Raw genomic sequence first — 144,179 nt, forward strand, 5'->3', positions numbered from 1 at the left:
CTTCTGTTTGAAATTAAGGATTTCATACCTTTTCCTCAAGAATACTGATGTTGGAAAGTTTTCATTTAAGAATGCAGTTTCCATCTCTTCCCATGATGTGATGCTGCCGGCTGGAAAGAGTATAACCATTCTTCCGCATCTTCATCTAAAATGAACGGGAACATTCTTAATTTTTTTGCTTCATCAGTATGACCATCAATTTTTCAAAGTAGTACTCATGGTCAGGAATCTCTGCTGGTGCTTTTTGGCATCTTCATTAACCTTTCCGGTGAAAGATTTTCTCTCAAGTTGATTGATTGTGCTAGGATGCAGTTGAAAGTTCGTCACATTCACCAGTTGGTTGACAATGGTCAATCTACCACCCGGTGCATTTGCCCCTTCATAGTCACCTAGGCGTCTTTCCTGAGGTGGAGGCGGTGGAACTGGAGGAATTTCAGGCATAGTTTCTTTTTCTGAATCCGAGTGATCAGAGGGAACTTCTTCTTTGGAATCCAATCTAGTGTTGCTTCGTCTCCGGTGAAGGGTTCTCTCAATTTCTGCGTCAAAAAGAAATTCTGATGAGGGCTCTCCTCGCATACACAGATTAGTGAATAAAAATATATAAATGACAGAAAAATAATTTTATTGCAGAGTAACAAAATTTTAATTGAACTTAAAATTAAAATCCATATTTTGGCAGTCCCCGAAAACGGCGCCAAAAACTTGATCGGGAAAATACCAAGTGTACTATTTTGCCTTTTATAATAATAATGGGGAAAATCCTCGAATGTCGATCTCAAGGACTGCAAGTCAATATTGAGTTTAAGTTATCATTCAATTAAACAAAAAGTATTAATTTGGTTTTTAGGTGTAAAAATATAATAATAAAGGTAAAGGCAAAGAAGGATGAAAATAAGGGTTTAAAGAGAAAAAGGAACAATGCCAGGGAAGGTGTATGATTTATCCTTGTAACAACTTTGAGTCACTGTTGCATTAACAAATATCAATTACCACCAATTCTTAAGAGTATTTTCTCCCAAGTCCTTGGTGAGAAAACCTTTAATCAATTTACCCTAATTTCTATGTCCATAGCCAATTAGGGTGAAGTTAAGCTTTATAATATCAAGAATGCTCTGGTTCATAGAGGGAATCCCTAGTCCTAGGTGATATCTACTGTAAAGTAATCTTATGAAAACCTTATCAATGGCGATCCAGCCTAATTGATAACCATAAATCAATCTCGATTGGTCCGAAAGAGAAAGCAATAAACACATAAAAAGGTTACCGTAACAACAATATTATAAATGCAAATGTAAACTCAAATTCGTTAGAATTCAAAATTAGGGACACCCCCTAACATTGGGGAGTTTAACTACTCATATTGTTTTAAACAAATTCAAGATGAAAATTACACATTACAAGTAATTGGATGACTTTGATCTTCAATCGCTCCCGCTCATGAAAACCTTCAGCTCTCTGAATGCCTTGATCTCTGTAATACTTGATTGCTTCACAATACTGTATTTTGCCATATTCCAAGATGATTTTTCCTTTGGCAGAAGACCCTCTTTTATAGTGAAAATTCCAAGCAGCAGTTGGATATGTCTAAAAATATTTATAAAAAAGCCCGACGAACAAAAGCCCGAGAAAAATTGAATTTTTGGGCTTGGGCTGACACGGGTGGTCGTGTCAGCCTACTGTCCTAGCTAACACGCCCCTGGTAGGGGTGACATGGTTGCTTGAGGTGCCTGACACGACCCGTGTCAGCTGACACAGGTGACCGTGTCAGGCTACTGTTTTCTTCAACACGTCCTCCCTTGCCTGACACGGGTGGCCGTGTCAAGCCTCCTGTACCAGGGTTTTCTGCTCCTCTGCTTGTTGGAATCTCGCATTGTCTCGTTTTGAGTTCCCTTGTTCTTCTACCTGGACCTGCCGGAAAAAAACACAGCTATCCCACGCATAAAATCACTAAAATATAAGTAAAACATAAAAATGATAAAAAAATGCTTAAATAAAATGACGGAAGTAAAACTAACTCGAAACGTATCATAAATGCTTGCATAGTGTGTCAAAAGCCTTTGTTTCGTGTCGGATCGGTAACGAAAACTCAATGCAAATGGTGACTGATCATGTTGCATGGCTATCGTACCTCAGTACGTACCTCCACTAAGACAACCCCCTTCTCTCTTATGTATGGCATGGATGCAGTTCTCCCAGTTGAAGTCGAGATTCCTTCCTTAAGGATTTTGACCGACGTCAAGCTTGACGAAGCCGAGTGGATATAAGCCCGATTTGACAAGCTGAACCTCATTGATGAGAAGGTTTTTCCCCGAAGCCTCAAGGCTGGATACCTAGTCTTTAAGAAGATTCTACCTACTCATAGTGACCCAAGGGGCAAGTGGACGTCGAACTATGAAGGCCCATACGTTGTAAGAAAGGTCTTCTCTAGAGGAGCCTTAATAATCATAACTATGGATGGTGAAGATCTTCTATCCCTTGTAAATGCGGATGTAGTAAAAAAATAATACGCATGAAGAAAAAAGAGTCCGATAAGTTGAAAACTCGAAAGGGTGACTTATGCAAAAATGGGTATCCCGGTAGATTGAAAACCCTAAAGGGTGGTCTAGGAAAAAATTAGGGATTCATAAAAAGTAAGAGGTTGCATTCCGCAAAGAATCTTTTACACTCTTCGGTAAGTAAATCCAATAGTCTCCTTACAAAGCAAGATCTGGGGACCCTTAAGGACATAAGGACTATAACAGAGTTGAAACTTGGTGGAAATCCGAGCTATTTCTATTACCATTGTAGTTTTTTTCAATTTATTTTGTAATCACCTCTTTTAGGGATTGCTTCTTTCTATAAATTACCGATTTTGGGATCATTTTTAATAAAACAACTTCCATCATACGTGCCCCATTCTTTTACTTTTCCTGCTTTGTTTGTGAAGTGTGACTTTCCTTAATTAACATTGCATTCAAAATTGCTAGTAGAATAAACTTTTACTAAAAAAAATTAAGGGGAAAATATAAATTACTTCTCTCTCAAAAGTGTCTAAAGGTAACCATAGTCCAAGATACTTGGAATACCTCAACATTACAACGCCACAAAATCCTTTGGGTTGGGCCCAATCAAATTTTAACTACTCAGCAGAAAGATCCCAGCAGTTGCACCAAACACAACTTGATCATCAAAAGACCTAGATTCTGATGTCGGGAAGTCAATACACTTTTCCCAAAGAAAAGAAAAGCCTAATCACCATTGACTTTCTTAAACAAACTATCCCCCGCATAGCCCAAACATGCAACGACGCCTCACATACATAACATTGCATCATAAGTATCCTTTTTAATGCATATCCCAATCTTAATCGAGAATAATTCATCGAGTTTCTGACTTTCCCAGCCGTTGCTAGGATTTCCCTATTCAGATTTCAGATCTCCCCAACCATTGTTAGGGATTTTGCCTAATAGAGTCGACAATAATTCTCTTTATTCTCCCTAAGCAGATTCAGGTATTCCAGTCTTTGCTGGGAATCATCACTGAACTATTTTGGTCCCCCACAAATCAGACATTTCAGCCATTATTAGAAATTGTCACCTTCATATTCTCCCCAAAAGAGTCGGGTATTCTAGCCGTAGCTGAGAATCACCGTTGAACTTGCTCCTTTCCCCAGAATAAGTCCTATATTCTAGACATTACTAAGAATCATCACTGAGTTTTCATTTTTTTCCAAACTGAGTCAGGTATTCTAGTCGTTGCTAAGAATCGTCACTGAACCGTTTGGTTTTGTCCCAAACCGAAGTCAAGTATTCCATTCGTTGTTGGGTATCGTCGTTGAACTTATTTTTTCCTACGAAGTTAGATATTTTAGTAGTTGCTAAGAATCATCACTGTACCTCTTCATTATCTCCAACTGAGTCAGGTATTCCAGCCGTTGCTAGGAATTATCACTGAGCCCAGATATTATCCCCATTGAGTCAGTTATTCTAGCCGTTACTAAGAATCGTCACTGAATTTACTTGGATGCTCCCCAGTAAATGTCAGGTATTCCATCCGTTTCTAGGAATCGTCCCTGAATCTATATCTCTCCATCAAAGTCTTGCTTTCCAGCCGTTGTTGGGAATCATCACTAATTTTTTTCCCTAGCCGTTGCTAGGGGCAGTCACCTCTTCTTCATGTGTCTTATCCCCAATGGAGTTTCTTCTCGGAGTATTGTCTTTCAAACATTCCTCTCGGAAGGGGTACTTATGTTGTATAACATCCATCGCATTGCGTATCATGATTATCCTAATCATACTTCCCCACATATAATCCCCAGCAAATCAATTCATACAACTATTATCCCCGGCAGGGAAAATTTCTTGTTACTCTTTTTAATATTTAATCCCCTCCTACCATGAACGCATTGGAAGTCGATGATATCCATGAATTCAGGTCCGAGAAGATTAAATAGGAGCTGCTGTCGTACCCTCAAATTTTCCCTACCTTCAAATACCCTATTGTAGCCGTGAATTTTTGGAGATTAAGTTATTGATTAACTTAACTCACAAAGAAAGAGTAGCTACCTCGCTTTTCTTATTTCCAAAGGAAAGGGAAAAAGAATGAACAAAATCCAAAGAAGTTTTAAAACAAAACTAATAAAAAGAGATAAGAGTCTGGAGGTTGGTTATGCAAAGAGAATTTATTAGCATCCTAAACATCTATAGTACTCTATAGGAACCTCTTTGAAAATCTGTGCATTTTGACTTTAAAATGGTGTTGTTTGCAAAAGATTGGGGAGATGAGAAAAGAAATGTTTTTATAATTTTGTGTTTGTCAACACTTCCTGAGTCTCATGCCTATGCACCAATAAAGTGAAATGGAGGATCAAAGTATCATAGTTCGTGGTAAAAGTAATAAAGATATTTGTTTTGATTCATTTCAAATGAAAAAATATTTTTTCATTTTAAGGAGAATACTAAACTAGCCATCCACAAGTATGAGAACTTTGCATCACCCTAGAGAAGGGCTCCAACTTGGATAAAGATCAACAAATATGCCACTAACTCTCTTAGGTGGAAAAGAATTATCATTAATATTGTGGGGATTGCAGAATTATATATCAACTATGGAAATGACTCATGTCTAAACTTTGAGAAAGAATTTTAAAAGAAAAAAAATGCACAAAGGGAACAAAATAGTTTGAATGAGTTATGTATTTTTTTAGTCTTTGGAAATTGGTTTTGAATATCCTTAAGATGCATTAACATTTATTAAGAAAAAGGTTTTAAAAGTCACTTGACAAAAGTCAAGGTTTATTAAGAAAGTGGTTCAAGTTTGAAAACAAAAAAGTTTTGAAAAGAGCGAGGAGATTTTGAAAATCAAATAAGGGGAGGAGAAGGAGAGGAAAAGAAGAGACTATCCTAGAGCATAAAGTAAAAGCTATGGAGGGAAGATCTAACCAAGAGACATTAAGCTTTATGACACAACTCAAACAAGATTTCCCTCCTATAGGTTAAGCCTCAAGCAAGCCAAATAATCAAAGAATAAGCTATGCATCAAATGAAATCAAAGTAACCAAGCCAAGTCTTCAAAATAAGTCCAAAGTCAAAGGTACCATATGAATCCATAGGTCTTAAATCACAAACTCCCAAAGCAAGGGTCAATGTCTTAGTTCTAAGTCCATAACTCCACAATAATGCTAAGGATAGTAACCTCAAGTCCATGGATCTAGAGAATCAAATTCTTTAGAGGTTTTTCCTATATTAGTGTCTTTAAAAGAAAAAAAGAAGTCCAAATGGACAAAGGAAAAAGATCATAAACATAAACAAAATGATATGAGATGCTAAAATAAAAGCATAAAGTAAAGAGCATAAGATAAATGGTATTAAAGTAAAGTTAATACAATAAGATGTTAGTAGATGATGTTAGTGATCAAGAATAGAAAGATGGTTTGTCATTTTTTTTAGAGAACAATCAACTATTCACTCACAAGTATGAAAATATGGACCTCTACATCACCTATGAGAAGGGATAAAAACTTGGATAAAATCAACAAGTATGCCACTAGCTCTCATAAGTGAAAAGGAAGCAATATTTTCACACAATACCTTGAGGAGTAGGAGCCTTACAATCTCACTTATGAAAATGACATACTTTCGAGACAAATTTAACAATATGCTAAGCAATCGTAAGTGGACTTATGTAGAACTCACAACTATCTGAGTCCGGTCAATAATAATATTTGTGTTAATACATGCTAGAGAAATGATATGTAAATCATTCTCTTAAAGTTATGCCACAAAAAAAGGAGAATTAATCAAACACAAAGGCTAGGAGAGTGGTCCATTATTATCAATCAATACTTCTTATTACTTATGACAAACTTATACATCAATCTAAAGTATCTTAAATGATTCATGACCAATTAGGAGGTAAATTTGAAATTATAAAAGTTCATCAAGAATCAATACATACATCATGAACAAGATTGATACAAACCATCCAATTTATCAAGAGGAAAAGAAAGAGATGAAGAAGAAGAGGAAAAGAGATATCACACCCAAATTGGATCAAAAGTTTGATCAAGTCATCATCAAAATAAATCACCCATTTTGGTGGATTAAGGTTTTCACCCCATTAACACCCAAGATCCATTGAGTTTGATTAGACCTATGATCAAAACAACCATGATACAAGGCCAACAGAAGTCAACAAAGGTCAAACAATTGACAAAATGCAATAAAATAAAATAAAATGCATTAAAAACATTTTTAAAATAATTTTTTAAAATGAATTTTAAAAGGAAAATAAAAGGGAAAATCCATAAAACCCTTCAAAACACCAAATAAATGGCCAAGAAAATTATGAAAGGTTAGAAATAAAATAAGAAGTAAATAATAATTTTTTCAGAAATTTTAAATGCATAAAACTATTTTTAAACCAATTAAAAGAAAGGAGAAAAGAGAAAATCCAAGAAATATAGAAAATCAATAAAATAAAATATGGAAAAATAAAAATCAGATGAAGAAAAATAAAAGAAAATTTTAGAAATTATTTTGGTATTTTTTGGATGCAAAATGAATTTTTTATGAATTTTAAAAGAAAAATAAATTTAAAAGAAAATAAGAAAAAGAAATAAAATCAGAAAAAACACGGAGCACTCGATCTGGCCTTATTAATTGATGTGGCAGATCCAACAATCTTCGGGCTGGGGCGCAAGATGGATTTTAGAAAAAATGAAACACCAGATCCAATTAAAAATACACCAATCAAAACATTTCAAATCACCAACCTGGATACAAACTCAGATGACTTGAGATAAACTCCGGTCATCTTCCCTGATGATCCCTTACCGGAGTTTCATCGTTTGGTAAATTCATAACACGAGACTAACACCAATATGACCGCCTCTTCATCACGAATTCAACCTCATGCTCAAAATTCATTTATCTAAACTGAGCATGGAGAATTTTAGAGAAATTTTAGAAGTAATCAAACCACGAAAAATTAAATTAAATGATGAACACAATCAATCAACACCAGATAAGTTAGAGGAAAGCATTAGAGAGTGAATGACTACATTATGGTAACTTGTTTGAGTTTAAATGATGCTCAGAACTACCTTATCCAAATGGTGATCAAAAGTTGATGAAGTTCGATCTGGTAAGGGCACATTAGAAGGTTTCAGAGCTTGGGAATTGTTGCAAAAGCTTCAAAGAATTCTGAATGTGCTAATGGAATCAAGAAATTGGATTGAAACAAGTTGGGATTCAAAACACGATAGTTCAATTTTCTAGAAATATTTCAGAGTGAAGTAGGGATTTCCTGGCTCTCAAAAGCTTGGAAATGTGTGCAATACATTTCTGTATTTATAGGCAATGCGTTTGGATCCAAATATGTGTGTAATCAAGCTCAATTCGTGCAAAACGAATTTGATCAAAATGTGTGGAAGTTGTGACTTGCAATCCATCAAAACTCAATCAATTAATGCGTTTTAAGAGTCAATTAACTGTTGGATACTTGATTAAACATGTTTAGGTCTAAAATTCATGGTAATTTGGCTTGCAATTGAGATTAGTGAAGTTCAAATTTCGGATCATGGTGATTTCTTAAGTTCCAAGTCACCATATTCAACTTAATGGGGCATCTTTCTCATGAGGATTTTTGATCCCATTCTTCTTGTAATATGTTGTCATCATATAAAATATTACAATGTTCCAAGAAAGGTTCCATTTAGATTCTTGAGCATAACGTCATGGCATGTTGAAGTTGGCACGAAAACCTGGTCCTGTAACTTAGAAAATTCTATGTCCCAAGTAGCAGAAAAGGACATGTAATGTCTCAAAGATTTCCATGGCCTTCCAAGCATAATTTTATTTTGATGCAAACTTATAGAGGTCATCACAAATGATATTATGAAAAAATAATCAACCTCAAATGTTGAAAATTGAAGAAATTATAGTCTTTGAAAGTTGAAAAAAAGTAACTTGAAAATAGGTCAAATTTCACTAAGTCTACAAATGACCTAATAATGTCTCCAAACTTTTGATGATTCTCAAAACATAGTTGGCTCTTGTCATGTAAAGATAAGTTGTATAGGTTAATGAGAAGAGTAATATGAAAAAATAAGCATTCAAAAATGTTGATAATTGAAGGTGTTGTGATCCTTTGAACTTTTGATTTCAAATGTTGACTTTTTGGTCAAACCTCTTGGAATAAACTTGTGTACTTGGACTTTTATTGCAATTCAAGGTACATGGATGATCATATGAACTCAGAATAAGATTTCCTTGAATGTCTCTTGATTAAATTGCTCAAAGTTTGAGGTAACTTATTGAAGAAGGAATGTAAATAAACACATGAACCTTTGACTTTTCTTGAGAAATAAACCACAAGACTTTGAGATGATCTTCATCAAAATGAGATTAAAAGATGCTTGAGATACTTAGAGATCATTCTTTGAGTGATATCCCCCTTTAGAATCAATGGTTGACCATAATTTTCTGAGGAAACAAAACAAACCCTAGCTGAGGAGCCATGCTTGATGCTCTTGATGAAAACCCCCACCTTAAACAATAAACTTAAAGAAAACAAGACATATTTTTGCTAATTTGATTAATGGTTAGATAAGCAATGAAAATGTAAACACAATGGTAAAACACAAAAAAAGAGGTGCTTGATGATCTCTGAAAATGGCAAACCCCAAAGATGAGAGGGAGAGGACCAAGATGTGATCTTGTTTGTATGCAAGAATGCAAATGATATGTGGGATCTTAGGGTTAAAAATTATGGTACGACAGATGCCCCTATTTAAGTATCTTCAATTCAGAGATATGAAGATGGAGATCTTCGTCTCGACGAGATTAATGAGACTTAAATACCAAAATTCCCAAAATTTAGCCCTAAGATAATTTAAAAACGCTTATGATATGAATGCAAACAAGGACCCTTGTGGGGAATATAGCGCCACGAGAGACAAAGAACTGCTGGAGAATGAGGAGACTCAAATTCTACAGCGGATTAACAAATTCAAAAGGGGGGAACCCAGTTAGGGATAAACAAAGTTCCACATGGGAAAAGGAAAAAAACGCGCAGACAAGACTACGACACGAAATTTCTGGAGACAAAGGGATGTCTTCCAGGAAAATAAATCACCGGGAAATGACTCAACTCGGGAATAACTATTGTATGGGAAAGAAACCAATGCACAATTAGAAGTAAACGAACCAAAGACCCAACAGGGGAAGACTTATCAAAGCAAGACTCTACCGGGGAAAAGATTAATCAAAGGGGATGCCCAACTCCACTAGAGGAAAATTACCTAACTATCAGCCAAGTGATAACTTAACAAAGGTAATAAGCTCAAAAGGAAAGATTACCAACTACCAGCCAAGTGATAGCTTAACAAAGGTAACCAACCAAGGTAAGAAGAAAATTACCTAACTATCATCCAAGTGATAACTTAACAAAGGTAATAAGCCCAAAAGGAAGAGATTACCAACTAGCGGCCAAGTGATAGCTTAACAAAGGTAACCAAGCAAGGTAAAAGGAAAATTACCTAACTGTCAGCCAATTGATAGCTTAACAAAGGTAATAAGCCCAAAAGGAAGAGATTACCAACTACCAGCTAAGTGATAGCTTAACAAAGGTAATCAAGCAAGGTAAGAGGAAAATTACCTATCTATCAACCAAGTGATAACTTAACAAAGGTAATAAGCCCAAAAGGAAGAGATTCGAACTACCATCCAAGTGATAGCTTAACAAAGGTAACCAACCAAGGTAAGAGGAAAATTACCTAACTATCAGCCAAGTGATAGCTTAACAAAGGTAGTAAGCTCCATGGACCAAAGTTCAACCCAAGAATAAACTGGAGAGAAACAATAAATGAAAACTCAATCCAATGAGGAAATAAACTAAAATGGGGATTAATTCCATCCAAATAATGATCTCGAAAGGAAAACTGAAACAAAACCTTCCACGAGGATCAAACTCCATGGGGAATTAGAAAGGATAAGCACTTTCTTCTTAAGGTCGACACTCTATTGGAGAGAGGAAGCACACAACCTGCGGGGAGGAAAACCACCAGAGAGCGGGGAATGCACCGAGAAAAGAAAGATGCATAAATAAACACCATGATTCTATGTACATGCATATGAATATGTGTATGAATATGCTTAATAAAACAGGCACAAGAGGGTTAGATCGATAACACAGTACAACCGGATACTCGACTAATCTCAACAAGGTGGAGATGCTACTAAAGATTTTGCTAGGGATTCTACTGAAGAAAACCCTGTAATGAATGATCATAAACCATCAAAGGAGCTAAATCCTGATACAAGGCTTAAATCCTTCTGGAGAGAGAAAAAAGATATTTTTGGAGACCCAAACCTAATCTTCTAAAAGCATGAACTTCATTCTGAGGGAGGGAAAAGTTTGTCGGGGATAAAAAACATCTGAACAAACTCTCCTATGAAGACTTGTTGGCGATTTCACTAGAGATTCTACCATTCCCGCAAACTTATGTTTGGGAAACCGATGATCCTGGATACATTCATAAGGAAAATCATGTTTTAGGAGAACATTGAGATCCGCTCTTCAAGATCTTACCATTCTTGAGATCACTGTTGACATTCCCCTTTTATATTCGCAAATCGAGGAAAATATTTTTTTGTAAATTTCAAAAACATGATTGTTTATATATCTTTTGTTTCAAAAATCATTATAAAAAATAAATGAAATTTCGTAAACTAAAACAAGATAAGAACAACAAACAAATGAACAAAAAGCTCAAATTTTATTGATATAATGTTAGTACGTAAATGGCGTGACTCCATGGATCATTACAAAGTTAAAAAATGGTAAATACATAGAAAGGGATACATTGAAATACAATGACCACTATTCTCCTTAACAACTTTGAATTCCACTATGCTCCAAACTTCGGTCGCGGATGACTGAATGAGAATCTTCGATAGGCACTGTTGCTTCAATGATCAAGTATGGACTGATGCAGTTACTTTCCATAATCCCTAACTTTTTCCTAGATTTCCCTTTTGGGTATTCAATCTACCTAGATGATTATTTTTCTGTTTATGTCTCTAATTTTTGCCTAGACCGTCCTTTCGGGTTTTCAATCCACCGAGATGCTTATTTTTGCCTAATCCTCCCTTTCGGGTTTTCAACTTAGTGAGGTGTTATTTTATTATTTTTAGGCTAAGTATTTCTTGACTGCATCGTCATTCACAGGATGAGGGAGCTTATCACCATCCATAGTCGCAAGAGTCATTGCACCGCCAGAGAAAGCTCTCTTAACAATATATGGGCCTTCATAATTAGGAGTCCACTTGCCCCTAGAATCATTGTTAAAAGATAATATCTTCTTAAGCATGAGGTCGCCTTCAATATTCTTATTTGTAGCTTCCATAACCCCGTTCATCTTAGGTTTGTAAGGAGAAGAGTTATGATGTTCAATCTTAAAGTCGTCATAAAGCTCTTTCATCATATTATTATTTAAGTTTTACTCATTATTAGTGATGATATTACCAAGAACACCATATCGGAAAATAATATGATTCTTGATAAATCTAACCACAACCTGCTTGGTCACATTAGCATAAGATGTTGCTTCAACCCATTTGGTGAAGTGATCAATAGCCATCAGAATGAAATAATGTATGTTAGAAGCTTTGGGTTCAATCATACCAATCATGTCAATTTCCCCAAATAGAAAAAGGCCACGGGGATGAAATAACATTGGGAATAGTCGGAGGTACATGAATCTTATCAACATAAATCTGAGATTTATGGCACTTTTTCACATATTTAAAGCAATCAGATTCCATTGTCAGCCAATTGTAACCTGTCCTTAACATCTTTTTATCCATTGTATGTCCATTAGCATGAGTACCAAAGGATCCTCCATGAACTTCTTGCATTAACATGTTTGCTTCCTGTCTATCCACGCATCTGAGCAAGGCTATGTCAAAGTTTCTCTTGCACAACACATTCTCATTCAGAAACAAATTTGCATCCAGTCTTCTCAATGTCTTCTTATCTTTGCTGGATGCCCCAAGGAGGTACTCCTGACTTTGGAGGAAACACTTTATATCATGATACCAAGGCTTATCATATGTGACTTCTTCTTCTGCAAACATATGAGCAGGCCTATCAAGGCGCATAATTTTGATACTTGGTGCGTCATTCCAACAATTTACTTTATACATAGAATACAAAGTAGCCAAAGCATTCACCATCTGATTCTCTTCACGAGGTATATGATGAAACTCAACTTTGTTGAAGAAAGTCAACAACCTCCTTGCATAATCTTTGTAAGGAATCCAGCCAGGATGACGAGTCTCCCATTCTCCTTTAATCTGATTAGCCACCAAGGTTGAATCTCTATATACGTCAAGGATCTTAATTCTCAGATCAATGGCTTCTTCAAGACCCATGATACAAGCTCTATACTCTGCCAAGTTGTTCCTATAATTAATCATTAATCTTGCAGGGAAAGGGATATGAGAACCCCGAGGAGTAATGATGATTGCACCAATTCCATTACCATAAGCATTAACAACTCCATCAAACACTAAAACCCACCAGGATCGAAGCTCTGGTCCTTCTTCAGGCAACAGTTCATCACAATATTTAGCTTTTAAGTATATAACATCTTCATCAGGGAAGGCAAATCTGATGGATTGATAATCATCAATTGGTTGGTGAGCCAAATGATCTGCAAGAATACTTCCTTTAATCTCCTTCTGAGTACGATACTCAATATCATATTCAGACAATAACATCTACCAATCCTCCTAGTCAAAGCAAGCTTTTCAAAAATATACTTGATTGGATCCATTTTGGATATCAACCAAGTGGTATGATTAATCATATACTGGCGTAGACATTTTGCAGCCCATGCTAAAGCACAACAAGTCTTCTCAAGCATGGAGTACCGAGACTCACAGTCTGTAAATTTCTTACTCAGATAGGAAATGGCATGCTCTTTTCTACCAGTTTCATCTTGTTGTTCAAGTACACAATCCATGGACTCTTTTAACATAGTTAAGTACATGATAAATGGTCTTCCTTCCACTGAAGGAGACAAGATAAGAGGTTCAAGCAAATTCTCCTTGATGTTTTCAAAAGCTTTCTGGCAGTCTTCTGTCCAAACAAAACCTTGATCTTTATAGAGAAGCTTGAAGATTGGGCCACATGTGGTAGTCATGTGAGATATAAACCCGGAGATGTGATTCATACGCCCTACGAATCCTATAACTTGATTTTATGTATTTGGTATAGGCATCTTTTGAATAACTCTAACTTTATCAAGATCTACTTCAATACCCTTTTGATTGATAATGAAACTCAACAAATTTCCTCAACGGACACCAAAAGTACACTTATTCAGATTCAAGCGAAGTTTAAGCTTTCTCAAATGCTGAAACAGCTTCAACAAATACTGGACATGATCTTATTTAGTCTTTGACTTAGAAATCATATCATTGACATAGACCTCTATCTCTTTGTGCATCATGTCATGGAAAAGAGTAGTCATGGCTCTCTTGTACATTGCACTAGCATTCTTTAAACCGAAAGGCATCACTCTATAGCAGAATATTCCCCATGGTGTAATAAATGTTGTCTTTTCCATGTCCTCGGGTGCCATATTGATCTGGTTATAACCAAAGAAACCATCTATAAAGGAGAAGACATTGAACTTAGCTGTATTATCAACCAACATGTCAATGTGTGGTAGAGGAAAATCATCTTTTGAGCTAGATTTGTTCAAATCTCTATAATCAACATACATCTAAACTTTTCCATCCTTCTTTGGAACAGGCACAATGTTGGCCACCCATTGAGGATACTCAGAAGTAACAAGGAAACCATCATCAATCTGCTTTTGAACCTCCTTTTTTTTATCTTAGCAGCCATATTAGGATGAGTTCTTCTCAACTTCTGTTTAACTGGAGGACACTCTGGCTTCAATGGTAATCTATGCTCCATAATATTAGTATCATGACCTGGCATATCTTGATAAGACTAAGCAAACACATCCACATATCTTCTAAGAAGCTCTACCATCCTCTTCTTAACATCCGGACAACGCAGTGCCCTAATCTTGACTTCTTCCTTATTCTCTCCAAAGGCTCTTTATGAGGCTGAATGGTCTTCTCCTCGTGCTCAAACAAACGAGAAACCTCATCAGGAATCTCTTCAACATCCTCTTCTTCCATTTCAAACACAAGGAATTCAAAGTTGGGAGAGGGCATATAGTCATTGTTTTCAATGGGTTTAACAAGTAATCTGTACAATTATTTTATGCTTGATTTTAGAATAAGAACAAATAAACACACAAGCATGATGCATATATAAAAACTGATTATTTTCTTGGTTTTTTTATGTTACCATTTAAAAAAAAAAGAGAAAAGAGAAAAAATAATATGGATAACAAAATAACATTTTATTAATGATGATAAAATTTGAAATAAAGCCCATATAAATTCACTTTTACCGGCATAGTGAAAGGATTTTTGAAAATAAGAAAAACATATTACTTTGACAAGTGAACAATAGAGGGAGTGTCAACAGCGGTCCAATTATGGCACATCAATCGGTGCGTCACAAAGTTTGGCGCTTCTTATTCTTGATCATTTTCCAGTATTGCAACAGCAGACTAATCTTTAGAGTGGATGAAGCCAGTACTATGAAAAAAATTATTGAATACGCTTCAAATCTCTACGGGTTAAACTAGGCAAGAATCCTAAACCAACTCTATTCTTGTTTTCAGCAAGTTCAACAACTTGACCTCATCCAACAGATTGACCATTCTCCACAACTTGTTGGGCATCTTTCAAAGAAGTCATGGATGCCCCATTCTTCTTAACAACATTATCAATGACAGAAAGAGCTTAGAACGGAGTTCCCACAGCCTCGTCAACATCAATATACGAAAATGAAGAGAGATGACTTACCAATACTACCTGCTCGCCACCCACAATTACTAACTTTCTGTTCTTGACAAATTTCAACTTCTGATGGAGAGTTGACATCACAGCCTCAACTTCGTGAATCCATGGAAGACCCATGAGACAACTATATTCAGGATGGATATCCATCACTTGAAACATAATCTGAAATAAGCACGAACCTATCTTCATCAGGAGATCAACTTCTCCAATTATGGTTTTCTTTGAGACGTCAAAGGCTTTCACAACAACTCTACTGAACCTCATCAGAGCACCTTGATAAGAGAGTTTGGACAGAGTAGTCTTGGGAGTAACATTTAGAGAAGAGCCAGTGTCAACCAACACATTGGATAGAGCATCTTATTGACAATTCATGCAAATATCTAGACCCAAATTATGATTCCTCCCTTGCTTGGGAAATTCTTCATCACTAAATCTCAAGTTGTTACATGCGGTAATGTTAGCCACAATGCCATCAAACTGACCAATTGTTACATCATGATCTAGATAGGCTTACTCCAAGACCTTATGCAAAGCCTCTCTATGAGCTTCTGAATTCATCAACAAAGATAAGACAAATATTTTGGATAGGGTATGCAATAATTGATCAACCACATTAAATTTACTTCTCTTAATCTATTTCAGCACTTTCATCATGATAAGATTTCTGGTTCATACTGTTGGACAGGCCAGACTGCACAACAGGATTTTATAACGGAGCTTGCTTTTCCACCGAAGCATCTTCAATCCTTTTAGGAGCCGCAAGAGCAAATACTCAACCACTTTGGGTCACACCGCTCACATCAATAATATTCACAATAGAAGAAAGGGAAGGGATGGGAACTTCTTTTCCATCTTCCAACATTGTAGCATTGTATTTGTAAGGAACAACTCTGTCAGATTCATATGGTGTATGACCTGTCAAATGAATAACCAAATGAGAAACGACATACTTTTGACTATTGTAGGAAATCACAACTAATTCAGGGATATTGAAAGGTGAGACTATGACATTCACTCCATGCTCATATTCATCCATATCTCTGATAATCTGAATAAGATTTTGATCTAGCATTTCTTGTAAATCTTTCTTCACCATAACACACCCTCGAGGGTTTCTTAAATAGATATGACAAGAAACATGATCGTGCTCATAATAACTCAGCTCGCACAAAGTTGCATGCATCTCAACCAAGGATATTCTAATCAAATTGACATCAAATACACGGTACTTTCTAGGACATCCCTTGACCATATTCACAGTTGCACCACCATGTTTAGGCAACATATTGGCTTGCATATTATGACTAAAGTCTTCAAAAGACAAAATACCACTTTGCACTAGTCTTCTTACCTTAGCTTCCAAAGCAAAACAATTTTCAATATCATGACCTGGTGAACCTTGATAGAATGAACAATGATGATCAAATTTATACTCCCACAGAAGCTCTTTCGGAACAACTAGCGGAGTCCTCTTCTGTACCAAATTCTTTTGTATCAAAGTAGGAAATAAGTCCGCATAGGACATCCGAATTGGATCAAATTGCATTGGTCTCTGGACACGATTTTGGTGATGATTTTGTTGATGGGTACTTGGTTGAAAAAGTGGTTGATAATTTAATGCTACTTGAATAGTTGAAGCATGATTAATATCCGGGGTAACTGATGCCACATGCTGATGACAGTGATTGCTTCTTGGAGATCCCCTACGCTTTTCTTGTGAAATAACATTAACTTTATATTTCTTTTTCTTGGCAGACCATTCCCATACTTCCTGGAATTGTCAGATGAACCACTCTCTTTTAATCGTCCCTCAAAGACGCCTTCTTCTAGTTCTATCCCCATGTTGACCGTCTCGGTAAAATCACTGGGAGTGCTTGTAACCATCCCGTCATAGTAAAACAGACTAAAAGTCTTCAAAAACAACGTTGTCATCTCTTTCTCTTCTAATGGAGGACTGGCTTGCGTTGCAATCTCGTGCCATCTTTGTGCGTACTTTTTAAAAGTTTATTTATCCCTTTGGGACATAGCACGAAGTTGATCTCGGTTCGACGCCATGTCAATAGTATATTTGTACTAACGAATAAAAGATTCACCTAGATCATTGAAAGTATGAATCTGGGTGCTATCAAGTCCCATGTACCACTTCCAAGCAGCACCAGTCAAACTATTTTGAGAATAATGAATCAACAATTGATTATTATCAATTTGAGTCGACATCTTGCGAGCATCAATCACCAAATGACTCAAAGGACAAGAGTTACCCTTATATTTCTAGAAATCTAGAGCTTTGAACTTATGAGGGATCTTCACATTGGTAACTAAGCACATATAATGAGCATTCTTCCCAAATAATTAGTTTCCTCTCAGAGATTGAATCTCTTTCTGCATTGCTTGAAACTGATCTAGAAATTCATCCATCCTTTCATAGGCACCAACACTTTCACTCAAGTCCAAGGATATAGAGAATCCAATTATTTAGTGGTTTTTCCTTTATTAATGTCTTTAAAAGAAAAAAAAAGTCCAAATGGACAAAGGAAAAAGATCATAAACATAAACAAAATGATATGAGATGCTAAAATAAAAGCATAAAGTAAAGAGCATAAGATAAATGGTATTAAAGTAAAGTTAATACAATAAGATGTTAGTAGATGATGTTAGTGATCAAGAATAGAAAGATGGGTTGTCATTTTTTTAGAGAACACTCAACTATTCACCCACAAGTATGAAAATATGGACCTCTACATCACCTATGAGAAGGGATAAAAACTTGGATAAAATCAACAAGTATGCCACTAGCTCTCATAAGTGAAAAGGAAGCAATATTTTCACACAATACCAGGAGTATAAGACTTACTTTCAATACAAATTTATCTTTATGTTAAGAAATCGTAATTGGACTTATGTAGAAGTCACAACTATCTGAGGTCAGTTAATAATAATATTTGTGTTAATACATGCTAGAGAAATGATATATAAATCATTCTCCTAAAGCTATGCCACACAAAAAAAAGAAAGGAGAATTGATCAAGCATAAAGGCTAAAAGAGTGGTCAATTACATCAATCAATATTTCATAGTACTTAGGACGAACTTATACATCAATCCAAAGTACCTTAAATGATCCATGATCAATTATGACGTAGATTTGAAATGATGAAAGTTCATCAAGCATCAATCCATACATCATGAACAAGATGGACACAAACCATTCAATTGATCAAGAGGAAAAGAAAGAGATAAAGAAGAAAAGGACAAGACATATCACATCCAAATTAGATAAAAGGTTTGATCAAGTCATCATCAAAATCAATCATCCATTTTGGTGGATTAGGGTTTTCACCCCATCAACATCCAAGATCCGTTGAGTTTGATGAGACTGATGATCAAAACAACCATGATCCAAGGGCAACATAAGTCAACAAAGGTCAACTAATTGACAAAATGCAATAAAATAAAATAAAATGCATTAAAAACCTTTTTAAAATAAATTTTAAAAGGGAAATAAAAGAGAAAATCGATAAAGCCCTTAAAAGCACCAAATAAATGGCCAAGAAAATTATGGAAGGTTGGAAATAAAATAAGAAGCAAATAATAATTTTTTCAGAAATTTAAATGCATAAAAGTATTTATAAACCAATTAAAACAAAAGAGAAAAATGAAAATCCAAGAAAAATAAAAAATTAAGAAAATAAAATGTTGAAAAATAAGAATCAGATGATGAAAAATAAAAGAAAATTTTAGAGATTATTTTGTTATTTTTTGGATGTAAATGAATTTTCTATGAATTTTAAAAGAAAAAGTAATTTAAAATAAAAAATAAAAAAGAAATATAATCAGAAAAAACACGGAGCATTGTGTAAGACCCAAATTTTGACCCTATGTTCCCTCATGCAATTTCACCATAAACATTAGCATTGGGATCATACCTTGGCATCCTCCTTACCCCTTTTTTCATTGGGTTTGTTTTGGGAGAGATCACCAAGCATTTTGTGATTATACCCTACTTGTATTTTATCATTTTGCTAACCAAAATACCAAAAATATGTCTTTGTATTTGCCTAACTCTTATTGTATGTAGGGACATGATTTCCTTGATTCATTGATCACATCTAAGGTTTGAGACCCTCATAAACAAAGAGCACCATCAAGAATTAATGCAAGAATGGTTATGAATATCATGTATGAGTACCAATTGTTTCTACATGTTATATTGATCAAGTTTGCTTTAAGAGTTTGAGGGTGATTTGCCTTGGAAACCCTAATTTGGCTGGGTGTCTTGAGTAACTTCTCCAACAAGCTATCTCACCAATTGATCAAATTTCTTAAGCGACACTTCAAATTTCATCATCTTATTCATATAGGATCTACCATAAGCCAAGAAAGTCAAGAGAATTGGAAATTAGCAAGTTGGTTGATGGTGGTTGGCCAGATGAGTTCATTTGATCAAAACTGGGTCTCCCTAGACCCTATCTCCTACAACCGGAGCTCTGGCTCCGGTGATGATGTGTCTAAGGTCCAGACCGTGTGATCCTTACTCCACGTTATAATCTCAACCGTTCCTTTTGATTAACACATATGCCACGCTGTTGACTAGCGCCTTGGTGGAACGCGCGTTGTGGATCATCAGATCCGCCACCTCAATTAATGAGGGAGATCTGATGGTCCACGTATTTTTGCATTTTTTTGATTTTTCATTTAATTCCATTATTTTCAATAATTCATAATAAATTTAATATTGATCAAAAAAATATGGGACTTTCACCAAAAATTCTCAAATATTTTTCTCTTTCATATTCTGAATTAAAATTATTTTTTGGATCATTATTAATATTTTCCATGAATTAATTGATTTTTCATTTGTTTTTAATTGTTTAAAAATATTTTTAAGTGTCCAAAACTTATGATTTTTTTTATCCAAGGTCCTTTGACCTTGTTTGACCTATGATAAATCACATAGCCATTTATTTGGTGTTTTGATGTGATTTTAGGATTTGGAAAAAACATATTTGAATTTAATGCACTATTTTAATATTTTTAATTGAATAACTGCCATTTTAATTGTGTTGACCATTTGGATTGACTTATTTGAGTTTCTCATCTGTTGTTGGGCCTTGGTCAAGGTGGATTTGACTTTGTCAAGTTAATATTATTGGATTTAGGGGATTGATGGAATATACATTCCATCTCCCAAAATGAATGAATAATATTAACTTGGTAAAAGTCCTCCTTTGACCAATTTGTGATCTCATTCATCCCTTTCCCTCTTCATCTAATTCCCCTTCTTCATCCATTCACTTCAATTGGCCAATGACATCTCAAAGTCCTAATGCTAGTTGATTGAAAGATTAACATGAGTATGGATGAGATTAGGCCACACCTTTGCATATTTTTTGTGTGTGATATGTTTAATGAGCATAGTTCTTAATACTATGTCTCTAACATGCATTAACACGAAAAGTTTATTGCCCGATCTCAAATAGTTGTGACTTCTACATAAGTCCAATTACGATTGCTTAACATAGCGATAAATTTGTGACATAAAGGCATAAGCATTCTAGTTAGTGAGATTGTAAGTCTCCCATCTTCCATGGTATTGTGTGGAAACTTGGCCTTCTTTCCTTCCTTTAGAAGATGTTTTGGTTCAAGGATCCATGCTTGTGGCAAGTGGGTTGAGTGTTCTCCAAAGAATGTCTTGAAATCAAAAGCAAAACAAAACTAACTATTGACTTACTAACCATTAACCTTTACTTTCAAGCTTTTACTTTTAATGCAATTTATTTTTATTATCATTTGTCATTGTACATATCATTCAAATTGTGTATGTTTATGCAATTTTCCCTTTGTCCCTTGGACCATATTGTGTGATATACTTTGTTGCCTTGTTTGTTTGTTTGGTCTTTGACCATTAATGCACATAATAATAATAAAAACCCCAAAAGACAATTTGAGTGGACTGTTGATTTGATCTCCCCAATTGGACTTAGAATTTAGGAAACATCCCTTTGCTAATGGACTTGGCCAATGCCAATTTGTTGAAAGATCAAGAACTTGCAAGTTTTAATTCATCTGATACATCATCCAAGATCTCTCCAGTCTCATCTGCAATATTGATCATTGATAAGCTGTTATGTTGAACCTGTGACTTTGTTCTTCAAGATCATTGAAGTGGATAAGCTTGGAAGCGGATAAGCTTGGATGAGGCCATCTTTATTTGATGCCTTTGTTCTTCAAGATTGATATAATTGTGCATTTGGGTGTTGCTTGATTCTAAAAAGTCCAAGGAAATTCTGGGTTTCTATTGACATACTTGTCTATTGGATTGCTCCCATTTGGTCAGATCTTTTCAACTTTAAACTTTTAAATTTCTTGTATCTAGGATAGTCTCTTCATCTTCTCCTCATTTCTTTAATTTCAAAATCTCTCCCTCCATTTTCAAAACCTTCTTTGTGTGAACTACTTTTGTTCCAAACTTTGACCACTTTCAAAAAGGTAGAAACTTTGGCCTTATGCCATTGCATTTTCAAACTTATTTTCTTAAATCAAACTTGTAAATGAACTTAACAATATTTGACGTAAACTTTCAAAAGAGCAAAAAAAGAACTAACTCATTTAAATCATTTCAAGCCTTTGTGCCTTTCAAACTTAAATTTTGTTAAAACCAACATACTCACTTTGAAATTTCTAGCACGAACTACGAGGTTTTGATCCCTCATTTATATGTTGGTACGTAGGCACAAGACCGAAGTTCTTATCAAACACAAAAAAAATATAATTAATCAATTCTTTTCTCACCCCCCCCCCCCCCCCCCCCCCCCCCGTTCTATTTGTTTGTAAACATCACTTTGTATAAAAATACATATGCACACAAAAAGGGCTCCCTAGGAGTACCTAGGATACTTTGGGTGCTAACACCTTCCCTTTGTGTAACCAACCCCCTTACCTGTGATCTCTGATTTTTATTAGTTTTTATGTGAAAACTTCTTACTATTTGGGTTTTGTTCGCATTTTTTCCCTTTTTCCTTGGAAACAATAAAATCGCGGTGGTGACTCTTGTTAATTGATCTTTAGCTTGTCAATAGCTTAATAACCATGAATTTCCCGCTACAGGATAAGCTTGGATGTGGCCATCTTTATTTGATGCCTTGCTCTTCAAGATAATATATTTGTGCATTTGTGTGTAGCTTGATTCTAAAAGTCCAAGGGAATTTTGGGTTTCTATTGACATTCTTGTCTATTGGATTGCTACCCATTTGGTTAGATCTTTTCAACTCTAAACTTTTAATTTTGTACATAGGATAGCCTCTTCATCTTCTCCCCATTTCTTTAATTTCAAAAATCTATCCCTCCATTTTTTCAAAATCTTCTTTGTGTGAACTACTTTTGTTCTAAACTTTGATTACTTTTGCAAAAAGATAGAAACTTTGGCCTTATGCCATTGCACTTTCAAACTTCTTTTCTTAGGTCAAACTTGTAAATAGACTTAACTATATTTGACTTAAACTTTCAAAAAGCCAAAAAGAACTAACTCATTCAAACCATTTTTAGGCCTTTGTGCCTTTCAAACTTAATTTTTGTTAAAAGTAATGCACCCACTTTGAAATTTGTATCACGAACTACGAGGTTTTGATCCCTCATTTTTATCTTGGTACGTAGGCACGAGACCGAAGGTCTTGTCAAACACAAAAATATAATTAATGAATTCTTTTCTCATCCTCCCATTTTATTTGTTTGTAAACATCACTTTATACCAAGTACATATGCACACAAAAAGGGCTCCCTAGGAGTACCTAGGACACTTTGGGTGCTAACACCTTCCCTCTGTGTAACCAACCCCCTTACCTGTGATCTCTGACTTTATTAGTTTTGATTTGAAAACTTATTACTTTTGGGTTTTGTTCATACTTTTTCCCTTTTCCCTTGGAAACAATAAAAGCGCGGTGGCGATAGATGGATGATCTTGAATTTCTCGCTACAAAAATTAAGTGGCGACTCTGCTGGGGAGTAGTCTCCAGTGGGTTTAGCCTACTTTTTGTGTGAATATATTTGTATATATGTATGTGTGATATAATTTGTTTGTTGTGCTTGGTGATCTTTGAGTGGTGAGATAAGTTCTAACCCAAACTTGAGTGCAATTAAGATATGAGGATGGTACAGTCATGTTCGACTTGTGTGGAGTAGTCCTTAACAAGTTGGCTTGAGATCCATCTGCTCAGTGGAGACTCCTTTGGATTTGGAAATGTCACACAAGTATTTATGGTTAGGCATTACTATTTCTAATTGGGTCCGAGAAGCTGAGGACCTTAGAACATTTAACCCATCTTGGCCTATTTAGGACGTAGTGCGGAAACTGTTCAAGTGTAGACTTGATAATAGTTGTTACACGATACTACACTCAGACGAGTTTCTCTTGAGAATATTATGGGTCGATGAGTCAGTCATCTTAACCTATAATATCTGATAGATGGAATTAAGACTCTGGGAACCTTTTAGAACATGATCTACAGGTTTTTATCCTTAGTTCACTCCTTTGGGATGGTTCTTACCCAGACTCCATGCTCGTGACTTACAACAAACCCTTGATTCTTGGTTGATCCAATCAAGTCTTGTCAATATCAATGGAACTTGTGTGTTGATAAGGTGAAAGCCATAATCCACCAAAATGGGTGATTGATCTTGACAATGACTTGATTCATCCCTTGAACTTTGTTTTCCTTGTGTGTGATCCCTTATTTGTGATTGTTGCATTCATGCATTCACACGGATCATAACATGCATTACACGAAAATTTCAAGGAACTGAGGTATCATTTGCAAATATTTTCAGACCATGGATTATGGACGAAGGAACACTAAGAAGTACAGTTTCAAATGTCCTGACTTGAAAGAGTTAAGGAAGCTAGCATCTTTTGTATTAGATCCCTTAGACTTTAAACAACGTCATGGGAAGCTTGTGTCCATCTTGTTTGCTGATGTGGTTGAAGGACTCTTGAGTGTATTGGTGCAGTTCTATGATCTTCTCTACCGCTGTTTCACTTTCCCAGATTTTCAGCTTGTGCCTACCTTGGAGGAGTATTCTCATCTTTTGGGGATACCTATTTCTAGTAGAGTTCCTTTTAGTTGATTGGAGGAGATTTCTCGATCTAGTATTATTGCTGAAGCTCTTCACTTGAAGAAGTCTGAGATAGAGGCTCATTGGGTGAAGAAAGGAGAGTTATTTGGGTTGCCATCTGTTTTCCTCATCATGGAAGCTACTACTTTTGCTCAAGCAGGTAGTGTGGACGCCTTTGAAGCTATCTTTATGTTGCTCATCTATGGATTAGCTTTGTTCCCTAACGTTGACGGTTTTGTTGATGTTAATGCCATTAGACTTTTCTTGATTGGGAATCTTGTGCCTACTTTGTTGGGTGATATGTATTTCTCTTTGCATCTAAGGAATTCTAAAGGTGGTGGAGCGCTTGTCTGTTGCATTCCTCTTCTGTACAAGTGGTTTATTTCGCACTTGCCTCAGACACCTGCTTTTGTGGAGAACAAATAATGTCTAAGGTGGTCTCAGAGACTTATGTCTCTCACTAATGATGATATAGTTTGGTATGATCCGTCTTTAAGCAGTTTGGAGATTATTGATATTTATGGTGAAGTCTCTAATGTGCCTCTCATTGGTACACAAGGAGGAATTAACTACAACCCTGCTTTGGCTCGTCGTCAACTTGGGTTCCCCTTGAGAGACAAACCTAATGACATGTTGTTAGAAGGTCTTTTCTATCAGGAGGGTAAAGATTCCCAACATATGAAGTAGAAGATTGTGCATGCTTGGCATAATGTGCATAGGAAAGGAAGATTCGAGCTTGGTCCACGCAATTGTGTAGCTTTGGAAGCTTACACTCTTTGGGTGAAGAAGAGAGTTATGGAGTTGAAGATGCCTTATCCTTGTGAAAGACCTATGTCTGTGGTTGTGGTTGAGCCATTAACTCTCCCTAACCAAGATGTAGAGCAGTTGGAAGATGCACTCACCAAGATGAAGCAAGAGAAGGATATGTGGGAAGAGCGTTTTCGTGCTTTGAGCAACAAGCATGACGAGTTGCAATTGGAGCCTAAGGACAAAGATGCACTAATTGAGCTACTTGAAGACCGAGTGACGAAAAGACAGAGAAAGGCAGAGGTTTCATCTTCTAGCATGCCTCAGCCTTCCGTTGCTTGGAAGAAGATTGTTGATCCGCTTGTCCTCAAGAAGACTCAGATGAAGGCTTCTTTTGATACCGAGATCCTTCGCATTCGAAGAAAGTACGCATCTGCAGCCAGGTCTTCTGACATTCTTGTTAGGGATCCTTAGGATGACTAATCTCCTTTTCTCTTGTATTTTTCATTTGGTTTCTGAAGTTGTACTCAGTGTAATCCTTCCAATTTATATAAATAAAAAGAGATTTTTGGTCATATCAAATTGTTGCAATTGTTATTTAAATATATATTTGCAAATGATATAGTAAGTATCTTGAAAAATAAAAAATAATCAAGCATTGCATTTCGTGCATCATTTGCATAAGTAGGTTTACGCCAGATGTCTGATTGGTGTTTCTTCTGTGCTTTAGCGAAGCTGACTCACCAGTACAACACCCGAGCCAATCATCAGAAAATCATGGAACATTTTGAGCAAGAGAACAGAGAGTTCAAGGATGAGATCGCCCGCCTGACTTCCGTGATGGAGTCAGTTCTTGCCGCTCAGAGTTAAGCTTCTCCAACGCCTGCAACTCCTTCCGCGAGGACTGTTACTTCAGAGGTGACTTCCTCTACCATGCCTGCTGCTACCGCCCACTTCGCGCTAAATATGCCTACCGGATTCCCATGGGGAATGCCTCCCAACTTTGTGCCTAAAGGCTTTGCGCCTACATTTGCTTCCATGCCGACATCTAGCACTGTCATGTCTGTGCCACCTCCCGTTGTGCACACTTTGCCTCGCGTAAAGGATACCATCTATCATTTTGAGCCGTCTGAGGGTCCGGATGTTTATGAGAAGATGGACGGGATGAAAGATTAGTTTCTTGAGCTGCGCAAGGAATTGAAGACGCTGAGAGGTAAGGATCTGTTTGGGAAGAGTGTTGTCGAATTGTGTTTGGTGCCCAATGTCAAGATCCCGGTGAAGTTCAAAGTGCCTGACTTTGAAAAATATAAAGGGAACTCTTGCTCGCTCAGTCATCTTATGATGTATGCTCGTAAGATGTCTACTCAGACCAACAATGATCAATTGCTTATTCACTACTTCCAAGATAGCCTGACTGGTGTTGCACTCCTTTGGTACATGGGGTTGGATAGTGCAAGCATTCACACTTTCAACGACTTGGGATAGGCTTTTATGAGGCAATATAAGTATAATGTGGACATGGCGCCGGATAGAGACCAGATGAGGTCTATGTCTCAGAAGGACAAAGAGACATATAAAGAATACGCGCAAAGATGGAGGGAGTTGGCTGCCCAGATCACTCCTCCTTTGGAGGAGAAATAGATGACAAAGATCTTCTTGAAAACTCTGAGGTCATTTTATTATGAACGTATGATCGCTAGTGCCCCCAGTGATTTTACGGAAATGGTAAACATGGGGATGAGGCTTGAGGAAGGAGTCCGTGAGGGACGTTTGTCAAAAGATGAGGCGTCAACAAGCAAGAGATATGGTAGCAACTTTGGTAAGAAGAAGGATAGTGAGACCAACACAATAATCAGTGGGCAACAGAGGAGGCCTCAGATCAGAAGAAATCCACCACCCCGTCAACATCATCATCATCAAGTGTCATCAGTAATTCCGGTATTTTCTAATCAACAAGCAACACCAATTCAACAACAACAACATCAATGTCAACAACAACAACCGCAACAAAGAACGAGTACCTACAACAACAACAATACCAACAACAATCATCATCAGCAGAACTTTGAGAGGAAGAAGGTCTCTTTTGACCCGATTCCTATGCTGTATGCAGAGTTGTATCCCTCGCTAGTTCTCAAGAACTTAATTCAACCGAGGAACCCACCGCAGATCCCAGAACCACTTCCCTGGTGGTATAAACTTAAGCTCCAATGTGCTTTTCATCAAGGTGCACCTGGACACGATATTTAAAACTGATATCCATTGAAGTATGAGGTTCAAAAGCTTGTGAAGAGTGGTATGGTGTCCTTTGAGGACCGCGTGCCAAATGTGAAAGCGAACCCTTTGCCCGCTCATAGGAACTCTTCAGTGAATATGGTGGACGGTTGTCCTAGAGAATTCAAAGTTTTTGACGTCCGGTTTATCCAAAGATCCTTGGTGCAGATGCATAAGGATATCTGTATGGTGAGTGACTGTGAACATGACCCTGATGGTTGTGTTGTGTGTAGTGTGAACCCAAGAGGGTGTGATGTAGTGAAAAGGGACATCCAACGTCTGATGGATGAAGGCATGATTCAGATTGTTCAATCCCATCATGTAGATGAAGACGTCAATGTCATAGTTCCCGTTTTCAAGCAACGAGAAAGAATGGTAATTCAATATGATAGCAGCAACAATAAGAATGTCAGTCAAATATCAGTATCGCCGTTGGTAACACGGTTAGCGGGCCTAGTCCCGTATTCATCTGATAATGTTGTACCATACCAGTACAATGCTACAATGATAGACAATGGTCAAGAGGTCCCGTTACGTACGACTAATTCAGTAGTGAGTATTGCTGATGTTACTAAGGTGACCCGTAGTGGTCGAGTGTTTGGGCCGGTGTTCCCAGAAAATAAAGAGGAAATGATTATCGGTAAGAAGGCGGAGGTGCCTAATGTAGATCCGATTGGTTGTTCAAAAGATAAGTCTGATGAATCCAACAACTTGAAAGCCAATGATGATGATGAGGTACTCCGACTAATAAAAAGGAGCGAGTTTAATGTGGTTGAGCAACTGCTCCAGAATCCCTCAAAAATCTCAATGTTGTCTCTGCTTTTGAATTCCGAAGCACACAGAGAAGCACTACAGAGAGTTCTTGAACAAGCATATGTAGGGCATGATGTTACTGTGGATCAGTTTGATCACATCGTGGCTAACATCACTTCATGCAATAATCTGAGCTTCTACGATGAAGAACTCCCTGAGGAGGGAAGAAATCATAACTCGGCTTTGCATATTTTAATGAATTGTAAGGAGGATGCTTTGTCAAATGTGCTTGTTGACACCGGTTCGTCACTGAATGTGCTTCCGAAGTCAACTTTGTCAAAGTTATCTTACCAAGGAGCGCGTATGAGGTACAATGGTGTAATCGTCAAAGCCTTTGATGGTTCACGCAAGACAGTAATTGGTGAAGTGGACCTTCCAGTCAAGATAGGTCCGAGTGATTTTCAGATTACTTTTCAAGTAATGGATATCCACCCGGCCTACACCTATTTATTGGGAAGGCCATGGATTCATGAGGCAGGAGCTTTTACCTCCACTCTGCATTAGAAATTGAAATTTGTCAAAAATGGAAAGCTTGTGATTGTTGGAGGAGAGAAGGCGATGTTGGTTAGCCATCTGTCATCTTTCTCGTATGTTGATGTTGAGGATGAGGTTGGAACTCTGTTCCAAGCCTTATCTGTTGCTGCTGAGAAGAGAGTTGGGGCACCTATGCCCTCGTTGAAAGATGCTCAGAAAATTGTTGAAGAAGGTATTGTTGATCAGTGGGGGCGCATGGTAGAGGTCTCCGACAACAAAGGCAGAACCGGTTTGGGGTTCCATAAAGGCTCATCAATTGCAAGATCTACAAAATATGCAACTCAGCTTCTGTAGCGGAGGGTTCATTCATGGAAATGAACAACACTTAGCTATTATGCTAGAGGATAGTGAAGAAGAAGATTGCACCAATTTTGTGACGCATGGAAAGGCTTGCAACAATTGGATTGCTGTTGATATTCTTGTTATTTTGCATCGATCTAAGTAATTGCTTTTATATGTTTTTAAAATCCTTCTCCTATGCCTAAGGGAGAAGTGAACATTGTTTGGGCATTTTCAAATTGATCATCAATAAAATTAATTCTATTCATCCACATCTATGATGTTTGTTTTTACTTTTTGCTTTATTCTGAAAATGGTAATCACAAAAAAAACATAAATAAACAATATAATTGTCCATCTGCATAATATTTGGTCACAAATTCACTTCTCTAAAATCAAAATATCAAATCATTATGCAGGTTGGTTCCCAACCCCATTGAATACAATGATCCTTCTCCTTCTCCAAATTTTGAATTCCTTGTGTTTAAGGACGAGGAGGAAAGTGATGTAAAAGTGAGTGATGAATTATCTCGTCTTCTTGAGCAAGATGAAAAGACCATTCAGTCGTTCGAAGAGCAAGTCGAGTTAGTCAATTTGGGTTCTGATGATGATGTGAAGGAAGTCAAGATTGGGTCTCAACTATGTCCAGATGTCAAGAAGGGGTTGATTGATCTTCTTTGAGAGTATTTAGATGTGTTTGCTTGGTCCTATCAAGACATGCCTGGGTTGGATTCTGAGATTGTGGAGCATAGATTGCCGTTGAAGCCAGAATGCCCGCCAGTCAAGCAGAAGTTGAGAAGAAAGCATCTTGATATGGCTGTGAAGATCAAAGAGGAAGTGCAGAAGTAGATTGATATCAGTTTCCTTGTGACAGTTGAGTAACCATAATGGGTAGCCAATATTATTCCTGTGCCGAAGAAAGATGGAAAAGTCCGCATGTGTTTCGATTATAGAGATTTCAATAAAGCCAGTCCGAAAGATGATTTCCCTCTGCCACACATTGATATGTTGGTAGACAATACTGCTAAATTCAAAGTCTTTTCGTTTATGGATGGATTTTCCGGATATAATCAGATCAAGATGGCACCCGAAGATATGGAGAAGACCACATTCATTACACCCTGGGGAACATTATCTTATAGAGTGATGCCTTTAGGTCTAAAGAATGCTGGTGCAACTTACAAAAGAACAATGACTACTCTTTTTCATGATATGATGTTGTCGCATATGCGAAAAACAACCGGGGGGAAAAGACACAGAGCCGCCACCGTGTGTTATTTATCCCAAAGAAGGGAAAGGAAACGCTCGAAGTAAACCTGGAAAGGAAATGGTCTCACGACCAGAGATTGCAAGGATCGGGAGTCGGTTACGCAAGGGGAAAGTATTAGCACCCCTCACGTCCGTCGTACTCGACGGGATCCACGCTCAGAAGAATAGAATAAGGTTGCTAAATAAACTGCTCAAAAAGAATGCAGACACACTGGAATAAAACACAGATGAAGGAAGACGGAGAAAGCGGACTCGGCAGGATGTCGCATCCTGGGCCTACGTAGTTTGTCAGACACAAACATCAGAGTCGACATAGTTCGAGGAAATAGGAAACGTGCTCGCTAGGACATCGCATCCTATGCATACGTATCTTCTCTAACCAGAGTAAGAATCAGAGCACTCGTAGCTCGGCTAACGCACGCCGAAACAAAATGCTGAAAACAAAGACGCTGAGACGTCAGAGCAAACACACAACTGGAAACAGACTGCCAATGGCTGGTCTTACATCTGACTCCGAGCAACCAAACGCAAATAGGAAACGGAATGCCAATCGCTGGTCTTACATCCAACTCCACAAAAGAAGCGCCAATAAGAAATCGAATGCCAATCGCTGGGCTTACATCAGACTCCAAACAAACAACAAACAAACGGGAAACCGAATACCAATCGCTGGACTTACATCAGACTCCCAACACACACACAAAGCAGAAGGGTCTCGATTGCAGCTAGGGCAAGAGAAAAGGGAGGTCTCGATCCCAATGAGGGCGAGAGAAAAGGATCTAAGTTAGTTGTCAGTTAAACTCGACAAGACATCGCATCTTGTGCCTACGTATCTCATCTGAACATGAGAATCAGAGTTGCCGTAGTTCGGCTACACTATTTCTATTTGTTTTGTGTTTTTTAGGTGAACGACGTTACTACACAATCTACTGGATGCTCGACCTTGGGAGACTTACTCACCTGTAGTAGAAGGAGTTAACGTGTCCTTAAGGGAAGATAATGTTTGTTTGTGTTTTAGGAAAGCTCATGCAAGAAAGGAAGTCCTAGACGAAGGAACCGTGCTACCTTAATTGACATGCAAACGAGAGACTATGCGAAGTCTAGCAATCCTATAGGGATACAATCACACCACACAAAAACATATAACATGAAGTAAACACACCAACAAGGGGGCTCAAACATCAAGGGTGAGGCTTTAGTCAAGGGGTCATATCAACCTCGACAAACAAGTCGGGCTTTAGTCAAGGGGTCATATCAACCTCGACAAACAAGCCAACTGTAGGGGTCTGGAAGCTCTTAACCACTGACATTGACCGTCAGGGTGAGCAGATGAAAGGTAATAAGGGTAAGACCTCATAGCTCTTAACCCTGGCGTGGGTGAGCTTGAATCAAAGAAGGTGTGGGGGTCCAGAATGAGAGACCCTACTCCACTTGACTAACTCTATATACAAGATCTTGGGTTAGGTTCAAGAGCCTCAGCACGTGGTGCGAGCATAATGAACGACTCAAACGATTAGCAGGGGACTGACTGCTAGTCCCTTCTATCTGCCAATTGCCTCTTCACTTAGGAGGACTTGAAGTACATGGCACAAAAGTAAACAAACACAGTCATTTCCTCTTAAGGAGGACTTCAGCCAAATGCCTTCCAAAAGAAACGACAGGGCTTCCAGACTACATGGAGTTAGAGGATGATTACCTAGGTGGTATGCCAACCACAAGCAAAGCACAACTCAAGCAATGAGCTAAAGCTACTAAAGTACCTGTAAGAAAGTCAAACAAGTCAATATTCACATTCAGACAAATCAAACAGACAGTCAACAGTGTTACCACCAATATGCACACAAGGCAAGTCAACAACTCAAGTGAGTTCATCACCCAAGGATCTACAACACAATCAAGGTTAGTGGACAAAAACAAATTTGCATCTCAAGTCATAAGATTGCATCAACCACTAGAGCTAAGCTTGAACCTGAAATACAAAGCTCAAAAGATGAGTACGAACCACTAGTACCAAGACTAGGCTCAAAGGCAAAGCAAAAAGTCAAAACAGCAACCAATATTCAACATGAAGCACATTTATTCAAGTAAGAACATGTCCTAAAAAGGACCAAACTCAAATCCTAAGGCAAATCCATCTATTGATCATGCTAAGGCAAAGGCAATTACAAAGCTCACAATTGGACATCAAGAATCAAAACTCCATGTTAAAACAGAAATGAATCAAACAATCATGAAAAATTTTATGTGCACACAACATGCCAAACACAATCACCATGCCAAAAATTAGAATCAAAAGAGCTCAATTGACCTAGAAATGAAAATGCACAAGTATGACATCAAATTGTGTGACACACATTGTCACACCATACATTCATGTGTCTAAAACAGAAATGAAAAATGCTAAAAATGCACAACCAAGCCTCACAAATCATGCAATATGTTAGGAACCAGCATATCAAATTTCAAAGCAATTAGACAATGTATGAGCATTTCACATCAATTTGAATCCAACATGTCACATTTGCATACATGATCAAATAACAGCTCATCATGAAAAATCCAGAAATGATAAAATCAGGAAATTGACATAAACAAATAGTAGACATTCACATGATCATGTAGGAAAAAATTTGGATTTATTTGGAGTAATATTCTATTTGTTATCATTTTTTGAATTTGACGAACAAAAAATGAAATAATGTTGAAAATTATATGGGAATGGTAATTGAATGGGAATTGGGAACATGCCATGGCTGAGGATCGAACCACATGCGCCTCAGAACGCTGTCGTTTGGTAAGGCGAAACTAAAAGGAAATTAAAACGCGCTCGCTGGGAATCGAAGCGAGGTTGCAAGCACGTATCAAAACGATGCCGTTTAAGCATGGCAAGGGAAATTGAAAAAATAAAGCAGCGCGCATGAGGAATCGAACTCGGTACGCAAAGGCTATGGGCGCTTACTGTAGCAAGCCCTAGCGCTGAACCAGAGCGCCTCCGTCACTATTCACCAGCGGTGGTTTCCACCGTCTTCTTCGTGGAGACGGTGGCGCTACAGTGCCTCACATATTTTTTTTTGCAGAATTTAAAACTAAGCACATCATTAGAAAGCTCTTGTCATTTAGAACACGAATCCATCATTATTTTCAGCTAAAAGTTCATGGATCGTGAGAATCGAATGAAAACATAATTGACAACAAAACTTTAAACGAACATATCTCATGCAATTCTTATCCGTTTTCAATGAATTTTATATCAGAATGATCAACAATCCAAGATCTACAACATTATGGTAATAAAACAAGGAATTAAGAGGATCGAATTTCACACCTCTTGAAGAGCAGAACGATGAAACAGTGGATTTAAGGCTTCTTCAGCTCCAAATCCTCTCCTATATTGATGTTATGAAGCTTTATGCACGAAATCTCTCTTGAAATGGCTTGGATCTTGATCAATCCAAAGCTTCCATGTTCATCTTCATGTACTTGCACAACTTGATTCTTGATGAAATTCTTCAATCCAGCACTTAATTCCTACTATATGATGATCCAGGAACAAGATTATGCAATAAAAATCATGTGTTATATGAAGAATTTTTGAATTTGGATTGAGAGAAAAATTGGAGGGAAAAATGTGATCTAGATCTAGAATGTGTTAGAATGAAATTTCTGATATGATTAAGCCTGTATACCACATGCTAATTACTTTGCTAATGATACTTAGGCTTGGCTAATGAAAATTTAATGACAAATGAGGTGTATGACCAATTTGGAAAATTCACCTTATGCATGCAACATGAACGTGAACAGTACCATGTGCATGCTCAAAATCACTCAAAATCATCTCATGCACATGTTGGAATTGGAATTTTGTTCATATGATGCACCAAATTTGAATTTGGTATTTTCCCTCCAAAATGGACATGCATGAACAAATGATTATATGATTAAATTTCATGCAATGCAATGTTGGATTTGGAAAAATATAAGTCATAAGGAGCATAATGCAAATAGAGTGACTCAAATTGGAGCTTTGGATCAAAAGTTATGGCTCTTGGAAGTTCCATGCACACTTTGCAATCATTTGGCCATAACTCCTCAACCATTCATCAGATGCTCATGATCTTGGACTTTTTGGAAATGGGAGAGAAAGATATTCAACTTTCATATTGGAAAAAATTTCATTTGAAGCTTCTTTGATGTTGGAAAGTCAAGTTGAAAGTGGTCCAAAAACTTACCATTTTTGGAAACTTGAAATTATAGGTCACTTTCCATTTTGGGAAACTTTTGATCTGGCTTCAAAATCTTCAATGTAGATGTTTGACATGATGAATAAACCTCTCTTGGACATGAATGAAGTGTCTCAAACCATTTCTCCACCTCCTAGCCCTCAGTTGACTTGCAGTTGACTTTCATGGGCCCCAGATGACCTAGACATGTACTGATGACTTTTGAGCCTTCAACACTTGGTACAATAGCTTCAAAATGAACCTTGATCCATATAAGCTCTCTAGAATTCTCATGTGGCTTTCAACTCAAGGAAAACTTGCTCTCTTTACACAGATGAATTCTCTTGATGCCAATTCTGAATGCAATGATGCAATGCAAGATGTAATGTTAATAACCTAAAAAAATGAAATGTATGCATGAATGCGGGGGGTGCAAATTTGAGGTGCTACAGTTGCCCCTATTCAATCAACTGGGAACCTGAACGGATGAGAGCAACGGCTGTCAGACCTTCAAGGTAAACAGGGATTGAATACCAAAAGAACCTGGAATTTGCACTCTGCGGGAGATGGATCAAAGAAACGAAGCTATCCACCAATGGCGGCTTCCACTGGGGATTTGATATTTATCAAAGAAAGAAACCACGCCCAGACATCAACAGATGAATGGGAAGAGAAACCACGACCAGACATCAACAGATGAATGGGAAGAGAAGCCAGGACCAGACATCAACATATGAATGGGAAGAGAAACCACGACCAGACATCAACAGATGAATGGGAAGAGAAGCCACGACCAGACATCAACAGATGAATGGGAAGAGAAACCACGACCAGACGTCAACGGACGAATGGGAAGAGAAACCAGGACTAGACATCAACAGATGAATGGGAAGAGAAACCACGACCAGACATCAACAGATGAATGGGAATAAAGAAGCCACGACCAGACATCAACAGATGAATGGGAAGAGAAACCACGACCAAACGTCAACGGACGAATGGGAAGAGAAACCACGACCATACATCAACAGATGAATTAGAATAAGGAAGCTACGACCACACATCAATAGATGAATGGGAAGAGAAACCACGACCAGGCATCAATAGATGAATGGGAATAAAGAAGCCACGACCAGACGTCAACGAACGAATGGGAAGAGAAACCACGACCAAACATCAACGGATGAATGGGAAGAGAAACCACGACCAGAAATCAACAGATGAATGGGAATAAAGAAGCCACGACCAGACATCAACAGATGAATGGGAAGAGAAACCACGACCAGACGTCAACAGATGAATGGGAAGAGAAACCACGACCAGACATCAACAGATGAATGAGAATAAAGAAGCCACGACCAGACGTCAACGGACGAATGGGAAGAGAAACCACGACCAGACATCAACGGATGAATGGGAATAAAGAAGCCACGACCAAACATCAACGGATGAATGGGAAGAGAAACCACGACCAGACATCAACAGATGAATGGGAATAAAGAAGCCACGACCAGACATCAACAGATGAATGGGAAGAGAAACCACGACCAGACATCAACAGATGAATGGGAATAAAGAAGCCACAACCAGACGTCAACAGACGAATGGGAAGAGAAACCACGACCAGACATCAACGGATGAATGGGAATAAAGAATCCACGACCAAACATCAACGGATGAATGGGAAGAGAAACCACGACCAGACATCAACAGATGAATGGGAATAAAGAAGCCACGACCAGACATCAACAGATGAATGGGAAGAGAAACCACGACCAGACGTCAACGGACGAATGGGAAGAGAAACCACGACGAGACGTCAACGGACGAATGGGAAAAGACTCGACGTTTATCAACATTGAAGGATGATGTTTACTAACACCAAAAGAAGGGACCCACACGGGGATCAGCACGACACTCACCAGTATCGTAAGGATGGTATCAACATGTGTCAAAACAAGGCAGACGCTTGCCGGGGACTACGCTGGGGAGTCGATCAAGCTTTCCTTTCACGGACGGGTGAGGAAATAAACCCCTCTGGGGGATTATCAATTATGAATGCTGTCAAGAGCAACCGCTGCAAACGTGCAATATGGATGTTGAAAATGATCCGCCTCTGCTGGGGATATAATCCAATCTGGTTTAACAAATGTATGCATATGTTTGAGTTTTCTATGGCGTAATGCTCCACATTGAATGGAAATGCTACGCGATTTGAGGATACAAATGCAAATGATGATTACTATATGTAAGATGCCAAGGATGAAAACTCCTGCTGGGAGAGCACATGATCACTCTGCGGAGCACACGATTCTGGTCCACTCTTCCAACTCTGTGGGGACATGCAACACTTCTGCTGCGGATACTCACTGATCTGACATTCTCAGAACGGCAGAGAAACCAACTCAACTGGGGAGTCACTTGTTGGGAAACACCAACCTTTCGATCATGCTGGGGAATAGCACTTACTGGGGAAACGATAATCCTCACTGGGGACAACATCCACTGAACCTGATCCGCTTGGGGATTTCGCTGGGGAAAACAAACAACGCCCACCTCCGCTGGGGAAACAACAACGTACAGATTTGCTAGGGAAATAACATCAACCCTGCTGGGGATTACAACACTTCAGGCCCTGCTACTGAGGAACAAACTACCCACAGACACCTTCGTTGGGGAAATAACAATTTTCAGACCCTCTGGGGAACTAACAGTCCTCAGACTTGCTGAGGAAAGGCATTCTCGACCCTGCTGGGGAGACAAGCCCTGTCTTGCTTTGGACAACCCAACTTCTCATACTACTGGACAATGCTGAAACATCTTTGAACAAACTGTGGCTCATCTGCTTCAGCCAGCGATCAAAGATAGTAACCTGCAAAACAGCAAGACATACATGCCCCAAGGGATTGTATGGACAAGATACACCCAAGTTTACTCAACATTCAAAATGATTTTCAAATGTTTTATCTTTCTGCACGTTATTGTCTAGCCTTCGTGTTTTTTATATGCAATGTTTATCAAAAATTTGGACGTTCTTGCAAACAAAACAATAAAATAAAAAAAAGAGAGCAATTTGACTGAATAACGACTTTTATTGATTGAAAAATGGCCTATAAAGGCAAATACATCAGGAAGCAATTCCTAGGAAGAGGTAATTGCGCCAATCAAGGAAATAAACTATCCTATTGGCAATGTGAACACGGCATCCACTATTTTCCAATTCTGTTATGACTCACAGATCCCCAATTTTCTCCCAAATTCCTTGCTTTCTGAGAAGAACGATTGGACCGATCACATCCTTTGAGATGGTAGACACTGAAGCGCGATGAAGTACAGATAACTCATACTGTAGTCTTCGCTTTAATCCCTCTTTTGCCTGGATCTCCTTTTCAGGTTTTCAATCCACCGGGATACCCATTTTTGCCTAAGCCGCCTTTGCAGGTTTTCGACTTACCGGGTGTACAATCTTTTATTCTTTATCCCTAATTTTTGCCCGAATCTTTTTTCTTTTTTTTTTTTTGGTTCGCCGGGATGCCCTTTTTTGCCTGGACTCTTTTATTCTTTTTGTCCAGCGGGTCAATTTATGCGAAGTATTTTTTGACTACATCTGAGTTCACAAGGGACGGAAAATCTTCACCATCCATAGTTGTCAGCATCAAGGCTCCACCGGAGAAAACCTTCTTGACAACATATGGACCTTCATAATTCGGAGTCCACTTGCCCCTGTTATCTGTACCGGGAGGAAGGATCCTCTTCAAAACCAAATCACCTGTCTGATAGCTCCGAGGACGCACTTTCTGATCAAAGGCCTTCTTCATCCTTCTCTGATACAGTTGCCCATGGCACACGGCTGCTAACCGCTTCTCTTCGATAAGGCTTAACTCGTTGAACCTTGTCCAGATCCACTCAGCTTCGTCTAGCTTGACATCCAATAGGGCTCTTAGAGAAGGAATCTCCACTTCAACATGTAGGACTGCCTCCATACCATACACAAGGGAGTAAGGGGTTGCCCCGGTTGACGTACGTACTGAGGTACGGTACCCATGCAAAGCGAAAGGCAACATCTCATGCCAATCCTTGTATGTAACGACCATCTTCTGCACAATCTTCTTAATGTTCTTGTTTGCCGCCTCTACAGCACCATTCATCTTTGGTCTGTAAGGAGAAGAATTGTGGTGTTCGATCCTGAAATCTCTGCAAAGCTCTTTCATCATCTTGTTATTGAGATTCAAACCATTATCAGTGATGATTCTCTCAGGAACCCCATAACGACAGATAATCTCCTTCTTGATGAATCGGGCAACTACTTGTTTGGTGACATTGGCATAGGAAGCTGCTTCCACCCACTTGGTGAAGTAATCGATCGCAACCAGGATGAAGCGATGCCCATTAGAAGCAGTAGGTTCAATCTTCCCAATCATATCGATGGCCCACATCGCGAATGGCCAAGGAGAATTCATAACATTCAGAGGACTTGGTTGTACATGCACCTTATCTGCATAGATCTGACATTTGTGGCACTTCCGAGCGTATTTGAAACAGTCGGATTCCATGGTTATCCAGTAATAACCGGCTCTTAACAACTTCTTGGCCATTGCATGACCACCAACATGGGTACCGAAAGACCCCTCGTGTACTTCTTGCATTAACATGTCTGCTTCGTGTCTATCGACGCATCTGAGCAGAACCATGTCAAAGTTCCTCTTGTACAACACATCATCCTGATTCAAATAAAAGCTTCCAGCTAGCCTTCTCAAGGCCTTCTTGTCATTCTTTGACGCTCCTTCAGGATACTCCTGGCTTTTGAGGAAATTCTTAATATCATAGTACCACGGCTTCTCATCAACAACAGACTCGGCTGCAAACACATACGCAGGCCTCTCGATTCGATTAACAACAACATGTGGCACATGATTATGCCAATGGACTTTGATCATAGACGACAAAGTAGCAAAAGCATCAGCCATCTGATTTTCATCTCGGGGTACATGATACAACTTCACTGTCTTGAAGAAAGTCAGGATCTTTCTGGTGTAATCTCTGTAAGGAATCAAATGCGGCTGATGAGTATTCCAGTCTCCATTGACTTGATTGATCACTATAGCGGAATCTCCATAGATGTCCAGAGTTTTGATCCTTAGATCGATGGCTTCTTCAATCCCCATGATACAAGCCTCGTACTCAGCTTCGTTGTTGGTTACTTCAAAAGTCAACCTGGCAGAAAAAGGTAAGTGTGCACCTTTAGGATTGATGAGCACTGCCCCAACACCATTTCCATTCACATTAACCGCCCCATCAAACATCAGGGTCCACTTGTCATCAGGATCCGATCCTTCCTCGACAAGAGGCTCTTCACAATCTTTCATCTTTAAGTACATGATGTCTTCATCAGGGAATTCAAACATCATCGGCTGATAGTCATCAATTGGTTGCTCGGCAAGATAGTCAGACAAAATACTACCTTTGATGGCCTTCTGCGACGTGTACTGGATCTCATACTCAGTTAAAATCATCTGCCAACGAGCCACACGTCCGGTGAGAGCCGGCTTTTCAAAGATGTACTTCACTGGATCCATCTTAGAAATCAACAAGGTAGTATGGTTCAGCATATACTGTCTTAGTCGGCGAGCAGCCCATGCCAAAGCGCAACAAGTTTTCTCGAGCAGTGAATATCTTGTTTCACAGTCGGTAAAATTTTTGCTAAGGTAGTAAATAGCATGCTCTTTTCGACCAGAGTCGTCATGCTGTCCCAATACACACCCCATCGAGTTCTCAGTTACTGAAAGGTACATTATGAGAGGACTCCCAGGAACTGGAGGTATAAGGATTGGAGGTTTCTGCAAATATTCTTTTATCTTATCAAAAGCTTTTTGACAGTCATCATTCCACCTGATTGCTTGATCTTTTCTTAGCAATTTGAATATCGGTTCACACGTGGCAGTTAGGTGAGATACGAACCGTGCAATGTAGTTCCATCTCCCTAAAAACCCGCGAACCTGCTTCTCAGTTCTTGGTTCAGGCATTTCTTGAATAGCTTTTACTTTCGCTGGATCAACCTCAATCCCTTTCTCACTAACAATGAAACCTAACAGCTTTCCGGATCTCACTCCAAACGTGCACTTGTTTGGATTCAGCCTCAGTTTGAATTTTCTCAGCCTTTCAAACAACTTCTGCAGGTTTACCAAGTGCTCCTCTTCTGTCTGAGACTTCGCAATCATATCATCCACGTACACTTCGATTTCTTTGTGCATCATGTCATGAAAGAGAGTCGTCATAGCCCTCTGATAGGTAGCACCGGCATTCTTCAGCCCAAATGGCATGACCTTGTAATAGAACGTGCCCCAAGGTGTAATGAATGTCGTCTTTTCCATGTCTTCTGACGCCATCTTGATCTGATTAAAGCCAGAAAATCCATCCATGAAAGAGAAAACCGAGGATTGAGCAGTGTTATCAACCAATACATCAATGTGAGGTAATGGGAAGTCATCTTTCGGACTGGCTCTGTTTAAATCCCGGTAATCGACACACATCCTGATTTTACCATCCTTCTTCGGCACGGGTACGATATTGGCCACCCAAGGGGGATAGTTGGTAACTGCCAGAAAACCCGCATCCCACTGCTTCTGAACCTCCTCTTTGATCTTGACAGCCATATCAGGACTAGTTCTGCGAAGCTTCTGCTTTACCGAAGGACAATCTTCTCTGAGAGGTAGCCTGTGCACCACAATATTTGTATCCAACCCAGGCATATCTTGATACGACCATGCGAATATCTCCACATATTCTCTCAGCATTTCAATCAGCCCTCTCTTGACAGATTCCTCTAAAGCAGCCCCGATCTTGATCTCTTTCCTGGCGTCCTCAGTACCAAGGTTAATGATTTCCAACTCTTCCTGATGAGGTTGGATGACCCCTTCCTCCTGCTTCAATAATCTGACCAATTCTTTGGGGAGTTCACAATCTTCTTCACTCTCCTCTTCGGCTTGGTAAATGGGATTATCGAAATCATACTGAGCCATAACAGAACTGTTTTTAATGGAGTCCGCGAGACCGATTCTGCACGAATGATGTTTAATGCTTTATTTTAGAAAAGATTTCAAGAAAGTCACAAAAACAAAAAACATTGCCATTTTTATTGTTTTGAAAGTGAAAATAAAAACAGAAAGACAGTGAGCACAAATTTGTTTGCAAAACGTCCTTTATTAATGATAATCATTGAAAGTTTAAACATGATGTGGCCCTACAATGAACCACTACGCCCCGGGCAGAGCGTAGGGTTTTTGTGCAAAATGAAAAACAAAAGAAAATTACTCTGTCTGAAGAGTAACTTGGACTATTTCTTTGGCTGTCCAATTGTTGACCATCTCCCCTAGAGCACACGGGCGCACCCAGTTGTCCATATCATAATCACTGTCACCATCTTCACTTCCGGTTGCAAAGACGTCACCATGATTCATCAATCCAGCGCTGGTGAAGGTACACGGCCCTTTCTGAACACCCTGCTCTGCCTGAAGAGGCTGATAACCAATGCCAAATTTGTCTTCCTTCACGGGCATGTCAACCATCTTGCCCCAGCCGTCTGCGTTACCAAAATTGACAACCTCCAAGGCTTGCTTGTATGACGCAATTGAGGCACCTGGCTTCTTCTGTTCAATAAAAGCCACCTTCTCAATCTCAATGGTCTCGAAAGCTTGGCACAGAGTTTCATGAATTTCGCCATCCATCTCCACATACTTGAAAGAGGATAAATGGCTCACAAGAATGTCCTATTCGCCACACACAGTCACAACCTGACCATTCCACACATGCTTCAGCTTTTGATAGAGAGTTGACGAAACTGCCCCAGCCCCATGTATCCAGGGACGCCCCAATAGACAACTATATGCTGGTTGAATATCCATCACATAGAAGATAATATCAAACACTTCTGGGCCGATCTTTACGGGCAACGTGACTTCACCAAAAACAGATCGTTTGAATCCATCGAAATCACGGACCACAAGATCACTTGGGGTGAGGACAACCCCTTCAACATCAAGCTTAATCAGAGCCTTCTTGGGCAACACGTTCAAAGAAGAGCCGGTGTCAACCAACACATGCGACAACACTGCGCCTTTGCACTCCATAGTGATATGTAGAGCTTTGTTATGATTGCGACCCTCAGGTGTCAGATCCAGATCTGTGAACCCCAAACCGTGTCTCGTGCTTACATTTGCAATAACACCCTCGAGCTGGTTGACCGAAATCTCTTGAGGCACGTAAGACAAATTCAACATTTTCAGCAAGGCGTTACGGTGTGCCTCAGAACACAACAACAGAGAAAGAATAGAGATTTTCGACGGTGTCTGGTTCAGTTGATCCACAATCTTATAATCACTTTTCTTGATGATTTTCATGAACTCCTCTACATCTTTCTCAAAAGAACCCTCAGGCACTTCCTTCTGCACTGGTTCTTCCTCAACCACAACTTGCTTCCCTTTTTCCTTAGCAAGAGCCTCGGCATTGCTATCTCTCAGAGTCTGTGGTGCAAACAGACGACCACTTCTAGTAAACCCCCCAGGTCCTCCCACATTGTCCACAGCCAGACCAACCGTTACAGGAGTTCTATTTGGCAAACCAATTGTTACTGAAGCCTGATTCACTAGTCTGGTTTGATTCTCCGACCTTCTCTTACTGCGGAAAGCATTATCATACTTCCACGGAACCGCTCTACTATTCTCAACAGGTCTTCCACCAGAAGTAGTAATGGTGGTAGGAGTACCAACCGTCACTGGTGCAGACATGGTCACAAGAGTACCAATAGTTACGGGTGCATTAACAGTTCTTGGAGCACGTCCAGGACCCTCAGACGGTTTGAAGTAAATGGTGACAGTTGATACCATCCCACGATCTTTCACAACCCGACCAAACTGTAGACAACCCTCATCCATCATACCCTGGATACCTCTTCTCAATTTCCCACAACCGCTCTCGTGGTCATCACAATCTGAACAACTTTCATCATAGCCCGGGAACACTCCCCCTTTCAGCAGACGCTCCTTTACCACAAACAACGACGTCTGAACATCATCAACATCAACCACCAAATCTACAACTTCCCCATCTTCCACATTGTTCACCCTGGGCCCGCCATGCCGAGGCATATGATTATTCACGACATTGGGAACAGGAGCAAAGTTGATTGTCTTGGCATCAATCAAATCCTGGACCTTGTGATGGAAAGCCCTACAATTTTCAATGTGATGCCCCTGTGCACCGGAATGAAAGTCACAACGGGCATTAGCATCATACCCAGCAGGAATCCTCGTCAACGGAGCCATGGTGCGAAGCTCAACAAATTTCAATCTGAGCAGTTCAGGAAGCAACTCAGCATATGTCATGGGCAACGGGTCAAACTGACGCTCTGGCATTCTCTGTCTTGGCTGAAACGGGCGTTGCTGTTGTTGTTGTGGTGGTGGTCCTCTTGGTTGTTGGTGTTGAGGTTGAGTTGTTGGGATGGTCACAGCAGCAACCTGACGATACTGTCCTCTGTTCATATTTCTCCGGCTGTGCACAGCATTAGTCTCACCCTCCCTCCTTCTGGGTGCCCCTGAAAAAGGTTTCTTAGAACTCGAAGATGAAGAACCCGGGTCTTGAATCTTTCCTGCTTTGATAAGACTCTCAGTCCTTTCTCCGCAGATAACAACATCAGAAAAGCTACCAAACGGGCAACTTCCCATACGATCCATAAACACACCCTGCAGGGTCCCTATGAACATATCGGTCAACTCTCTCTCCAACATCGGAGGTTGCACCCTTGCCGCTAATTCACGCCACCTCTAGGCGTACTCTTTGAAGCTTTCACCAAACTTTTGAAATAAGCTCTGCAGTTGGGTTCTGCTCGGAGCCATATCCATATTGTGCTTATACTGTCTCAGGAAGGCTTCACCCAAATCCCTCCAGCTTCTAACGGATTCTCTTTTCAAATCCATATTCCAGTCCAAAGACGCTCCAGACAAGCTGTCTTGGAAAAAGTATATCCACATCTTCTCATCATCAGTGTATACGGATATCTTTCTGTAATAAGCCTGCACATGGGTGCGAGGACAAGAAGTGCCATTATATTTGTCAAAGGATGGCGCCTTGAATTTGTAAGGGATCCTCAATCCATCAACCAAGCCCATATTCGTTACATCAAATCCCAAAGAGTTCTAACACTCCATGGCATGGATTTTCTCAGCAAGGGCATCAACTTTTCTATCCCTCTCTTCAGTCTTTCCCACCTCATCATCATCACTGATGAGAGTGAACATATCCTCTTGTCTATCAACCAACGGAGCAGGATGGCGAGCTGGAGCACGGGCCGCTCTAGCATTAACAGTCTCTGGAGCGATAGGTTGTCTGTTGATTCTGATACCCCTCAATTCATCACCCGCAGCATAGTTATTGACGGGAATGGTGGCAGCAACATTGTCATTAACAGGGACTCCTTCTGGCGAATTACGGTTGACAGGCGGAATCACAGCTTCCTGTCTCTGGGCCAAGGCTCGCAGCTCCTCTTGCCCTTGTACAACCCCTTGCATCATATTCATGAATTAGGCCATGTTAGCCCTCATCTCTGCTAATTCAGCCTGAACTTGATCCATGCTTCTTTGTTGATTCAGTCTTGTCGCGTAGCGGTGCGGACGACGATCAGCAATCCTGCCTAAAACAGGAACCAGAATGAGAAACCTCTTCAAGAATACCTGTAATGCAAGAATGATATGTGTATGATGCGTATGATGTGTATGATGCATATGCCATGTTCATTTCTCATCCATTCAAGAGTCTCGTCCATCTTTGAAAAATGGCAACCTGCAACATAGACATCAAAGAAGCACCCTACACTGGATGACGAGCAAAAGTGAAACATCAACAATCTCATCTATAGCCATGAGCAAATAAAGATCATACAAACATAGTTCGAGCAAAGATTCAAATCATCAGAATAACAGGGAATCCCATCCAACAATCCTGGAGATGATTCTCAAAATAAACAACAAGACAAACTAAGAAAGTCGTCCTCCAGGAATGAGAGTCTTCAGGTACTGGCACTGATCAATCAACCGGTCACACTCTGAACAATCAGGTAAAGGAGTGAGCTTCTCCTTCAGTTGCACTTTGAGTTCCACCACTTCTTCTCTGAGCTGGTTCTCTGATGCATGCCTTAGGTTTATCTCTTTCTTCAACTGAATGTCCCTGTCCTTAAGCTGCCTTTCCAAGTCTCGTATCTTCCTTTGGTAATTGGCTTCCACTTTTTGCAACCTCAAACGCTCATGGTGTTCTTCTTTCAACATTGTCTCTATCTCCTCATAGGACCTCTTCTTGTTTCTCAACTTACTAGCACTTTCACCTTGCACTCCTTTGAGTTTGTGAGCCAAATTCAACTTATCAGTTTTGGCTTTGTAAAGCTCCATTTGTATCTCTTGTTCCTTTTCTTTCAACTGGCGATTCTCCATTAAGGCTCGTTTGTAATACTCAGCAGGCACATTCTCAAAATGTATCAAAGGCGGTTGCTCTTGCAATGGTTCCATCCAATCATAGGGTAGCAACAAGGTCTCAACTCTATCCTTGACCCACTCAATATAGGCAGGCATAGCAACTGCAAACTTCTTCCCCAAAACAGATCCATCCTTGACACTAATACTCTCCCAAGCTTTTCCCAATTGCTCCAATCTAGCAGGGTCACTCTGTTTCTCAAAGTACACACTCTCAGCTATCTCAACATCTCGTGGCCTTTCATTCATGACAAAACCCAACTAACGGAGAGAAAGAACCGGGTTATAGTTGATGCAACCCTTAGTTCCTATGAGTGGAACATTACGAAATCTTCCACAACTCATAATGACTTTGCGCACATTCATCCTGTAAGCTTTCCACTTGATATCATAGGAGGTGAGTGACATAATCCTCTGAGTCCATTTATGAGTATTCTGAGTATCCACAAAAGGTCCATTGGTTGGCAGAAAGGACAAGAACCATTTGAGTAGCAACGGGAGACAACACCTGATAGCTCCACTCTTACCATGCATGCTGTGTATAGCATAATAAGTGTCAGCTAACAAGGTAGGAACCAGGTTTCCTCCAATGAAAATAGTGATCGCTGCAAGGTCTACAAAATTAGGCATACTAGGGAACAAAACAACTCCATAAATTAAGACAGCCAACTGAGCGTTGAAAGCTTCCCAATTTCCTTTCTTCGCTTCTTCCTTAGCCATCCTCACCAGGTACTTCAAAGGCAAACCCACAACATCACCACTTGGTTTCCAATTGTCACTCACTTCTCTGATACTCAAATAAAGAGCCTTAGCGACAACCCTGAAATCCACCTTCGTTGGCACATCTAGGAAGGGTACTTGATACTTGATTCAGACATTCATAAGGATGGAATACTCTTCAAGAGTGGGTGCTAACTGATAGTCTTGAAAGGTAAAGCAACGGAGCTCCGGATCATAAAACTGCAAGAGAGTCTGCAGAGGTACTGGATCAACCACCATCTTCAACAATGTCAGAATATCCCCATACTGATCGTCAAACACCTTCTGATTACAACCGGTCACAAGATTACTCAATTCTTCCAAAGATGTCAGCGGCTCACGGTAAAAACTGTAGGTGCAAATCTTCCTCTTCAACGCTGGAATGGCTGCCATCTCTCGCTGTAGGTGCAAACCTGAGAAATGATATGCACATGCAAGTTAGCTTTTTTTTTCTTCTCTTTTTTGCATTATTTTTTTTGAAAATAAACATGCTATGATGCAAATGAGGAAACCATGACTGATTGGCTGTGTATCACAAGGCACAGGATCAGAACTTCGGCATGAACACAGAACTGAAAACCACAGGCCAAAGTCATCTGGAACCCATACTTCTGAACCAGGTCACCAACAAAAACCAAACAAAAGTCACCAACAGGACACGGTCACCAACAGATCAAGTCACCAACAGTACCTGTAATGATTCATTCCCTCCCCACTCACGGGTGTCATCTAGGTCAGGGTAAGGTCAAGAGAAACGCAGGATAAACGATCCTTTCAAGAATATCATCATATGCATACCAGATGTATGCAACGATAATACCCCATCGGAATCTGAACTGCTCGTGATATCATGTTCCGCTAAGTGGCGCCATACCACCTGCTTCCCATGAATCACTCTATTCCTAGGTGTCCTAAAGTTCACTCATAGCCTGGGTATTGGGCCTTTTACCTCTTGTGATCCCCACCCAACAGAGAAACAGATACACAGCCAGCACAATGATAATATGATGCATGCAAACATGTGTGCAAATATATACAATCACCGCATAATAATCATAAATGCCATAAATAAAGCAGTAAAAGCAACCAAAGCTATCCTAGAGAGCGCTAGGACTGACTCGCTTAGGGAAGATGGACCAGCAATAGGTCAACTTCTCTATCTTCCCCAGCAGAGTCGCCAGCTGTCGCATACGCGAAAAACAACCGGCGGGAAAAGACACAGAGCCGCCACCGTGCGTTATTTATCCCAAAGAAGGGAAAGTAAACACTCGAAGTAAACCTGGAAAGGAAATGGTCTCACGACCAGAGATTGCAAGGATCGGGAGTCGGTTACGCAAGGGGAAGGTATTAGCACCCCTCACGTCCGTCGTACTCGACGGGATCCACGCTCAGAAGAATAGAATAAGGTTGCTAAATAAACTGCTCAAAAAGAATGCACACACACTGGAATAAAACACAGACGAAGGAAGACGGAGAAAGCGTACTCGGCAGGATGTCGCATCCTGGGCCTACGTAGTTTGTCATACACAAACATCAGAGTCGACGTAGTTCGGGGAAACAGGAAATGTGCTCGCTAGGACATCACATCCTATGCATACGTATCTTCTCTAACCAGAGTAAGAATCAGAGCACTCGTAGCTCGGCTAACGCACGCCGAAACAAAACGCCGAAAACAAAGATGCTGAGACGTCAGAGCAAACACACAACTGGAAACAGACTGCCAATGGCTGGTCTTACATCTGACTCCGAGCAACCAAACGCAAATAGGAAATGGAATGCCAATCGCTGGTCTTACATCCAACTCCACAAAAGAAGCGCCAACAGGAAACCGAATGTCAATCGCTGGGCTTACATCAGACTCCAAACAAACAACAAACAAACGGGAAACCGAATGCCAATCGCTGGACTTACATCAGACTCCCTACACACACACAAAGCAGAAGGGTCTCGATTGCAGCTAGGGCAAGAGAAAAGGGAGGTCTCGATCGCAACGAGGGCGAGAGAAAAGGATCAAAGTTAGTTGTCAGTCAAACTCGACAAGACATCGCATCTCGTGCCTACATATCTCATCTGAACATGAGAATCAGAGTTGCCGTAGTTCGGCTACACTATTTCTATTTGTTTTGTGTTTTTTAGGTGAACGACGTTACTACGCAATCTACCGGATGCTCGACCTTGGGAGACTTACTCACCTGTAGTAGAAGGAGTTAACGTGTCCTTAAGGGAAGATAATGTTTGTTTGTGTTTTAGGAAAGCTCACGCAAGAAAGGAAGTCCTAGACGAAGGAACCGTGCTACCTTAATTGACATGCAAACGAGAGACTATGTGAAGTCTAGCAATCCTATGGGGATACAATCACACCACACAAAAACATATAACATGAAGTAAACACACCAACAAGGGGGCTCAAACATCAAGGGTGAGGCTTTAGTCAAGGGGTCATATCAACCTCGACAAACAAGTCGGGCTTTAGTCAAGGGGTCATATCAACCTCGACAAACAAGCCAACTGTAGGGGTCTGGAAGCTCTTAACCACTGACATTGACCGTCAGGGTGAGCAGATGAAAGGTAATGAGGGTAAGACCTCATAGCTCTTAACCCTGGCCTGGGTGAGCTTGAATCAAAGAAGGTGTGGGGGTCCAGAATGAGGGACCCTACTCCACTTGACTGACTCTATATACAAGATCTTGGGTTAGGTTCAAGAGCCTCAGCACGTGGTGCGAGCATAATGAACGACTCAAACGATTAGCAGGGGACTGACTGCTAGTCCCTTCTATCTTCCAATTGCCTCTTCACTTAGGAGGACTTGAAGTACATGGCACAAAAGTAAACAAACACAATCATTGCCTCTTAAGGAGGACTTCAGCCAAATGCCTGCCAAAAGAAACGACAGGGCTTCCAGACTACATGGAGTTAGAGGATGATTACCTAGGTGTTATTCCAAACCACAAGCAAAGCACATCTCAAGCAATGAGCTAAAGCTACTAAAGTACTTGTAAGAAAGTCAAACAAGTCAATATTCACATTCAGACAAATCAAACAGACAGTCAACAGTGTTACAACCAATATGCACACAAGGCAAGTCAACAACTCAAGTGAGTTCATCACCCAAGGACCTACAACACAATCAAGGTTAGTGGACAAAGCAAATTTGCATCTCAAGTCATAAGATTGCATCAACCACTAGAGCTAAGCTTGAACCTGAAATACAAAGCTCAAAAGATGAGTACGAACCACTAGTACCAAGACTAGGGTCAAAGGCAAAGCAAAAAGTCAAAACAACAACCAATATTCAACATGAAGCACATTTATTCAAGTAAGAACATGTCCTAAAAAGGACCAAACTCAAATCCTAAGGCAAATCCATCTATTGATCATGCTAAGGCAAAGGCAATTACAAAGCTCACAATTGGACATCAAGAATCAAAACTCCATGTTAAAACAGAAATGAATCAAACAATCATGAAAATTTTTATGTGCACACAACATGCCAAACACAATCATCATGCCAAAAATTAGAATCAACAGAGCTTAATTGACCTAGAAATGAAAATGCACAAGTATGACATCAAATTGTGTGACACACATTGTCACACCATACATTCATGTGTCCAAAACAGAAATGAAAAATGCTAAAAATGCACAACCGAGCCTCAAAAATCATGCAATATGTTAGGAACCAGCATATCAAATTTCAAAGCAATTAGATAATGTATGAGCATTTCACATCAATTTGAATCCAACATGTCACATTTGCATACATGATCAAATAACAACTCATCATGAAAAATCCAGAAATGATAAAATCAGGAAATTGACATAAACAAATAGTAGACATTCACATGATCATGTAGGAAAAAAATTGGATTTATTTGGAGTAATATTCTATTTGTTATGATTTTTTGAATTTGATGAACAAAAAATGAAATAATGTTGAAAATTATATGGGAATGGTAATTGAATGGGAATTGGGAACATGCCATGGCTGAGGATCGAACCACATGCGCCTCAGAACGCTGTCGTTTGGCAAGGCGAAACTAAAAGGAAATTAAAACGCGCTCGCTGGGAATCAAAGCGAGGTTGCAAGCGCGTATCAAAACGACGTCGTTTAAGCATGGCAAGGGAAATTGAAAAAATAAAGCAGCGCGCATGAGGAATCGAACTCGGTACGCAAAGGATATGGGCGCTTACTATAGCAAGCCCTAGCGCTGAACCAGAGCGCCTCCGTCACTATTCACCAGCGGTGGTTTCCACCGTCTTCTTCGTGGAGACGGTGGCGCTACAGTGCCTCACATTTTTCTTTTTTGCAGAATTTAAAACTAAGCACATCATTAGAAAGCTCTTGTCACGTAGAACACGAATCCATCATTATTTTCAGCTAAAAGTTCATGGATCGTGAGAATCGAATGAAAACATAATTGACAACAAAACTTTAAACGCACATATCTCATGCAATTCTTATCCGTTTTCAATGAATTTTATATCAGAATGATCAACAATCCAAGATCTACAACATTATGGTAATAAAACAAGGAATTAAGAGGATCGAATTTCACACCTCTTGAAGAGCAGAACGATGAAACAGTGGATTTAAGGCTTCTTCAACTCCAAATCCTCTCCTATATTGATGTTATGAAGCTTTATGCACGAAATCTCTCTTGATCAATCCAAAGCTTCCATGTTCATCTTCATGTACTTGCACAGCTTGATTCTTGATGAAATTCTTCAATCCAGCACTCAATTCCTACTATATGATGATCCAGGAACAAGATTATGCAATAAAAATCATGTGTTATATGAAGAATTTTTGAATTTGGATTGAGAGAAAAATTGGAGGGAAAAATGTGATCTAGATCTAGAATGTGTTAGAATGAAATTTCTGTTATGATTAAGCCTTTATACCATATGCTAATTACTTTGCTAATGATACTTAGGCTTGGCTAATGAAAATTTAATGACAAATGAGGTGTATGACCAATTTGGCAAATTCACCTTATGCATGCAACATGAACGTGAACAGTACCATGTGCATGCTCAAAATCACTCAAAATCATCTCATGCACATGTTGGAATTGGAATTTTGTTCATATGATGCACCAAATTTGAATTCGGTATTTTCCCTCCAAAATGGACATGCATGAACAAATGATTATATGATTAAATTTCATGCAATGCAATGTTAGATTTGGAAAATATAAGTCATAAGGAGCATAATGCAAGAAGAGTGACTCAAATTGGAGCTTTGGATCAAAAGTTATGGCTCTTGGAAGTTCCATGCACACTTTGCAATCATTTGGCCATAACTCCTCAACCATTCATCAGATGCTCATGATCTTGGACTTTTTGGAAATGGGAGAGAAATATCTTCAACTTTCATATTGGACAAAATTTCATTTGAAGCTTCTTTAATGTTAGAAAGTCAAGTTGAAAGTGGTCCAAAAACTTGCCATTTTTGGAAACTTGAAATTACAGGTCACTTTCCATTTTGGGAAACTTTTGATCTGGCTTCAAAATCTTCAATGTAGATGTTTGACATGATGAATAAACCTCTCTTGGACATGAATGAAGTGTATCAAACCATTTCTCCACCTCCTAGCCCTCAGTTGACTTGCAGTTGACTTTCATGGGCCCCAGATGACCTGGACATGTACTAATGACTTTTGAGCCTTCAACACTTGGTACAATAGCTTCAAAATGAACCTTGATCCATATAAGATCTCTAGAATTCTCATGTGGCTTTCAACTCAAGGAAAACTTGCTCTCTTTGCACAGATGAATTCTCTTGATGCCAATTCTGAATGCAATGATGCAATGCAAGATGTAATGTTAATAACCTAAAAAAATGAAATGTATGCATGAATGGGGGGGTGCAAATTTGAGGTGCTGCAGATGCATAAAGAGATTTAAGTATATGTCTATGACATGATTGCTAAATCAATTGATGAAGAGGAACATGTTTAGCATTTGTTGAAGTTATTCCAGCATTTGAGGAAGTATAAACTCCGCTTGAATCCCAATAAGTGTACTTTTGGGGTTCGTTCTGGTAAGTTGTTGGGCTTCATTGTCAGCGAGAAGGGTATTGAAGTTGATCCTGCCAAGGTCAAAGCAATACAAGAGATGCCTGTGCCCAAAACTGAGAAGTAAGTCAGAGGTTTTCTCGGCCTCTTGAATTATATTTCCAGATTCATTTCCCACATGACTGCCACATGTGCGCCTTTATTCAAGCTTCTTCGGAAAGATCAGTCTTGTGATTGGACCGAACACTGCCATAAAGCTTTTGACAGTATCAAACAATATTTGCTTGAACCTCCGATTTTGTCTCCACCTGTTGAAGGAAGACCGTTGATCATGTATTTGACTATACTCGAAGATAGTATGGGTTGTGTTCTTGGTCAGCAAGATGAGACTGGAAAGAAAGAATTTTCAATTTACTACCTCAGTAAGAAGTTCATCGACTGTGAGACTCGGTATTCTATGCTTGAGAAAACTTGTTGCGCATTGGCTTGGGCTACTAAGCATCTGCGTCAATATATGTTGAATCATACCACTTGGTTGATATCCAAAATGGATCCAATCAAGTATATTTTTGAGAAGCCTTCTTTAACTTGGAGGATTGCCCATTGGCAAATGTTTTTGTCAGAGTATGATATCAAATATCGATATCAGAAAGCGATCAAAGGTAGTATCTTGGCTGACCATTTGGCTCACCAACCAATTGAAGATTACCAGTCAGTGCAGTATGATTTTCCCGACGAAGAGATTTTGTACTTGAAAATGAAAGATTGTGATGAACCATTGCTTGAAGAAGGGCCAGAACCTGGTTCTCGTTGGGGCATGGTATTTGATGGAGCTGTTAATCAATATGGAAATGGCATTGGGGCAACGATTATTAGTCGTCAAGGAACGCATGTACCATTTACAGCTAGATTGACTTTCAAGTGTACGAACAACATGGAAAAATATGAAGCTTGCATTATGGGGCTTGAAGAGGCCATGAATCTCAGAATCAAGTATTTGGATGTCTTCGGTGATTCCGCTTTGGTTGTGAATTAGATCAAAGGTGAATGAGAGACAAATCAACCCGGTTTAGTACCATATAGAGATTATGCGAGGAGGATTTCAACTTTCTTTACAAAGGTTGAGTTCCATCATATCCCTCGAGACGAGAACCAGATGGCAGATGCTCTTGCAACATTGGCGTCAATGATTATAGTGAAATATTGGAATGAAGTTCCCAATTTACATGTGATGCGTCTTGATAGGACATCCCATATGTTCGCTGTTGAGGAGATTAAAGACGAAAAGCCGTGGTATTACGACATCAAATGTTTCCTCCAAAGTCAGATTTACCCGTCTGGGGCATCTTTGAAAGATAAGAAGACTTTGAGAAGATTAGTCGGTAATTTCTACTTGAATGGTGATATATTGTACAAGAGAAACTTCGACATGGTTTGCTCAGATGCGTGGATAGACACGAAGCAGACTTATTGATGACCGAAGTGCACAAGGGTTCCTTTGGTACTCATTCCAATGGACATGCAATGACGAAGAAGATGTTGCGAGCAGGTTACTATTGGCTGACAATGGAATCTGACTGTTGCAAGTTTATGAAGAAATGCCATAAGTGTCAAATTTATGCTGATAAGATTCATATTCCTCCGACATTGTTGAATGTTATCTCTTCCCCATGGCCCTTCTCCATGTGGGGAATTGATATGATTGGGATGATTGAGCCCAAAGCTTCGAATGGACATCGTTTAATTTTAGTGGCAATTGACTACTTCATAAAATGGGTTGAAGCGGAATCGTATACAAACGTGACCAAGCAAGTTGTTGTAAGGTTTATCAAGAATCAGATCATATGCCATTATGGTGTGCCAAGTAAGATCATCACTGACAATGGATCGAACTTGAATAACAATATGGTGGAAGCTCTTTGCAAGGACTTCAAGATTGCACATCATAATTCTTCTCCCTACAGACCCAAGATGAATGGGGTTATTGAAGCTGCGAACAAGAACATCAAGAAGATTATCCAGAAAATGGTTGTCACATATAAGGATTGGCATGAGATGCTCCCTTTTTCTTTGCATGGGTATCGTACATCCATCCGCACTTCAACAGGGGCAACCCCTTTCTCTCTTGTGTATGGTATGGAAGCAGTGCTCCCCGTAGAGGTTGAGATTCCTTCATTGTTGTGCTCATGGAAGCCAAGTTGACTGAAGTTGAATGGTGTCAGAGCAAGTTTGATCAGCTGAATTTGACCGAAGAGAAGAGACTAACTTCCATGTGTCATGGTCAGTTATATCAGTAGAGGATGAAAAAAGCTTTCGATAAAAATGTCAGACCTCGAGTGTTCAGAGAAGGTGACCTTGTGCTCAAGAAGATTTTGGCGTTCAAGCCAAATTCCAGAGGAAAATCGACTCCTAATTATGAAGGCGCATATGTTGTTAAGAGAGCCTTTTCAGGCGGTCCGTTGATTCTTACAATAATGGATGGTGAAGAGTTCACTCGTCCTGTGAGCGCAGATGCAGTCAAGAAATACTTTGTCTAAAAAAGAAAAGAACAGCTCGCTAAGTTGAAAACCCGAAAGGGCGGCTTAGGCAAAAATGAGCGTCTCGGTGGATTAAAAACCCGAAAGGGCGATCCAGGCAAAAATTAGAGATATAAAACAGAAAGAATTTCCCGATAAGTTGAGTACCCCACCTTGGGGCAACTTATGCAAAAATTAGGGATTATGGCAAGTAACTGCATTCTGCTGATCTTCAGTGTTTTGAAGAATTGTTTGAGCACAAGGGTTGACATCAGTTCATCCTCAGTAGAGGTCAAGAGCACAATGGATATCAAGAATTGGTAGAGGGACTAAGGATCATTTATATTCAATGTAACCCTTTTCCATGTAAATTACCATTTCCAACTTTGTAAAATCTATGGAGTATTGTAATTTACAGACTACCATTCTATTAAATAAAGTTGAGCTTTTATCCAAATTATTTCTACTCTTATTTACTTCCACCAATAGTTTTAAATTTTATTATGATCATTTTAAAATTAAATTTTTAAATCAAAAATCAAGTTTTCTTTAATATATAAAAGCAAAAAAAATTCCAAAGCAAGTAAAAGGAATATCAACAGCATTTCAACAAATAGCAAGTCCTTAAGTGCGAAACATCAGAGGTTCCCCAAGCAGTTAACCCTTCGGGCATCCTTAGACGTTTGTGTTAATTCAGTTCCTCAGTGGAATTTCTCGGTCCTCAGCTGATTTGGTTGATTCAGATACCCTGCGGCGTGTTGTTTTCCCCGACCGAGTTCCTGCTTCCCCCAACGAAGTTCGTATTTCCTCATCAGGGTTGATCTTCAGAGATGGTTGATCTTCCCCGGTGGATCGCTTTTGAAATTCTGGTATCAGATATGAGATGTCGAAGGTAATGTCACGACACTAATATCTGAACAATATAAATAGGATAAAAGATAAAGAACAATAATACAAGTGACACACGCAGTTGTTAACCCAAGAAGGAAATCCACTAAACAACATTAGTTCAAAGACTCTCAGTAAACAACTTCAAATTACAGTCTTTTCACCTAATCTCTACCCGTGTGACTTCTACCTAAGAACTCTTAGATATGAGATCCTACTCATTCCCCCTCAATCACAGCGGTGATGTAAAACAAGTATTACAATGAAAGAAGACACTCTTCAAGAACACATACTTGATTTTGCTTAAAAGCTTCAACCAAGTAAACACACACTCATGCTTCAAAGCTTAGAGTGGACAAATTACAACTCAAAAGTCAGTCCAATTCAATCATCTATGGATGAATGAATGGCTCACAATACACACGACACAAGACTGAAACCCTTACTCTCTCTCAATATTTCGTTCGTTATTTCTTGTGTGTAAAACCAGGTATTCCATGCCCTTTTATAGAAGCGTTTGGCTGGGCTTGGACATCATAAAACCCTAAAACTATTTTCCATTCATATCTTCTCGTGACAGCTGATTATATCTCATTGGAAAATAAGTCAATCTGGTTATAATTACTGATTGAATGGAGCATTCAATCATCTCATCAATCACATATAGATTAGCATAAAAAGCGCAATCACACAATACATAACATTCAGACTGAATGTTCTGTATACAGATGTCATGACATCGGGTCTGACATCTCAGTAAAATCCTACACATTCACATTTTAAACACCCTGCAGGAACATGTTATCTTGTGTCAAGACAACACTTGTGACAACTTGTGAACACTCTAGGTTTTACCAAAATTGTTGCCAACACATAGAACCAACAAACTCCCCCTTTGGCAAAGTTTGGCTAAAACATACATCAGACCATTTGTTTCACAAGAGTAAAAAACACATCAGCAGTTTAGCAACAGAAGTAATAAAACACACATTTACTAGCTAAAATAGCAATTAGTAAACACATATTAAACACACATGTGCTTGTGCTCTACCTCCCCCTCAGTCTGCTCAACACAGACATCACCTTCAACATCACCTGTAACATACACCTCCCCATCTGACATCTCCTTCAACAACACTCAACACAGACATCACCTTCAACAACACCTGTACTAAACAAATTATCTTCAACATACATCATCTTTAACATCACCTGTCATCTGTTTATAGCATATTTATAGCATAGCTACTTTACCTACAACTCCTATAGCTACTTCTCCCTCTTTTTTTAGCCAAAAGAGACCAAAGAGACCAACGAGACAAAATAAATGTCTATTAGTCAAATATAATGTCAGAGCATATTGTTAGGTGTTACAAATCCACAAACATACACAACTATACAAGCTGAGATAAAAATCCAGAAATCACAAAAAAACCAGAAAAATTATATCAAGGCATCAGAACATGACTGGAAAAGGAACCACCAAATCCATCACAACACACCATCAGAAAAGTGGGGGACAACTTCAACAAAACTTAGTTATAGGAGCTTGCATCTTCATTAGCTTCAGAACCAGAACTGCCACTTGATTCATCTTTACATTTAGACCTCTCACTAGAGGTTTGGGCTTCTGTTTCCTTGGCTTGTCCAACATTATATCTATCAGCTTGCTCCAAGCTTGCAATTAGAACCTCCAAATCTTCTTTCCCGGGTTTAGCAACCCTTATCCCAGTATCCAGTTCCTTACAAGTTTCTTTTAGTTCAGTAATCAGACCACCTTTTGAGGTTGTCTTCATTACAACAGATGTCATGACAATGGCATTGACATGATTGTCTTCAAACAATTTGAAATGAACTGATAGAGGAGGTTTCCTTCTACTAGGAAGATCATTTGTGCTCAGAATTCCAGGTTGCTGGCTCAGGATAATCCCACAAATTATTGAGGGAAAAGCTATGGAAGCTTCACTACATTTGTAGAAGCATGTTTGACAATTTGTTCAAACATGAATCTACCATAATCAAACTTCAGCTTGGTTCCAACAACAAAGATGAACCTTCCAAGAGCATTTGAGATTGTAGAGATATGATTGGTTGGCACCCAATTTGCTGACCCTATCTTGTACAGAATAACATATTTCACAGTTAGCTTTCCCGCAGGGAGATGCTTCTTGCTAGGCCACTCCTTGACCTGTCTTGCAGTTATTTCCCTACAGACCTCATTGTCTGTGGCTTCTAGTTCACATGCACCTTCTGTTCCTCTTCCTAGAAACTTGTTGATCACAGTTGGAAAAAAATTGAGACACTTCCCTCTTACCAACACTTTACAAAACTCTTTGTTGTTTTTATCAGCAATGTCCTCAGGGATGTTCACCACAAATTCTTTAACTAGACCTTCAAAACACTGAGATAACCCATTAACAGTTTTCATTAATCCAACAGTTTTAATCAGGTCCATGAACTCTTTAACCTCCACATCATCCTTTCCCAGTTCTCTCTCCACAGCCACCCGTCTTCGGATTACAAACTTCCATTTAGCTGCTCCATCTTCAAGATGGAACAAAATATTATTCAGGTGTACAACAATAACTTTTGCAGGGGATTTCCTAACAGTTGTCCTCTTGACCGCGGAGATGTCAAGGACATCTTCTTCAACATCTTCATCTGAGTCAGAATTGTCTCTCACTTTCCTCTTCTTTACCTCATCCTTGCTTCAAGACTTTGAGGAGCCTACAGCAGTAGCCTTCTTAGCAGCTTTGGCTGTCATCATCTCAGCCACATACCTACCATTTCTGGTCTTCATCCTCTTAGCAGCACTAGGCTTTAAGTGATGAAGCAAGATATCATCTTCATCATCCGAACTCTCAACTTCTAGGTCAATCACCTTCTTAGCAGAGTCATGCTTCTTAGACTAAGAAGCATTGGCAGTAGGTGATGCCACAAATTTCTTACTAGATAAAGTTTGCCCTAAAGAGCACAATCCTTCAGCAGCTATATCTTTTTCAGACCTAGATGAATCATCATCCTTCTCTTTGTGAGGTCCAACCTCAGGAGAGGGGTCCCTTCTTGATAGAGGAGTAGAAACTCCCTTTACAGAGTGTCCTTCATTGAGGATCCTCGTGACAAGATTTCTAATGACAGGATCAGTGTGATGCATGTCGTCCTTAGAGCTAGGGGTATTAAAACTGTTACCTTGAGTATGGCATACAGTGGAGGATGAACCAGGAGCGTCGCCTGGAATGACAGACAGGGGAATCACATCCAAAATATCTTCATTAAGAAAGTCCATAGAGGGCATTCTATCTTTGTGCGCAGGTTTGGTAGTTTTAGAACCAGATGGTGAAGGATGTTGTGACATCTTGTTGTTCTTATGGAAAGGTTTCTGTTTCCCTAGCAGAAAAGGTCGATGAAGTTGAAGGAAGGTGGAAATGTTTGAGTAGAGGTTGCGTGTGAAAAGGCTATAGATGGAAGTTCCAATACTAAGTGATGATTTACCATAAATGGGGCACTTTATTTTAAGTGGTCAGACAATATTTTTATTACCTTTTCCACTCCAAATTAATTGCTACAAATTCTCATAGATACAAATCCCTAATTTCCCTCTTAGACATTCAAATTGATTAGCATCCAAAGCCTTTGTAAACATATCAGCTAACTGTATTTCAGTAGCAACATGCTCCAGGGCTATGATTTTATCTTCCACTAGTTCTCTAATAAAATGATGACGAATATCAATATGTTTTGTCCTGCTATGCTGAATAAGATTCTTAGAAATATTTATAGCACTCAGGTTGTCACAGTACAATGTCATGAAATCTTGCGTGACATTGTATTCAGTCAGCATCTGTTTCATCCAAACCAGTTGAGAACAACTACTTCCAGCTGCTATGTATTCAACTTCAGCAGTGGACAGAGACACACAATTTTGTTTCTTACTAAACCATGATATTAGGTTGTTCCCAGAGAAAAAGCATCCTCCTTATGTGCTTTTCCTATCATCAGCACTTCCAACCCAGTCAGCATCACAGTATCCAGTCAGCATAGATCCAGATCCATGAGTGTACAACATCCCATAGTCACTAGTGCCATTGACATATTTCGGTATCCTTTTCACTTGGTTTATGTGACTGACTTTTGGTTCAGCTTGATATCTAGCACAAACACCTACAGCAAAAGCAATGTCAGGTGTGCTTGCTGTGAGATATAGCTGACTCCCTATCATACTTCTGTAGAGACTTTGATCTACACTAACACCATTTTCATCTTTGGAGACTTTAAGATGAGTAGGAGCAGGTGTCCTTTTATGACTTGCATTTTCCATGCCAAACTTCTTAACAATGTTTTTGGCATATTTGCTTTGAGATAGAAAGATAGAGTCTTCCATCTGCTTGACTTGTAGCCCAAGAAAATAGGCCAGCTCTCCAACAAGGCTTATTTCAAACTCAGACTGCATTTGTTTAACAAAATGTTCGACCATCTGATTTGACATCCCACCAAACACAATATCATCCACATATATTTGAGCCACCATGAGTTTTGCTCCTTCATTCTTAACAAATAAGGTCTTGTCAATGCCTCCCTTCCTGTATCCATTGTTAATGAGAAACATTGTGAGTCTATCATACCAAGCCCTAAGAGCTTGTTTTAAACCATATAGGGCTTTCCTCAACTTATACACATGCTTTGGAAGATTTGGATCTGTAAACCCTTTAGGTTGTTCAACATACACTTCCTCATTTAAGTAACCATTAAAGAAGACACTTTTTACATCCATTTGGAACAGTTTAAACTTCAGAATACATGCCAGTCCAAGCAATAGTCTAATGGACTCAAGGCGAGCTATAGGGGAAAATGTTTCATCAAAGTCAACTCCTTCAACTTAAGTGTATCCTTGTGCTACTAATCTTGCTTTATTTTTTGTAACCACCCCTTGTTCATCAGATTTATTCTTATAAACCCACTTTGTTCCAATAACATTTATTCCTTCAGGTCTTGGAACCAGTTCTCATACTTCATTTCTCTTGAATTGACCTAACTCTTCCTGCATGGCATTGATCCAGAATTCATCAGTCAAGGCTTCCTTGACATTCCTAGGCTCAATCTTGGACATAAAACAACCATGTGAGATCACTTCCCTTGATCTAGTTGTGACCCCTTTATTTGGGTCTCTTATAATGATATCTTTAGGATGATCCTTCTTAATTCTGATAGAGGGTCCCTTATTAATTTTGTCAGCTTCAGGTTCAACTTGAGTGAGTTCTCTCTCATTACTTTTGTCTGGGAAATCAGCTGGGGCATTATTTAGATATGTCTCAACATCGTCTGTGACATCAGTCTGTTGATCATCAATCACAACATTGATAGATTCCATTATTACTTTTGTTCTGGAATTGAAGACTCTAAAGGCTCTGTTGTTTGTTGAGTAGCCCAGAAATATTCCTTCATCACTCTTGGGATCCATCTTCCTTCTTTGTTCACGATCAGTTAAGATATAACATTTACTACCAAACACATGGAAGTATTTGATAGTAGGTCTTCTTCCTTTCCACACTTCATATAAAGTAGTAGGAGTCCCTTTCTTCAAGGTTACTCTGTTGTGAACATAGCAGGCTGTATTCATAGCTTCAGCCCAGAAGTGGTAGGGCAATTTCTTAGCATGAATCATAGCTCTGGCAGATTCTTGGAGAGTTCTATTTTTCCTTTCTACTACACCATTTTGATGAGTGGTAATGGGAGATGAGAAATCATGACTAATACCTTCAAATGCATAGAATCCAGCAAATTTGTTGTTCTCAAATTCTTTCCCATGGTCACTTCTGATTCTGATAACCTGACTTTCTTTTTCTCTTTGAAGTCTTAGGAAAAGATCTTTGAATACCTTAAATACATCAGATTTTCCCCTTATAAAATTGACCCAGGTGTATCTGGAGAAGTCATCCACCACCACATAAGCATACTTTTTCCCACCAAGACTTTCCACCTGCATAGGTCCCATCAAGTCCATGTGAAGAAGTTCTAGCACTCTGGAAGTGATGTCATGTCTGGGCTTCTGATGTGACATCTTTGTTTGTTTTCTAATCTAACACTCTCCACAAACTCTTCATCAATATTTAAGTTTGGTATTCCTCTGACAGCTTCAACAGATATAATCCTCTTTATTCCTTTAAGATGCAAATGGCCCAATTTTTGATGCCATAGCTTCACTTCTTCTTCTTTGGCTAGAGTACACATTGAAGAATAACCAGTTTTTTGAGAACTCCACATATAGCAGTTGTCCTTAGACCTGACTCCTTTCATGATCACTTCATTTTCTTTATTAGTAATCAGACATTCAGTTTTAGTGAAGTTTACAGTTAGACCTTGGTCACATAGTTGACTGATGCTGATTAGGTTTGGAATCAGTCCTTTAACAAGTAGCACATTATCAAGGTTAGGGAATCCAGGACATTTTAGCTTTCCAATCCCCTTGATTTCACCCTTTGCTCCATCATCAAAGGTTACATAGCTGGTGGCATGAGGATGAAGGTTAGTTAGCAGGTTTTTGCTTCCAGTCATGCGTCTGGAGCATCCACTGTCAAAATAGCAGTCTTCTTTGGCTGAAACTTTGAAGGAAGTGTGAGTTATCAGGTTAGTAACACCAGTCCTAGGAACCCATTGTTTTCTGTTGATAGGGATGTGATGTTTGGGTCTAGGTTGATGATGAGAAGAACTAGGATTGCCATACAACTTAAAGCAGAATAGTTTTACGTGGCCAAATTTTCCACAGTAATGACATCTCCATCTTTGGTGTTTTCCTTTATGTTGTCTTTCCTTATGATGTTGTGACACATGTGTAAGACCCTAATTTTGACCCCAAGATCCCTCATGGCATCATAACATTGCATTGGCATTGCCTCAAGGATCATAAGCATCTTGGCTCCTTACCTTTGGGGTGGGATCTCTCTTGTGAGTGGTTTGAGATCACCAAGCATGCTTGAATTGTATATTATTTCTTTTCTCATTTTTATTCACTAACCAAAAGCACAAAAATATGTCACTAACATCTTTTGTTTGTAGCTTGAGCAGTCACAAGGTCTAAAGGCTTCTAAGAGACCCTATGTGCATTTATATGGCCAAGAGGAGATGAAAGAAAGCATGACAATGGTTACCAAAGCTCTCATCCATCAAATATGCATTCCAAGTATATCAATTCATCATTTTTATCAAAGCAAATCAAAGGGCTTGAGGCTTGTTTCCCAAGGAAACCCTAATTCATCTGATCTTCAACTATGCCTTGCTCATGAAGCAACCTCAACCCATGGTCAAATATAATCAAGGGAAGTTATTTAATTCATCATTTAATGCATATTTGAACTTATTTGAGTGTCCTCAATCATCAATTCATCAAGATATGAGGTTTTGGACTTGAGAAGTTGATCAGTCAATTCATTTGACTATTTTGAACTACACTGAGACCTAACTTTTTATATGATTGTCAAATGGATATGACCCCAAGAGAAAAAATGTTCTTAAGAACCATATGAACAACTTTCATGCTCATCAAAAATTTATTTGAAGCTTGGAAGGTCATCATCCATTCCAAGACATTATAGGTCATTTTGACTGAAACCCTAATTTAGGGTCAACTTCCCAAGGACATAACTCACTCATTTTTCAAGATTTGGAGGTGGGATCAAATGAATTGGAAAGCTTAAGATGTCTACATCAAATGTTATATTGAGAAGAATTGCAAAATCTCAAAAGAAATACATGTGATAATGCAAAACATTATAGGTCACTTTGGACCAAATGCATTGAAATGTGAAAAAGTCCAACTTCAAGTGCCCATAACGTCTTCATAAAAAATCCAAATGATGCAAAATTTAAGTCCAAATTTATTCTCTTGAAATGATCGACAACTTTCATGTTGAAGCTTTTGTCATTTGGAGCTTGCATCATTGAGACAGAAGGGCTTGAACTTTGGCCAATTTTGGAAATTTCACTTATGCATGTTTTGCACCCTACACTTCAAGTTCAATTTTCATTAATTTCCAAGGCCCAAATGGAGTTTTGATCAACATGACATTTGTTACTTATGCAACAAGCTTTCCAACCATTACTCATAAGGTTGCATTTTTATTTTGGACATGGCATTTTCGAAGACTTCAATGTAATAATGCATTTTTGGAAAATCATTTCAATTGCCATGCATGATCCAAATACACCTCAGCTGCACGTCCAAAACATATTTGGTGATGTTTAGCTTGCCATTCCAATTAGAATTGGGCCCTTCATGCACCTGTACAGGCCCATGCATGGAGGCCCTCTTCACTCATGCGCACGATTTTGCTCATGCTTGCAGCTCCCTTCATCTATAAATACAAGGCCTTGGCTTCATAATTTCACAACCTTAAGGCGCCCCAATTGCTGCTCAACTGAAAACTCAACCCTCACTAAAGGAACTATCTCATTTCCATTCAAATTTTTCAGATCTGAATTTTGATTTCATTGATCAATCCTTAGATCTCAAAGTTCCTAAACCTTCTCTACTTGATCTATAGTGCTTACAGTTTGCAAAAGAATCCAAAGATCTTGACTCACATCCTTGCAATTCAAAGGTTTTCTTCAACTGATATTTGCTTCGAACCAGCTTATATATTGTTCCATTTGCTTTGTTATTGTGTGATCTGAAGTCCTCTGCATAGAGACAACATTATTGTGCTTTCAATTTTTGAAAATCATTGAGTTCACTTGAACACCACATAATTTCCACCTCTGATTTCTCTCAATCTAGAGATCTAAAGTGGAATTGAGTGGTACAGGGGTGATGTACATCACCCCAGCTTTTGAATGATGCATGGACCGTGCATTTTGGTTGCCTTTTGAATCTCTGCAAATTTTGGACTTCGTCGGAGCTGGCCATAGAAGACGGTGGCGCTGGCCACTGTCTGGTCTCCAGATTCAATGAGGAGCGTCCATCTCCTTTTCCAGATTGAATCTCAACCATGCCTTGTTATGACTTTTTTTTGAGGTTCCATGTGATTCATTGACCTTGGTGTTGGGTGAGCGCGCGCGTGTGGACTCTCTGATCTCCCAGCTATATTAATGAGCTCAGATCCAATGGCTCACGCTTTTTCACATTTTCCATTTTTTGATTTTAATTTCTTTTATTTCTTTTAATTCCATTTTATTTCTAAAATCCATATCTCTCTCATTATTGGTCCAAAAATTATGGGACCAATTTCATTATTTCTCTTTTAATTTCTAGTTTCTAAAAATGATTTTTAATATTTTTATTTTATCATTTGATATTTTTCATGAATTTTCTATTTTCTGGTTATTTTTAATTCATTTTAAATAGTTTTTGATATTCAAAAAATACAAAAATATTTTCTCAACCTCTTTGAATGATGATGGATCTATGAAAAATATTCTCATCAATTTATTAATTGATTTGAGATTTATTTGAGATTTTAGTTCAATTAGGTTATTTTTATGCACTTTTAATTGATTTAAAATAGTTTTTGACTTTTAAAAATGCTGAAATTTTGTCAAACTTTGTTTGACCTTGTTGAACTTTGGATAATTCACTTGGACTTTTCAAGGTTGATTTGAAGTGAATTTGAAGTTTGACCTTTCTTTATTATTTTAATTCAAGTTTTATTTTAAATATTAAAAATGCCAAAAATATTTTTATTTGTTTCTTGACTTCTAATCTTCATTTTGCTTCTGTTTTCTATTGTTTGACCTTGATCTTATCTATCTTTGGTCAATGCTTGTTGATTAATACATTCTATTTCATTTAATGCACTTTAATTCTTCATCTTCTCCTTCTCCTTCTTCTTTTTCTTTTTTGATCAATGAGTTAAAGATTGGTGGTAAGCATTGATTAAGGAGGTTTAATCTTCCTTGATGCAAATCTAGTTCATCTTGATCATGGATCAAGTGAATGGCTTTGCATTAAGGATAGATTGCTTCCTAAATCATGCAAAGGACCTAAATCAATACAAGATCATTTCTCATCTTCTTTTTGGCATGGCAAGTTGTTGGAGTTTGATTCACTAATCAAGACCTCTAACTTGTGTTGTTGCCTACATTATTATTGACCGGCCTCAGATAGTTGTGACTTCTATATAAGTCCAATTACGATTGCTTAACATAGCGCTAAATTTGCCTTATGGCACACTGACTCTAACACTAACCATTAACCATTAACATTTAATTCTTGCTCTTTACATTTATGCAATTTACCATTCTTGTACATATTATTCATTTGCTTTTGCTCTTTGCTCACTTGAGCACATGTTTATGTTAATGCAATTTGCCTTTTGCTCACTTGAGCACATAATTGTGTATATATCATTGTGCTTGTGTTTTGTTTTGATTGTTGTGAACCAAATGCAAAGAAATGGACAAATGGACTTAGTTTCTAGGACATTCCCTATGCAAAATTGGAGTAAAAGGACCTTAATGTTGAAGATGGATTAGAAGGACCAAACCTCTAAACTCACTCTTGTCCATTCTTGATTTGCTTCATAAGACTCTTTGATGTGTGTGTGCTTTTGTTCTAGGGGATCCTATGAGAACTCAACTTGAAGAATCATTGCCATGTTCATCCAAAGTGAAAGATACAAGAGGCATTGGGGATCTTCTAAGAAGCTTGTTTGATTATGTTGATTGCTTGAGCTTACACTTATATTGCTTGCATATTCCAAAGGATGGGAGCTACTTGGATGATCAATATGATCTCAAGAGAGGAACTCCATTTGTGGTCTTGTTTCTTATCCCTTATCTCTTGTATAATTAGGACTTTAGTCATTCTTCTTCTTCCCTCCACTCTAACCCAAGCCAAAACTTTTGTGCAAACATTTAACACTTGTTTTCAAACATTAGAAACCTAAGCCTTATGCTTTTGATTTTCAAACTATCTTTTCATAACACTTATTTTGAATTGAACTTTTAAGTCAACTTTGACCATATTTTGTAAATACTTCTCATTGGTAAATACCACTCATTCAAAATACCTTTTTGTGGTTTTAATGGCCACTCTCTTAATCAAAAAATTTCATAACCTTTAGCTATTAGGTTTGAGTTATCCTTGAGGTAGATGTAATACTCACCTATATCCTTAGTGATGGACAATGAGTCTTCCATGCTTATTATAGGCTTAACCCCTCCCTAGCATGTTGAAGCTATCCTCACATGGTGGATTTGTGGTTTTAGGTTAAGTTTTCTCCCTTGGATAACAAAAGACCTTAAGGCTTTTGGACCGACCAATTCACCAACTCATTTTGAGATTTTTACCCCGAACTACGAGGTTTTGATCCTAATCTTTTTTAAGATGGTACGTAGGCAATGGGTTTATCCATCCAAACACAAAATGTAAATAACTTGTATATTCTCTTCTCATCTCTTCAATCATGTTTGCACAAACAAATTTTCACAAAATACTAACCTTACAACAAAATGTGAAAAGGGCTCCCTAGGAGTACCTAGGATGTTTTGGGTGCTTAAAACCTTCCCATTGCATAACCAACCCCTTACCCCGATCTCTGATATTTTTACTAGTTTTTGATTCAATAAAACCTTTAGGTTTTTGTTCGCTTTCTAACCATTCCTTTGGATAAATAGAAGTGCAGTGGCGACTCGACTTGTATGGCTTACCTTGGATTTAGTCAATATGTCTAATGGTAACGAATACCCCGCTACAACATGGAGTGACATCTTTGGTTTGCTATCAGTGTAACTACACTCAGGTTTGGATTCATTGAACCCAAGGCCAGACTTCCATCTTTGGTGTTTTCCTTTATGTTGTCTTCCCTTATGATGTTGTGACACATGATGTGACATCTTTGGTTTCCTATCAGTGTGAATACACTTGGCTTTGGATTCATTGAAACCAAGGCCATACTTGTCTCCTTCCATTTTTCCAGTCTGGAGAATTTTGTCTAAGGTGTCAGATCCATTATTTAGCATTCTGACATGCTTTGTCATCTCATCCAGTTTGGAGTTCAAGAGCATTGCTTTAGTCTTCAACTTAGAGATGGTTTCTAAGTGTTTTGTCTTCTCATTCTCCAGTTGTGTTATCAATTTCTTCTGACTTTATACTTGTTGACATACTTCTTCACTTCTGTGACACAAGTTTCTGTATGTAGTGGCTAACTCATCAAATGTTACTTCATCATCACTTGAGTCTTCATCAGAACCCCATCTTCCAGTCAAGGCAGTCACAATATTTGCAGACTCTCCTTCTGTTTCACTTTCATCAGACCAAGTAGTAGCAAGACTCTTCTTCTGTTTCTTGAGGTAGGTCCCACATTCAACTCTAATGTGTCCATACCCATCACATTCATGGCACTGAACTCCTTTTCCTTCTTTGGGCTTTTCATCAGATCTTGTTCTTCTTCCAGCATTATTGGACCTACTGATGTCAGATGAGATGTTCTTGACATTAGACTTAGACCTTACATCCATTTTTTTTCAGAAGTTTGTTAAACTGTCTCCCCAGTAATGCTACATCATTTGCCATATCTTCATCAGTATCTTAACCACTTTCTTCCTCTTTCTCTTCAGTGTTTGACACGAAGGTTATGCTTTTGACTTTCTTTTCATATCCATCACACATTCCCAACTCAAATGTTTGGAGGGATCCAATTAGCTCATCCACTCTCATATTTTCATCTTCTTTCATTCTCAAATTTTCAAACTTGGTAGTGAGCAACTGCAATCTAGACATATTCACTCTAGAGGTGCCTTCATGAGTGGTTTTGAGAATATTCCAAGCATCTTTAGCCACCTCATAGTTGTTCACCAGTCTGAAGATGTTCTTATCAACCCCATTGAATATGGCATTCAATGCTTTAGAGTTTCCAAGGGCTAGTTTATCCTCTTTCTTGGTCCATTGTTCCTCAGCCTTCTTATCAGTTGTAACTTCTCCTTCCTTAGTAATAATTGGATGTTCCCAGCCTGTTAGAACAACCTTCCAAGCCTTATTATCCAAAGATTTCAGGAAGGCTACAATTTGAGGTTTCCAGTAGTCATAGTTAGATCCATCCAAAACTAGTGGTCTGTGAACAGATCCTCCGTCTCTATCCATAGTACCAGAAAGTAATGTCCCTATATCTCACCCAGAACCAGAGAAGGATGCATGCTCTAATACCAATTGAAATTCTGGTATCAGATATGAGATATCGAAGGTAATGTCACGACACTAATATCTGAATAATATAAAAAGGATAAAAGATAAAGAACAGTCATACAAGTGACACAAGCAATTGTTAACCCAGTTCGGTGCAAACTCACCTACGTCTGGGGGCTACCAAGCCAGGAAGGAAATCCACTAAACAGGATTAGTTCAAAGACTCTCAATAAACAACTTCAAGTTCCAGTCTTTTTACCTAATCTCTACCCGTGTGACTTCTATCTAAGAACTCTTAGATATGAGATCCTACTCACTCCCCCTCAATCACAACAGTGATGTAAAACAAGTATTACAATGAAAGAAGACACTCTTCAAGAACACATACTTGATTTTTCTTAAAAGCTTCAACTAAGTAAACACACACTCATGCTTCAAAGCTTAGAGTGGACAAATTACAACTCAAAAGTCAGTCCAATTTAATCATCTATGGATGAATGAATGGCTCACAATACACACGACACAAGACTGAAACCCTTACTCTCTCTCTCTCAATATTTCGTTCGTTATTTCTTGTGTGTAAAACCAGGTATTCCATGCCCTTTTTATAAATGCGTTTGGCTGGGCTTCGGCATCATAAAACCCTAAAACTATTTTCCATTCATATCTTCTCATGACAACTGATTATATCTCGTTGGAAAATAAGTTAATCTGGTTGTAATTACTGATTGAATGGCGCTTTCAATCATCTCATCAAACACACATAGATTAGCATAAAAAGCGCAATCACACAATACATGACATTTAGACTGAATGTTCTGTATACAGATGTCATGACATCGGGTCTGACATCTCAGTAAAATCCTGCACATTCACATTTTAAACACCCTGCAGGAACATGTTATCTTGTGTCAAGACAACACTTGTGACAACTTGTGAACACTCTAGGTTTTACCAAAATTGCTGCCAACACACAGAACCAACAGCTTTGGTATCCCCACCAATCGCTATTCAACTTGCTCCTAGTCAGAGTTTCTTCCTGGTTTCTGAGCAGCTTTGTTATGATTATTCTCTGTAGGGTTGTCTCCCATTTTTATGGTGTTGACCTAAAATTCCCCATAGATTGGAAGTTCAATCCTCAGCAAATCTCTTCCTTCCCCAGTTAGGTTTGAACCTTTGGGATGTTGATCTCTCTGTTCTCCAATAGTTGTCTCCATATTTTGTGGATTGACCGAGGATTGTACCAGTGGTTCAATTTCTTTGTGACACCTTTGTATCCTTTGTGATCGTTTTGTCAGCATAATCATCATATACACATACATATACATTCATAATTTCATAATTTCATAATTTTCATATCTCGCATATTCATATTTGACTTGTTTGAGATTCTTATTCTCTGTTATGGCGGTATCTTATCCCCATACCAAACCTGGTGTCTGTCCTCTTTCAATTGTAGAGTGTCAGCCCCTTAAGCAGAAAAACTTTAACCTTTCTCCATTTCCCCACCGAGTTTGTTTCCTCGTGGATGGTTATTATTCCAGTTTCCTCTCCAGTGAATTTTCTGGATGGAATTACTCCCCTTGAGTTATGTCCCCATTGGGTTGAGTCTTGATTGATCATTTTCTTTCTAGCTCTTACCTATGCTTTGGTCCCCTAAGAGTCTATTACCCAGTAACTGGTAATATTCTTCTTAGTTTACAGTTTGTTACTTCTTGCCCAATACTCGGAAAAAGTATCTTTTTTTCCCCTCAGTGGACCTATTCCCCAGGAAGTATATCCTTGATATGTTCATCCTAACCGGTGACAGATATCTTTCTTGCCCTTGCCTGAGTCTATCCTTGATATGTTCACTTTAACCAGTGACGGATATTCTCATTTTTGGTATTCTACCCAGTAAGAAGGTAGTTGTAATCCCTATTTTGTTCCTCAGAGAGTTAATCCTTGATATGTTCATCTTAATCGATGACGGGTTTTCTTCTCCTTGTGGTTTTCTACCTAGTAACCGGTAGTTGTAAATCCTACTTTTCCCCTGTGCGGAGTCTATCCTTGATATGTTCATCCTAACCAGTGACGGATTTTCTCTTTTATGGTATTCTACCCAGTAAAAACGTAGTTGTAATCCCTATTTTGCTCTTCATCAGAGTCGATCCTTGATATGTTCATCCTAACAGATGACGGGTCTTCTCTTTGGTTGGTCTTCTACCGAGTAACTAGTAGTTGTAAATCCCATATTATTCCCTTTTCAGAGTCTATCCTTGACATGTTCACCTTAAACAGTGACGGATTTTCTCTTTGATTGGTCTTCTACCCAGTAACTGGTAGTTGTAAATCCTACTTTGTCCCCTCGCGGAGTCTATCCTTGATATGTTCATCCTAACCGGTGACGGATTTTCTCTCTGACGGTTTTCTATCCAGTTTTCGATAGATGTAATTCCTACCCTTTTTGTTCAGTTGGTATATCCTTGATATGTTCATCTTACCGATGACAGGTATCCTCCTTGTCATTTCCAGGAAAGTCTATCCTTGATATGTTCATCTTAACCGGTGACAGATTTTTCTTCCCTATTGAGTTTATCCTTAATATGTTCATCCTAACCGATGACGGATACTCTCACCCTTGGTCTTCTGCCCAGTAACTGGTAGTTGTAAATCCTATTTTCTGTAGTTTTTCCCAGCAAGGCTATTCTTACCCAGTAACTGGTAATGAATTTCCTCTCCTGGAATCCTCAGCGAGTCATCCTTGATATGTTCATCCTAACCGATAATGGATGTTCTCCCTGTCAGATCTTTATTATCTCCTTACCCAGTAACAGGTAGTAGATAATAAATTTATGCTCCTCCTGTGTTGAAGTTTATTCCTTCCCCAGTTGAGTTGAGTGCATATTTCCTTAGTCAAATCATTTTTCCTACATGATTCGAGTATTTCAGTTTTATCCTGACTTACTCGAATCCCCTGCAGATGTTGTTGTTCCCCTGGCTGAGTCTTTTCCATGTTTGTGAGGAATCCCTCTAGTCCCCTAGTAGTTTTTAATTCGTAGCCTGGCTTATACATAACTCCTTTTTCCCCAGAGTCTCTGTCTCCCTAGTGAGTTTTCCTTACGTAATGCATTGTGCTCCTGCGGATTTTCGATGTCTCTGATTTCTTTTTCCTTTGTGGCAATGTTTCCCCACAGAGTATTAACTTTTGCATTCATATCATTTGCATCATGAGGTCTCTTAGGGACCAAAATTTGTTTCTGTGTTGTTATTTAAGCCCATTCTACTGAGTCGACGTGAAGATTTTAACCTTCGCCTCCTCAGTTAGAATGTCCTTAAATAGGGGCAGCTGTAAGACCCCAATTTTAACCCTAAGATCCCTCATGCAATTCCATCATAAGCACTAGCATTGGGATCATATCTTGGCATCCTCCTTACCCCTCTTTCATTGGGTTTGTTTTGGGAGAGATCACCAAGCACTTTGTGATTATATCATACTTGTATTTTATCATTTCACTAACCAAAATACCAAAAATATGTCTTTGCATTTGCTTAACTCTTTTGTAGGAAGGGCATGATTCCATTGATTCATCAAGTTTACATCTAGGGTTTGAGACCCTCATGAACAAAGAGAACAACCAAGAATTGATTCAAGAATGGTTATGAACATCATATATAAGTCCCAATGTTCTATACATGTTATATTCATCAAGTTTTCTTCAAGAGTTTAAGGGTGATTTGCCTTGGAAACCCTAGTTTGACTGGGTATCTTGAGTAACTTCTCCAACAAGCTATCTCACCAATTGATCAAATTTCTCAAGGAACACTTCAAAATTCATCATCTTATGCACATATTATCTACCATGAGCCAAGAAAGTCAAGAGAATTGGAAGTTAGCAAGTTGGTTAATGGTGGTTGGCCAGATGGATTCATCTAATCAAAACTGGGTCTCCCTAGACCCTATCTCCTACAATATTCACCATACGAAAATGATTCCAAGATAAACCTTACTCTAAATGACATTCCAAAAACTTTCATGTTGATACCTAGAGCTAGTTTTGCTTGGAAAATCATTTTCTATGTTGAAACATTATAGGTCATTTTGTTTAAACCCTAATTTGAAAGTCAACTTCCCAAGGCCATAACTTGCTCAATTTTTATGAGATGAAATATTTACAAGTTGAAAAATGAAATTAAATGTGTGTACTTCAACTTTGATGTTTGGGGTGGGAGCTAATTCAACTTTTTTGAGCATGTGATATGAGGTTACATTATAGGTCACTTTTGACCTATACCATTGATCAAGTGATTTTTCGAAACTTCAAAAATGCATAACTCTATCATTTAAAATCCAAATGACATGAAAATTTGTGATCATTTTGAAGGTCTTTGAGAGAGATACAACTTTTATGAATACATTTTTCTCATTTGAAGCTCATGTAAAATGTTAAGCAAGGTGGAATATTGAGACATATGGCTTGACACTAAGAAATATTTTGATATGTCAAAAATTTCCAAACTTCCACATCAAATTTCTCCAAGTTCTAAGCTCCAAATGAAAAAGTGTTGAACATGAAAGTTGTTCCTCTTAATCTCACCTTTCCAAAGAGCTCAAATTCATTCATTTTGGAAAAGGAATTCATAGGTTATGCATGGCATGAACATGGTGTCATCACTTGGCAAAGATCAAACTTCAAATCCAAATGCACACTTGCCTTGCAATCCAAGCTAAATTCAGACTATCCAACATTCATTTGTGGACTTATGGAAATCATTTTAGGGGCTTATGCGCGCCCTTGCACCCATGCATCACCCATGACCAAATTTGGAAAGTGATTTCAAGTGTGCAAATATCAATGATATCAGCTATAAATAGAGCCTCAATTGCTCAGAATTGGACACACATTCGCGCGAGCTTTGATCCCCCATCTCAAACCCTCAATTTGCAAAGGATAAACCTGAGAAATTCATTTGAATTTGAGGTTGAATTTCCACTGTTTTGAAATTCAAATCTCCAGGAATCCGCAGCCTCTTAAGCATCCAATCCTTCTTCTCCAAGCAAGTGGAGTGAGATTAAACACATGCAAGATCAAGATTAGTTGAATCCAGACCTCTATTGAAGGTATTTTCCAGAATTTTTGATCAATTCTATTGATTCTTTGGTTGTCTGAAGTCCTACCAATGTAGCAAGAAGATTGAGTTGCTTTGAGGCCAAATCGAAGCAACTCAGCTCATGTACCTCAAATTTCAACTCCATGTATCTCTCAATATACTTGGAGTTAGAGTGAATTGAGGCCAGATTCGAGCTCAGTGCCATTTTTACTTTAAAATCATGTCCCTGTTTTTAATTTTGGTGATGGTTGATGGTGGACCAGTCCGGTGAGGTCCACCGGAGAAGAAGACCGGAGCTACAGCTCTGGCCATGCGCTGGCATGTCTCACAGCCACAGGATCCATGTAATTTGTTTTAATCTCACGCGTCCATTGTGATTACCAACTATGCAACGCACTGACTAATGACCATGGTAGAACACGTGTTTCTGGCCACTTGATCTGCCACCTCAATTAATGAGGGAGATCAAGTGGTCCACGTTTTTTATGATTTTTAAATTTTCATTTTAATTGCATTATTTTCAATAATTCATATTAAATTCAATATTGATCCAAAAAATATGAGACTTTCACCCAAAAAATTCAAATAATTTTCTCTTTCATATTCTGAGTTAAAATTATTTTTTGGATCATTATTAATATTTTTCATGAATTAATTGATTTTTCATTTGTTTTTAATTATTTAAAAACATTTTTAAATGTCCAGAAATTATGAAATTTTTTCTCCAAGGTCCTTTGACCTTGTTTGGCCTATGATAAATCGCATGGCCATTTCTTTGGTGTTTTGATGAGATTTTAGGAATTGAACAAACCATATTTAATTTAAATGCACTATTTTAGTATTTTTAATTTGAATAAATACCAAATAAATTTATTAACCAATTGTGATGACTTGTTTATGTTTAAATCTTGTTGTTGGGCCTTGGTCAAGGTTGATTTGACTTTGTCAAATTGATATCATTGGATTTAGGGGATTGATGGAATGTACATTCCATCTCCCAAAATGAATGGATGATATTAATTTGGTAAAAATCCTCCTTTGACCAATTTGTGTTTTGATCCATTCCCCTGCCACTTCATCTTATTCCCTTTCTTCATTCATTCATTCCATTTGACCTATGACATCTCAAAGTCCTAATGCTAACTGATTGAAAAATTGACATGAGTATGGATGAGATTAGACTACACTTTTTGCATATTCTTTTTGTGTGTGGTATGTTTCATGACCATAGTCCATTATACTATGTCTCTAACATACATTAACACCAAAATTCTATTGCTCGGCCTTAAATAGTTGTGACTTCTACATAAGTCCAATTACGATTGCTTAACATAGCGCTAAATTTGTGACATAAAAGGCATAAACATTCTAGTTAGTGAGATTGTAAGTCTTCCCTCTTTCATGATATTGTGTGGAAACTTAGCCTTCTTTCCTTCCATTGGAAGATATTTTGGCTCAAGGATTCATGCTTGTGATAAGTGGGTTGAATGTTCTCCAAAGAATATCTTGAAATGAAAAGTAAAAGCAAAACAATACTAACTTCTAACCAATTAACTACTAATCTTTAATTTCAAGCTCTTACTTTAATGCAATTTACTTTTAGCACTCTATTTCATTTTCCATTGTTCATATCAATCTAATTGTTTATGTTAATGCAATTTTTCACTTTGTCCATTTGGACCATATTGTGTGATATATTTTGTTTGTGTATACCTTGCTTGTTTGTGTGGTCTTTGACCATTAATGTACATAATAACAACAAAAATCCTAAAAAACTTTTGAGTGGACTGTTGACTTGATCTTGGACAAATGGACTTAGAATCTAGGCAACCTTCCTATGCTAAAGGACTTGATCAATGCCAACTTGTTAAGAAACCAAGTGCTTGCAAAAATTTGAATTTCATCTGATACATCTTTGAAGACCTCTCTCTAAGTTCATCTGCAACATGATCATTGTGAAACTGTTATTTTGAACCTGTGACTTGTGGAATTCATCTGTTACATGGGCTATTTTGGAGAAGATCATGGAGTGGATAAGCTTGGATGTGGCCATCTTTATTTGATGCCTTTCTCTTCAAGATAATATATTTGTGCATTTGTGTGTTGCTTGATTCTAAAAGGCCAAGGGAATTCTGGGTTTCTATTGACATTCTTGTCTATTGGATTGTTACCCATTTGGTCAGATCTTTTCAACTCTAAACTTTTAATTTTGTACATAGGATAGTCTCTTCATCTTCTCCCCATTTCTTTAATTTCAAAAATATCTCCCCCCATTTTTTCAAAATCTTCTTTGTGTGAACTACTTTTGTTCTAAACATTGACTACTTTTGCAAAAAGATAGAAACTTTGGCCTTACGCCATTGCACTTTCAAACTTCTTTTCTTAGATCAAACTTGTAAATAGACTTAACTATATTTGTCTTAAACTTTCAAAAATCCAAAAAGAACTAACTCATTCAAACCATTTTTATGCCTTTTTGCCTTTCAAACTTAATTTTTGTTAAAAGTAATGCACCCACTTTGAAATTTGTATCACGAACTACGAGGTTTTGATCCCTCATATTTATGTTGGTACGTAGGCACGAGATCGAAGGTCTTGTCAAACACAAAAATATAATTAATGAATTATTTTCTCATCCCCCCATTCTATTTGTTTGTAAACATCACTTTATACAAAGTACATATGCACACAAAAAGGGCTCCCTAAGAGTACCTAGGACACTTTGGGTGCTAACACCTTCCCTCTGTGTAACCAACCCCCTTACTTGTGATCTCTGACTTTTTATTAGTTTTGATTTGAAAACTTCTTACTTTTGGGTTTTGTTCGTAATTTTTTTCCTTTTCCCTTGGAAACAATAAAAGCGCGGTGGCGACTCTTGTTATCCGATCTCTAGCTTGTCAATAGTTGGATGATCATGAATTTCCCGCTACACTTATGCCATTGATTTTCAAAATATTTTCTTAATCAAACTTGTAAATAAACATAACCATATTGACTTTAATTTCAAAATACAAAAATAACTAACAATCTCATTCAAGTCTTTGGCCTTTTGTGCCTTTTTCTTTTAAACTTTTGTTAAAACCAACATCTTTTAAATTTTTACCAATTCTTTTAAATTTTTACCACGAACTACGGGGTTTTGATCCCTCATTTTTATGTTGGTACATAGGCATAAGACTGAAGGTCTTGTCAAACACAAAAATATAATTAATGAATTATTTTCTCATCTCCCATTTCATTTTTTATCAAACATCTTTTCAGCTAAAACAACTGCACATAAAAACGGGTTCCCTAGGAGTACCTTGGACACTTTGGGTGTTAATACCTTCCCTTTGTGTAACCAACCCCCTTACCTGTAATCTCTGACATTTTATTAGTTTTGATTTGAAAACTTCTTATCTTTGGGTTTTGTTCGTACTTTTCCCTTTTCCTTTGGAAACAATAAAAGCACGGTGGCGATTCTGGTTTTATTAACGTCGAGTTTATCCATAGCTCGATGGTCATGAATTTACCTCTACACTCGCACATTAATCCTTTGTAGACTAAGAGTCTATGCATTTTGAATTTCTCGATAAAGATATCATGTTGATTAGGGATTGCAACATCCCTAACCCTGAAGAAGGACCCGAGCCTGGGTCCCGTTAGACTTTGGTTCATGATGGATCTTCTAACGCTCACAGTAATGGCATTGGGGAAGTTATCACCTGCCCAACTGATTTCTACCTACCCTTTACCGCAATATTGTACTTTGAATGTACAAACAATATGGCAGAGTAAGAGGCTTGTATCTTCGGTATTGAAGTAGCTATTGATCTTAGGATCAAGATAATTGAATTTTATGGAGATTCAACTTTAGTAATTAGCCAAGTCAAAGGAGATTAGGACACTAGATATCACAAGCTCATTCCTTACAAAGAACATGTCCATAAACTAATCCCTTACTTTGATAAGATTACATTCCATCACATCCCTCGGGAGGAGAATCATCTAGCTGACACCTTGCCAACTTTTGCATCCATTTTTAAGGTCAAGTGGAAGAATGAAGTGCCATCCTTTCACCTCAGCTACCTGGACGAGCCTGCTTACTGTTTGGCGGTCAAATATGAAGTTGATGGTTATCCTTGGTTTTATGACATCTTGATATCCCTAGAATGCTAAGAATACCCTAAGGACGCATCCATTACTGACAAGAAGTACCTTTAGAAACTATCTTCCAAGTTCTTCTTAAGTGGAGGAGTATTGTACAAAAGAAATTATGACTCAGTTTTGCTAAGATGTGTCAACAAGCAAGAAGCAAACCAAACCATAACGGAAATCCATGAAGGCTCCTTCGGGATGCATGCCAGTGGGCATACTATGGTGAAGAAAATCTTAAAGGATGGCTATTATTGGATGACTATGGAGGTTGAATGTCACCGCCACGTCCAAACCTGCCATAAATGCAAGATTTACACCGACAAGATCCACGTACCGCCAATGCCACTCAATGTCTTGACATCTCCTTGGCCCATATGGGGTATTTAAGTAATCGGATGCATAGAGCCAACTGATTCGAGTGGACATCGCTTCTTCCTTGTAGCCATTGACTATTTCACGAAATGGGTGGAAGTCGTCTCATACACTAACGTTACTAGACAAGTGGTGGCTCGGTTCATAAGGAAAAAATCATCTTCCATTATGGGGTCCTTAACAAGATCATTACTGACAATGGATCTAACCTCAATAACAATATGATGAAAGAGTTATGTCGAAGCTTCAAAATTGACCACTACAACTCATCACCTTATAGGGCTAAGATGAATGGCCTTGTTAAGGCAACTAATAAAAATATCAAGAAAATCGTGTAGAAGATGGTAGAAACCTACAAAGATTGGCACGATATGCTCCCGTACGCATTACATGGCTATCGCACCTCTGTGCGTACCTCTAATGGGGAAACACCCTTCTCTCTTGTATATGGCATGCATGCAGTCTTTCCAATTGAAGTAGAGATTCCTTCCTTAAGGATTTTGACCGATGTCAAGCTGGATGAAGTCGAATCGGTCCAAGCCTAATTTGACCAGCTGAACCTCATTAATGAAAAGCGCTTGGCAACCATCTGCCATGACCAGCTTTACCAAAAGTGCATCAAGATGGCCCATGACAAGAAGGTCTTTCCCCACAACCTAGAAGTTGAAGACCTTGTATTAAGGAAGATTATGCCCATGCACACCGATCCAAGGGGAAAATGGACGCCGAATTACGAAGGCCCATACGTTGCAAGAAAGGTCTTCTATGGAGGAGCCTTAATCATGGCAATTATGGATGATGAAGATCTTCCATCCCTAGTGAATACGGATGTAGTTAAAAAATACTACGCTTGAAAAAAATGAGCCTGATAAGTTAAAAACCAGAAAGGACGACTAATGCAGAAATGGGTATCCCGGTAGTTTGAAAACTCAAAAGGGTGATCTAGGCAAAAATTAGGGATTTAATAAAAGCGAGAGGCTGCATCTCGGAAGAATCTTTCGTCAATCCTCAGCAAGTCGATCCAGCTGCTTCCTTGGCAAGTAAATCACTCTCCTTCTAAAAGTGAGATCAAAGGATGACCAAAGGCATAAAGACTATAGCAGAATTGGAATTTCGTGAAAACCCGAGATGTTTCATTGCCATTATAGTTTTTCAATTTCTTTTCGCAATCACCTCTCTTAGGAATTTCTTCCTTTGTACAAAATCACCCATTTTTGGGACCATTTATCAATAAAATAAGTTCCCTCATATATTTGCTTAATAATTTTACTTTTCCTGCTTTGTCTATGAAATATGACTTTTTTCTTAATGATATTATATTGGAAATTTTCTTGTTAAAAACCCCTTTTTCAAAAAAAACTTTAAGGGAAACAACATTGAATTACACTTCTTTCAAAAGTTGCTAAAAGTAACCAAAAATGAATTTGGTATCCCTAACTTAATAGTGCCATGCAACCTCATGGACTTGGCCAATTATTTCTTTCCCAACAGGAATCTTTAGCTATTACACCCAGTGCTCGCTTGGACATCAAGTTCCAATCTCTCAAATACCGGATAGTCAGCACACTTTCCCAATCACCCTTTTAAGCCTAATCACCATTGGCTCCCCTCATACATATTTCCCACGAAGCCCAATCATACTTGGCATAACTTGCAAAACCTTCATCTGCATAACTCTCCTACAATAATCCAAACATGAATTGGCATTTTACATACATTATATCGCATCATAAGTATCTACTAAAAGACTTATACTCAATCGATTCACTGAAGTTCAGAGTTTCTCAACCGTTGTTAAGAATTCTCCCCATTAGAGTCATTTTTCAATGCCTCCCCAAACAGAATTAGGTATTTCTAGCCGTTTCTAGGAATCATCATGGAATTGTCCTTTCTTCTCTCAAATTGGGTTTCCAAGAAGAGTAACGTACTCTTAGTCGTTGCTAAAAGAATCATCACTGTACTTCTTCTATCCCTAGTGAGTCGTCACAACAAAGTCAAATTTTCTTAAGTGTTGTTAAGATTCGTCTTTGAACCATTTCCTCCTAAACATGAGGCATTTTGGGCTCATTCCCCAAGCCAATTCAATTATTCATAGCCATGGATAGAAATCACTTTTTAAATTCCTTCCCTAGCATGAGTCAGGTATTTTGATTTTCATAAGGAATCATCGCTAACATGCTCCTACTCCACAACAGATGTCAGGTAGTCCAAACATTGATAGGAATCATCATTGAGTTTACGTACTTTCCTCAGCAGAGTCAGGTATTCTTAGTTGTTGCTAAAAGAATCGTCGATGTACCTTTTTGATAAATTTACCTCCAAAAGAGTCAAGTATTCTTAGCCATCACTAGGTATCATCATTGAACAACTTCTATCCCCATAGAGTCGGGTATTCTAGTCGTGTTTATGAATCGTCAACGTACTTTGTTTATCTCCAGCTAAGTCAGGTATTCCAGTCGTTACTGGGAATCGTCACTGAAACTAGGTGTTTATTCCCCTCTGAGTCGTTGTCCTTGCTAGGAATCGTCACTGAACCTAGTTGTTTCCCCAGTAGATGTCAGGTATTCCAACCGTTGCTAGGAATCATCACTGAATCTATATTTGCTCATCAGAGTTAGGTATTCCATCCCTTGCTAGGGGCAGTCACCTTTTATCCTTTTTCTGAGATTCTCATCCCCCAGCGGAGTTTCTCCCTTCACCTTCTTAGGACTTTAATGTCCAAAGATACTTATGTTACACATATCACAGTACATGCATAATCATCATAACCATGCATTATCAATTCGTATCACCATTATCCCCCCAGCAACGCAAATTGCCGGTGACTCCTAATAGTATTTAATCCCCTCCTACCATGAATGCATTAGAAGTCGTCACTATCCATACCTTCAGCTCCGAGATGATTAAATAGGGGAACTGTCATACCCTCAAATTTTTCTTCCCCATATCATTTTCTTAATCCTTAAAACCTAAGCATAAATCCCATACATCATCTCATATGCATCCATACTTAATGGTCACAAAACCTCCACAAGCTCAAGGCATGTGAGTGATCTATAAAGCTCAGGATTATCTGGTCATGTTGAGGTGTACCCAAGATAACTTATCTTTAATCTCATCCTCAAGCACCCCAAAAATCTTGGAGAATCATTCAAGACACCTCACTCACTCCCTAAATCCAATTTTGGTGGTGAGTCCCCTTTGAAGAAACCTCAAGATTCATCTGATCACCCAAGGACCAAACCCTAGCCCTAGACCTTCCTTTTGGCTTTCACAAGTCATGATTCACCATGGATCTTGGTCATGCCATTAAGGACCACTTAAATCCAAAAAAAAAATCATGCCCCATGACCTTTAACATCTCAATTGGACCCCTACAATGAAAACCCTAATTCATCTGACCATGGTTCTTGATAAAACTTATGGCGCAAGAAACCTTAATTTGGGGGCTTCTTGACCTTTTAGATTGATCATTTTTGGCCATCTGATCACTCTACCATTAATTTAACATCATTTCATTTCCATTACGATCCAGATTAACCATTTAAACATCCATTCAATCCATGTTGCAAGTAGTTGGTTCACACTTGATTTTTCAACTTTCCATAACTTGATTCACCCACCAATTTGATATAAAACCATCCCACAAAGGCCCAAACTTCATTTCCCATCATGATATGATCATTTGAGGTCAAAACATCCATCATTGTGGCTTGAAAATCAATAAAACACAAAACCCCTAAAACTAGGTCATGTTGGTTGGTCACATTTTGGCAAGAATGGCCTATGGGAAGTTCCTAAGACCATAACTTCTTCATTTTTCAATATTTTGAAGTTCCACTTTGATCCAAATGTCCTAAATAACTTCCTCTCCAACTTTTTTTCAAGGTACAAGGCCTAATTCATTTAGGAATGGGTTCAATTTTGCTAATGGCCAAGCTGGTCCAACATGCCTACCATGCCCTAAAATCATGTCATGACCCCTACTTTGGAATGTTGCCATTTCGAAACCACAAGCCCTTTTGACCTGTTTCTTTTTGCATTCAATCAAGCTCATGGAAAAGATAAAATGGCCCAAAATTGAAGCAAAGTGCACGAGCCAGTTTCATTTGGCCTTGGTCCAAACATGGAGGTTCATCCTGATGTGCAATGGCAGACCATACTAGTCAGAATGTGCAATTCATAATTGCCAGGTCCCCAAACTTATTTCTTTTAGTCCCTTTTATCCACAAACATGTCATAAATGATATTGAGGCATGAATCAAAGTCAAAATGCAAGCCAAAACTCCTCACAAAGCCAAACCTAACCCCTTGTGCAAAAACATTATTTTCTCAAAATGACAAAAAACAACTTTTGCAGCAGGCCAATTCTTTGCTCTTGCTTGTTCCAAATCCATTCTAGGGACCGAGACAAACTTGCCTCCAGTGAAAATGGCCACAGAACATAGTCGTTTCAATGTTCCCTAAGTCAACCCCAAGCCACTTTTCACTCACATGTCCATTCTGCTCAAACCTCCAACATTTCCCCCCAAAACCATCCAGACACCTTCCGTATAAATAGGTGAACGTATCCCAATGTTCAAGCACGCTGAAAAAGGCATCCATCATACTCTAATCATTTGAGATGAATCACCATTAACATACTTTTGGGTTTTTGATTTCAATGTTTTTCAACCACAAATTTTTACCCAGAAACACTCTACACACTTCACTTGAGCTTTCCAAACACTCAACCAACCCTCCATGAGCCTCAACTGACCTGAGCTTAGTCATCGTAATCATCATCTGAGCAAACTCTGATCAGGTAGAAATACTTATCCCCATTTTTGAAACAAGTTCCTAACCCCTTCGAAATCATCCATAGAACATTTCCCCCAACCTTTTGGCTTTGATTGTTTGGTTTCTGGAATTTAATTTCATTTTTTGGATAATTGAGTTCTTTAGTTTCTTGGTTCAAATCTCCTCATTCATAGCCAATCAATGGCTCTTGAGTGGGGAGAACATTTTATTTATGTTTATGTAACTTGTCTTGATGTTCAAAACTAGTTAAAAAGTCATGATTTGGAGTTTTGATTTCTGATGGACCGAGGTTGAAGATGACAATGGTCGTTTCCTTACACATTTTTTTTAATTCAAATAAAATTCATGTCACACTATGGTTGGTTGGTTGGTTTACATGCGTGTCCCATTTATTTATCATCTTTATTATTTATTTGTTGGAAGCGTGTTGTTGACATAACTGTGCCATTGGCGTAGTGGATGAGGGGATAGGTTCCCTTATGACCCTAAGGTAGGGGGTTCGAACCTGGGGAGTTCACCCTGGCCATTATTTTGCATTCTATGTCATTTTTACTTATTTTATTTTCCCGTTTTATTTTTGTCTTTTAATTTATTTTTTAATCCCTTTATTTTTATTATTTTGGAAAAAATGTTGAACATCAATCCCCCTTATCTTTGCCTCTAGAATTTAATGGTGCCCTTATTTATTTCATTTGAGCAATTATTTTTGATTTATGAGGTCTTAAAGTTAAGAGCCAATGAAATCTATCGTTTGTCATGATTTTGGCTTGTTGAGGGTTGATTGAACCTTCCTTGTTTCAAACCTCCTAATCGTTGATCACATGTTCATCCATGGGACTTTGAATCATGGATAGGTTATCCCTAGACCAACTAACTTGGGTCATTTGACTTATAGATGAGGTTTATTTGCACATATGTTCATGAATTCATCTGATACACTTACCACTTTGGTTGTTTATGCTAACCCAATAACCCTTCTATACTTTGTTTATTTATCATTTTGACTTGTTTATACTAACCATCTAACTTGTTAAATTTCATTTGGTTCACTAAATTGTTACTATTATACCATGTTCATATAACTTGTTGATATTTCATCTGGTTCAATATATAACTTGTTAACTAAAACCATTAAAATCAATCCCTCAATTTTGAATTGTATAGTCTTCTCTTTGTCAATCTATTGATAGATGGACTTTAGGTTGAACAACTTTCATTGTTGCAAATCTATGGTAAGTTGATCCATTGATCATCTTCCTTACTTTGCATCAGTGATAAGTTATCCCTCGATACGCCATATTTTGAATATTAACCTAGAGATAGATAATCCTCAAAACTTGTCCATAACCTTAACTTTGACTTGTTTTAATCACTACTAGCCTTTTGTTCTTATTATTATCATTTTTATTATTGTTCTTTACTTCATTTGTCATTTATATTCAAGTATTCATCATCATTATCATTGTACAAATTCATCATACACACTTACCATTTATCTTTATTATTATCATCATTAAAAAAACAATCAAAACATGATAAAATTAAAAGACCAAAAACACTTTATTACTTAGACTTACAGGATCCCATTTAGGACCTTAGCTTGGAGGCCTTTCACTACCTTTTTTGTGATACTTTGTAAACATTTGGGTTTCATCTGTAACTTACATTCCGGTTGTAAGAATGGAATCATGGAACCACCTTAAGGGGACACGTTTGTAAGAACATTATCCTTTGTTTAGCATAGGTCACACTTTTACACACACAAGTCTTTCTCTTGGGCTACCTTACAATGAGATCCTTTTATTTTCTTTGTCAGTTACTTTGCATTCTTGTTACATTAGCCAAATTTCATAATCAAACAAATAAACCCTTGATCCAACGTCAAGTGGCTTTTTCATAATCAAACTCAAAATTCTTAATAATTATGGTTAGTATTGTGCGCCACGAGCCTTAAATGGTGAAGAATGAGCGAGAATGGAGCATTCCTACCCTCACTCTGATTACTTTGGATGCAGGACGCTTGACTTGTCATCTAGAATAATTACCTCTGCCCATAGACTTTAGTGCAATCTAATCACAAACTCTTTTCGTAAACCCTTGTTTAAGGTAAAATCAACATAACCCATCAAACCTTATTTTTTTGCCTTAGGGCACCACTCCGAAAAACCCTTTTCTCAAAGGTAAAATCAACCAAACACACAAACATTTTCTACTCCAAAATACGGAGCTCTGATTCCTCATCACCGAATGAGTGATATGTAGGCACAAGAGCCCTAATCATTGGTGAGCACTATAATAACAAAAACACCCCCTCTTCACACATTCTTTTGAAAAATAAAAATATGACAGATAAGTCCAATGTACGTAAAAATAACATAAATGATTCCCATGGAGTACCATGAACGTGAGGGGTGCTAATACCTCCCCCTCATGTGATTGACTTCTGAACCCTAATATCGGTTGCAAGACGGATACCCTATCCTTTTTATAACGCTTCATGTGCGCTTGTCTTTCTGAGGGTTTTATCGAGTATTTCCCCTCACCTTCTCTGATGGAGGAACATAAAATAAAATTCGGTGGCAACTCTTATGATATTGCCTTCTCCTCTCTGAGGAGGCGACTCTTTTGTTCAATCCGTCCAGTTCACTCATTACCCGAAACCCCAGTAGTGACAATCCTGTACATGTGGTTCCAAAGAAGGGACAAACAATGGTGATACTGAACGACAGAGATGAATAGATTCCCGCTCTCATATTTACTAGCTAGAGAGTGTGTATTGATTATAAGAGGCTTAACACCGCAATAAGGAATGTCATTTTCCTCTCCCTTTTATTGATCAGATGTTAGAGAGGCTAGCCAGTCATGAGTACTATTGCTTCCTGGATGGATACTTAGGGTAAAATAAGATTGTTGTTGCCCCGAGTATCAAGAGAAGACATAGCTCGCATGTCCTTATGTTATGTTTACCTATATAAGGATACCATTTGTGTAATACAACGCCCCTACTACTTTTCTGAGGTGTATAATATCCATATTCGCTTAATGCTTGAAAAGCACATGGAAGTGTTTATGGATGATTTTTCTATTTTTGGTTCTTCTTTTGATAATTGTTTAACTAACTTATCTCTTGTCTTAGAAAGGTGCCAACAAACTAACCTGATTTTGGATTGGGAAATTTTCCATTTTATGGTACAAGAAAGTATATTGTTATATCATAAAATTTCCCACAAGGGAATATAAGTTGACAAGGAAAAAGTGAAGGTCATTGCTAATCTCCACCACCACCACCACCCCTCCCCCCCGTGAATGAAAAGGGGATAGGCATTTCTTAGGACATGCAGGTTTTTATCGTAGGTTTATAAGAGTTTTTTCAAATATTGCTAAACCACTAACAAATTTTCTTGTGAAAGACAAGCCTTTCACTTTTGAAAAAGAGTGTAAGGTGGTATTTGAACATTTAAAGAGTAAGTTTGTTTCTACACCAATTGTGATAGCCCCAGATTGGTCTCCCTTTTGAGATCATGTGTGATGCAAGTGATATTGCAGTAGGGGAGGTGTTGGGACAAAGAAGAGAAAAAGTTTTGCATGTGATATATTATGCTAGTCATGTTCTTAACCCTACTCAGATGAATTATGCAACTACCAAAAAGCAGTTGTTAGCTATTTTTTATGCTTTTGACAAATTCAAGTCTTATTTACTAGGGTCAAAAGTTATTGTGTATACTGACCATGCTGCTTTGAAGTATTTGTTTGCTAAGAAGGAACCAAAACCAAGACTCTTAAGATGGATACTACTTCTTCAAGAGTTTGATCTTGAAATTCGGGATAAAAAGAGGTGTAAGAACATCGTGGCTGACCATTTGTCTAGCATGTTCCTGGTTGAGGAGACAGAAGAGACACGCCCTATTCAGGATGCCTTTACTGATATATGCATCTTGGCCATTAGTGGTGTTCCATGGTTTGCTGATTATGCGAACTATTTGGTAGGTGGAGTTATACCTGATGATTTTGACTATAACAAAAATAAAAAGTTTTTTCATGATTAAAAGATATATCTTGGGAATGATCCATTCCTTTATAAAAAGGGGATATATGGATTGATTCGAATATGTGTTCTAGAAGGAGAGCAGAGGATAATTCCCAAGGCTTATCACAATTCAACATATGGAGGACACTTTAATGGAGATAAAATAACAACCAAAGTTCTCCTATCAGGGTTATGTTGGCCTACTTTATTTAAAGATGCTCACGTCATAGTACAAGAATGTGATAGGTGCAAAAGAAAAAATAACATATCAAAGAGGAATTAGATGTCCCGGAATGCTACGTTGGAGGAGGAATTGGTTGATGCACGGGGAATAGATTTTATGGGACCGTTCCCACCATCCTTTGGTAATAATTACATTTTGGTGGCAGTCGATTATGTGTCTTAGTGGGTGGAAGTTATGGCATTACCCACAAATTATGCTAAAGTGGTTATGAAGTTCTTGAGAACGAATATCTTTGCAAGGTTTGGAATTCCAAGAGCACTAATAATTGATGAAGGTACACATTTCCTGAATCTCCTTATGGAAAACTTGCAAGAAAAAATATAATGGGAAGCACAAAATTGCCACCCCATATCATCCTCAAACAAGTGGGCAGGTAGAAGTTTCTAATAGGTAAATCAAGTAAATTCTGGAGAAGACTGTCAGTGCCTCTAGCAAAGATTGGGAAACAAAGGTGGGTGATACATTGTGGCCATACATAACAGCATTCAAAACACCAAAAATTATGTCTCCTTATCAGTTAGTTCATGGAAAAGCCTGTGATTTACCTTTAGAGCTAGAACATAATGCATTGCGGGCCACCAAATTCCTGAATTATGATATCTCAAAAGCGGGGGATTCCAGAATTCTCCAGCTTCATGAGTTGGAAGAATTTAGGAATCAAGCTTACGAGAATGCTAAAATGTATAAAGAACAAACAAAAAAATGGCATGATCGAAAGATTCAAAAAATGGAATTTTAGGAAACATAGTTGGTTCTCTTATTTAATTCCAATTTGAAGTTGTTCCCTGGAAGGCTGAAGTCTAGATGGTCTGGTCCATTTATTGTACACAAAGTATTCCCACATGAGGAAGTTGAGTTAAGAATAAAAATAGTGGGGACACCTTCAAGGTCAATGGAAAAAGATTGAAGTGTTATCACCAAGGATAGGAGAGTGTCCTGGTGGAATTAAAAGATTGAAGCATTATCACCTTCAGAGCACTGTAGACTAGTCAAACGTCAAGTTATGGACGTTAAAAACGCTTCTTGGGAGGCAACCCAATTGAGGTAATAGTAGTTTGATTTCAGTTGTGTGCTTTACATTCTAGTGTGTTTATTTTAATTGTTAAGAGTCATGTGTTGTACAGCCAAGGAGACAGAAAAAAATTGCACAACCAAGGCATGAAAAAGAAAAAAAATTGAAAAAATTGAGCCTTATGCCCATACGCAAATAGCCTAATCCATAGGCGAATGAGGATGCCCCATTTTTTTCCTTTTTGAAACGCATCTATCCATATGTGTATGGCCTACACCATATGTGTATGATGACACACACACTTTCATTTTTATGGGCCTCTTCCCATACGTGTATGAAAGCCCTCATACACATATGAGGAATGCCAATGGTCACGTCATTTTTCAAAAACTGGGCCATAAGTGTATGGCCAGGTGATATGCGTATGCAACAGTCAACTGGAAGCATACATGTATGGTACCTAATCTATAATTGTCATTATTTTGTCCTCTGCCCATACGCGTTTGAGAACTATCATATGCCTACATACGTCCTTCTAAGAATGTTGTTGCAGAGCCTGGATTAATTTCTTGGGTCATAGGGAAACAAATCTAGTATGACTAGAAAACAGTGAACAAGTTGTTGAGGATGAAGTTTAGACAACTGAACTGCAAGTATTAGTTGATGAAGACGTCCTCTAGGACTGGATGGCCTTACCGAGCGATGCTGGATTATTTGGCACTTCAGGGAAGAGACTGGCATCCCGCTTCTACTCCTAGGAAGTTAGTTGTGGTGGATCTAGATGTTGTCCTAAAATTTTGGACATACATTTTGCACCACACTATGGACACTAACCGAAGTGGGTCAGAGCTCATCACTATGAGAGCTCTGGATTTATATTGTCTGCTGAACTGACATGTTGTGAACATCGGCCGTATCATTTCTTCTAATATGGATGATATGGCCTAGGGTACTACTAATAAGTCTCTGGGACATGCTACTGTCATCCTTCTATTGTGCAGTAAAGAAGAGGTACCAGAGTTTATAGATGGTCGCATTATGAACTCGGCATGACCATTGGATGTTGGGTGGATTACAGAGCACCCTAGAAGGACAACCCCAATTGTGGAGGCACTAGAGACAGAGGAGCGTCCAAAAAAGCTTACTAGACCGAGAACTCCCTAGCCCTAATATGTGCTTGAGGGAGATCCTCTTGCTAACGAGGACTCTCAGGGACACAGAGACCTAATGTCCATGTTTTGTTTTATGCAGGATTATATGTGCATATTGGAATCCCTTCAGGAGTCCAGAGCAGAGAGACCAACAGGAACAGATGTCCCCTATCTTAGCCTTTGTGCATCATGGTGACCTGAATGCCATCATCAACTATGACACTCAAATGATGGATAAAGACAGGGGCACGTATGAGGATTAGTTTTATTTTTCTTTTTATTGTTAGCTTTGTTTTTTTATAAGTTTATGTACTTTAATTTTTGGTATTTTTATGTACTTCCCAAATCTTTTAGTTGAATAATATTGTTGTTCTTTTCAGTTAATTCATTTTTATGTTTATGTTATTTAAGTGAGGTTAACTACCATGAGTGGTTGACTCTAATCACCCAGATAAAGTTTGGATGCCCTATTCATGACCATACCAATCAATCTTAATATCTCTGAAATGATTTGATGTGGTTTTCTAGAAGTTTTACTGAAAGGGGTGCAGGGTCATTCTGAAAGCTTATGAAGTTGCATCGTACGTGAGATATTGTGGACATTGTTAGCTCTTACCGACATGGTGAGAACAGAAAAATACGAACACAATTTTTATCCTATGATAGAGCATCCAAGTATGTTTTTATCATCTAGAACTTGCGTTTACTCTTTTCTAATGTCCATTGCATGCTTACATAGAATGAGGCACATTATTTGTTTAAGCCCAGAGCCTTTCTATCCATCCAATATATTGATGTATTCTTTGTTAACCCACTTTGAGCCTATATCCCCATTGTTTGTTATTATTTCACCACATCATAAACCAATGACCCAAACACTTCCCTACCCTGTTCAGAGTTTTGCTTTTTATTTTTGAATTTGTGTTTCATTCTAAGATTGTGGTTGTTGTTGGAATATCAACCTTAAGTTTGGGGTAGTTATGCAACAATATAAAGGTGAGTGCACATGGAAAAAATAGAAAAGTGAAAAAGAGGTTAAATGCTAAAAAAATAATACGCATAAGCACTCACCAAAAGGAGAACTCGGTTGAGAAATTGAGGAGTCCATACTAGTTTACCAAAGAACATCATTGTTTAAGAGATTACAACAATGATACTTTAGAATGAATATAGTGAAAAGAATGATTGCAATACTCTAAACTATTATCCTACTTATCCATATATTATCCCATCATATCCCTAGTCCCATTAAAACCTTAATAGATCTCAAAAAATGTGTGTAGTGTGTATCTAGTAATTGAAAGAGAACTTATGCAGGCCTATGGTATGGTAATGCGTACTGTGAATTTTGAGAGTATACGCATTAACACCTGAGATAAATGGTGAGAGTGTAAATAGGGATAACAGGAGAAATATTGTTATTAAGTGTTGGTGAGACAGATCATTCGATCTTGATGATCAAGCCAAACTGAAGTTATGAAGGAAAGAGAACCATGGAAGATCTTAGAGGTATGTGCTTACAGCTGTATTTGTTGATGATTGGTGACATGATGGTTTTATGGTAAAAATTGCTTGAGGGTAAGCAACAAGCTAAATTTAGGGTTACGATTAGTCACAATTTTTGTTAGTTTTAATGTTATTTGAATGCAAGAAGCGGGTGAATTGTTGTGAGTTTGGGCAATCATTTAAGCTTATTTTTGGTAGACGTATACAATAACTTAATCTGCTAAGGTTTTAGTGATTCTGAGCTATTTTAAGCGCTTGAGGTAGTATTTCATGTGTTTATAGGGATGATGAGTAAAGAGGAGTTGTATCAGAGAAGAAACCGGACGATAATGCATGAGTTAGAGAAAAAAGGAGAGAATTACACATTTGCTTCCCATACACGTATGAGGCCTCTCATACGTGTATGGCCATTCAACAGTACCTCCCAGCATATGTGTAACACCAGGAGCGAGGAAAAAATCATGTTTCTGCCCATACGTGTATGAGGCCAGTCAGCCAAGTCGCTATATGCATAGCTAGAGCCTTACGCGTATGGCTCCAGTTGGGCCATACGCCCTACCATGGGCCATACGCCTAGGAGACAGTGCAAAAACAACCCATACGCATATAGGTGGAGGCCATACATGTATGGCACGTCTCAGATCTGAAAAAAGGCCAAAATTTGTCTATTTAGCTGGAAAAATGCGAATTTCCAAGGGTTGGGAGATTTTTTAGTGCAAAGAATGCATTTTGGAGGTTGGAGCACTGAAGAATTCATGGTAAACCAATATTTTCATGAACTTTTATGATTGAAGACCTCTTTTCTTCCATTAATTTTTAATGTATACACTTTATGTCATGCTTTTCTTTATTGTTATGATTAGCTAAACCCCCTAATGCTAGGGGGTTTCCTGATTTAGATTTATGATACAATTCTAAATTTCTACCTTGTAATGACTTTGATTTTGTGATATTTGATTTATTTACAATTTGTACTTAGTGCTTTCTCTTTCAGAAAATTTGAGTTTGATATGTGGTTAATATTTAGGCTGGACCACCATTGTTAACACTCAATTGTCAGTAACTCATAGTAGATATTACCTAGGACTAGGGATACCCTATGGAAACCGTAATATTCTTGATTAAAATAATGCTTAATTTCATCTATAATTCACTATGGATGATCGGAAAAATAGCAAGTGTACTATTTTTCCTTTTGTAGTAATAAAGGGGAAATTCCCCGAATGTCGATCTCAAGGACTGCAAGTTAATATCGAGTTCAAATCATCACTCAATTCAACAAAAACTAATGTTGGGGTTTCAAATTCAAAATTATAAAAATAAAGGCAAAGGAAATTAATAATGTAAAATAAGGGTTTGCAAGGGAAGAGGAACAATGCCAGGGAAGGTGTATAATTTGTCCATGTAATAACTCTGAGTGACTATTGCATCCACAAATACCAATTACTACAAATTCTCAAGGGTGTTTTCTCCCAAGTCCTTGGTGAGAAAACCTTTAATCATTCAACCTTAATTTCTATGTCCATAGGAAATTATCGGTGAAATTAAGCCTTATTATATCATGAATGCTCTGATTCGTACAGGGTATCCCTAGTCCTAGGTGATATCTACGGAAGAGTAATCTTATGAAAACCTTACCAATGGTGGTCCAGCCTAATTGATAACCATACAATAATCTCGATTGGTCCGAAAGAGAAAGCATTAAACACATCAAAAGATTACCGTAAAGATAATATTATCAATGCAATCGTAAACTCAAACTCATTACAGATCTAAATCTGGGACACCCCCTAGCATTGTGGGGTTTCGCCCATGAAAATCTTCCGCTCTCCATACTCCTTGATCTTTATAATTCTCGCTCGTTTGGCAATTATCTTTGTTCTAATCATTCCAAAAGTGTCTTCTTCTCTCGAAGAAACTCTCCTAAAATAGTGAAAAATCCCTTGGCAAAGGTAGGAAATCACCAAAATGTCCTTACAACTCAAGCCCGAGTAAAAAGCCCAAAAGTTGAAAGATTTTGCGTCTGGGCTGACACCCCTTATGTCAGCTCCCTACCTTGCCATTCTCTCCTGACACGCCTTAAGTGACCTGACACGGGCCATGTCAACTGACACGGGTGGCCGTGTCAGGCCCCTGTCTCGAACATTTCTTGTATTTTCTTTGTCTTCCTCTTGACACGGCCCGTGTTAAGCCTCCTATACTGAAAAATCTTCTTCCCTCGAACGTAGGAACTTTCCACTTTCTCGTATTAAGTCTGTTGGACCTTCTACGTGGACCTGGAGGGCATAAACACAGACAACCAAAGCATAAAATCCTGAAAACACAAAATAAATTTAAAAATTGATAAAATGCTTAAATAACTTACGGAAATGAAAACTAACTTAAAAGGTACCATAATGCACACAAAGTGCTCTATAATCCTTGGTTTCTTGTCAAATAAGTAATGAAAACATAGTGAAAATGGTGACCAATCACAACCCCAAACATAGCTCATTGCTTGTCCTCAAGTAATGTTCTACACAATAATGTTTGTCACTTCCCAAATTGAATTCTTACCATAATACTGCTAAGATATTTCGCCAACACCTTCATTCTCCCTTTCATAGTCTCTACTTTTCCTAATGAGTTTTCCGCCACACTTCCACATTGACGTACCGCTTCACCTGTCAACTTATATCACACTCTCACCAAGTCTCTCCGGGTTAAAGTGTTTACACTGACATTTCAGAATATGCAATATCAACTCATAAATTTGAATAGTTTCTCCTTTCGTATCAACTACATACAACACACACTTTTTGAGGTCTTTTGGGTTGTAACAAGGCTTGGGTTACGGTGGGGTAAATACAAACAAAAGGGAAAACTAGTGGTTTGGGTTTATAGCCAATGTCACTATTATTTTCACTGTGTTTGTTCTACATCTCATTTCCAATTCTTTTCTTTTTTAATTTGTACTGCTCAGTTCTCTTTTTTTCTTTGATTTTCTTATTCGGTGAGTGTTTTTCCCGTACCATCGAAGAATTTTTTTTTTGTTTCGATGGTCGTTTTTCTTTATTTTATCCGCACTCACTTACTTTCAGATACTTATGGGGTTACCCTAAACTTAGAATTTAACATAGCATAAAGATATAACATTGAATCTGAACAGGGTAAGGAAGTGTTTGGGTCGTGAGTTACATTCATGTGGTTATATAAATAAATAAAGGGTACATGCTCAAACGGGGTTAACAAGGGATAATATTAAAGGGATGACTATAAAGGCTCGGGGATATTATTCAAACAACATGCCTCAGTGTATGTATATACAGTGATATTCTAAGAGAACTTACGCAAAATCAGAGTGATAAATACATACCTGAATATCGCTCATGATGACAAATGTGTTTGGCTTTTTATGCACTCACCATGTTAGTTAAAGCTTGACAGCATCCACAGTACTTCTAGTATGGTGCAGATTCTTACTCAACTCGGAATGTACAGGGAACCTACGTTAGTCGAGCTTGAGAAGTTGTGTCTGGTCTTTTCTTCAGCAATATCAACTTTTTGGAAAGCTCATTCACAACAAGAAACTGTAAGTGGAGTGATCATTTCATCCACTACCACTAATGCTCATCACCTAATCCAACAATAACACCAAGAACCTGAAATGCATGCAGCAAATGATACCCAACAATAAAAATAAACCAAATTTAAAACAGTAAAAATGGGAAATAATCAAATAAAACATAAAACAAAATGCAAATAAAAAAACATAAAACAAAAAGCATAATTAAACCTCCCCCACACTTGAACTAAACATTGGCCTAAATGTTTTAGAACAAGATAGAAGGAGGGTGACTCATAGTGCCCTACTGAGGAGGTTGGGGTGAAAGGTGGGGCCCACACAATGCCCAAAAAATTTCAAAAATTTCAAATTCGTGGTCCTGACACAGACCTTGTCAAGCTGCTGGTTTCTCAAAAAATTTCTTCTCTCTTATTTCCAGATATGGTCCTTCCTTCTGGTATGACTCCCGCATTAACGTGAGTGCCTCCGTCCTTTTATGCAAGGCACTGTGCAATCCTAAAATAACAATCAAAACATATACAATAATTATAAATAAAAACGCGTGGGTTTCCTCCCATGAAGCGCTTAGTTTAACGTCACATGGATTGACGGTTCATTCCTCTTGTTATGAGGGGTACTTTAGCCTCCACACCTTGTTGCACTTCTTTTCCAAAACTAAGAAGCCTTCTTTTTCCTAGGTATGGATTCCTTTTTGCCACAAGACCTTTCTAACCTCCATATCATTACCTTGTTTTCGCTTTCTTTTCTTTCTCCTAGCTTTTGGAATGGAAATAGGAGTCTTTTCACTCGAGGTTGCTAATGGAAGTGAGACTAGTTGAGATGGCCTTCTTGAGACTTTTTCTGATGCAGACATGTCACTTTGGCCTTTCACATATGTCCTGATCATGCCTACTTGATAGTGATATTCTTTTTCCACCTCTAGCTTCATGTTATTAAGAACATTCAAAGTTATTTCATCCTCATATACTTTTAAAGTTAGTGTACCGCGGTCTATATCGAAATTGCATCGACTTGTCCGCATGAATGGTCGACCAAGAATGATAGGTGTCTCTTCATCCTCGGGTATGTCTATGATCACAAAATCACAGGAAAATTAAATTGCTCTATTGTCACCAGTATGTCTTCTGCTATCTCATATGCATTCTTTATGGAGTGATCTGCAAACTTCATATTTGTCCTTGTATCATTGACACTTCCAATACCAAGCCTTTGGTATATTGACAATGGCATCAGACTCACACTAGCTCCGGAATCAATTAGTACCTTCTTGAAAGTTCTGTATTTTATAGTGCAAGGGATTGTGACTGATCTAGGATCCTTCTGCTTGTTTGGGATTCTCCTACCTGGTGATATTGTAATATACTTTTCATTCAAAGCTACTGACCCATCTCATATTGGTCTCTTTTCAGTGATTACCTCTTTCATGAATTTTTTTGTACATGGGCATTTGCTCGAGTGCTTCAGCGAAAGGCATGTTGCTCTTTATATTTTTGAACATTGTGGCAAATTTCACAAAGTTTGTCTCTCTTGGATCCTTCTATGTCACTCCCTGAGGGTAGGGTAACTTAATCATAGGTTTAGCCTCTTTTTTCTTCTTCTCTTTAATTGGCTTTACTGGTGATATAACTTCTTCTTCTTCTTCTTTCTTATTTTCTCTCACTTCCAGAACTACCTCCATGGAATGGTCATCCTTTGTTTCCCTATTTTCTCCATCTTTAGACACTTTCTGACTTCTTATCGTAACAACATTAACATTCTCATATTTTGTACTGTTTCACTTGGGAGGGAACCTTGTGTTCGAGAACGTGCTACTTGTTGTGCTATCTGACCCAGCTGAACTACAAGATTTTTTATGGAGGCGGTGGTGTTTTTATGATTGTTTCTAGTTTCTTCATGGAATTGCATATTTTGAGCAACCATGTTTTCAATGGCAATCTCCCAGTTTGCTTTCTTTGGAGCTTGATGTTGCTGTTGTTGTTGATATTGAGTCTGATATTGACCTTGATCTTGTTGTGGAACATTCCCTCTCTGATCTTTTCAGGAGAAGTTTGGATGATTCTTCCACCCTAGATTGTAAGTGTTTGAGTAAGGATTATTCTGCTTCAAGAATTTTATCTCTTCAATTTATTAAGGAGTTGCAAAGCAATACACAGTATGGTGAGGTCTATGATAGATTTCACAAGTGATGGTCTGAGTAGGTTGAATTTGAGCTACCTATTGAGTACTTATATTCATCGCTTTCAATTTCTTTCCTACTTCAGTAGTGATTGTATCTTCCAAACGAATCTTATTAGCTTCCAGTTTAAGATCAATGACTCCTTCAGGTTTGCTTGTACACCTATCATATAATTCCATATGCTCATTTGCAGCTATCGCTTCAATGATCCTTTTAATACAAGTGTCCGTTGAGAAATTTGTTGAGCCATCGGCTACTGTATCAATAAACTATTTTGTCTTTATTTTGAGCTCATTAACAAACATCTGCATTTGTTCAGTCTGATCCATATTATGAGTTGGGCAAGCTACCAGGACCCTTTTGAATCTTTTATAGGCATCTCCCAAAGAGTCACCCTCCTTCTGTTTGAAGTTCAAGATTTCATACCTTTTTCTCAAAAATAGCGATGTTGGAAAATACTCATTTAAGAAAGAAGTTTCCATTTCTTCCCATGATGTAATGCTGCCAACTGGGAGAGAGTATAACCACTATTCCTCCTCTTCAACTAAAGTGAACGGGAATATTCTTAAATTTTTTTCCTCATTAGTATGACCATCAATTTTCAAAGTAGTACTCATGACCAGGAATCTCTACAAGTACTTATTTGCATCTTCATTAACCTTTCTGGTGAAAGGTTTTATTTCAAGTTGATTGATTATGCTAGGATGTAGTTGAAAATTACTCATATTCACCAGTTGGTTGACAATGGTCAATCTACCACCCGATGCATTTGCACCCCCATAATCACCCAGGAGTCTTTCCGAAGATGTCGGAGGTGGAATTGGAGGAATTTCAGCCATAGTTTCTTTTTTTGAATCTGAGTGATCAGAGGGAACTACTTCTTTGGAATTCAATCTAGCGTTTCTGAGTCTCTGGTGAAGGGTTCTCTCAATTTCAGTGTCAAAAAGAAATTAAACTGAGGGACCTCCTCGCATACATAGATAATGCATGAAATTATATAAATGACAGAAAAATAATTTGATTGCAGAGCAAAAAAAAATTAATTGAACTAAAATTAAACTCTATATTTTGGCAATCCCCTGCAACGGCGCCAAAAACTTGATCGGAAAAATAGCAAGTGTACTATTTTGCCTTTTTTAGTAATAAAGGGGAAATTCCCCGAATGTCAATCTCAAGGACTGCAAGTTAATATCGAGTTCAAATCGTCGTTCAATTAAACAAAAACTAGTGTTGGGGTTTTAAATTCAAAATTATAAAAATAAAGGCAAAGGAAATTAATATTATAAAATAAGGGTTTGCAAGGGAAGAGAAACAATGCAATGGAAGGTGTATAATTTGTCCCTGTAACAACCCTCATTCACTATTGCATCAACAAATATCAATTACTATCAGTTCTCAAGGTTATTTTCTCTAAAGTCCTTGGTGAGAAAACCTTTAATCATTCAACCCTAATTTCTATGTCCATAGGAAATTATCAGTGAAATTAAGTCTTATTATAACAAGAATCCTCTGATTCATACAGTGTATCCCTAGTCCTATGTGATATCTACTATAGAATAATCTTATGAAAACCTTACGAATGGAGGTCCAACCTAATTGATAACCATACAACAATCTCGATTGGTCCAAAAGAGAAAGCATTAAACACATCAAAAGATTACCCTAAAAACAATATTATCAATGCAATCGTAAACTCAAAATCATTACAGATCTAAATCAAGGACACCCCCTAGTATTGAGGGGTTTAGCTACTCATATTATTCAAAACATATTCAAGATAAAAAAATACACATTACATGTAATTGGATGACTTGGATCTTCAATTGCTTCCGCTAATAAAAATCGTCCGCTCTTCGAATTCCTTGATCTCTGTAATTCTCGATTGTCGGACAATTCTCTGTGTTCTCCTTGTTCTAAAAGTGTCTTCTTCTCTTGTAGAAACTCTCCTAAAATAGTGAAAAATCCCTTAGCAAGGGTTGGAAATCCCCAAAATGTACTTGCAGCTCAAGCTCGGGTAAAAACCCCAAAAAATAGAAGATTATGCGCCTGGGATGACATGGCCCGTGTAAGTTGACACGGTGGTCGTGTCAGCTCCCTGCCTTGCCATTATCTCCTAGCACATCCCGAGTAACCTGACACGGGCAGTGTCAGCTGACACGGGCGGCCGTGTCAGGCCCTTGTCTTGGATATTTCTTATATTTGCTTTGCCTTCCTCCTGACACGGCCCGTGTCAAGTGACACGGGTGGCCATGCCAGGTGTCCTGTACTGAAAAATATCCTTTCCTCGAACGCCGGAACTTTTCATTTTCTCGCATTGAGTTCGTTGGATCTTCTACGTGGACCTGGAGGGCATTAACATAGACAATCAAAGAATAAAATCTCGAAAACACAAAATAAAACTAAAAATTGATAAAATGCTTAAATAACTTACGAAAATGAAAACTAACTTAAAAGGCATCATAATGCGCACAAAATGTTCCATAATCCTTGGTTTCTTGTCGAATAAGTAATAAAATCATAGTGAAAATGGTGACCGATCAATGGACATATGGATTAACTTGAATAATTAAAGGTTGTCTCACTAAGGACTTAAAAGTAAACACCCTTAAGAATTGGTAGCCGATGTTATTGGATTAAGTTGTTGCAAGGTTAATTTGTTGTTATTGATGAATCCAACCATACACCTTCCCTACCATGTTTTTTCATAATATCTTTAAAATTATTCAACTGCTTTCTTTACTTTCTAATGCATTTTATTTTCTACTTTTTAAACCAACAATCCAAAACCCCCAAAGCTTTTGTTTAACTATTTTAGAACCAAAACTATATATTGTCAAGCAGTCCTTGAGATTGATACTTTAGGGAAATTTCCCTTATTATTATATTGGAAGATTAGAACACTTGCTAATTTATCGATCAATAATTGTGTACCCTAAGAATATACGTTCATCAGATTCTGCATCAAATTTACAAAGGTTGTCTTTTCTGTTATTTAAAATAAAGCACTTGCAACTGAAAACTTGAAAATATGAAATATTAGGGTTTCTACCCTGGAGTATCTTAGAGGGTGTCTTCTCTAGGATGGATTGAATGATCACCCTATTTAAGACATGCATGCGATTTAATCGCATCCGTCCAAAAATACTTAGATAGGTGCATCTCATTTATCATAGTTCGGGCTATTTCTTCAAAAACATGGTTTTAACGCTCTACGACACCATTTTGTTGTGGAGTTCTCGGGTATGAGAAATTGTGAGCAATACCATTTTTAGTGCAAAAGTTTTGAAACTGATGGTTAATAAATTCACCATCATGATCACTATAGAGAATGGTGATTTTAAAACCAAAAACATTTTGGACAACCTTAGCAAAGTCAAAAAAATCTTTAAAAGTATCATCCTTATAGGCTAAAAATAATGTCCACGTAAATCTAGAATAGTCGTCAACAATCACAAATCCGTAATAGGTACCTCCTAGACTTTTTGTCCACAAAAGGACAAACAAGTCTAAGTGGAGAAGCTCAAGACGTTTTGATGTTGAAATAATCTTATTTTATTTAAATGACACTCTTGTTTTCTTTCCCATTTGGCAAGCATCACATAATTTGTCTTTCAAAAAATTGATTTTTGGAAGACCAACTACTAGATTTTTAGATGTTATTTTATTTAGCAAGTCAAAAAATGCACATGACTTAATCGTCTATGCCATGACCACAAATATTCATTCTTATCTAGTAAACACTTAATACCATGCATTGACACATCATCTAGGTCAAGCATATATAAATTTTCAATCCTAGAACCCTTAAACATAAGGTCCTTACTAGTCTTATGCACAATTACACAACTAAGAGTATCAAAAACCACAGAATACCCTTTTTCATGTAATTGTCTAATACATAACAAGTTGTGTTTAAGCCTTTTTACTAACAACAAATTTTCATTGTTAATTGTGGAGGGATTTCCCACAATACCTTCACTAAGAATTTTACTTTCGTATTATCTCCGTATGTAACGTGGCCACTTTCCTTCTCATCGATCTTGATTAACATGGAAGCAAATCCCATCATATGTCTTGAACATCCATCATCTAGAAACCATAATCTCTTTTCGGAGCCAAGACTTTCCCATGACAAATCAAATATATGATTTAAGTCCCTAACTAGTGGGTCCTTTAGGTTTAGTTGAGTTATATTTAGTGTCTTACCCCAAAGTTTTCCCTTACCTTTTCACTTCTCATTTAACCTTTAGCTCAAGATTCATCTGCACTCATTCATGCCTCTTACGCGTGCATCATTCATTCATGACTAGCACTTTCCAATAATCATCACAGATTCTATGTTTGTAGTTGTTTATACCTAATGAGAGATAGGGTTTACTAGTGGATCAAGCCCTAGGATTATGGTGATGCTCATCATTTGTAATCAAATGGGTGAAACCCTAATTTCTTGACCTTTAGGACCTTGATTCATTGAGTTTGCATTCATGGTGCATCCAAACCCTAATTCTTAACTTTGCTACTATTGGAACTTGTGATTGACCTTATAAGCTTGTATTTGATCATGAAACCCTAATTTTGGGGTCATGTGTTGGAGATGTGATAATGGAGCCTTTGTGCTTGGTTTGAAGACCTTGATTTGTTGGTTTACATATTGAAACCCTAATCATGGCCTTGGTACTTGTGGTTCATGTTGGTTTCACTTTTGACCTTGAGATTGACTGAAACCCTAATTCATTGGGGATGGTCCTTCACCATCATATCATGCATCATCAATCATCAAATGTGCTACTTGCCCATGGAAATATTTCCTTGGCCTACATGTCTACATGTTTGGGGATTTATATGATCCAACGCATTGTTCAAGCATCCATACATGGTGGATTCTATTTGGCCATTCCTAGTCCATTGCATATGGTACTTTCAAGTGCATAAGTCCATAGGTCATTAGTCAATGTTCATCATTCATTCCAAGTCCTCATTCTAAAGGGCCATGTTTTATTCAAGTCCTTGTGTCATTCATTACCTCATACTCCATGGTATTCTTGATTTATTTGATTTCATTGATCCATGTTGCCTCAAAGGCCATTGGCTTAGGTCTCTTGGTGCATTCATTTGGCCGTGTTTCACAATGAATTTGGTCTTATAGCTCTTGATCCATAGTTTTTTTGTGTTGGTCCATTATGTCATCATATAGTCATAATCCTTTGATTTGAGTGTTTAATTCTCATATTTTAAACCCATAAGTCCATTCAAGGTTCCATGGCAAGTTTGATTTCAAAACATAGATTTCAAGGCAAGAATTTAATATGAAGTTCAAGCATGTTTTCATTCATAAAGATCATCTATACAATCAATGTTCATTCATTCATTAAAATAGCATGTACATTGTCCATTACAAAAGAAAATATCAAAATTACATTTTTTTACAAAAGTTGACTTTTGATCAACTAGTTGACCAAAGTCAATTATCACTTTTTTCTTCACCCTAAACATTAATACTAATTACATTCCCATTCTTGCATCATTTCTTGATTTTCCATAATCATGTTGCTTCAAGAGCAAGAAATCCCATTTTGCATCCATTTGGTCATGCCTTGGTTGGTCTCACTTTGCCATGCCTTGAATTTGCCTTGCCTTGCCATCATGCCATCATGACACAAACCAAACAGCCTTGCACCAAAATCCTGCAACAACCATGACACCAAATACAACATCAAGCAACCAAATGACATAGGGTAAGACCCCAATTTTGACCCTAAGATCCCTCATGTTATCTCATCATATGCATTAGCATTAGGATCAGACCTTGGCATCCTCCTTACCCCTCTTTCATTGGGTTTGTTTTGGGAGAGATCACCAAGCACCATGTGATTGTATAATACTTTGTATTTTAGCATTTACTAACTAAAATACCAAAAATATGTCTTTGCATTTGTCTAACTCTTTTGTAGGTAAGGCATGATCACCATTGATCTATCAAGTTCATATCTAGGGTTTAAGACCCCCATTGCTAAGAGAACAACCAAGGAATGATCCATAATGGTTCTAGGCATCATATATTAGTCCCCATGATCTCTACATGTTATTTTTTATCAAACATTATTCAAGAGTTTGGAGTTGGTTTTCCTTGGAAACCCTAGTTCATTTGGGTATCTTGAGTAACTTCTTCAACAAGCTTCTTCACTAATTGATCAAATACTTCAAGGGACACTTCAAATTTCATCATCTTATGCATATATGATCTCCCATGAGCCTAAAAAGTCAAGAGAATTGCAAGTTAGCAAGTTGGTTGGTGGTGGTTGACTAGAGGAATTCATCTGATCAAAACTGGGTCCCCCTAGACCCTATCTCCTACAATTTTCATCATATGAAAATTATTACAAGAGAAAACTTACTCTAAATGACATTCCAAACAACTTTCATGTTGAGACCTAGAGCTAGTTTTTCTTGTAAAATCATTTTCTATGTTGAAACATTATAGGTCACTTTGTCTAAACCCTAATTTGAAAGTCAACTTCCCAAGGCCATAACTTGCTCAATTTTTATGAGATGAAAGATTTCCAAGTTTCACAATCAAATTAAATGTGTCTACTTCAACTTTGATGTTTGGAGTGGGAGTTAATTCAACTTTTTTGAGCATGTGATATGAGGTTACATTATAGGTCACTTTTGACCTATACCATTGAGCAAAGTTACTCTAAGTGACATTCGAAACAACTTTCATGTTGCGGTCTAGAGTTAGTTTTGCTTGGAAACTCATTTTTATGTTGAAACATTATAGGTCATTTTGTCTAAACCCTAATTTGAAAGTCAATTTCCCAAGGCCATAACTTGCTGAATTTTTATGAGATGAAAGATTTCCAAGTTGCACAATAAAATTCAATGTGTCTAATTAAACCTTTATGTTTGGAGGAAGAGCTAAATCAACTTTTATGAGCATGTGATATGAGGATACATTATAGGTCATTTTGGACCAATACCATTGAACAAGTGATTTTCCTCAACTTCAAAACTGCATAACTCATTCATCCGAAATCCAAATAATGTCAAATTGGTGACCATTTTGAAGGTTTTTAAAAGGGATACAACTTTTATGAAGACACTTTTTTCATTTGGAGCTCCTATTAAAATATTATCCAAGGTGGAATAATTGAACATATGGCTTGACACTTAGAAAATATTTTGACATGATGAAATTTCCAAACTTCCACCTCAAAATTCAGCATGATACAAGTTCCAAGTAGAAAAGTGTTCAACATAAGAGTTGTTCCTCTTGATCTAACAATTCCAAAGAGTCCAAATTCATTAATTTTGGACAAGGTTTGAGGGGTCTGTGCATGGCTTGAATATGGCTGTATCAGTTGGCAAGAATCATCCTTCAAACATCCAAACATCTTTGCCTTGCATCACAATTCTCATTCAGATTTCATTTCATTTGCATTTGGACCTAATTGAGTTGCTTCATGGGCATGTACATTCCCATGCAAGCGTGCACTTCACATTGCCAATTTTGGAAGCATTTTCAAGTGTGCAAATATCACTTAAATTTGCTATAAATAGAGGTCCCTTGCATCAGATATGAAGGACCTTGTGCACCAGCTTTGCCTCCAACCATTGAAACCCTCACAATTCAAAGGAAAACCTGATAAATTTCACTTGAAATTTGAGTTTGAATCTCACTGTTTGGAGATTCAAGAACTCCAGGATCCAAAGCCTTGTACCATTCCTAATTTACTTCTGCAAGCTCCAAAAGCAACATCTAGCAAGAATTGAAGCAAGCGAGATCCAGTTTTGCACAGTATTGAAGGTATTTTTCCAGATTTTTCTTCTCTTCGATTCTCTCTCAATTCTCATCAATTCTCTTGGATCTTTGGTTGTCTAAAGTCCTACCAATTTAGGCAAGAGATTGAGTTGTTTTGAGGCCAAATCGAAGCAACTCAGTTTATACACCTCAAAATTCAACTCCACATATCTCTCAATATACTTGGAGTTAGTTTAAATTGAGGTCAGATTCGTGATCTACGCCATTTTTTCTTTAAGATCACGTCCTCCTTTTTCATTTATGTGATGGTGATGAGAGAACCAGTCCGGCCAGGGTCATCGGAGAATATGACCGGCACTTGGCTCTGGCGATGCGCTGGATGTGTTATGAACCATTTGATCAATTCAAAATGTTTTAATCATGAATGTTGCTTGTGATGACCAGTTGTGTAGCACGCTGACTAGCGTGTACCATGGAACGCGCTTCTCCACTACTTGATATGTCACCTCAATTAATGAGGGAGATCAAGTGATCCACGTTTTTTTGATTTAATTGATTTTCATTTTATTCCTTTTATTTTCATTAATTCATATTAAATTTAATATTGATCCAAAAAATGTGAGAGTTTCACCAAAAAAAAAATAATTAAAATCCTCTTTCATTTTCTAAATTAGAATTATTTTTTGGATCATTATTAATATTTTTCATGGTTTAATTGATTTTATGAATATTTTTAATTGTTTAAAAATACTTTTAAGTTTCCAAAAATTCTGAAAAAATTTCTCCAAGGTCCTTTCACCTTGTTTGACCTACGATAAATCTCATGGCCATTTCTTTGGTGTTTTGATGAGGTTTTAGGAAATTGACCAATCATATTTAATTTAATGCATTATTTTTAATATTTTTAATTGATTTAATACCAAATTAATTGTGTGAAGCCATTTTATTTGACTTTGTGAGTTTGACTTGTGTTATTGGGCCTTGGTCAAGGTTGATTTAACTTTGCTAGGTCAAGATCATTGGATTTAGGGGATTGATGGAATGTACATTCCATCTCCCAAAATGAATGAATGATCTTAATTTGATAAAAGTCCTCCTTTGTCCAATTTGTGTTTGATCCATTCCCCCTCCCTCTTCATCTCATTCCCCTTCTTTATGCAGTCATGTCATGGACCTATAATATCTCTATACCTTAAGGCTAGTTAATTGCAAAATCAACATAAGTATGGATGAGATTAGGTCCCCCACTTTTGCATATTCTTTTTGTGTGTGGTATGTTTCATGAGCATAGTCCATTATACTATGTCTCTAACATGCATTACCACCAAAATTCTATTGCCCGACCTCAAATAATTGTGACTTCTACATAAGTCCAATTACGATTGCTTAACATAGCGCTAAATTTTGATACAAAAGGCATAGCATTCTAGTTAGTGAGATTGTAAGTCTCCCCTCTTTCATGGTATTGAATGGAAACTTATCCATTTTTCCTTCCTTTGGAAGATGTCTTGGTTCAAGGATCCATACTTGTGATAAATGGGTTGAGTGTTCTCCAAAGAATGACTTAAACCAAACAAAATAAAAGCAATACTAACCTCTAACTCATTAACAACTAACATTTAATTTCAAGTCATTTACTTTGAATGCACTTTAATTTTTAAGCTTTATTCATTTGCCATTATTCTTACCATTCAAGTTGTTTATGTTAATGTCATTTTCACTTTGTCCACTTGGACCATATTTTGTAATATATTATGTTTGCATATACTTGTTTGTTTGTGTGGTCTTTTGACCTTAATGTAAATAATAAGAACAAAAACCCTAACAAAAATTGTGTGGACTGTTGGTTTGGTCTGAGACAATTGGACTTAGAACTTAGGCAACACTCCCTATGCAAAGGACTTGGCCAATGCCAACTTTCATGAAACCAAGTGCTTGTGAATTGAATCTTCATCTGATACAAAATTGAAGATCCATTTGAGTTTACCTGCAACATGATCATTGTAAAGCTGTTATTTTGAACCTGTGACATATGCCATCCTTTGAAGTCATCTATTACATGGGCAAAACTTGAAGAAGGTCATGGAGTTACTAAGCTTGGATGTGGCTATATTTATTTGATGCCTTGCTCTTAACCTTGCTATTTGTGTACTGATATTTCTTGATTCTAAATTCCAAGGGAAATTTGGGTTTCTATATGAAATTCTTGTCTATTGGATTGCAGCCCATTGGTCAGATCTTTTCAACTCTCAACTTTTAAATTTGTGCTTAGGATTAGTCTCTTCATCTCCTCCGCACTTCTTTAATTTTAAAATCTCTCCCTCCTTTTAAAAATATTCTTTGCTTGTGTTTGTTGATTTCTAAACTTTGACCATTTTGCAAACTAGAAACTTTGGCCTTATGCCATTGCATTTTTAAAACTCATTTTCTTAATCAAACTTTGTAAATGAACTTAACTATACTTGACTTAAAATTTCAAAAGCCGTAAAGAGCTAACACTCATTCAAACCATTTTTAGGCCCTTTTTGCCTTTCAAACTTAAAATGTTATTAAACACAATGCACTCACTTTGAAATTGATACCACGAATTACGAGGTTTTGATCCTTCATTTTTATGTTGGTACGTAGGCACAAGTCCGAAGGTCTTGTCAAACACAAAAATATAATTAATGAATTCTTTTCTCATCCCCACATTCTTTTTATTTGCAATCATCATTTTATACAAAAACACATATGCACACAAAAAATGGGCTCCCTAGGAGTACCTAGGACACTTTGGGTGTTAACACCTTCCCTCTGTGTAACTAACCCCCTTACCTGTAATCTCTGGCATTTTATTAGCTTTGATTTGAAAACTTCTTATCTTTTGGGTTTTGTTCGTACTTTTCCCTTTTCCCTTGGAAACAATAAAAGCGCGGTGGCAACTTTGGTTTTATTAACGTCTAGCTTATCCATAGCTTGATGGTCATGAATTTACCGCTACAGAAATTAAGTGGCGACTCTGCTGGTGAGTAGTCTCCAGTGGGTTTAGCCTACTTTTTTGTGTGTATATAACTGTATATTGGATGTATGTATTTTGTTTGTATGATATAATCTTCTTGTTGTGTTTGGTGATCTCTGAGTGGTGAGATAAGTTCTAACCCGAACTTGAGTGCAATTAAGATAGGAGGATGGTATAGTCATGTTCGACTTGTGTGGAGTAGTCCTTAACAAGTTGGCTTGAGACCTATCTACTCAGTGGAGACCCTTTTGGATTTAGGAATGTCACACAAGTATTTATGGTTAGGCATTACTATCTCTGATTTAGGGTCCGAGAAGCTGAGGACCATAGACATTTAACCCATCTTGGCCTATTTAGGACGTAGTGTAAACACTGTTCAAGTTTAGACTTGATAACAGTTGTTACGCGATACTACACTCAGACGAGTTTCTCTTGAGAATATTATGGGTTGATGAGTCAGTCATCCTAACCTGTAATATCCGATAGATGGAATTAAGACTCTGGGAACTTTTTAGAACATGCTCTACAGGTTTCATCCTTAGTTCACTCCTTTGGGATGGTTCTTACCTAGACTCCATGCTCGTGACTCACAACAAACCTTTGAATCTTGGTTGATCCAATCAAGTCTTGTCAATATCAATGGAACTTGGGTGTTGATAAAGTGTAAACCATAATCCACCAAAATGGATGATTGATCTTGACAACGACTTGATTCATCCCTTGACCGTTGTTTGTTTACCTTGTGTGTGATCCCTTATTTATGATTGTTTCATTCATGCATTCATGCGCATCATAACATTCATCACACGAAAATTTCAAGGAACTAAGGTATTATTTGCAAATATTTTCAGACCAGGATTGTGGATGAAGGAACACTAAGAAGTACAGTTTCAGATGTCCAAACTTGAAAGAGTTAAGGAAGCTAGCATCTTTTGTATTAGATCCCTTGGACTTCAAGCAACGTCATGGGAAGCTTCTGTCTATCTTATCTATTGATGTGGTCGAGGGACTTCTGAGTGTTTTTCTTTAGTTTTATGATCCTATCTACCGTTGCTTCACTTTTCCTGATTATCAACTTGTGCCTACATTGGAGGAGTACGCCCACCTCTTGGGAATACATGTTTCTAGCAAAGTGCACTTTAATGGAATGGAAGAGATTCCTAGATCTCACATCATAGCTGAAGCTCTTCACTTGAAGAAGTCTAAGATAGAGGCTCATTGGGTGAAGAAAGGAGGATTATTTGGGTTGACTTCTGAATTCCTCATCAAGAAAGCTACTGCCTTTGCTCAAGTTGGTAGTGTGGATGCTTTTGAAGCTATCCTCATGTTGCTAATCTATGGATTAGCTTTGTTCCCTAACATTGACGGTTTTGTTGATGTTAACGCCACTAAGATTTTCTTGATTGGGAATCATGTGCCTACTCTGTTAGGTGATATGTACTTCTCTTTGCATCTAAGGAATTCTAAGGGTGGTGGAACGATTGTCTGTTGCATTCCTCTTCTGTATAAGTCGTTTATTTCTCACTTGCCTTAGACACCTGCTTTTGTGGAGAACAAACAATGTCTACGGTGGTCTCAAAGACTTATGTCTCTCACTAATGATGATATAGTTTGGTATGATTCTTCATTGAGAAATTTGGAGATTATTGATTGTTATGGTGAGTTCTCTAATGTGCCTCTCATTGGTACACAAGGAGGAATTAACTACAATCCTACTTTGGCTCGTCATTAACTTGGGTTTCCCTTGAGAGACAAACCTAATAACACTTTGTTAGAAGGTATTTTCTATCAAGAGGGTAAAGATACCCAACATTTGAAGCAGAAGATTATGCATACTTGGCATAATATACATAGGAAAGGAAGATCCGAGCTTGGTCCGTGCAATTGTATAGCTTTGGAAGCTTACACTCTTTGGGTGAAGAAGAGAGCTTTGGAGTTGAAGATGCCTTATCGTTGTGAGAGACCTATGTCTATGGTTGTGGTTGAGCCATCAACTCTCCCTAACCAAGACGTAGATGAGTTGGAAGACGCACTCGCCAAAATGAAGCAAGAAAAGGATATGCGGGAAGAGCGTTTCCATGCTTTGAGCAGAAAGCATGAAGAGTTGCAGCTTGAGTCCAAGGATAAAGATGCACTTATTGAGCAACTTGATGATCGAGTGATAAAGAGAGAGAGAGAGAGAGAGAGAGAGAGAGAGAGAGAGCAAGAGGTTTCATCTTCCTCTAGTACGCCTCAGCCTTCCGTTGCTTGGAAGAAGATTATTGATCAGCTTATCCTCGAGAAGACTCAAATGAAGGCTTCTTTTGAGACCGAGATCCGATGCACTCGAAGGAAGTACACGCCTGCCACCAGATCCTCTGATGTTGTTGTTAGGGATCCTTAGGATGACTAGTCTCCTTTTCTCTTGTATTTTGTATTTTTGGTTTCTGAAATTATACTCAGTGTGATCCTTCCAATTATATAAATAAAAGAGATTTTTTACGGTCATATCAAATTGTTGCAATTATTGTTATATTGTTTTATATATATATATATATATATATATATATATATATATATATATATATATATATATATCTATATATATATATATATATATATATATATATATATATATTTGCAAATAATATAGTAAGTTCCCTGAAAATAAAAATAAACAAGTATTGCATTTCATGCATCATTTGCATAGCAGGTTTCTCTTTCGCCAGATGTCTCATTGGTGTTTCTTCTGTGCTTCAGCCAAGCTGACTCATCGATACAATACCCGTGCCAATCAATCAAAGATTATGGAGCATCTGGAACAAGAGAATAAACACCTGAAGGATGAGATTGCTCGTCTGACTGCCATGATGGAGTCAGTCCTAGCTGCTCAGAACCAGACTTCTCTAATGCCCGCAACTCCTCCTCCTCAGAGGACTGTCATTTCAGAGATGGCTACCTCTACAATTCATGCAACTGTTGCTCATTTTGCACCCAACATGCCTGCTGGATTCCCGTGGGGAATGCCGTCGAATTTTATGCCTGAAGGCTTTGCGCCTACCTTTGCTTCCATGTTGGCATCTAGCCCGGTCATTTATGTGTCGCCGCCTGTTGTGCATACCCTGCCTCGTGTAGAAGACACCATCTATCATTCTGAGCCATCTGAGGGCCCTGATGTGTATGAGAAGATGGATGAGATGAAGGACCAATTCCTTGAGCTGCGTAAGGAGTTCAAAACTTTGAGGGGTAAGGACTTGTTTGGGAAGAGTGTTGTGGAACTTTGTTTGGTTCCGAATGTGAAGATCCTGGTGAAATTCAAGGTGCCTAACTTTGAAAAGTACAAAGGGAATACTTGTCAACTTAGCCATTTGGTGATGTACGCCAGAAAAATGTCTACTCAAAAACGATAATGATCAGCTTTTGATCCATTATTTTCAAGACAATTTGACGGGTGCTGCTCTGAGGTGGTACATGGGATTGGATAGTGCGAGCATCCGCACGTTCAATGATTTGGGCAAAGCATTCGTGAAACAGTATAAATATAATGTTAATATGGCTCCCGATAGAGACCAGTTAAGGTCATTGTCTCAGAAAGATAAAGAGACATTCAAGGAGTATGCACAAAGATGAAGAGAGTTTGTTGCTCAGATTACCTCTCCTTTAGAGGAAAAGGAGATGACTAAGATTTTTCTTAAGACCCTAAGCTCATTTTACTATGAGCGTATGATTGCCAGTGCCCCCAGTGACTTTACCGAAATGGTAAACATGGGGATGAGGCTCGAAAAAGGTGTCCGAGAAGGACGGTTGTCTAGAGATGAGGTGTCATCTAGCCAGAGATATGGTAATAGTTTCAGCAAGAAGAAAGAGAACGAGACCAATGCATTATCTATTGGGAGGAAGAGGAGGCCTCAGGTAAGAAGAAATCCACCACCCCATCAACATCATCATCAAGTCTCATTAGTGATTCCGGTATTTTCAGAAAATCAATCAACACTAATTCAACAACAACAGTGTCAACAACAACAAACAAACACCTACAATAACAATAATACCAACAATCATCAACAACAAAATTTTGAGAGGAAAAAGGTCTCTTTCGACCCAATTCCAATGATATATGCAGAACTATATCCATCTTTGGTTCTCAAGAACCTGTTACAACCAAGAAATCCTCCGCAAATCCCCGAACCACTTCAATGGTGGTACAAACCAAAAATCCACTGTGATTTTCATCAAGGAGCCCCTGGTCACGATATAGAGAACTGCTACCCTCTCAAGTATGAAGTTCAAAAGCTGGTAAAGAATGGAATGGTTTCCTTTGAGGACCGAGCGCCGAATGTCAAAGCTAATCCACTGCCTGCCCATGGAAATTCATCTATTAATATGGTGGACGGTTGTCCAGGAGAGTTCAAGGTATTCGATGTACGCTTCATTATGAGGTCCTTCGTGAGGATGCACAAGGATATTTTATTGGTTAGTGATTGTGAACATGACCATGATGGTTGTGTTATCTACAGTGTCAACCCTAGAGGTTGTATGATTGTAAAGATGGACATCCAGCGGTTGATGGATGAAGGCTTGATCCAGATTGTTCAATTCCGTCATATAGATGACGATGTCAATGTAATAGTACCAGTGTTTAAAACTCCTGAGAAAGTGGTTATTCAATATAACACCAGCAGCAGTAACATCGTTAGCAACATATCAGTATCGCCGTTACTAATACGGTTGGCTGGTCCAGTCCCGTATGCATCCGATAAAGTTGTCATGTATTAGTATAATGCTACTATGGTGAAAGATGGTCAAGAGGTCCCGTTACCTATGACTAGTTCGGTTGTAAGCATTGTTGATGTTACTAAGGTGACCCACAGTGGTCGTGTGTTTGGGCCGGTGTTCCCAAAGAATATGGAAGAGTTGTCTGTCAGTAAGAAGGTGGATGTGCCTGTAATAGAGTCTGTTAGTGCTCCAAGGTGTCAGTCTGGTGAATCTAGCAACTTGAAGCCTAATGACGATGATGAGGTACTTAGACTGATCAAGAAAAGTGAGTTCAACATGGTGGAGCAGCTGCGCCAAACCCCCTCAAAGATCTCAGTACTATCTCTGCTGATGAATTCAGAAGCGCACAGAGAAGCAATGTAGAAAGTTCTTGAGCAAGCCTACATGGAACATGATGTTATGGTGGATCAGTTCAATCATATTGTAGCTAACATCACTTCCTGCAACAACCTCAACTTTTGTGATGAAGAACTCCTTGAAGAGGGTAGGAATCGTAACTTGGCTTTGCATATCTCGATGAACTGCAAAGATGACGTTTTGTCAAATGTGTTGATAGAAATCGGATCTTCCTTGAATGTATTGCCAAAGTCAACTCTTTCCAAGTTGTCATACCAAGGAGCGCCTATGAGATATAGTGGCGTGATCGTTAAGGCTTTTGACGGTTCGCGCAAGACTGTGATTGGAGAAGTGGACCTTCCTGTGAAGATAGGTCCGAGTGACTTCCAAATTACTTTTCAAGTAATGGATATCCACTCGGCCTACAGTTTTTTATTGGGAAGGCCATGGATTCACGAGGAGGGAGTTATTACATCCACGTTGCACCAGAAACTCAAGTTTGTCAAGAATAGGAAGCTAGTTATTGTTGGCGGGGAGAAGGCGTTGTTGGTCAGCCACTTGTCGTCTTTCTCTTATGTTGAAGTTGAGGATGAGGTTGCAACTTTGTTCCAAGCCTTATCTATTGTTGTTGAAAAGAGAGTTGGGGCACCCATGTCCTCCTTCAAAGATGTAAGGAAGATTGTTGAAGATGGTCAGTCTGATCAGTGGGGCCAGATGGTAGAGGTCTCTGATAACAAGAGCAGAGCCGGATTGGAGTTCCAACAAGGTTCGTCCACAGTCAGATATGAAGATGTACAACTCAGTTTCTGTAGCGGAGGGTTCATTCATGGTAATGAACAACACTTAGTTGTTGTGCTAGAGGATGACGAAGAGGAAGACTGCACCAATTTTGTGACGAATGAAAAAGCTTGCAACAATTGGATTGCCGTTGATATTCCTATTAGTATGCATCGATCTAAGTAATGGCTTTTATTTGTTTTTGAAAATCCTTCTCCTATGCCTAAGGGAGAAGTGAACATTGTTTGGGCATTTCAATTTGATCATCAATAAAATATAATTATATTCATCCACATTTATGATGTTTTATTTTTACTTTTTGTTTTATTCTGAAAATGGTAATCACAAAAAACATAAATAAATAATATAATTGTCCATCTGCATAATATTTGGTCACAAATTCACTTCTCTAAAATCGAAATATCTAATCATTATGCATGTTGGTTTCTAAACCCATTGAATATAATGATCCTTCTCCTTCTCCAAATTTTGAATTCCCCGTGTTTGAGGGTGAGGAGGAAAGTGATGAAGAAGTGAATGATGAATTATCTCGTCTTCTTGAGCATGAAGGAAAAGCCATTCAGCAATTCGAAGAGCAGATTAAGTTAGTCAACTTGGGTTCCGAAGATGATGAGAAGGAAGTCAAGATTGGGTCTCGACTGTATCCAGATGTTAAGAAGGGGTTGATTGATCTTCTTCGAGAATATTCAGATGTGCTTGCTTGGTCCTATCAAGACATGTCTGGTTTGGATTTTGAGATAGTGGAGCATAGATTACCGTTGAAACCAGAATGCCCGCCAGTGAAGCAAAAGTTGAGAAGGAGTCATCTTGATATGGAAGTAAAGATTAAAGAAGAAATGCAAAAGCAGATTGATGTCGGTTTCCTTGTGACTGCTCAGTATCCACAATGGGTGGCTAATATTGTTCCTATTCCGAAGAAGGATGGAAAAGTTCGTATGTGCGTTGATTACAGAGATTTGAATAAAGTCAGTCCGAAATATGATTTACCTCTACCACACATTGATATGTTGGTGGACAATACAGCTAAATTCAAAGTCTTTTCATTTATGGGCGTATTTTCCGGATATAATCAGATTAAGATGGCACCCGAAGATATGGAGAAGACCATATTCATTACGCCTTGGGGAACATTATGTTATAGAGTGATGCCTTTCGGTTTAAAGAATGTTGGTGCAACTTACCAAAGAGCAATGACTACTCTTTTTCATGATATGATGCATAAAGAGATTGAAGTCTATGTTGATGATATGATTGCTAAATCCATTGATGAAGAAGAGCATGTCGAGCATTTGTTGAAGCTATTCCAGCGTTTGAGGAAGTACAAACTCCGCTTGAATCCTAATAAGTGTACATTTGGTGTTCGTTCTTGTAAATTGTTGGGCTTTATTGTCAACGAGAAGAGTATTGAAGTTGATCCTGCCAAGATCAAAGCAATACAAGAGATGCATGCGCCCAAAACTAAGAAGCAAGTTAGAGGTTTTCTCGGCCGCTTGAATTATATCTCAAGATTCATTTCACACATGACTGCCACATGTGCACCTATATTCAAACTTCTTAGGAAAGATCAGTCTTGTGATTGGACTGAGAATTACCATAAAGCTTTTGATAGTATCAAAGAGTATCTGCTCGAACCTTTGATTTTGTCTCCACCTGTGGAAGGAAGACCGTTGATCATGTATTTGACTGTGCTTGAAGAGAGTATGGGTTATGTTCTAAGTCAGCAAGATGAAACTAGAAAGAAAGAATTTTCAATTTACTAGCTCATTAAGAAATTCAACGACTGTGAGACTCGGTATTTTATGCTTGAGAAAACTTGTTGTGCATTGGCTTAGGCTGCTAAGCGTCTGCGCTAGTATATGTTGAATCATACCACTTGGTTGATATCCAAAATGGATCCAATTAAGTATATATTTGAGAAGCCTGCTTTAATTGGGAGGATTGCCCATTGGCAGATGTTGTTATCAGAGTATGATATTGAATACCGATCTCAGAAAGTTATCAAAGATAGTATCTTGGCTGACCATTTGGCTCACCAACCGATCGAAGATTACCAGTCAGTGTAGTATGATTTTCCTGATGAAGAGATCTTATACTTGAAAATGAAAGATTGTGATGAACCATTGCTTGCAGAAGGGCCAGAACCTGGTTCGCCTTGGGGCATGGTATTTGATGGAGTTGTTAATCAATATGGAAATGGAATTGGGGCAGTCATTATTACTCCTCAAGGCACACATTTTCCATTCACGGCCAGATTTACTTTCCAATGTACAAACAATATGGAAGAATATGAAGCTTGCATTATGGGGCTTGAGGAGGCCATTGATCTCAGATTTAGACGTCTATGGAGATTCATCTTTGGTTGTGAATCAGATCAAAGGTGAATGGGAGACGAATCAACCCGGTTTGATACCATATAGAGACTATGTGAGGAGGATTTCAACTTTCTTTGCAAAGGTTGAGTTTCATCATATCCCTCGAGATGAAAACCGGATGGCAGATGCTCTTGCAACATTGGCGTCAACGATTGTAGTAAAGTATTGGAATGAGGTTCCCAACTTGACTATGATGTGTCTTGATAGACTAGCTCATGTGTTTGCTGTTGAAGAAGTCAAAGATGAAAAGTTGTGGTATTATGATATCAATTGTTTCCTCCAAAGTCAGATTTACCCGTCCAGGGCATCTGCGAAAGATAAGAAGACTTTGAGAAGATTATCCGGCAATTTCTACCTGAATGGTGATGTGCTTTATAAGAGAAACTTTGATATGGTTCTGCTCAGATAGGTGGATAGACACGAAGAAAACCTGTTGATGACTGAAGTCCATGAAGGTTCCTTTGGTACTCATTCCAATGGACATGTAATGGCAAAGAAGATGTTGAGAGCAGGTTACTATTGGCTGACAATGGAATCTGACTGTTGCAAGTTTGTGAAGAAATGCCACAAGTGTCAAATTTATGCAGATAAAATTCATGTTCCTCCGACACTATTGAATGTCATTTCCTCCCCATGGCCCTTCTCCATGTGGGGAATTGATATGATTGGCATGACTGAGCCCAAAGCTTCGAACGGACATCGTTTCATTTTGGTGGCTATTGACTACTTCACAAAATGGGTTGAAGCGGCATCATATGCGAATGTAACCAAACAAGTAGTTGTGGGGTTTATCAAGAATCAAATTATATGTCGTTATGGTGTGCCAAGTAAGATCATTACTGATAATGGGTCAAACTTGAACAATAATATGGTGGAAGCTCTTTGCAAAGACTTCAAGATTGCACATCATAATTCTTCTCCCTACAGACCTAAGATGAATGGGGCTGTTGAAGCTGCAAACAAGAACATCAAGAAGATTATTCAGAAGATGGTTGTAATATATAAAGATTGGCATGAGATGCTCCCATTTGCTTTGCACGGATATCGTACATCTATCCGTACTTCAATAGGGGCAACCCCTTTCTCACTTGTTTATGGTATGGAAGTTATGCTCCTGGTAGAGGTTGAGATCCCATCATTGTGTATGCTAATGGAAGCCAAGTTTACTAAGGATGAATGGTGTCAGACCAGGTTTGACCAGTTGAATTTGATGGAAGAGAAGAAATTAACTGCCTTGTGTTATGGTCAGTTATATCAGCAGAGGATGAAGAAAGCTTTTGATAAGAAGGTCAGACCTCATGTGTTTAGAGAAGGTGACCTAGTGCTCAAGAAGATTCTATCTTTCAAACCATATTCTAGGGGAAACTGGACTCCTAATTATGAAGGCATATATGATGTTAAGAGAGCCTTTTCAGGCGATGCTTTGATCCATACAACTATGGATGGTGAAGAGTTCACTCGTCCTGTGAATGCAGATGCAGTCAAAAAATACTTCGCCTAAAAAAGAAAAGAACAACTCGCTAAGTTGAAAACCCGAAAGGGCAGCTTAGGCAAAAATGAGTGTCTCGGTGGATTGAAAACCTGAAAGGGAGATCCAGGCAAAAGTTAGAGACATAAAACAAAAAGAATTATCCCGATAAATTGAGTACCTCACATTTGGGAAAATTATGCAAAAAGTAGGGATTATGGCAAGTAACTGCATCTTACTGATCTTCAAATTTGAAGACGTTCTTGAGCATAACGGTCGATTTTGATCCCCAGTAGCAGCCAAGAGCATAGTGGATATCAAGAGTTGGTAGAAGGATTAGAGATCATTGTATTCAATGTAACCCTTTTTCCATGTAATTTACCATTTTCAACTTTGTAAAGATCTATGGAGTCTTGTCATTTACAGACTACGATTCCATTAAATAAAGTTGAGCTTTTATCCAATTGTTTCTACTCTTATTTAATCTAGCTAAATAGTTTTAAATTTTATTATGATCATTTTTGAAAATTAAATTTTTTAATCAAAAACATATTTTCTTAAACATATAAAAGCATTAGTTTTAAGCAATCGATTTCATTTAAGAGGAGTATCAACAACGGTTTGAAAGCAGTAAGCACTAAATATGGAGCATTATTGGTTCTCCCCAAGCAGTAGGCGCGATTTCTCTTTCATCCCCGACAGCATTTGTTCAGTACTTGGTGATTGTTGATTCCTCCAGACGGTTATTTCTCCGTCGTCCCCAACTGAGTTGGTTGATTATTTCCCAGCCAAATTTGCATTTGGTCTCCAACAGAGTGAGAACATTTCATTGCAGCAGTTGCATGGTTCCGGTAGGACTTCGGTTTCCTCACCAGTCGCCATCAGACCCGCTCCCAATCAGAGTTTCCTCCGGGTTTCTAAGCAGTTATTCGTGGTTATCCCCTGTAGGGTTGTCTCCCATTTGATATGGTATTGACCTAAAATTCCCCGCAGAGTTGGTAATGGTTTCCCTCAGCAGATCTGCTCCGTCCCCAGCTAAGTTTGAGCCTTGGGATGTTGATTTCTCCTTTCTCCAACAATTGTTTCCCTCTTTTGTGGATTGGCCGAGAATTGTATCGATGATTCAAATATGCAACATTTTGTATCCTTCATGATTATTTTGTCAGCATAATCATCATATATACATATACACTCATATAATTTCATTATTGCATCATTGCACTTGTTGAGTCGTTTTGTGACTCTTATTCTCTGTTATGGTGGTACTTTATCCCCATACGAGTTTGGCGAGTCTATCCTCTTTTCAATTATAGAGTGTCATCCCCATAAGCAGAAAGACTTTAACCTTTCTGCTTTCCCCACTGAGTTATTACCTCGTGGATGATGATTATTTTAGTTTCCTCCCTAGTTGATTGTCTGGATGGAACCACTCCCCTTGAGTTATGTTTTCATTGGGTCGAGTCTTGATTGACCGTTTCTTTCTAGATCTTACCTAGATAGATGCTTTGGGTCCCCTAAGAGTTAATTACCCAGTAGCTGGTAATATTCCTTTTAGTTTGCAGTTTGTTACTTCTTGCCTAATACCCAACAAAAATAACCTTTTTCTCCCTAGCGAATTCGTTTTCATGTTTCCCCAGGAAGTTTATCCTTGATATGTTCATCTTAACCAGTGACGGGTATTTTCTTCCCTTTCTTTGAGTTTATCCTTGATATGTTCACTCTAATCGGTGACAGATATTCTCATCTTCGGTCTTCTTCCCAGTAAAAGGTAGTTGTAATCCCTATTTTATTCCTCAGAGAGTCAATCCTTGATATGTTCATCTTAACCGATGACGAATTTTCTTTCCTTTAAGGTTATTCTTGATATGTTCACTTTAACCAGTGATAGATATTCGCTCCCTTCGGTCTTCTGCCCAGTAACCGGTAGTTATAAATCATGCTTTTTCTCCCTTTGCAGAGTTTATCCTTGATATGTCCACTCTAACCGGTAACGGATATTCTCTCTGATGGTATTCTATCCAGCATTCGATAGATGTAATTCCTATTTTTGTTGTTTAGATGGTTTATCCTTGATATGTTCATCATAACTGATGATGGGTATCCCCCTTAACATTCCCAGGCAAGTCAATCCTTGATATGTTCATCTTAACCGATGACGATTTTTCTTTCCTTCCTTTGAGTCTATTCTTGATATGTTCATCCTAATCGGTGACAGATATTCTCTTTGATGGTATTTTATCCAGCATTCGATAGATGTAATTCCTATTTTTGTTGTTCAGGTGGTTTATCCTTGATATGTTCATCCTAACCAATGACGTGTATCCCCCTTAACATTCCCAGGCAAGTCAATCCTTGATATGTTCATCTTAACCGGTGACATGTTTTCTTTCCTTTGAGTCTATCCTTGATATGTTCACTTTAACCGGTGACAGATATTCTCTCCCTTCGGTCTTCTGCCCAGTAGCCGGTAGTTGTAAATCCTATTTTCAATTTTTCCCCAGCAAGGCTATTCTTACCCAGTGACCGATAATGAATACACCTCCTGGCGACCCTTAGTGAGTCATCCTTGATATGTTTAGCCTAACCGGTAACGGATGTCTTCCATGTCATATTTTATTATCTCCTTACCCAGTAACCGGTAGTGGATGATAGATTTCTGCTCCTCTTGTGTTGAAGTTTATTTCTTCCCCTAGTTAAGTTGAGTGCGTATTTCCTTGGTGAAATCATTTTTCCTGCATAATTTGAGCATTTGAGTTTTATTCTGATCTACCCGTTTCCCCTGCAGGCTTTCCCTTTGTTTCCCGGTTGAGTCTTTCCATTTTCATGGAATTCCTCTAGTCCCCCAGCAGTTTTTAAGTCGTAGCCTGGCCTACACGTAACCCTTTCATCCCCAGAGTCTTTGTCTCCCCAGTGAGCTTTCCTTGTGGAATCTAATACGCTCCTACGGACTTTCAGTCTCTCTGATTTCTTTTCCTTTGTGGCATTATTTCCCACAGATATTTATTTTAACATTCATATCATATGCATCATTATGTTTTCTTAGGGACCAAAATTTGTTTATATATGTTGTTATTTAAGCCCATTCTGCTGAGTCGATACGAAGATTATAACCTTCTCTTCCTCAGTTATAATGTCCTTAAATAGGGGCAGCTGTAAGACCCCAATTTTGACCCTAAGATCCCTCATGCTATCTCATCATATGCATTAGCATTGGGATCATACCTTGGCATCCTCCTTACCCCTCTTTCATTGGGTTTGTTTTGGAAGAGATCACTGTAGCACCTCAAATTTGCACCTATCATTGTACATACCATCTCATATTAGGTCATAGCATATCATGGTCCATTGCATAGCACTTGCATTGTCCCCAGTTGCCTCAAGTGCAAGCAAGTCAAGAATTAGGTCAAACTGATCAGGAGGTCAGTCAACCAAGCAAGCAAGGGTGTTTCTCAAGGAGCCAAGGCCCTAGAGTTTGTCCAACAGGTTCACATGACTTGGAGGTCCATTTGAAGTGTTTAAGCCAAGGGTTGGATGTTCAGAAGCCATCAGTTCATGCACAGTCAGTCAGAAACCCTAGAAAGTCAAAGTTGGTCAACTGTGGTTGATTTTGTGGTTTTGATGGATGGATTTGGTTTGAGAGAGCTTATTCATGTCCCAATAGGCCTCATGTATCATGGCAAACAATATCATTGAAGAATTTGAAGCCAATCAGAAAATTTCCAAAAATAGAAACTGGACCTGTAATCTTAACTGCCAAAAATGGAAACTTCTTGATCTTAAACTTACATCATGATACAAGCTTCAAATGAATTTTTGCCCAACATGAAAGTTGAATATCTTGTTCTCCCATTTTCAAAAAGTCCAAGAACACCCAAATCCCATGTATGGTTGTCAAGATATGATCAATTCAATTTCAAAAATTTGTGAACTTCAACATGCCATATCTCATGAACCATAAGGCCAATTTTGGTGGGGTTTTTTCCTACAAACCACATTTCATCTCCTCTTTCCAAAAATATAAATTTCATGTACCAAAACCTTGCCAATCAAAATGGCATTTTTTGACTTGTCTCATTTAAATTCAAGTATGACCAAATGTTGACTTTTTGAATTAAGGCTTTTCAGCACAAGTGGCCATTTGGAAATTGTTTTAATTGTTATTTGAGACTTGTTTGCAAGCCCAACTCGGCCAGAACTTGCACACTCCATTGGCCTTTGGTGCAAAATTAGCAATTTTGCATTTTGGTTCATTTAAGCAAAACAAGTTTAGCATGTCATTAACCAAGCTTAAACAGATGAATATAAAGACATTTTCAGCAAAATTCTAACCCTACTAGCAGCTGCAAACACTCAGAAAAACACTTGCTCTCCAAAATCCATTTTCTTGCATTTCTCAAAATCTGTCAAAACCCTAAGAGGACCATGAGCAAGCATGTTTGTTTAAACACCTAAGCATCATTTTAAGTTCATTTCAATCATCATTCTTCAACTGTGAGGAGCTTTGCTGGACTGTGCTTCAACATATCCATCCATGGCAAATCGTGGTTTGAGCAAAAACAAGATACATTGAGTCAAAGCATCTTCACTATTCACCATTGGAAGCACAAATCTTCATCTGTTCGAGCTTATCCTGGCCAAATAGCAACTGAGTTCCAAATTTCTTCAAGAACAAGTAAATTTTCGAATCTCTCTTTTCTCTAATCCATGCCCTGTGTTAGATAGAGTTTAGTATGCTGAGTTCATTGCAACTTGTATCACATGAAATGATTAAGATATGCATGAGAAATCTGAATTTACATTTTTATGCTCAAACTTGTTCTTGGTCGATTTACCTTGATGATGATGATTCACTGAAAACCATGTTTGGATTGTGCTTGTGTTTGGTTCACTGATTCGAATGGTATGCTTGATTCAAAGAACTGGGAAATTTGTTATTCCAATGATGAAGTTGTTATTGTTGTTCATGAACCCTAAGTTTGCCCAGAAATTTTGATTGCTTTTGGCTGTTTGTTTGTTCTGTTTGCATGATGGATTTACTGTTGCATTGCCATGCTCTTTGTGCGTTTCTGTGTGAAATTTGTTTGCCATGATGTTGCTTGCATGAGGATGAACACATGTTGTTGCTGCCAAAACCCTAATCACTTGCCCAGAAACATGAAACATGATTGGTGGCTGTTTTGAATTTTCTGCATAAGTTACTGTTTCATTGGAGCGGACCAATCACAACATTTCGCTGGTTGCCCCTAAACGGCGTCGTTTCACTAAATGAACCCCAGAATTACACAATTGCCATTCTCGTTTTAATATTTCCATTCTAATTCATTTAATTTCACATGATTATTTCATTTGGTCATCAATTTTACAAAAAATCATATCTTGCACATTTCAAGTCCAAATCCAGTGGGGTTTTTTGCATCATGATCATGAGATTGTCTAGTTTTTTATCATTACTTTTAATAATTTTTTTGATCATTGGTTTTTAAATGGCCTTAGGGTTTGTATTTTGTGACCAAAAATGATACATATTGCCAATCCTTTTGTGAAATGATCATGTTGCATTCAATGACCCTGAAATTTTTGTGGTTAATCTACACTCATTCACCTTTGTTTTGATGTAGAGTTTGTGCATTTATCATTTGTGGTTTGTTAGATATAAATTTTTGAAGTAGGGTGTGACAATTTGTGTCACACCATTGTTATGCAAGTTCATGATTTTTGTTGACATACTTCCTGGCCCTCAAATAATGTGAAATTTTGCATGAGCCATCTCTTATATGTCTAGTTGATGTGTGATTTTTCCTGGATTTAATTGTGCAATTTCCCATTTGTTTGTGAATTTTCTTCCCTGCCTAGTCAATTGTTGACTTTATGTGACACCTCTTGCCATTTCATTTGGGAAATCCTCATGCCTTGTTGTATGATCATGAAATTTCATATGTGCATACTAGACATCTTGAGATTTGCATTGGTGTTGATCCCATCCATTTCTCATCTGTTTTCATTTTGTTATGATTTTTTGAAGATGACACATGTTTTGTTGACTTCTTTGTGCACACTTGAAATTGTGTTGACTTCCTGATTTTATTTGACCATCTTCCCATGATCCAAATGAGCTGAAATTTGATATGTATGCCATGTTATGGATTGTGATTGACCCTGAATTATTTGATAATTTTTGGAATTGAGTATGATTGCTTTTGAGCTAAGTCTTTCTGTTGACTTCATTGAGCATATTCAAATTTGCTTTGACTTCATGATTTTCATTGACTGCCTTCCACTTGTCCAATTGTGATGAAATTTTACATGCTTACCATGATAGGTGTTAGGATTGATCATGAATTATCTGGTGATTTTTGAAAATGTTTGAGTTGACTTTTGATGCAAGTCTTTCTGTTGACTTCTATGTGCACCAATTTGCCATGCTTTGCCTTCTTTTGTCTATAAAATCATGATGATGAATGATATGCATGCGGGACCAATTGAGTTTACTTCTTGATTGTTTAAACTTGATTTTGGTTGACTTTCATTTGCTGTTTTGACTTTTATCATTTATTTTTGACCCTAGGCTTGCCCTAGTGGTCTCTTGGCTTATGTTGAGTTCATTTGTTTCAGGTTAAGCAATAATGCCTCAAAGAGACCATTGCCCATTTGATTAAGCTTGATTGTTTATCATGAGCTAATCTTTGTTTTGTAGGTTGCTTGGCCCATAAGCCTTGTGCCTTGTGCTTTGCACATTTGCTTATCTGTTTTGACTGTCTTCATTTTGCTTTGACTGTTGAACTGTGTACTGATTTGTTTGACTATTTCAGGTACCATTTAGTTGCTTAAGTTCTTTGAACTTGCTTTGCTTTGCTATTTAGCAATTTGCTTTGAGGTAATCCCTCTTTCTTCATGTAGTCTGGAGACCCGGCCTGTTATTTGGCCGGGCAAACTGTCTGAAGTCCTCCTTAAGAGGCAATGCTTGTGTATGTTTAAATTGTCCTTGTATAGAGTCAAAGACCTCCTAAGTGAAGAGGCAATTGGCAGAACCCAAGGGATAAGCAACCTATCCCCTGCTATTCAGTGTGTCTTCTGTTTTGCTCACACCATTGTGTTGATGCATTTCAGATAAAAACCCAAGATCTTGTGCAATTGCACAGTTGAGTCAGTATCAAATGTGTAGAAGGGTTCCCACTTTCTGAACCCACACATTCTTGTCAAATGCTCTCCCAGGCCAGGGATAGAAGCAATGAGCCACACCCCTCATCTCCTTTCATCTGCTTCACCTTGGCTCTCAATGTCAAGGTTAAGAGCACACTTCACCCCATTCCAGAGGTTTGTTTGTTGAGGTTGATATGACCCCTCAACTAAAACCTAACCCTTGTGTGAGCCTCTTGTATGTATATAGAGCGTGCTTCTTGTGGTTGTGATTGTTTGCTTTGCCTCCTTAGGTTTAGCTTTGACTTGCCCTTGTGCAAGATAGGTTGTGCTTGACTTGCTTCCTGTGCAAGTCAAGTCTGTGTGGCTTACTTCCTGTGTGAGCCATGCTTAGGATAGGTTGGCCCTTGTGCCATTTAGCTAGAAACCATAACTTAGGGTTGATTTTGCATGACAACATCTAGGCTCGAGTCGTAGTCTCCCTAGAGTTGTGTCTCCCTCTGTTATCTGGTTAGGCTAGATCCTTGTCCCTGCGTAGGGGAACTACATCGCCCTGATCTTCACACCAGATGAAGTATGTAGGCAGGAGATTGAGCTGATCTCTCCGGGCGCCTTTTTTTTCTTTTTGTGTGTGTTGTTTGACATTTGCTAGGCTCGAGTCCCTGACTCCTTAGCACTTCGTCGTCTGTTTGCGTGTGTCGCTTGACAGTTATAGGCTCGAGTCCCCGACTCCCTATTAACTTGTTGTGTTGTTGGAAGCTGATGTAAGTCCATCGAGTGGCATTCGGGTTCCTGTGTGTGTTTGTTGGTTCGGATGCTGACATAAGTCCAGTGATTGGCAGTCGGGCTCCACGTTTGCCTGTGTCTTGTTTGTTTGTATGCGTGTCAGCCGAGCTACGAATGCTCTGATTCTTCTCTCGTCCGAGAAGATACGTATGCATAGGATGCGACATCCTAGCGAGCATGTGTCGTTTCCCCAGTCCGAACTACTTCGACTCTGATGTCTATGCCTGATAGACTAAGTAGGCCCAGGATACAATGTCCTGCCGAGTCAGTTTCAGTCAGTTTCTTTTGTCTCTTTCAGCCAGTGTGTGTGAGTTTGAGCAGTGTTTAGCAACCAATATTCTTTCCTTTTGTGCGTGGATCCCGTCGAGTACGACGGATGCGTAGGGGTGCTAATACCTTCCCTTCGCATAACCGACTCCCGAACCCATTCTCTTTGGTCGCGAGACCATGTCTTTTCCTAGGTTTACTTCGAGCGTTTCCTTTCCCTCTTTTGGGATAAATAACGCACGGTGGCGGCTCTGTTGTTTCTTCTTTTCCCGCCGGTTTTTCGCGTAATGCGACAGCTGGCGACTCTGCTGGGGATTAAGAGAAGTTGACCTGTGCTGGTCCATCTTCCCTGAGCGAGTCTCTCCTAGCGCTCTCTAGGTTAGGGTTTTGGTTGCTTTGTGCTGCTTTATTTATTGCATTTATTTGTATATATTTGCATTTGCTGTTTGCATTTATTGTGTGCATTACTGTTTGCATTCATTCCTATTCATTTGCTGGCTGGCTGTGTTTCTCTGTTCAGGGTGGGAGTTACTCGAGGTAAAAGGTCCAATACCCAGACCATGAGTGAAATCTAGGATGACTAGGAATAGAGTGATTCATGGGAAGCGGGTGGTATTGCGCCACTTAGCGGAACATTGATATCACGAGCAGTTCAGACCCTGGTGGGGTATCGTCGTTACATACTTCGGGTGTGTATATGATGGTATTCCTGCGAAAGGTTATTTATGTTGCGTTTCTCTCAGCCTTTACCCTGGCCTAGACTACACCCGTGAGTGGGGAAGGGTTGATCATTACAGGTACTGTTGGTGACTCGGTTCTGTTGGTGACTCTAGTTCAGACAACAGTGTTCAAATAACCTTAAGTTGGATTTGGGTTCCGAGTTTTGACTGAAGCTTCGACCTAATGATCAGAGTTTGCACAACCAGCCAGTCCAGTCTGCATCATGTGCATCATAGCATATTTATTTTTCAAAAGAAACGCAATGAAAAAAAAATCAAAAAAAAAATGAAAAAAAAGAGAGAAAAAACTAATCTCTGCATGCATATCATTTCTCAGATACATTCCCGAGCTTGTCTACTGATAGAGATGGCAACAGTCTCAGAGCCGAAGCGGAAGACCTGTTCCTACAGCTTTCATCGAGAGCCGCTGACTTCACTGATTGAGTTGGGTAGCTTTGTGACAGACGATCGTCTGAAGAGTTTTGTTGGACAGTATGGAGATATTCTGACAGTGCTGAAGACAGTAGTGGATCCGGTGCCTCTGCAGACACTACTACAGTTCTATGATCCAGAGCTCAGATGCTTCACATTTCAAGATTACCAACTAGCACCTACTCTTGAGGAGTACTCCATTCTGATGAATGTCCCAGTTCAGCATCAGACTCCCTTTTTTGACGTCCCAAAGGAGGTTGACTTTAGATTGATTCCCAGAGCTCTCCGGTTGAGTGTTAAGGAGGTTGGTGAGAATTGGAAGCCCTGTGGGGAAGTAGTGGGTCTGCCATTGAGGTTTCTTCTGAGGATTGCCAGAGATGAAGCAGAGAAGGGGAATTGGGAAGTTTTTCACGCACAGCTCGCTGCCATGATCTTTGGGATCGTCCTATTCCCAAGCATGCCTAATCTCATTGACTTTACTGCCATCAGTATCTTCATCAGAGGGAATCCAGTCCCTACCCTGCTAACTGATACTTACTATGCCATCCACAGTAGGCATGGTAAGGGAGGAGCCATCAGGTGTTGCTTACCTCTCCTGTTCAAATGGTTCATGTCTCTTCTGCCAGCCAGTGGACCATTTGTGGATACCCAGAGCACTCTTAAGTGGACTCAGAGGGTCATGTCGCTTACTTCCTATGACATCAGATGGCAGTCGTACCGGATGGATGTGAAGGATGTTATCATGAGTTGTGGGGAATTCCGGAACGTGCCACTCATAGGGACCAAGGGTTGCATCAACTACAACCCAGTTCTTTCCCTGCGCCAGCTAGGGTTTGTTATGAGTAGAAGACCACTTGAAGCTGGGATAGCTGAGAGTGTGTGTTTTGAGAAGAAGGATGACCCTGTTAGGTTGGAGCAGATAGGGAAAGCCTGGGGATCTCTCGGGGTCAGGGATGGATCCGTCTTAGGGAAGAAGTTTGCCATTGCAATGCCCGATTACACCGATTGGGTAAAGAAGAGAGTGGAAACTTTGCTGCTACCCTACGATAGGATGGAGCCGTTGCAGGAGCAACCACCTTTGGTTCTTGCTGATAGTGTGCCCGCTGAGCACTATAAGCAAGCCCTGATGGAGAGTCGCCGTCTGAGAGAGAAAGAGCAAGACATTCAGATGGAGCTGTACAAAGCTAAGGCTGATAAGCTGCACTTGGCCCATCAACTCAGGGAAGTGCAAGGAGAAGATGCTAGCAGAGCAAGGGGTAAGAAAAGATCATATGAGGAGATGGAATCCCTGATGGATGCAGAGCATAGGGAATGTCTGAGGCTACAGAGAGCAGAAGTCAACTATCAGAAGAAGATCAGAGACTTGGAGAAGCAACTCAAAGACAAAGACACTCAGTTGAAGAAAGAGGTGGAGTTGAGACAGAAGTCAGAAGATTATCTTGGAGGAGAAGTCTTGGAGCATAGAAGACAACTGAAGGAGAAGATTACCCCTCTACCAGAATGTTCAGAATGCACACTGTTGATAGACCAGTGCCATTACCTGAAGACCCTCATTCCGGAAGACCGTCTGTCTTAGATTGTATCTTTGTTTGTTTTTGTTGAGAATCACCTCCAGGCTTGTTGGAAGGGATTCATTTGTTTGTACTCCGTCTTTGGATCCTTATCATCGAGAATCACCTCTAGGCTTATTGGATGGGATTCTTTTTCTTTGTACTCTGTTTATTCGAATATTCTGTTGACTTGGTTGTATTAACCTTTTTACCCTTATGTATAAATAAGGTTGTCAGTATTTCCCTGTTGTTCTCATATTTTCCTTGTATCCTGTTGTTCTCTTGTTGCTGCAGATTGCCATCTTTTGAAGATGGGGCAGGCTCTTTGAATGCCTGAGAAATGAGCATATCATGTGCATCATGCATATCATTTAACATCATACTCATATCATTTGCATAACAGGTGTTCTTGTGCCGTCTTCTTACTGTGGGTTCCTGTGTTGAGGCAGGATAGCTGATCAAAGACCACACCGCTACTCGACGAGGCTCAACCATCAACGCAACATGGATCAAGTACAAGCCGAGTTGGCTGAGATGAGGGCAAACATGGCCCAGTTCATGAACATGATGCAAGGGGTCGTTCAGGGGCAAGAGGAGCTGCGTGCCTTAGCCCAGAGACTGGAAGCCATGATTCCACCAGTCCACCGTGCTCCACCAGTGGGTGTACCCGTTCATGAGAATGCTGCGGTCACTATTCTCGTTGATGATTGTGCCGTGAGTGACGAATTGAAGGGGATCAGAATCAGTGAACAGCCTCTTGCTGCAGAGACTGTTAATGTCAGAGCAACCTGCGCTCCGGTTCGCCATCCTGGCTCTTCAAGTTCTTCCGGTTCTAAGAAGCCATCCTCTGGGGCACCCAAAAGGGGAGAAAGTGAAACAAATGTTGTGCACCGACGGAGGGTTGTGAACAGAGGACAGTATCGTCAGGCTGCTGCTGTGACTATTCCAGCAACTCAACCTCAACAACAGCCGAGAAGGCCAACTCAGCAGTATCAACATCAACAACATCGTCCTCAGCAGCAGGCTTCCCAGCAAGCCAGTACGAGTAATGAGAGGAAGAAGATCATTTTTGATCCAATCCCCACGTCCTACGCCGAACTGTATCCCTCTCTGATAGAGCGAAACTTGATCACTCCCAAAGACTCGCCGCCCGTACCTGTCAACCCTCGGTGGTGGTATAGGCCTGAACAGCATTGTGTGTATCATTCGGGTGCTCCTGGTCATGATGTGGACAGTTGTTTCCAGCTGAAGATGAAGGTTCAAGACCTTGTGAGGTCAGGTATTCTGATCTTGGAGGATTTAGGTCCACGTGTTAATCAAGCTTGAAGATAACAAGTCTCGGGCTGGCGCCGACTTTTCTTCAGAAGGGTTGTTCAGAAAGCAGAAGCTGCTAATGCAAGAGATATCGACAGTTGTCATCCCTGGTGGGATCTATCACAATTGGGTCATTGTGGGCGTTCCTACAGTTGTTCATAAGTCTTTGTAATAATCACTTTGTTTAAAAACCCTTCTCCCATGCCAAAAGGAGAAGTGATGACATTGTTGGCAACATTTTATGCAATGATATTTTCATTCAAATAAATTCATGTTAAACATTTGTTTTTCCATTTGTTTTCCCTTTTCACTTTTTGCATGAAATTGGTGATCAAAAAAAAAACCTTTAAAAACAGGAATAAAAACAATCTTTTCATCTGCATAACGATTGTCTTGTTTGATTTTCAAAGAGCTTTTCATATCAAAATCTTTATGCAGGTTGTTTCTTAAACCCATTGAACATAATGATCGGACGTCATCTCCCAATTTTGAATTCCCTGTATTCGAAGCGGAAGAAGATGATGTTGAAGGGATTCCTGACGGTATTTCCCGATTTCTTGAGCAAGAAAAGAAGATCACACTCAGCTGCATCTCGAGAATCAGCAGAACAGCCAACTGGGGCATTTATCAAAAAAAAGAGAAAAAGAAAAAAAAGAGGAGGGTGCAAAATCAAAAAAAAAAAAAAAAAAAAAAAAAAAAAAGAAATCAATCAAAATCAAAAGAAACCCAAATCAAAAGAAAGAAAAAGAAAGAAAGAAACAAAAGAAAAATAGCACCCTCAAAGTCCCAAGTTGACTGATGCTGAATTCGACGGAAAGAACGAAAAGATCAACTGTCATGTGTCACGGTCAAGTTATATCAGCAAAGAGTGAAGAAAGCATTCGATAAGAAGATCAAGCCTCGTGTGTTCCGAGGGACCTTGTGCTCAAGAAAGTCTTGTCTTTCGTGCCCAAGTCCAGGGGCAAGTGGACTCCAAGCTATGAAAGTCCATGTGTTGTCAAGAGAGCCTCTTCAGGCGGTGTTCTGACACTTACTACAATGGATGAGGAAGTTCACTCGTCCTGTGAATTCTGATGCAGTCAAGAAATGCTTCGCCTAAAAGAAAAAAGCAAAACAGCTCGCTGAGTCGAACACCCCAAAGGGCGACTTAGGCAAAAAGGAGCGTCTCGGTGGATCGAAAACCCGAAAGGGCGATCCAGGCAAAAGTTAGAGACATTGAAAAAAAGAATTTGCATCCCGCTAGATTGAACACCTCACACTGGGGCAATCTAGGCAAATTAGGGATTTGGCAAGTAACTGCATCTTGACAAGACTGTGCTCTATATCTGTCATCCGTCAGGGATTCTCGATTCGTCGTCGACTGAAGCTTTGAATACATCGAAAATTCAGAATGGTAGAGGAAAGGTCCTTATGTTCAATGTAGCCCTCTCCAATATATATCACCGATTTCAAACTTGTACAAATCTATGGAGTCTCGCCCTTTGCAGACTACCATTCCATTACATCTATTTGAGCTTTTACCCAATTATTTGCACTCTTATTTGTTTCAACTCAACAAACGTTTTGCATGTTTTAATTGATAAAGTATCATTGTTTTCAAAATAAACAAATTTTTCAAAAAAACTGTTCTTAAACAAAGTGAACGTTCACGATGATGGAAGGATACCTAGGAGACCCGCAGTGCTCTCCCGGGGGTGGTATGATTACCAACAGGTAAGACAATTGTTCGTATCTCGAGCATGACTGTATCTTTGTCCTGCAGAACCTCGTATGGTCTCTCCTCAGTGAAGTTTCCCGATGCAGTGTCGTTTGAAGTTATTCATCTTCATGTTCCCGGCAGTACAGATTCTTCCTCCAAATCCCTGTTAGCTCTATTGTGGGGCATCCCCAGTAGAGTGCTGTTTGAGCCCTATCATGGGGCATCTCCAGCAAGTTTGCTGTTTCAGACATTATTGTGGGGCAGCTCCCCAAGCAGAGTGTTTACTGAAGACTTTAACTTTCCTCTCTCCAGCAGAGTAGTCTTCCTCTCTCCCCCAGCATGGGTGCTTTTCTTGGAAGGTTCAGTATTCGGTGAATTGACATCCCAGTACTCCATCATGTCCTCAGATGGATCCCCAGCGGAGTTGTTGGCATGATGAGCTTTATCAATGCCTATGTATCCTCATCAGAGATCTGGTTGCTTCTTGGTATCCCTGATTTCCAGCACAAGTTGTTGTGGCGCATCCGCCTGTATGTTGAACTCTGTTCTCCGGTTGTGACTGACGATCCCTCCGGAAGCCTCTTGTGGCTCTTCCTCCCCTGCAGGATGATGACTTTGGTTTTCTCTCCGGACGGTTGATTCCCGGACCTGCGTGTTGAGCATGTCTGTTTGTCAGCATTCATCATACATTCATCATGCATAATGCATACATGCATAATCATAGCATTTGGATACTCATGTTGCAGCTGTCGCCGGGTATCTGTTGATTGTTACCTCCTGCTATTTGTTGATACAGATCTCTCCAGTAGATCCTCCCTAGCAGAGTTGGGTGTGTCTGATCTCTCCATGTAGAGCCAACCCCTTAAGCAGAAAGTGTCTGCCCTTTCCTGCCATTTCCCCACTGAGATACCTCCTCGTGGATGACGGTTGTTTCCGTTCCCTCCCAACACACATTGGGATGGATTTTCCCTATTGAGTTCTTTCCTCATTAGGATGAGTCTTGTTTCAGTCTGCCTTTTTGGATCGATCCTAAATTGGCTTCCTGTTGGCTGTCTCCTGTGCTTCCCTGGGGCATAAATGAATAGTCGCTCACTAACCGGCACTCATTCATCTTATCCTCAGCGGAATTTGTTGGCCTCTACCTGCAAACCGGTAGCTGTAAGTCCTATCTTTGTGGTTTTCTACCCACTAGCTGGTAGTCGTAAAATCCCACTTTCATCCCCTTGGTGGAGTGAACCCTTTGTGCTCATCTCGATGATGACTGGTTACTTTTCCATTGGCCTCTACCTGCAAACCGGTAGCTGTAAGTCCTATCTTTGTGGTTTTCTACCCACTAGCTGGTAGTTGTAAAATCCCACATTCCTCTCCTTGGTGGAATTAACCCTTTGTGCTCATCCCGATGATGACTGGTTACTTTTCCATTGGCCTCTACCTACAAACCGGTAGTTGTAAGTCCTATCTTTGTGGTTTTCTACCCACTAGCTGGTAGTTGTAAAATCCCACTTTCATCCCCTTGTTGGAGTTAACCCTTTGTGCTCATCCTATCGATGACTGGTTACTTTTCCGTGGTTTTCTGCCTACTAACCGGTAGATGTAATCCCCTCTTTGCGGTATTGATATTCTTTCCCCTTTGGATACTTGCCTTGATCAAGCAGTATTGTCCCCATTGGGTCTTCCCCTTTCTTTTGGGTATTTGCTCCGAGTTAGCAATTTTATCCTCTTTTGATTGGTCATCTTTGCATACCTATTCCGGGTACCCCGATGCCTTTCTTGTCGGTCGATTATCCATTTAACGACCTACAACCCGGTTATGGATAATCTTCCGTGCGAGTGTATTAACTACGTTTTGACGGCTATAGATGATATGTCTCATGTTTTTCCGGTATTCAGACCGAAGGAGTTTCCGACGATCAGGTCGATGTACTCATGGCACTCAGGCCAATTTTCCGGTATTCAGACCGAAGGAGTTTCCGACGATCAGGTCGATGTACTCATGGCACTCAGGCCAATTTTCCGGTATTCAGACCGAAGTGGCGTTCAGGCCAATTTCCGATTTTCAAATCGAAGAAGTATTCCTCCTCTCCGTTGGTGTCGGTAAACGCCATTGTTTCGGTGTCGGTAAACATCGAGTCTCACCCAGTCATCGGTAAATGTCTGGTCATTTTTTTGGTGTCGGTAAACGCCATTGCTTCGGTGTCGGTAAACATCGAGTCTTTCCTTCAGTCATCGGTAAATGTCTGATAATCCCCCAACAAAAATCCCCAGAAGTCGTCGGTAAACGGTTTGTCTGGTATCACCACAAAGATTTTGTTCCTCCCCAAGCGGAGATGCCATTGGTAAATGGCCCAGTTTTCTTCGATATCGGTAAATATCGAATTCCCAGTTGCAGCAGCCATCGGTAAATGGCCTTGATATCGGTAAATATCAGGTTTGCTTTGAAGCCACCATCGGTAAATGGTCTTGCTTCCTTTCTACATCAAATTGTTTCCCAGCAGCCATCGGTAAATGGTCTGGCTGAAGTTGATATCGGTAAATATCAAGTTTTCCAACCATCGGTAAATGGTTTTGTTTTTCATCAATCTGTTTCCCAGCAGTCATCGGTAAATGGTCTTGCTGAAGTTGATATCGGTAAATATCAAGTTTCCAGTTTTCCAACCATCGGTAAATGGTTTTGCTTTTCTGAAGTTGTCGTGCAGTTGTCATCGGTAAATGACGTGGTTCTTCTTGTAATATATCCAGTCGGTGCAAATTTCTACGGTTCTTTTGTATTCAATCCCTGTTTACCCTGAAAGTCTGACAGCAATCGCTATCATCCGTTCGGGTTCCCAGCTGATTGAATAGGGGCAGCTGTAGCACCTCAAATTTGCACCTATCATTGTACATACCATCTCATATTAGGTCATATCATATCATGGTCCATTGCATAGCACTTGCATTGTCCCCAGTTGCCTCAAGTGCAAGCAAGTCAAGAATTAGGTCAAACTGATCAGGAGGTCAGTCAACCAAGCAAGCAAGGGTGTTTCTCAAGGAGCCAAGGCCCTAGAGTTTGTCCAACAGGTTCACATGACTTGGAGGTCCATTTGAAGTGTTTAAGCCAAGGGTTGGATGTTCAGAAGCCATCAGTTCATGCACAGTCAGTCAGAAACCCTAGAAAGTCAAAGTTGGTCAACTGTGGTTGATTTTGTGGTTTTGATGGATGGATTTGGTTTGAGAGAGCTTATTCATGTCCCAATAGGCCTCATGTATCATGGCAAACAATATCATTGAAGAATTTGAAGCCAATCAGAAAATTTCCAAAAATAGAAACTGGACCTGTAATCTTAACTGCCAAAAATGGAAACTTCTTGATCTTAAACTTACATCATGATACAAGCTTCAAATGAATTTTTGCCCAACATGAAAGTTGAAGATCTTGTTCTCCCATTTTCAAAAAGTCTAAGAACACCCAAATCCCATGTATGGTTGTCAAGATATGATCAATTCAATTTCAAAAATTTGTGAACTTCAACAAGCCATATCTCATGAACCATAAGGCCAATTTTGGTGGGGTTTTTTCCTACAAACCACATTTCATCTCCTCTTTCCAAAAATATAAATTTCATGTACCAAAACCTTGCCAATCAAAATGGCATTTTTTGACTTGTCTCATTTAAATTCAAGTATGACCAAATGTTGACTTTTTGAATTAAGGCTTTTCAGCACAAGTGGCCATTTGGAAATTGTTTTAATTGTTATTTGAGACTTGTTTGCAAGCCCAACTCGGCCAGAACTTGCACACTCCATTGGCCTTTGGTGCAAAATTAGCAATTTTGCATTTTGGTTCATTTAAGCAAAACAAGTTTAGCATGTCATTAACCAAGCTTAAACAGATGAATATAAAGACATTTTCAGCAAAATTCTAACCCTACTAGCAGCTGCAAACACTCAGAAAAACACTTGCTCTCCAAAATCCATTTTCTTGCATTTCTCAAAATCTGTCAAAACCCTAAGAGGACCACGAGCAAGCATGTTTGTTTAAACACCTAAGCATCATTTTAAGTTCATTTCAATCATCATTCTTCAACTGTGAGGAGCTTTGCTGGACTGTGCTTCAACATATCCATCCATGGCAAATCGTGGTTTGAGCAAAAACAAGATACATTGAGTCAAAGCATCTTCACTATTCACCATTGGAAGCACAAATCTTCATCTGTTCGAGCTTATCCTGGCCAAATAGCAACTGAGTTCCAAATTTCTTCAAGAACAAGTAAATTTTCGAATCTCTCTTTTCTCTAATCCATGCCCTGTGTTAGATAGAGTTTAGTATGTTGAGTTCATTGCAACTTGTATCACATGAAATGATTAAGATATGCATGAGAAATCTGAATTTACATTTTTATGCTCAAACTTGTTCTTGGTCGATTTACCTTGATGATGATGATTCACTGAAAACCATGTTTGGATTGTGCTTGTGTTTGGTTCACTGATTCGAATGGTATGCTTGATTCAAAGAACTGGGAAATTTGTTCTTCCAATGATGAAGCTGTTATTGTTGTTCATGAACCCTAAGTTTGCCCAGAAATTTTGATTGCTTTTGGCTGTTTGTTTGTTCTATTTGCATGATGGATTTACTGTTGCATTGCCATGCTCTTTGTGCGTTTCTGTGTGAAATTTGTTTGCCATGATGTTGCTTGCATGAGGATGAACACATGCTGTTGCTGCCAAAACCCTAATCACTTGCCCAGAAACATGAAACATGATTGGTGGCTGTTTTGAATTTTCTGCATAAGTTACTGTTTCATTGGAGCGGACCAATCACAACATTTCGCTGGTTGCCCCTAAACGGCGTCGTTTCACTAAATGAACCCCAGAATTACACAATTGCCATTCTCGTTTTAATATTTCCATTCTAATTCATTTAATTTCACATGATTATTTCATTTGGTCATCAATTTTACAAAAAATCATATCTTGCACATTTCAAGTCCAAATCCAGTGGGGTTTTTTGCATCATGATCATGAGATTGTCTAGTTTTTTATCATTACTTTTAATAATTTTTTTGATCATTGGTTTTTAAATGGCCTTAGGGTTTGTATTTTGTGACCAAAAATGATACATATTGCCAATCCTTTTGTGAAATGATCATGTTGCATTCAATGACCCTGAAATTTTTTGTGGTTAATCTACACTCATTCACCTTTGTTTTGATGTAGAGTTTGTGCATTTATCATTTGTGGTTTGTTAGATATAAATTTTTGAAGTAGGGTGTGACAATTTGTGTCACACCATTGTTATGCAAGTTCATGATTTTTGTTGACATACTTCCTGGCCCTCAAATAATGTGAAATTTTGCATGAGCCATCTCTTATATGTCTAGTTGATGTGTGATTTTTCCTGGATTTAATTGTGCAATTTCCCATTTGTTTGTGAATTTTCTTCCCTGCCTAGTCAATTGTTGACTTTATGTGACACCTCTTGCCATTTCATTTGGGAAATCCTCATGCCTTGTTGTATGATCATGAAATTTCATATGTGCATACTAGACATCTTGAGATTTGCATTGGTGTTGATCCCATCCATTTCTCATCTGTTTTCATTTTGTTATGATTTTTTGAAGATGACACATGTTTTGTTGACTTCTTTGTGCACACTTGAAATTGTGTTGACTTCCTGATTTTATTTGACCATCTTCCCATGATCCAAATGAGCTGAAATTTGATATGTATGCCATGTTATGGATTGTGATTGACCCTGAATTATTTGATAATTTTTGGAATTGAGTATGATTGCTTTTGAGCTAAGTCTTTCTGTTGACTTCATTGAGCATATTCAAATTTGCTTTGACTTCATGATTTTCATTGACTGCCTTCCACTTGTCCAATTGTGATGAAATTTTACATGCTTACCATGATAGGTGTTAGGATTGATCATGAATTATCTGGTGATTTTTGAAAATGTTTGAGTTGACTTTTGATGCAAGTCTTTCTGTTGACTTCTATGTGCACCAATTTGCCATGCTTTGCCTTCTTTTGTCTATAAAATCATGATGATGAATGATATGCATGCGGGACCAATTGAGTTTACTTCTTGATTGTTTAAACTTGATTTTGGTTGACTTTCATTTGCTGTTTTGACTTTTATCATTTATTTTTGACCCTAGGCTTGCCCTAGTGGTCTCTTGGCTTATGTTGAGTTCATTTGTTTCAGGTTAAGCAATAATGCCTCAAAGAGACCATTGCCCATTTGATTAAGCTTGATTGTTTATCATGAGCTAATCTTTGTTTTGTAGGTTGCTTGGCCCATAAGCCTTGTGCCTTGTGCTTTGCACATTTGCTTATCTGTTTTGACTGTCTTCATTTTGCTTTGACTGTTGAACTGTGTACTGATTTGTTTGACTATTTCAGGTACCATTTAGTTGCTTAAGTTCTTTGAACTTGCTTTGCTTTGCTATTTAGCAATTTGCTTTGAGGTAATCCCTCTTTCTTCATGTAGTCTGGAGACCCGGCCTGTTATTTGGCCGGGCAAACTGTCTGAAGTCCTCCTTAAGAGGCAATGCTTGTGTATGTTTAAATTGTCCTTGTATAGAGTCAAAGACCTCCTAAGTGAAGAGGCAATTGGCAGAACCCAAGGGATAAGCAACCTATCCCCTGCTATTCAGTGTGTCTTCTGTTTTGCTCACACCATTGTGTTGATGCATTTCAGATAAAAACCCAAGATCTTGTGCAATTGCACAGTTGAGTCAGTATCAAATGTGTAGAAGGGTTCCCACTTTCTGAACCCACACATTCTTGTCAAATGCTCTCCCAGGCCAGGGATAGAAGCAATGAGCCACACCCCTCATCTCCTTTCATCTGCTTCACCTTGGCTCTCAATGTCAAGGTTAAGAGCACACTTCACCCCATTCTAGAGGTTTGTTTGTTGAGGTTGATATGACCCCTCAACTAAAACCTAACCCTTGTGTGAGCCTCTTGTATGTATATAGAGCGTGCTTCTTGTGGTTGTGATTGTTTGCTTTGCCTCCTTAGGTTTAGCTTTGACTTGCCCTTGTGCAAGATAGGTTGTGCTTGACTTGCTTCCTGTGCAAGTCAAGTCTGTGTGGCTTACTTCCTGTGTGAGCCATGCTTAGGATAGGTTGGCCCTTGTGCCATTTAGCTAGAAACCATAACTTAGGGTTGATTTTGCATGACAACATCTAGGCTCGAGTCGTAGTCTCCCTAGAGTTGTGTCTCCTTCTGTTATCTGGTTAGGCTAGATCCTTGTCCCTGCGTAGGGGAACTACATCGCCCTGATCTTCACACCAGATGAAGTATGTAGGCAGGAGATTGAGCTGATCTCTCCGGGCGCCTTTTTTTTCTTTTTGTGTGTGTTGTTTGACATTTGCTAGGCTCGAGTCCCTGACTCCTTAGCACTTCGTCGTCTGTTTGCGTGTGTCGCTTGACAGTTATAGGCTCGAGTCCCCGACTCCCTATTAACTTGTTGTGTTGTTGGAAGCTGATGTAAGTCCATCGAGTGGCATTCGGGTTCCTGTGTGTGTTTGTTGGTTCGGATGCTGACATAAGTCCAGTGATTGGCAGTCGGGCTCCACGTTTGCCTGTGTCTTGTTTGTTTGTATGCGTGTCAGCCGAGCTACGAATGCTCTGATTCTTCTCTCGTCCGAGAAGATACGTATGCATAGGATGCGACATCCTAGCGAGCATGTGTCGTTTCCCCAGTCCGAACTACTTCGACTCTGATGTCTATGCCTGATAGACTAAGTAGGCCCAGGATACAATGTCCTGCCGAGTCAGTTTCAGTCAGTTTCTTTTGTCTCTTTCAGCCAGTGTGTGTGAGTTTGAGCAGTGTTTAGCAACCAATATTCTTTCCTTTTGTGCGTGGATCCCGTCGAGTACGACGGATGCGTAGGGGTGCTAATACCTTCCCTTCGCATAACCGACTCCCGAACCCATTCTCTTTGGTCGCGAGACCATGTCTTTTCCTAGGTTTACTTCGAGCTTTTCCTTTCCCTCTTTTGGGATAAATAACGCACGGTGGCGGCTCTGTGTTGTTTTTGTTTCAGCCTGCCGGTTGTTTTTCGCGGATGCGACAGAAACACATTGAGTGAAGAGCTTGTATCAACCAGGACCCTAGAGACCCAGGTGTCTTTGCATTTGTCTAACTCTTTCGTAGGTAAGGCATGATCACCATTGATCTATCAAGTTCATATCTAGGGTTTAAGTCCCCCATTGTTAAGAGCACAACCAAGGAATGACCCACAATGGTTCTAGGCATCATATATGAGTCCCCACGATCTCTACATGTTATTTTTGATCAAGCATTCTTCAAGAGTTTGGAGTTGGTTTTCCTTGGAAACCCTAGTTCATTTGGGTATCTTGAGTAACCTCTTCAACAAGCTTCTTCACTAATTGATCAAATACTTCAAGGGACACTTCAAATTCCATAATCTTATGCATATATGATCTCCCATGAGCCTAAAAAGTCAAGAGAATTGCAAGTTAGCAAGTTGGTTGATGGTGGTTGACCAGAGGAATTCATTTGATCAAAACTGGGTCCCCCTAGACCCTATCTCCTACAATTTTCATAATATGAAAATGATTCCAAGAGCAAAGTTATTCTAAATGAGATTCCAAACAACTTTCATGTTTAGGTCTAGAGTTATTTTTTCTTGTAAAGTCATTTTTTATGTTGAAACATTATAGGTCATTTTGTCTAAATCCTAATTTGAAAGTCAATTTCCCAAGGCCATAACTTGCTCAATTTTTATGAGATGAACGATTTCCAAGTTGCACAATCAAATTCAATGTATCTACTTCAACTTTTATGTTTGGAGGAAGATCTAAATCAACTTTAATAAGCATATGATATGAGGATATATTATAGGTCATTTTGGACCAATACCATTGAACAAGTGATTTTCCTCAATTTCAAAAATGCAAACTCATTCATCCCAAATCCAAATGATGTCAAACTGGTGACTATTTTGAAGGTTTTTGAAAGGGATACAACTTTGATGAGGACATTTTTCTCATTTGGAGCTCACATAAAAAGTTAGCCAAGGTGGAATAATTGAACATATGGCTTGACACTTAGAAAATATTTTGATATGTTGAAATTTCCAAACTTCCACCTCAAAATTCAGAATGATACAAGTTCCAAATGGAAAAGTGTTCAACATAAGAGTTGTTCCTCTTGATCTAACCTTTCCAAAGAGTCCAAATTTATTCATTTTGGACAAGGTTTGAAGGGTCTGCACATGGCTTGAACAGGGTTGTATCAGTTGGCAAGAATCATCCTTCAAACATCCAAACACCTTTGCCTTGCATCACAATTCTCATTCAGACTTCATTTCATTTGCATCTGGACCTAATTGAGTTGCTTCATGGGCCTGTACATGCCCATGCAAGCATGCACTTTACATTGCCAATTTTGGAAGCATTTTCAAGTTTGCAAATATCATTTACATTTGCTATAAATAGAGGTCCCTTGCATCAGATTTGAAGGACCTTGTGCACCAGCTTTACCTCCAACCATTGAAACCCTCACAATTCAAAGGAAAACCTGATAAATTTCACTTGAAATTTGAGTTTGAATCTCACTGTTTGGAGATTCAAGAACTCAAGGATCCAAAGCCTTGTATCATTCCTAATTTACTTCTACAAGCTCCATAAGCAAGATCAAGCACGAATTGAAGCAAGAGAGATCCAGTTCTGCACATCATTAAAGGTATTTTTCCAGATTTTTCTTCTCTTCGATTCTCTCTCAATTCTCATCAATTCTCTTGGATCATTGGTTGTCTGAAGTCCTACCAATGTAGGCAAGAAGATTGAGTTGCTTTGAGGCCAAATTGAAGCAACTCAGTTCATACACCTCGAAATTCAACTCCATGTATCTCTCACTATACTTGGAGTTAGTTTAAATTGAGGTCAGATTCGTGATCTACGCCTTTTTTTCTTTAAGAGCATGTCCTCCTTTTTCATTTATGTAATGGTGATGAGAGAACCAGTCCGGCCAGGGTCATCGGAGAAGATGACCGACACTTGGCTCCGGCGATGCACTAGATGTGTTCTGAACCATTGGATTAATTCAAATTGTTTTAATCATGAACGTTGCTTGTGATGACCAGTTGTATAGCACGCTGACTAGTGTGTACCATGGAACGCGCATTCTCCATCACTTGATTTGCCACGTCAATTAATGAGGGAGATCAAGTGGTCCACGTTTTTCTGATTTAATTGATTTTCATTTTATTCCTTTTATTTTCATTAATTCATATTAAATTTAATATTGATTAAAAAAATATGAGAGTTTCACCAAAAAAATTTAAATAAAATCCTCTTTCATTTTTTGAATTAAAATTATTTTTTGGATCATTATTAATATTTTTCATGATTTAATTGAATTTTGTGAATATTTTTAATTGTTTAAAAATACTTTTAAGTTTCCAAAAATTCTGAAAAAGTTTCTCCAAGGTCCTTTGACCTTGTTTGACCTATGATAAATCTCATGGTTATTTCTTTGGTGTTTTGATGAGGTTTTAGGAAATTGACCAACCATATTTAATTTAATGCATTATTTTTAATATTTTTAATTGAGTAAATGTCAAATTAATTGTGTGAAGCCATTTTATTTGACTTTGTGAGTTTGGCTTGTGTTGTTGGGCCTTGGTTAAGGTTGATTTGACTTTGCTAGGTTAAGATCATTGGATTTAGGGGATTGATGGAATGTACATTCCATCTCCCAGAATGAATAAATGATCTTAATTTGGTAAAAGTCGTCCTTTGTCCAATTTGTGTTTGATCCATTCCCCCTCCCTCTTCATCTCATTCCCCTTCTTTATGCATTCATGTCATGGACCTATAATATCTCTATATCCTAAGGCTAGTTGATTGCAAAATCAACATAAGTATGGATGAGATTAGGTCCCCCACTTTTGCATATTCTTTTTGTGTGTGGTATGTTTCATGAGCATAATCCATTATACCATGTCTCTAACATGCATTAACACCAAAATTCTATTGCCCGACCTCAAATAGTTGTGACTTCTACATAAGTCCAATTACGATTGCTTAACATAGCGCTAAATTTTGAGACAAAAGGCATAAAATTCTAGTTAGTGAGATTGTAAGTCTCCCCTCTTTCATGGTATTGTGTGGAAACTTTTCCTTTTTTCCTTCCTTTGGAAGATGTCTTGGTTCAAGGATCCATGTTTGTGATAAGTGGGTTGAGTGTTCTCCAAAGAATGACTTAAACAAAACAAAAGCAAAAGCAATACGAACCTCTAACTCATTAACCACTAACATTTAATTTCAAGTCATTTACTTTTAATGCACTTTAATTTTTAAGCTTTATTCATTTGCCATTATTCATATCATTCAAGTTGTTTATGTTAATGTCATTCTCACTTTGTCCACTTGGACCATATTTTATGATATATTATGTTTGCATATACTTGTTTGTTTGTGTGGCCTTTTGACCTTAATGTATATAATAAGTACACAAACCCTAAAAAACATTTTGTGTGGGTTGTTGTTTGATCTGAGACAATTGGACTTAGAATTTAGGCAACACTCCCTATGCAAAGGACTTGGCCAATGCCAACTTTCATGAAACCAAGTGCTTGTGAATTGAAACTTCATCTTATACAAAATTGAAGATCCATTTGAGTTCACCTGCAACATGATCATTGTGAAGCTGTTATTTTTAACCTGGACTTATGCTATCCTTTGAAGTCATCTGTTACATGGGCAAAACTTGAAGAAGATCATTGAGTTGCTAAGCTTGGATGTGGCTATCTTTATTTGATGTCTTTCTCTTCACCTTGTTATTTGTGTATTGATATTGCTTGATTCTAAAGTCCAAGGGAAATTTGTGTTTCTATATGACATTCTTGTCGATAAGATTAGTCTCTTCATCTCCTCCCCACTTCTTTAATTTGAAAATCTCTCCCTCCTTTTAAAAATCTTCTTTGCTTGTGTTTGTTGATTTCTAAACTTTGACCATTTTGCAAACTAGAAACTTTGGCCTTATGCCATTGCATTTTTAAAACTCATTTTCTTAATCAAACTTTGTAAATGAACTTAACTATACTTGTCTTAAAATTTCAAAAGCCAAAAAGAGCTAACAACATCCATTCAAACCATTTTTAGGCCCTTTGTGCCTTTTAAACTTAAAATTTTATTAAAAGCAATGCACTCACTTTGAAATTGATACCGCGAACTACCAGTTTTTTATCCCT

Source organism: Lathyrus oleraceus, chromosome 4 (assembly GCF_024323335.1).
Source record: "Lathyrus oleraceus cultivar Zhongwan6 chromosome 4, CAAS_Psat_ZW6_1.0, whole genome shotgun sequence".
In the NCBI taxonomy this organism is placed as follows: Eukaryota; Viridiplantae; Streptophyta; class Magnoliopsida; order Fabales; family Fabaceae; genus Lathyrus; species Lathyrus oleraceus.